The 111,790-nt window shown below is 35.7% G+C and overlaps 12 protein-coding genes across 15 annotated transcripts; 7 read left to right on the plus strand and 5 right to left on the minus strand.

The window, feature by feature from the left end:
• Positions 1–8,150: 8,150 nt before the first annotated feature.
• Positions 8,151–26,110, plus strand: LOC120336772 (AFG3-like protein spg-7). Of its 4 annotated transcripts, none has more exons than XM_078109881.1 (21): positions 8,152–9,051; positions 9,178–9,318; positions 9,428–10,503; positions 10,941–11,043; positions 11,189–11,242; positions 11,740–11,775; positions 11,960–11,992; positions 13,280–13,428; positions 13,932–14,084; positions 14,750–14,818; positions 15,431–15,555; positions 16,045–16,166; positions 16,978–17,171; positions 17,811–18,102; positions 20,347–20,577; positions 21,375–21,485; positions 21,978–22,174; positions 24,439–24,558; positions 24,781–24,891; positions 25,089–25,163; positions 25,625–26,110. In XM_078109881.1, exons 3-21 carry the CDS (start codon positions 10,414–10,416, stop codon positions 25,853–25,855), a joined length of 2,496 nt encoding a protein of 831 aa, XP_077966007.1. In that variant the 5' UTR covers positions 8,152–9,051; positions 9,178–9,318; positions 9,428–10,413; the 3' UTR covers positions 25,856–26,110. The 4 variants fall into 4 exon arrangements, with proteins under 4 accessions (XP_077966011.1, XP_077966007.1, XP_077966010.1 ...); XM_078109884.1 differs by having other exon boundaries at positions 8,152–8,901; XM_078109885.1 differs by lacking the exon at positions 11,960–11,992 and having other exon boundaries at positions 8,151–9,051.
• A 1,909-nt stretch (positions 26,111–28,019) lies between these two features.
• LOC120336843 (glutathione peroxidase 3-like) lies at positions 28,020–31,482 on the plus strand. The gene is made up of 5 exons (XM_039404618.2): positions 28,020–28,440; positions 28,799–28,948; positions 29,529–29,732; positions 30,051–30,175; positions 30,821–31,482. The coding sequence occupies exons 2-5, from the start codon at positions 28,919–28,921 to the stop codon at positions 30,906–30,908; spliced, it is 447 nt and encodes a 148-aa protein (XP_039260552.2). The 5' UTR covers positions 28,020–28,440; positions 28,799–28,918; the 3' UTR covers positions 30,909–31,482.
• Positions 31,483–34,823: 3,341 nt separating this feature from the next.
• LOC120336842 (uncharacterized) lies at positions 34,824–36,598 on the plus strand. The gene is made up of 5 exons (XM_039404617.2): positions 34,824–34,980; positions 35,430–35,716; positions 36,019–36,067; positions 36,230–36,305; positions 36,380–36,598. Exons 2-5 carry the CDS (start codon positions 35,439–35,441, stop codon positions 36,424–36,426), a joined length of 450 nt encoding a protein of 149 aa, XP_039260551.2. The 5' UTR covers positions 34,824–34,980; positions 35,430–35,438; the 3' UTR covers positions 36,427–36,598.
• A 3,412-nt stretch (positions 36,599–40,010) lies between these two features.
• On the plus strand, positions 40,011–41,448 carry LOC120336841 (uncharacterized). Its single transcript, XM_039404616.2, has 5 exons — positions 40,011–40,164; positions 40,245–40,531; positions 40,882–40,930; positions 41,069–41,144; positions 41,226–41,448. Exons 2-5 carry the CDS (start codon positions 40,254–40,256, stop codon positions 41,270–41,272), a joined length of 450 nt encoding a protein of 149 aa, XP_039260550.2. The 5' UTR covers positions 40,011–40,164; positions 40,245–40,253; the 3' UTR covers positions 41,273–41,448.
• A 3,734-nt stretch (positions 41,449–45,182) lies between these two features.
• LOC120336784 (biotin--protein ligase-like) lies at positions 45,183–48,013 on the minus strand. Its single transcript, XM_039404546.2, has one exon. It carries the CDS (start codon positions 47,375–47,377, stop codon positions 45,518–45,520), a length of 1,860 nt encoding a protein of 619 aa, XP_039260480.2. The 5' UTR covers positions 47,378–48,013; the 3' UTR covers positions 45,183–45,517.
• A 2,698-nt stretch (positions 48,014–50,711) lies between these two features.
• LOC120336823 (U1 small nuclear ribonucleoprotein A-like) lies at positions 50,712–57,180 on the minus strand. The gene is made up of 6 exons (XM_039404598.2): positions 57,017–57,180; positions 51,902–52,074; positions 51,685–51,786; positions 51,547–51,604; positions 51,228–51,345; positions 50,712–51,104 (listed from the first exon to the last, which is right to left on the minus strand). The coding sequence occupies exons 1-6, from the start codon at positions 57,078–57,080 to the stop codon at positions 50,945–50,947; spliced, it is 675 nt and encodes a 224-aa protein (XP_039260532.2). The 5' UTR covers positions 57,081–57,180; the 3' UTR covers positions 50,712–50,944.
• A 391-nt stretch (positions 57,181–57,571) lies between these two features.
• LOC120336794 (F-box only protein 42-like) lies at positions 57,572–70,170 on the plus strand. The gene is made up of 9 exons (XM_039404558.2): positions 57,572–57,730; positions 64,531–64,636; positions 65,154–65,235; positions 67,189–67,373; positions 67,597–67,751; positions 68,011–68,234; positions 68,619–68,835; positions 69,581–69,677; positions 69,754–70,170. The coding sequence occupies exons 1-9, from the start codon at positions 57,713–57,715 to the stop codon at positions 70,101–70,103; spliced, it is 1,434 nt and encodes a 477-aa protein (XP_039260492.2). The 5' UTR covers positions 57,572–57,712; the 3' UTR covers positions 70,104–70,170.
• Positions 70,171–71,420: 1,250 nt separating this feature from the next.
• LOC120336811 (replication factor C subunit 5-like) lies at positions 71,421–73,331 on the minus strand. Its single transcript, XM_039404583.2, has 3 exons — positions 72,915–73,331; positions 72,229–72,396; positions 71,421–72,157 (listed from the first exon to the last, which is right to left on the minus strand). Exons 1-3 carry the CDS (start codon positions 73,206–73,208, stop codon positions 71,612–71,614), a joined length of 1,008 nt encoding a protein of 335 aa, XP_039260517.1. The 5' UTR covers positions 73,209–73,331; the 3' UTR covers positions 71,421–71,611.
• Positions 73,332–73,423: 92 nt separating this feature from the next.
• On the plus strand, positions 73,424–79,799 carry LOC120336790 (beclin 1-associated autophagy-related key regulator-like). The gene is made up of 11 exons (XM_039404554.2): positions 73,424–73,788; positions 74,518–74,583; positions 75,173–75,215; positions 75,293–75,484; positions 75,889–76,025; positions 76,546–76,660; positions 77,020–77,137; positions 77,355–77,520; positions 77,933–78,109; positions 78,468–78,632; positions 78,955–79,799. Exons 1-11 carry the CDS (start codon positions 73,559–73,561, stop codon positions 79,085–79,087), a joined length of 1,542 nt encoding a protein of 513 aa, XP_039260488.2. The 5' UTR covers positions 73,424–73,558; the 3' UTR covers positions 79,088–79,799.
• Positions 79,800–81,377: 1,578 nt separating this feature from the next.
• On the plus strand, positions 81,378–95,755 carry LOC120336762 (uncharacterized). The gene is made up of 11 exons (XM_039404519.2): positions 81,378–82,137; positions 84,148–84,378; positions 84,724–84,817; positions 84,952–85,149; positions 85,780–85,835; positions 87,600–87,783; positions 88,430–88,580; positions 91,397–91,562; positions 92,234–92,337; positions 92,425–94,950; positions 95,381–95,755. Exons 1-11 carry the CDS (start codon positions 81,814–81,816, stop codon positions 95,535–95,537), a joined length of 4,191 nt encoding a protein of 1,396 aa, XP_039260453.2. The 5' UTR covers positions 81,378–81,813; the 3' UTR covers positions 95,538–95,755.
• A 2,089-nt stretch (positions 95,756–97,844) lies between these two features.
• LOC120336828 (uncharacterized) lies at positions 97,845–102,991 on the minus strand. The gene is made up of 6 exons (XM_039404602.2): positions 102,830–102,991; positions 101,660–101,770; positions 101,068–101,166; positions 100,571–100,637; positions 99,693–99,900; positions 97,845–99,058 (listed from the first exon to the last, which is right to left on the minus strand). The coding sequence occupies exons 1-6, from the start codon at positions 102,842–102,844 to the stop codon at positions 98,983–98,985; spliced, it is 576 nt and encodes a 191-aa protein (XP_039260536.1). The 5' UTR covers positions 102,845–102,991; the 3' UTR covers positions 97,845–98,982.
• On the minus strand, positions 102,948–104,938 carry LOC120336821 (glutathione S-transferase omega-1-like). Its single transcript, XM_039404596.2, has one exon. It carries the CDS (start codon positions 104,418–104,420, stop codon positions 103,719–103,721), a length of 702 nt encoding a protein of 233 aa, XP_039260530.2. The 5' UTR covers positions 104,421–104,938; the 3' UTR covers positions 102,948–103,718.
• Between the last annotated feature and the right edge of the window lie 6,852 nt (positions 104,939–111,790).

A 111,790-nucleotide genomic window follows, 5' to 3' on the forward strand; every position in this document is an offset into this window, starting at 1 on the left:
GTTTTTAAATATGTTACGTCTGCATTGTTTATAACAGTTTGAATACACGCTATGTTTGGTATTATATATGGCCAAGTCAAAACGTGCTGCTACTGTTCTGACATAATGAAATCAAATCTATAAGGTATCTGCTTTACTCCGAATGTGTCGTAGTGATGCCTTTATTGGCGGTTTTTGAGAAATCGCCTTTTCAAAAACGATAATTTTTCGAAATTCCGAAAATAATCCACAAGAGGGCGTCAAATCATTTTTTGGCATTTTAGGATTTGCACAATAATTCCAAGTTTAATGAACATACTGTTTTGATGTATGACCAAGAGAGAAAAGTGTTTGATGAATTATCCAGTAAATTAAATTGAAATACCTAACCTTTTTCAAATATGTTACATATACATGGTTGATAAAATTAAAAATTATACGCTATGTTTGGTATTATATATGGCCAACTCAAAACGTGCTGCTACTGTTCTGACTTATTAAAATCGAATCTATAAGGTATCTGCTTCTCTCCAAATGTGTCGTAGTGCTGCCTTTATTGGCGGTTTCCGAGAAATCGCTATTTCAATTACGATAATTTTTTGAAATTTTGAAAAAAATCCACAAGAGGACGTAAATTGCTTTTTGGTATTTTATACTTTCCGCAACTTATTCCAAGTTTAATGAACGTATAGTATATATGTATGTCCAAGAGAAAAATATGTTTGATAAATTATCTAGGAAATTTATTTGAAATACCAAACCGTTTTTAAATATGTTACGTCTGCATTGTTTATAAAAGTTTGAATACACGCTATGTTTGGTATTATATATGGCCAAGTCAAAACGTGCTGCTACTGTTCTGACATAATAAAATAAAATCTATAAGGTATCTGCTTTACTCCGAATGTGTCGTAGTGATGCCTTTATTGGCGGTTTTTGAGAAATCGCCTTTTCTAAAACGATAATTTTTCGAAATTCCGAAAATAATCCACAAGAGGGCGTCAAATCATTTTTTGGCATTTTAGGATTTGCACAATAATTCCAAGTTTAATGAACATACTGTTTTGATGTATGACCAAGAGAGAAAAGTGTTTGATGAATTATCCAGTAAATTAAGTTGAAATACCTAACCGTTTTTAAATATGTTACATATACATGGTTGATAAAATTAAAAATTATACGCTATGTTTGGTATTATATATGACCAACTCAAAACGTGCTGCTACTGTTCTGACTTATTAAAATCGAATCTATAAGGTATCTGCTTCTCTCCAAATGTGTCGTAGTGCTGCCTTTATTGGCGGTTTCCGAGAAATCGCTATTTCAATTACGATAATTTTTTGAAATTTTGAAAAAAATCCATAAGAGGACGTAAAATGCTTTTTGGTAATTTATACTTTCCGCAACTTATTCCAAGTTTAATGAACGTATAGTATATATGTATGTCCAAGAGAAAAAGATGTTTGATAAATTATCTAGGAAATTTATTTGAAATACCAAACCGTTTTTAAATATGTTACGTCTGCATTGTTTATAAAAGTTTGAATACACGCTATGTTTGGTATTATATATGGCCAAGTCAAAACGTGCTGCTACTGTTCTGGCATACTAAAATCAAATCTATTAGGTATCTGCTTTACTCCGAATGTGTCGTAGTGCTGCCTTTATTGGCGGTTTTTGAGAAATCGCCCTTTTCAAAAACGATAATTTTTCGAAATTCCGAAAAGGATCCACAAGAGGGCGTCAAATCATTTTTTGGCATTTTAACATTTGCACATTAATTCCAAGTTTAATAAACGTACAGTTTTGTTGTATACCCAAGAGAAGAAAGTATTTGATGAATTTTCCAGTAAATTTAGTTGAAATACCAAACCGTTTTTAAATATGTCACATCCACATTTTTTCAATGAAATTAAAAATATACGCTATGTTTGGAATTATATTTGGCCAAGTCAAAACGTGCTGCTACTGTTCTGACATATTAAAATCGAATCTATAGGGTATCTGCTTTTCTTCGAATGTGTCGTAGTGCTGCCTTTATTGGCGGTTTTTGAGAAATTGCCCTTTCGAAAACGATAACTTTGTGAAATTTATCAAAGAATCCACAAGAGGGCGTAAATTTTTTTTCAGTATTTCAGACTTTACTCAACTTATTCTAAGTTTAATGAAGTGCATTATTGTTGTGTGACAAAGAGAAAAATATCTTCTTTGATGAACTATCCAGTAATTTTAATTGAAATACAAAATCAGTTTCAAATTTGTTGTATATACATTGTTTTAAAAATTGAAGAATATACGCTATGTTTAGTATTATATATGGTCAAGTCAAAACGTGCTGAGACTGTTCTGACATATTGAAATCGAATCTTTGAGGTTTCTACTTTTCACCAATGGTGTTGCAATGCTGCCTTTATTGGAGGTTTTCATGAAACGACCATGTTACACGACGAAAATTCAGTCATTTTTAAACATCTCTCAAAGAATTATAAAAAAATTTTGTGCACTGTAACAGTCGCTTTAGCTTGTTTACCATATATTAACAATACGTGGAGTGTAGTTAATGATTGTTTTGCTTTAATTGCTATTGTGAAAATAATCAAAATATACACTTTCTTATAAAAATCATTGGGAACATTTAATTTTACGCGTGGGTATTTTCTGCGATTCTGTCAGTCACAATTTCGTGTTTTGCTGCTAGCTTCACAGAGGTGTACACATGGCTTCAAAAGTAATGGATTTACATATAGGCTATATATTCATTTATTTATAGGCTGGTACCGGTATATTAGCAGATGTAATTCAGTGTGTTTTAGATGCCTAAAGTGTGAACGATGTGGGGTGGATATAAGTTCAGAGGTTGGTAATATTTCTCTCTTACAGTCTTAAGGCAAAGCCCAAATCCAGAAATCTGAGTAATAAGTAGGCCTACCGGTACTGATGTACGGGACCGGTACGGTAGATTAAAACAGATTATGAAATCAGGAGAGCAAACAAAACCCTAGATAAGGTTTAAAACGTACAGATTATAGGGTCTAGTATAGTTTAGTACCACAAGTACTTCCATTGGGCGTAGCATACGGTAACTGCATAATGAATTTTGCATATGTTATTCATTCCTAACCCCTACCTGACCATGCTATCAAAAAATTACGTCACCATCGCAGCATAGGGCTTGCCAAAGTATAATTAACATCGCCTGAAATGGCATATGCGCCGCCGATAAGGAATTCGCTAACGCCGGCGATCTCTCTCCTATCGTGATCGTTGTGGCGAGCTAACGAGAGAAATAGCTTGCTCGATTTCGGGTGATCGTCTGCGCGTTTTGGACGACCATCCGCATACTTTGGTGGGCCTTATTACGCCACTGTGACGTCGAAATGACGTAATTTTTCAGTGACGTAGATAGGTGGGGGTTAGGATTAACATATGCAAAAATTGTTGAGTCAGGTCAACTAGAAGTACGTGTGGTACTAAACTATACCAGACCCCAGATTATATACGGTACCGGTATATAAGATGGAGGGTTTTGCTAAGACTGCAAGAAGAAGTGACCTCTGTAGGTTTTCACTCACCTAAAATTATTTCACATTCGCACACACACACAACCACAGAGAAATTGTTTAAGTAAAATAGAAAACATGATAACCTTAGGCCTGTAGGCAGTTAGTGTAAACTACACATTAAACAAAAATACCGGTCTTACTACTTACTGAATACAGCGCGAAACACCGCAAAGAGCGCAAAACAGCGCGAAACAGCGCAAAACAGAGGGAAACAGCGCAAAACAGTGTGGAAACAGCGCGAAAGAGCGCAAAACAGAGGGAAACAGTGTGAGGCAGAAAAAAAATTTGCAATGAGTTCGGGGCACCTTGTTTTGAGTTGGAGTACCACGGCAGCAAATTAAAAACACAAACCAACGTATGTAGCCAGTAATGCTGTAATGGCAGGTCTGCCCCTGCTGGAGACACATTTTGGGTACCATAATTTAGGACATTTTTCATATGGATATGGTTGGCTTGGGTCTCATGTAGTTTCTTACCTAACATACTTCTAGTGGGTGTAACATGACAATTTTTTTACATATCAATCCTAACCCCCACCTGACCACACCATCCAAAAATTACGTCACTACAACGTCACAGTGACGTAATAGAGCCCTTCAAACTATGCGAACTGTCATCCAAGACGCGCAGACGAGAACCCGAAATCGAACAGCCATTTCTCTCGTTTTCTCGTCGCAACGATCCCGATAGGAGAGAGGTCGTTGACGTCAGTCAGTTCTTTATCGTCGGCGCCGATGCTATTTCGGGCGATCGTACGAGTATTTGGCAAGCTCTATGACGTGATTGTGACGTCATAGTGACGTAATTTTTGGATGGCGTAGTCAGGTGAGGGTTAGGATTGGCATGTCAAAAAATTGTTATGCTACGCCTACTAGAAGTTCGTTAGGTACGAAACTACACGAGACCCGTTGGCTTTAGGGTTAGGTAAAAAGGGACCTCCAGAAGTATGTGCACCAAGATGGCGCACAACCTGAAAATAGTATGTGTGTGTGTGTGTGTGTGTAGCGGATTCAGGTTGTGCGACATATTGCTGCACATACTTCTGGAGCACCAAAAAGGTAGATAAAATTTCGCATGATGACCTATAATCCGGTACATAACCTTGTAAATATGCCGGAAATAGCGCCATAAAACCATGGCGAGAGGCGCCGTGGTTCTTTCGTGGCAGGAGGTGGTAATGACTGCGTCTCCTGTTTTGCGCTGTTTCCCTCTGTTTTGCGCTGGTTTCCTTCTGTTTCGCGCTGTTTTGCGGTGTTTCGCGCTGTATTCAGTAAGTAGTAAGACCCCAAAAATACTAAAAAATGGAAAAAATTATTTGGCACACCATACCGGTACTGTATTGATAATTTTGTAAGTTGCCACTGCCAAATTTATCGATCTTCTAATCCTGTCGGAGAATCTCCTATTTCTGTATTTGGACTAAATAGACTAAAATAGATAGACTAAATAGACTTGAAATATGGACAAGATATACCGGTAATGATGTTTATCATTTTCTGATTTTATTAAAAATTGAAATAAAGGCAGAAAGGTCTTGATTTATTTACAGGATTACAGATTAAGTTATTTATTGATTGGGATGAAATACATACCTCAGTATCCAATTCATTTGGGTCTGATGCAGTTGAGTGGCACATGTTTTTTTTCCGCGAAATGAAAATAAATTTCTATTTTATGTTCTTCTAGTTGGCATGGCTCAACAATTTTTGCATATGTCATTCCTAACCCACATCTGACTACGTCATCCAAAAATTATGTCACAGTGACACAACAATATGGTCTGCTAAAATATACAGATTGCCGTACAAAACGTGCAGACAAATGAGACAATCAACCGAAATTGAACAAGCTCTTGCTTTCTCGCCGTAACAATCCCATTATGAGTGAGATCGCTGGCGTTGGTGAGTTTGTTATCATCAGTGCAGCTTCCATTCCAGGCTATCATAGCAATACTTTCACAAGCTCTATGACGTATTTGTGACATTGTACTTTAGTAACATAATTTTTGGATGATGAGATGGGGGTTAAGAATAACAAAAGCATGAATTTATTTATGTTTGTGCTGCGCCCACCAGAGGTACTTAGATTTTCATGTAAATAGGTCAGAGATTTCAGCAGGAAAAACATTTTTAGATCATCCTCTAAAAAAGGGAATGTCTTTTGTTTTCTAAAGCATGCTATACATCAGTGTTCACTATTAGCGCACTTTTTTGCGAAAAGTGCGAAGCACTTTGGCAACTTTTTTTAGGGACCGCGAAATAGCACTTTTTTCCGATTTTGAAGAGAAATAGCACTTTTTTCTGATTTTGAAAGGAAAAAAATTCAAAATTGAAAAATATGTTTATGTGAGTCTTAAGTTGTCAAATAAGTAACATACCGGTACCAGTACTTTTGTAACTCAATTCTGCATATCATAACGATATTTACCGGAATTCTAACCTATGAGATGCAGACATAGAAGATAAAGCTTTTGCATTAACCTCAAAATTCTTGTTAATGATATGATTATTATACAAGCACGCGTATTACGCTTCTCCCGCAAAACGCTCCAACGGCGTAATCGCGGTGAGTTTCTTTGAACGAGAGCGTGGTCATGTGACATCCACGAATTGCCACAAAATGAAACGATTTTCTGGTGCAAGTTTGACGGGCCTTTGTTCCCTTCTTAAGAGATTTTACTGGATTTAGAAAGTTCTGAAACCCGACACCACATTATTTAGTAATATAATGTTCGCTTATGCAGTTATTTTTTGAACTAGAAGAAACTTTGCAAAATCATCAAATTCACAAAACACATATCATATGCCTTATTAACAGCCATTGCATTGTGACCAGGAATGTTAAAAGCACGTGTCATTTTGCGACATTGCATCCATTTCTCATTGATATGCGAGGTTATGATATTAATGTCCAGAATATTTGTGACCGTAACACAATTAAAACCGACAGACTTTTGTCATTACCATATCTTATCTTTATTATTTAGCGCTGATAATGATAAATAAGAATGTGTAATTGTAATTGTTGATTGCAATTCCGGAGGCGTATTTTCCTTACTCTCCACGAAACGAATTTTACCGCCGTCGTGGGTGCATAAAAGGAGAGAAGGGTTATAAGTTAATTTAAGGACGTACTTTTCCCGACTCAATCACTTTTATTAATACGAATCACAGCCCATTGAAAAGCCATATAGAATTCAATAACATTAATTTACAACGATTTACGGGTAAGAACTAACCTAGGGCTATCGCCAACAGGTAGAAACGATAAATGTAAGAAAAGAAATTCCCTTGCCTTTTTGTGTCATATTTTTCAATTCCTAATTTTGCACAGAGCGTGTCAGCACTGTTTTTGTAAACTTAGAAACGTCGAACCATGCAAATAATGTATTTATGGAAATTTCTTAAGATATCGGGAAAACATATTTTTATTTTAACCATGTAGAAATGCCATTATTGCCGATTCATTCACGAGTTTAGTATCAGTGTTTTAACTCAAATCTGAGTTACGTGAATACTCGACACTGAGTATTCAAGAGATTACCAATTTGCGGAGTTTTAAAATATTATTTATTACGAAAGTTACACGGACACGATCTAAAATCAAAAGCATAGAAATACCAACTATCCGCCTCACAAATATCGCATCCCGGGGTCAGTAATGGTAATATTGTTCGCCTAAAAAATTGCGACCCTAATTTACAAACTGTGATATAAATCCTACACAGAAGATAAAAATCAGGATACAATTAAATTGTGTTGTGAATGCACTCCGTAATAGTGGTCTTTAACATCTTCGCCGATGTGAACCCACAATTCTGTCCGAAATATAATATATTTTTCTCGCCACTAATCACACCGCGCATGTAAATATTCATTAAATGGCAATAAAAAATCAACTTCATTAACAATAAATTCCAAGTAATAGTTCCACATTTCATGCATTTGATTGGCGCTACATGCGAGCGCGTTTTCGTACACACAAACCATTATGAGGCTACTGATATCTGCATGTTATAGTTCTCTCTAAAATTAATTTTCGCGATTTACCCGCTGACTACGGATAAATGGTCGATGTTTAAAATAGGACTTGCAAAATATTCACCGACAGGCAAAGAAAGGTGTGCTATATGTAACTGGAATTTCGCTGTGAACGACCATACCTTTTAATTTATTAAACGCATTATGTCGTCGTGAAGCACACTTTTGGTGCAATGTTTTAATTTCAATTTTCGAGAATCATCCTCGTTGTATTTCGTGTTCCTTCGCAAATTCTGCCTATATATGATGTTTTCTACCCGATTTTAACTAACTCGCACGCAAATCAAGGCATGCCAGACATTTTAAAAAATTGCTTTTCTTTGCGTAAGCTCTGAAATAGTATAACATTAATGTAAACGAGAAATTAGGCTAAAAGCTAGTTTAAGATAACGAAACGGGGAAAGATTTTAGAAGTTCTCTTGTGTAATATTTAGGAGAAAAAGTTTGAAGGGAAAGTAGGTTAACTTATCTCTTAAAACAGCGGGTGGTGTCTATCAAAATGATATTGCTTAATATATATATCGGAGAAAAAAATCTTCGAAGTGAAAGTAGGTTACCCTATCTCGTGAAGCGGGAGATGACTTTCAAAGTAATATTGAGCAAATGTGCAATATTTTGGAGAAAAAGGTTTGAAGGGAAAGTAGGTTAACTTATCGCTTGCTTGAAACAGCGGGTGGCCTCTATCAAAGTGATATTGCTTAAATAGCGGAGAAAAAAATCTTCGGAGTGAAAGTAGGTTAACCTATCTCGTAAAGCGGCAGATGACTTTCAAAGTAATATTGTGCAATATTTTGGAGAAAAAGGTTTGAAGGGAAAGTAGGTTAGCCCTTTTTTTTCAACAACACAACAATCGATAAAGAATGAAAAAGGGAGCCGGAGAAACATGACGTCAAACAATCTTATAAAACTGGAAGAGGAGCGACTACTTTCAAGCATATTCTATCGAACGAGGAAGCGTGGTTAAAGCGATAGCGCCCAGATTTGACCTACCTACGAGGATGGAAAAAGTTTGTCATAGATTTATTATGATAAAATAGGCTTAGCTTAGAATATGAATCATCGCATGGTGTGTTAGTGTGCAATCAATTTGTGGTAGATTAATTACAATTCCACTTCCCAATATTACGTTAAGCCAATTTTACCCGTAATTATGAACGAGGCATTTACCACTTTACTTTCTTAGAAATTATTTTAGTAGGCATGGCAGAGAAAAAGAAACAACGACATGATATTTTAGAGCTTGACGCTTGGCCGGAGAAATGGAAAAGAGAGTTTCCATATATTATACACGATAAGAAAACAGGAACCGCAATCTGCACGTATGTTACTTACATTTCTGAGTTCATTATAAGAAACTTAGACAATATGGACCTTTGATCGAAGAATTCACAAACAAGGAGGCAGTAGTGATGGAATGGCAGAATCTTCGTCATGATCTGCATATTCTCCAAATACCGGCTATGGAGAACGTAAGTTCTAATCGGTAGCTACCATTTGTATTTATTTGTCGTATGCTTCTGATCTCTCATCCAACACAAACGCACTTAGCTTCGAAGCATATGAAACCTAATTTAATATATGCAAATAAATTACAGGTATGCAAGTACTTAGCGGCAGCGCCCGAGTACCGTACCCATGCTTTCAAGTTCTGGGCAAAGTCCTACAAGTTTTCGCAGCCGGTACCTCGGGGCCGAATGAGGGTTTTCTTCAATAAACATAATTAAGACGAAACACAGGTAAAAATTATTATAACAATTTTGAAAGTATGAGAATTTGAGAAAACTTCTTACTTATTTATTTAGAAAATAGGACTATATTTGATATTTATGAATACCACTTTTGTAGGAATAGGCTTAGCAGCAGACACCTAACAATGCTTCTGAGATGTGGCGGGGAGACATCCATAAAAGCAGACAAAGCGGAATCATTCTTCGTGGATGTCTTGCAACATTGGAAAGATTCCAAGCTACGTCACCACGAACGGGCTGCAGAAGCCACGCCATCCATTTTTATTCGTTCGCTTTTGTATTTTTATTTGTGAATAAAACAAATGTGTGAACTGTGCAATTTTGTTACTTGATATCGAAGCCTTGTAACTTTCTCTCGTTGAAAACAAGGGTTGACCCTCGGGATATTTGGTGGGCCACTCATGCAAAATGTATGTTAAATAAGGAAATGTATGTAAAATACCGTCGGTACTTTTTAAATAACAAATTGACCGATTGGTTCTGGCTCCGCCTGCAAATCCTTTTATGCACAGACCTCATGTGGAAACACCATGTAACAGTTATCTGAAACGACGAAACATTAATGTAATCCTAAGGCAAAGTTTGGTATCGATCTATGGCCGGCAGTAACACGAATGTGCAAGGCTTTGCTGGTCATTCGAGCAATTGACTCCGGTGGTTGATTGCAGGAAAGTTTCGTTCACGACAGGTGTGCCAAGCAGGTGTCCTTTCGTTAGTGATGAATTTGCTTCAAATCGCGACAGGTGTGCTCAGCAGGTGTCTTTCCTTGCCGATGAATTCTCTCGTTTTAATCAAGATTTAAAGGAACAGAGAGACTCTTTTTAATTCGTGAAATTCACAGAATGAGCGCTGTTTCCAGTATTTATGTCTGAAATGAGTTATAACAAAAGCTAGGGCACCTAAATTGTTAAAATCGAAAAAAGCACTTTGTTGTTAAAATCGAAAAAAAGCACTTTCGCACTTTTTTTTTCGACTGCGAAGCACTTTCGCACTCATAATTTCCTTAGAGTTAACACTGCTATACATACTTTTGAATTAACAAGTTTCGAACTGTCCTAAAAAGTTTGACAGTCAATACCAAAAATGCTACATGTACTCAAGACTGCAAAAAGTAAAATTTGTGGGAGATGCATTCAAAAGTTACTTCATACCAGATTGAATTGCCAAAATAAGGTAAGAACATAACCTACGGTATATCATTGTATATTTCTTCATTTAAAGTTTTTGCAACTATGCATCATTGAGTCGTTTGATCTCCAAACCAGAAGAAACTTTTTCTTTCATATTTTTATATTCAGAAGTTAATAGTTATTTTTAAACTAGGTTGAATTAACAATCAGAAATAGAAGTTTATTAAGTTTTAGAATTTTGTTTCACATAATCAAAAAAATATAATTTATAGGTTTAGTTTTAGTATTATTTGATTCGAGTTCGAGCATAACCAGAAAAATAAATGACAATAAACCTAGTGTCGTCTTGTTATGCGATCGGCCATATGTCATTATTGAAGTTTAAGTTGTGGTGGAGTAATTTAAATCCAAATTTATATCTTATTTTCAATATGATCATATTGAAAAACATAAAAATAATTTCTATATTTTATCATTCAGATTCCCTTTTTTCAAGCTAAAATCCTTGCAAGAAAAATTACCAATGGACATTCATGTTGGACAAAAACCAGCTCTCATTTATTAGCAAAAAAACCTGAAAAAGGTATGCGATTTTTCTTATAGAAAGTCATTCAAGAAATTTTTTCGAATGACATCTCTTTTGCCTTTGACATATACTATTGAATTTTGCCATAACAATCATCATTTTTTCAAAAAATGCACTTTATCAATTTGTTGACATTTCCTAGAAAAGAAAGACAATGGAGCAGAGTTGGAAGAACTATTTAAAACAGTCTCAAAAGGTAAAATTTGCTACTAAATGCTATTGTTCTGGTTGGGATAATCATGTATGGGTCTTGCTTGACGCCGCGCCATGGTTCACATAACGCTGACCACCGACCAGTTACTGTTTCCTCTATCATAAAGTTAAATCCGTGCATCTGAAACAAATGACTGGTTAACCTCACGCTGGTTAGTTAGGCTGGCTTCCTCTATCGTAAAGTCAAGTTCATGCATCTGAAACAAATGACTGTTTAACTAGCCCCACACCCGACATGAACTGGTCGGATGGACGAGAGGACATGGTTTGCCATACATTTAGGCCACCTTATCAGTTTTTCTCTTGTCTGGGGTTTCAAGTTTTCTTGCCATAATTCTTGTTATTGCTTCAGTGGTTTGCTGCAAACCATCCATGAAGTTTTGTGATGCCATCAACCATTATTAATTTACCTAAAGTGTGTTCATTATTTGAATATCTTTAATTTTTTGAATATCTTCAATACTATTTTTATGTTTACAGTTGTAGAGGATTCTGTAAAGTCTGGAAAGAAATTGAGTAAGTAGCTTCAGGACGAGTGAATTCATTTTTCAACTTTTTTTCTTGATTATTTGATTTTAAAAAATTTGGCCAAATTTAATTGGTTTATTTTTATCACTTGCTCAAAATGTATTTAATCTGAGCTCAAACCCAGAACATGCCATCAATTCATCTCTTCATTTACTTCACTTCATGTTCTCAGGTCTAAAAGATCTTTGGACGAAGGTGAAGGAAAGTGAGTCATGTTATTTACTTTTATTCCTTTTCAAGACACGATTTATTGACTCTCACTGTTTTTGATACACTTCTTAACAAATTTGCCAAATGAATATAAATTGAAATATTGCTCATTGTTGTATTGTGCCCTACAGTTGGCACATTATTCTAAGCTTAGGATTGCGCTTGTCCATTTCGGATTTTCCTGTGCTGGTTTGCAGGTTTGAATCAAGAGGTTTGCTGGACTCCTCGGCAGTGGCGTAGCCAGGGGAGTGGTTTTGCGGGTCGAACCCCTCCCCCCTTTTGAAATGAAAAATAAAATCATTTTTCTGTATCATAGATAGCAATTCTCCTTAACTTGAAATGCTTTTTAGACCCCTAAGACTACTGAAAACATGCGTATTCCAGCGTTCGATCGGACCCGCTAGCAGTTTCGATCTAACTTGGCAAAAAAAAGGGTGCTCCCGAAGTATGCGAACCAAGATGGCGGACATCGGAACGTAACATGGGTAACAGGTTAGGCGATAATTTTTTTCCAATTTTCCTTATTTTAGTCCTATTATCAGTTCGAAGACTAGCCAAGAGCCTCCCGTAATATTTATACTTAAATTTATGGCCTAACCCTAACCTAGTACACATATTACATTCCGATGTCCGCCATCTTGGTTCGCATACTTCGGGAGCCCCAAAAAAAGAATTCTGAACCCCCCTTTGAAAATTTCTGGCTACGCCCCTGCTCCACGGGGTTGTAGGGTAGTTCATGTAACCGCTGGTCAATCATATTATCCTCCACCATCAAGTCCATGCAACTAAAAACAAATGGTTAATTATTTCGGGACTCCCGAAGTATGCGAACCAAGATGGCGGACATCGGAATGTAATATGTGTACTAGGTTAGGGTTAGGCCATAATTTTAGGTATAAATACTACGGGAGGCTCTTGGCTAGTCTTCGAACTGATAATAGGACTAAAATAAGGTAAATTGGAAAAAAATTATCGCCTAACCCTAACCTGTTACCCATGTTACGTTCCGATGTCCGGCATCTTGGTTCGCATACTTCGGGAGCACCATTATTTCTATACCATAACTTGTACATTTGAGAGGCCGTTGTTCGCCTCGTCATTAATAGGCTGTCTTGTCAACTTTCCACTTCCTGGGATAAACATGGGAATTCTATTGCCCTTCCCAAATATATATCAATACCCATTCAGATGTACACACAAGCCCTGATATTATTTTGTACTTTATAAATTTCCTGAATTATAAGTTTTTTTGTTGGAAATAGCGTGTGATTTTGTGTTTCAGTGGATGCGCAATTACAGAATGAATCGAAACGTCAAAATATGACCAAAAAACAAGAAAGTAGTGGTGGTGGTCGACAAAATAATGAAAAACAAAAAAAAGGTTCTGGTAAAAAGGAAAAATCTGATTCATCAAAAAGCTTTCTTCAAGAGGTAATACATCCAATTCAGTTTTTAGCTGACACATGTTGGAATTGATTGTTGTCTGTGTCTGTTATACCATTGCCCATTGGTCTCACCAACTCATGCTATGCCCAATGTGGGGATTCCAAACATCCCCTTTGGTTTGAGTGGTTAAAATAAGCACCTGCTGCCTGTTTATTACTGATTCATCATATGTCATACAATATTTTATAACAAAATAAGATGACAGAGAATTCCTAAATACAAAACGATTGTGTAACTTACCTGTAGGCTGTAGTATTATCATCAGCATTTTAATTGGATTCTTACTTACCCACACTTTTTGCTCTTACGATCTTCGATACGTTGTCTGCTACGCTACTATTTTTGTAGGGATCGAAGGGGAGGTGGGTGACATAGAATTTGAACCTGAGATGTGCGACTTGCCTGCCGTGGCAACACAGTTGAGGACTTGCACTTCAATGCGCCCACCAAACAACAATAAACTCTTGAACATTGAATCTTTATTGCAGTTGATGGAAAATCCAGAAAACAATAAGAATATGGCAGTAATCCTTGGGTTGATTGTAGCTATCGGTATTGTCTATGCAGTCAACACATACAATGCTAATTACAGACAAGTATCGTGGAATGAATTTGTAAATAACTATCTTTCTACAAATGCTGTGAGTATGCTTTCATTTTCAATTGGTTATACAGCTTTTTCAGTTATTCAAACATTTTGATTTTATGATTATGGTCAATATCAGTTTCACTATATTGTCATAATTTTGTCAAATTATTAGTAGTAAATTTGACTATGACAAGCTTGTTCATAATGTTTTTTATGATAATGATGGGATGGTATCGTGTTTTGGGCTGGCCATTTCGAATCGAATATTCGAATAGAATTGAATAATAAACTATTTGATTCGGTTCTGACAAAAATTGCGACTCGCCGCCATCTTGTTGAGGTGAATTCTAATTTCTATTATTTTCTTTATTAAAACCATATTTTACATTTTTACATTGCAATTTCAACATATGACTAGTTTTCTATAGTTAGGTATTGCTGAAACATGTTTCTCATTGCGTTTAAATGCTCAGCAAACTAACTGAGTGGTGGATTTTACGTTTCGGTAATTTACGTGTCTGGAGGATCCAATACAATAAAAAAGTCACATTCAATTATGAGTATTCGAGATTCGATTCAAAAGAAAAAATAATCGATTTGATTCTGAGATCATAAGGCATTCGAAAATGCCCAGCCCTAGTCGTGTATTTTTAAGATCAATCTCTTTTCCATCTGAGTGGGTGTTTTTTAGCAAATGTTTTTGATAAATTTTCTCAGGTTGACAGATTGATTGTTGTTGGAGAGCACCATGCATATGTGCACTTGAAAACTACATCTGGGCTACAGGTTTGTGATGTTTTTTCAAGCATTGCACAAAGAAAATATAATAATATAATAATAATAACTATCAAAAAAGTTTCTACATTACCAGTACCACACCACATTTTATCAATATATTATGGTGGTTGATGCAAATTTGTTTATGAATATGGCATGGCTTAATTTAGTACAAATTTGATATTTCATGTTCAAAAATATTATTTTAGACCAGGGCTCCCCAAACTGGGCTTGCGACCGCATAGTTGGGCGCACCATGAATTTTAGCATTACTCCAATTTCACACAAAGTACTGTTTGAAACACAATTATTAAAACTAGTGCAAAACACAAATCTCACAATTTAGAGAGAATACATAGGATCAGAGAAGCGGCTCGGTTGCGTAATAATTCCGACCTAACACGGGTCGAGGAAAATTTTAATATTCATCGAAAGGGTTGGTGAGGATAAAAATTTGGGAAGCCCTGTTTTAGACTATATTAATAAGAATAGTAAGTTATTCGGTTTTTATTAGCGTGTTATTAAAGTCCTATTTCCGTGGGATAGTGTTTATTAATACTCCCAAAACTCAATCCATTATCCTAATATGACATTATTTTCTTTACTGTACATTTTCAACAGTCACAACTGTATTTTTATGTCGGTTCCCCGGATTCTCTTGAAAGAAATATGGAACGAGTGCAAGATGGTCTTGAGATTCCACCTTCTCAAAGAGTATATATTGAATATAAACAAGAAAACTTTTTGTAAGTAAAAAAATGTATGTCCAATCAAATATCAAACTTCTCATCTGGTTACCTCTCTATGTCGGGTATAGAAATAGGGAGGAAGTATGTTAAGTATCAATATGGAGGTAACTAACTAAATCGGACTAAAATTATGGTCTAACCCTAACCTGGTATACATACTACGGGAGTACCGAAATAGTAATTTGTTTCAAATGCATGGAATTGATGAATGATGGATGGATTCTGATAGAGATCAAATTCTATTCTGTTTTTCATTAATTGCAGTGACATCCTGAAGTCATTTGTATTGAGATATTTATATGTTTCTTTGATACAGATGCTTTTATAGAAAAAGGTTGCTGGTATGTAAATGACGCCATTTGTTTGGTATTCCCTCTTTCGTTCTAAAAAATTTTTCTGCATTTATTGCAATAATAAAATAGCTTAGTCCTTTCATTCAAATTTTCAGATTATCTGCTAATCCTGAATAATAATTTCATTTTTCAGTGTTCGGAATTTACCTGGACCTATAACTATGCTTATCGCGGGTTGGATTCTTTTTTCACTTTTTCAAGGATCGAGAATGATGAGATCAATGGGTGGAAGCTCAGCTGGTCGTCCAAAAGAAAGTAAGTTTACTTATTTACAATTCTCATTAACCAATGCGGTGGTGTATTGAATTCATTTCGAAGAATGGACCTGTAAACTGTTTTGCTTTGATCCTTTCCACTCTAAATTTTGCCTAAAACATTATGCAATCATAGGGATTTTACTGAACAATTCATGTTCAACAAGCATCCCTTAGTAATAGTGACAGTAGTTCTACTGTGTATCCATTTGGTTATGCAGCATATGTTGATTCTTATATGGAAATGAGGATTTTTCCAAATATCCAAAATTTGTCCTAATAATAAAGTAGATTTTCTAATCAAGTTGAAAACTTGTAAAATTGGTTATACTCAGTACAATTAAAAAAGATTTGTGAAGTTCATGGTTTTAGGTATAAATTGCAATATTAACGTTCAAGAAAATTGTTATTTTGAGCAAGTCTATGCAAATACCTGGTTAACTATTCCCGTACCCGATATAGACTGGTAACTGTACGAGAGATTGTGGTTAATTATGGTGTTGAATTTTATTTTTTTAAATTGTTATATGCATATGACGCTAATACTTGTTTAGCTATTTCTATACCAGGCATTGAAAGGTACTGGACGAGGGATCGAGGTTAATCGTATTGTCAAATTTTGTTTTTTGAATTGTGATGCAATTCCCAATTTCATTACAAATCAATTTTACAGAAAAATAAAGACCGCTCTTTTCAAAATAAATGTTTTTCAAATAATGTTTGAATTAAATACTGTAGACATCTCTAAAACCAGTACGTACATCGTTAATTCTAGTTTACTAAGTCTCTTTTATGTCACAAACTCATTTTAGAGGGTGGATTTGGTGGATTCGGCAATCCATTTCAGATGCTTCAGTCAACAGCACGAGTTGTTGAAAAAGAAAAGATGACAGTTTCATTCAAAGACGTAGCTGGGTGTGAGGAAGCAAAAATAGAAATTATGGAATTTGTCAATTTTTTAAAAAATCCACATAAATATGAAGAATTGGGAGCAAAGATTCCAAAGGTAGATTTTGATAAAATACCTACGGAGGTAACTTCATAATTTTTTAACTGGCACATGGATTTGAGAAGATGCCTTTCACCAACGTTTCCCAATTGGGGAGGAATTCCTTCCAGGGGGGAATTTTGTCGTTTTCAGGACAACTTCATAATTTTTTAACTGGCACATGTATTTGAGAAGATGCCTTTCACCAACGTTTCCCAATTGGGGAGGAATTCCTTCCAGGGGGGAATTTTGTCGTTTTCAGGACAACTTCATAATTTTTTAACTGGCACATGTATTTGAGAAGATGCCTTTCACCAACGTTTCCCAATTGGGGAGGAATTCCTTCCAGGGGGGAATTTTGTCGTTTTCAGGAAGGTAGTTTTTTTGTGTTCGCTGTAGTATTATTACTGTTCATTGTTTTTTTATTAGTAGTAGTATAATACTCATTCCTGAATACCTACTGTATAAAATCAGAAATGCGACCTCCGCATAACACTGGCAAAAAATCAAAATTGAACGAATAGAGTAATTTGAGCTCAAGGAGGGATGGATAAAAGAGTTCCAAAATATGCAAAGGGAGGAACTTAACAAATCCACTGCATTACAAATGGATTTAATTTTGTCTAACAATTTTACATTTTTTCCGAAATCTTCTAGGGTGCAATTTTATCTGGTCCACCTGGAACAGGTAAAACTCTGCTTGCCAAAGCGACAGCGGGTGAGGCTGATGTCCCATTCATTAGTGTGAGCGGATCGGAATTCTTAGAAATGTTTGTTGGAGTGGGAGCCTCCAGGGTGCGTGACATGTTTTCAAATGCTCGGCAGAATGCTCCTTGTATACTTTTTATCGATGAAATAGACGCTATTGGACGAAAAAGATCTGGCGGAAAGTTTGGACAAAATAGCGAGTCAGATCAAACTTTGAATCAGATCTTGGTGGAAATGGACGGTATGTTTAATTTTTAACAGTATTTAATCTTTTTCTGTACTGCAATTGGTGGAGTTGTCAAAATGAAGCTAAGGGAAACCAACTGGGGGAACAACAACAGGATTTAATCATTTCTTCTCGGGGCCAGAGTCGAAAATTTTGAATTCCCCAGAATTGCAGACTTTCAATACTGATAAAAGTACCAGTAGTCAAAATCTTCTTCAGAAAATTGTAAATGACACCTAGTATAGGGTTTTTGCTTGTTACTCCCTAGAGCAGTGGTCGGCAACCACCGGGCCGCGGCCCATCGCCGGTCCGCGGAAAGATTACTGCCGGTCCGCAGAAAGGGGACACAAAAATGGACAAGGCCGTAATAAAACCGCTACAATATAACCACTAACCTTACAACGAAAAACAGCAGCCAACAGCAAACCAAAACTAGACAGGCACAACACTTTTGAGCAGCATGTCTGACTTTGCCATGTCATGCTAGGTCAATTGTTTCCTCTACGCCCGTATAAGAATGTCTCTCATCAATCCGAATACGGCATCTCCAACAAAATGATTTTCGCTGAGAACGTGACTAGAACGGCGATGCCGATATTGCCGCATGATTTTCGCTGAGAACGTGACTAGAGATGCATCAATACCACTGTTGTCACTGATACCGATCCGATATTAGCTTAAAACGGTGATGCCGATATTGCCGGCCGATATTCGGATACTATAATTATTACCTCCAATGTGCAGGACAGACGAGTTAAAACAATAGTCTTTTGAGAAATATTGATAGCGCTCAATATTTCAGATTGAAAACGAGATATATCACATAATAAGCAATTGATTTTTTGGATCAAAAGTGTTAATTGGTTCAGATGCGTTGAATACTAACGCTAGTAATCTCAATGTTCAATTCAATTGTTCAATGTCAATATAACGTCGTATTTTGTATTTTACACATCGGAACATCCACTAATATTCGATTGATATATTTCTTCATAATTTCCATGTAATATTGAAAATTTAGCAGCTAATAGTGGCTCATAGTTCACGATCAATCCAAGCATAAAATAGTTTCAAGATTCTAACTTATTTTTTAAAATATTTTGGCTCATATTAAAAAGCAAAATATATCGGTATACACTCAGCCGATACCGAAAAATTGACCGATATTGCCGATACATCTCTAAACGTGACTACACCACTACTGGCTCGTAGCTAACCGGTCATACCTAATCAGTGCTAATTCTATACTTCAGAATAAAGTTGGCACATCGAGTAAAATAATTAGGTTTGGCAAAACATCACATCAATACCCAGACTAAGGTCAGAAAGGTTAACAGGCATTGATTGTCACCTTCCCATAAATCTTATTAATGTGAGGCCTGGTTTTCCATATTGATAACTACAAAAACGAAATATCGTAGTAGGCTGGATTCAAGAAACACGTAACGTGTGTCAATGTCGACCATATCTCAAATTCCCCTAAAATAGCATCACCGTCGTTTCTAGTATATTGACAACAGTAATTTCCTAATGTGTATAATTTATTGCACAGGGATAGTTGGTTTGTATAAAGGTGGTCCGCCAAAATTTTGGTCAGGCTTTACCGGTCCGTCCCTTGAAAAAGGTTGCCGACCACTGCCCTAGAGTACCAAGGACCCAGTTTGATAAACCCTGCCTAGATTTATATGTGACTATGGGCTAAGACTTTATATTTAATGCTTGAGACATGTAATATTAACAGATTTGAAAAATTTATAAGAGGTTCCGAATAAGGTTTTTCAGCCCAATGAAATGATATTGCTCGACCACTTAAAATTATATCGGTTGATCTAGGGCAGGGTGGGCAGTTACGTTTCTGAGTAGGCCTGTTACAAAAATTGACTTGGTTAATGGGCCGGACACTCAAAACTCAATGTGAAAAACTATGAATGACTGAATGACAGTTAATTTGCAAAAGCTAGTCCAACAGCTAGGTTAACGGTTATATAATAATAAGACATTTTCATATTATTTTCAAGAAAAATTTATATCTATAGTACCTATAGATAAAGTATTTTTAGAAGACACCAGTGGGCCGGATGAAACAATTCGGTGGGCCGGATGCGGTCGCGGGCCATGGTTTACCCACCCTTGAGCTAGGACATCACGGCTACAGTTTCGGTTTACCCACCCTTGAGCTAGGACATCACGGCTACAGTTTCATGTCTTAGGAATATGATCATTTAAAATTGTTGTAATTGATTTTTTATCTTATATCAGGATTCAATACTATCGGAGCCAACGTAATTGTTCTTGCTGGCACGAATCGAGCAGATGTTCTAGATCCTGCGCTTCTACGACCTGGAAGATTTGACAGAAATATTTATGTCGGATTACCAGACATTAAAGGACGAGCATCCATATTTAAAGTTCATTTGCAACCGATTAAAACAGATTTAGACAAGGAACCTCTTGCAAGAAAAATGGCCGCGAGGACGTCCGGATTTTCAGGTATTTATTTATCGAATTTCTTTTTTCTTTTTTTGCAGAATATGCCTGTACACAAACTTGAAAATCTTGATAAGTTTGAAATATTTTTTGATAATTTGCTTCAATTTAAAGTAGTAAATAATGTCGAATGTGTGCTTTTTGTTTAACTAAATAAATACTTTACTCTTACTCTATATATTGTGAATAGTTATGTTGATATTGGGGCTGGCATTACAATATCAATTGTAATTTTGTTAGCTGGATAGTTAGCTCGGGTTCATAACTATTGACTGGAACAATGTCAGGATTTCCTGTATATTAATCCACTATCTCTTAAATTTTGAGTTCTAATGATGAAATATTCCTCAAGTAGAATACCAACCACGCTTTCCAATCTACCGGTATATTATTTTTAAGGTCTGCACACATGTTTTGACAAAGTTCTAATGATGTGATGCAACTAATTTTGAATTTTGTTGAATTTATTCGTTGCACATTAATGTCTTCACATCCATTAATTGGCTAAGTTGTATATCATAATTCTGATTTTCAGACTCCCGAGGTTAGAATCGTAAATTTTGAATTTTCCGGAGGGGGTAGTCAGCCTTTTATTAGTGGTGGTAATCAAATTCAAAATTTACTACGGAAATTCGAAAACAATTAGGTTGACTGGGTGTTCTCAACCGTATTTAAAAAGGCATGCATCGAAATTTTTATTACTAAAGTTTTATTTCAAAATTTCCATCAACCATGATGTCTGATACAAAATTCTTTTCAACTCAAAAAAACAAAAACAAAATATTTTTTATCTCGTTTAGGTGCTGATATTGCTAACATGTGCAATGAAGCAGCACTTATAGCAGCGAGAGATGGAGGCACTGTGGTTGAGGAAAAACATTTTGGTGCGGCTATTGAAAGAGTTATAGGAGGTGAAGTTTTATGTCTTATAACAATTGTCTTTTTTGGTGACAAAAGGAGTGGAGATGACCTAGTGACTAAAGCGCTAGTCGTATTCATGTTGGCATTACATGTTATGCATTTCTGGGTTCAATTCTCATGCTCAACACCTTACCAAGGGTGTAATAAATCAGGTGATGAGTACAGATTTCCAAAATTTGATTTCCTTGATATTTCACAATCTGAAAGAGAATCTTTTTTTCCAATTTGCAGTCAGAGTTGAATTGGATATTTTTGTTGATTGTAAATTGCTCCCGACATCACAGCCCTGATTTAAAATAAGGGTCATGATTAACGAATCAAAATCAGGATCTCTAATCTGTATCAATATGTTAGTTTGTAGTAAGTAGTTACCGTAGATCCAATATAGAAAATCGAAATGTGAAAATTGCACATTTTGTTACAAGTTTTTCAAATTTAAGATATATTATGGCTATGTTATCGACTTATCATTTAATAATCAGGTATCGAAAAGAAGACGAGGGTACTACAGAAAGATGAGAAAAAAACTGTTGCATATCACGAAGCAGGTCACGCTGTTGTTGGTTGGTTTTTAGAGCATGCAGATCCACTTTTAAAAGTTTCAATAGTACCTCGTGGCAAAGGTCTCGGTTATGCAATGTATCAACCAAAAGAACAGTATTTAATGTCAACACAACAGGTAGAGAGATATATTTGTTCTTTATGTTGCTAGGTACTTCATTACACCGTTGGACATTAACAATATTATAGTGATTGTTGTCAGTACTTTTATATTCTAATTGTTCATCATTTTAAAAACCATTAGCGGGTATTTAATTTTGTCCATTCTCACTTCTCACTCATATCCATACATTATCTTAATGAAGTTACCGAGTTTGAAGCTCGACTAGAGCAGTGGTTCCCAACCTTTCTATCCTGGCAAACCGGTAAAACTAAATTAAAATGTACCCACAGACCGGCAAAAAATTGAAATGACCAGAACAGAGAATAATAACATATACCGTATATGCTCGTTTTATCGCCCGATCTTGATAAAGGGACCGTTTGAATAGTCGCCCGTGTGAACAGGACATAAAAATAAATAAGGGCCGGTGCTTGAATACCCGCCCGATGTAAAAGCTGATTTTTCAATGGTAAAGAACAATAGGACATAAGAAGCGCTTTTGTCACAACGCTGTTGAATTTTAAGCGCTGGTAGATAACACTCATGCCTTACGCCGTTACGCGTCCAATCACATAACAGATAGCATTGATTACGTAACACCGTTGTTCTCAAACTGGGCGTCGCAACGCCCAAGTGCGTCATTTCAATATTGATAGGGCGTCGCAGAACTTTTCTTCTTTTGCGGATTAGTACCTTCGGTGTGTAGAAAAATTTAGAGAATTACTTTTAAGACGTGAATAATTAATTTTAAGACGTGAATAGCCCGGGCTATAAAACGAGCAAATACGGTATTTGCGTAATATAATGCAATGTCGGGCACTCAATATGCTTCTAGACATAAAAGGCACTCTTGAAAACATTTCACACAAAGAAACTATCAAATAATGTGACACTAAGAAATTGAAATGAAACATGAAATAATACATACCCTATATTTGCGTAATGAAATGCAGTGCTGGGCTCTAATTATGCGTAGGAAAGGCACGACTCCTTAAACGAAATGAGTTTACATTACAATGACAAAGCTATCGGTAACTCAGCACCAGGCTCAAAATCCTACTTTACTGTTCTTGACTGTTTTCTGGTCTAAACAAAGAAATATGCATAACCTTTTATATGGATGGACATATTAATCAGGAAAATCATGCAAAACAGAATAAGCACACATGCGAGATTTGATGGAGCGCATTCGCGTCGAATTGGAGCCGAATAAGCGAAAAGTGTGATTATTCTGCGCCAAGATGTCGCAATGCGAAGGCGGAAGGGAAATTGCGTAATAAACCATCTTCGGTAAAACAGTTAAAACGGCATAAAAACAAAACAATGAAATTTCTCGCGGATCGGCAAAAAAGATTTGTGGACCGTCAGTTGGGACCAATGGACTGGAGAGTATCTTATCATGCTCCTTCATTTAAATTCATGTATTGTCACTAACCTAAATTTCTTGAATACTTGAATAATTTTGTTCATCATTATGAAACTCTTTTATTAGCATTATCCTGAAATAAAGCCACAAAGACTAAATAAACAAAATTTTAGGTAAAGTAAACTGAGTGTTTAACGAGGCATTCCCACATGATGATTCTACAAGACTTTATTTAAGTCGAGCATAGGGATAGTCGATTTAAATACTTTACTATTCCGAATATATATTCTGAATGATGTTTTCGAATATGGAACATTTATTCTGAACTTGGTCATGTTCAACAGACTATTTTATGCAAGACATTGTTTATTATATTTGTATATTGTATAATTATTATACATTGTATATTAATAGAAATTATATTTGATTTTGCAAAATGTTTGAGATAAGCATTAATTTTATTAATAAGTAAAACTGAGTATATTTTTTATCTGCCTATCAGATATCAAATGCTCCAGATAATGAATGTTTAAATGTAACTAATCAAAATCATTTTTAAAACCATGAGTTCACTGTATGGAATATAAAACCCAATTTCAAATGAATTTGATGTTCGATTTGTCTTGGACATTCGTAGTCAAAGCTCTTGTGAAATTGATTCAAAATGATAGAGGTGCTACACCACCTGTTGAGAAAGAATTATAGCTTTTACCACAGCTAAAGTTTCATGTTAGGCCCCAATTTAGTACATTTTCTTGCTCTCTCTGATGAGCGCTTTATTTTTTCTAGCTCACATGGAAATCGAATGGTGATTAATTAAATATTTGTAATAGTTATAAAATGAACAGCTATGATTAAACACAATATTTTGCAGTTTTTCTAAAATGATTTTTTTTTCTGTTCCCTAAATTAGATGATGGATAGGATGTGCATGATGTTGGGCGGGAGATGTTCAGAACAAACATTTTTCAATGAAATTACGTCCGGTGCTCAAGACGATCTTCAAAAAGTTACAAGACTAGCATATGGCCAGGTAACAAAAATAGCATGTGACTCGATAACTGTAATAGATGTCCCTCATCGACTCGTTTATTTTTGTAACATTGACTCAAAATCCAACATAGCGGGAAAAAATCTGAAAAAAAACAAGACGTATGCACGTATCTTCAACGATTAAGATTCTTTTTTGATAGTCATGCGAGAATAGCATGTGAATAATAGTATGTTGTATGTGAATAATGTCCACATTTTACAGGTCACACAATTTGGAATGAGCGAAAAAGTTGGACAAGTTTCATTTGATATGCAAGAAGGTCACATACAAAAGCCATTCAGTGAAGCTACAGCACAATTAATAGATGAAGAAGTCAGTATTGTTATTTTGCAGTTGTAGGCATTGGCTAACACTATTGGTAATGATCGATGGATAAAAAGGATATAATAGGGATCTTGGGGCCTGGAGGCCGTAGTTCGTCAGCTCCATAGTATTACCCATCTTTTCTATCTAAGTGTGTTGTTTTTTACTACTATTTTATGGACATTATTTTATTGTTTATATATTAGGTTCGAGATATTGTTACAAAAGCTTATGAACGAACATTGAGTATCATTAAGGACAAACGACAAGAGGTGGAAAAGGTCTGGTAAATTTATATTCATAAAGAATCATTTCTAACAGAATATGCGTCTTTTTTCTATATACAATCAATGTTAATGAAGAAGAGAAAGATCCAGTTTTCCAGTTACAGAGTATTAAAAGTCAATATGGTTTATTAGTAAAACAGGAGAGCGATGTTCTAATATTATATTGACAAAAAATACTATCACTATTATGTACATCACAAAGTTCCAACCAAATGTAATGAATTTTTTTAATATCAATATTGGGCAGTCCAATGATGAAGATTTTATATCGGTATATTTATTCAAATGCGTAAAGGTGGAATAAATAACATTGTTGTGTCTGAAATTTTCAGTATTGTGTACACAATTATTAGATAATGGGTAATTATGTTTGACATGCTCCTAAAGAACTATTGTAATAGTTTATTATTATTTGAGAACATTTTCCATCACCTTTTTTTATGTATTGCATACAGTTGGCTCTGAGGTTATTGGAAAAAGAGCATTTGGAGCGAGAAGACATGATTGAACTAATAGGAGAACGACCCTTCAAAGAACAATTTTCATACGAGGACTTTGTTGCCGGTACTGGTAGTTTTGAAGAAGATACAACATTACCAAAAGGACTTGAAGGCTGGAATGAATCAGCAGATAAAAATGATGAAACTGAAGATTCGGATAAAGTGAAAACATCAACGAGTATATGAACTGTGATAAGATATTGTCCTGAATAATACCTAAATCAAAAAAAAAATAGATTTATTAGCATTTTCTATCTGATATCTGGCAGTGTGAGCACATAAACTACGGGCTTCATGTGGCTTGAAATCATATGAAGTTGTCAGTGTGAACAATGTTATTATATAGTCATTCTTGCTCTCTTCCATTCTAATATAAGACATCGTGGATCCAGTACCTCTGGTGTAAATGGTTTTATAAAATCCAATTTATGTTCCACTTTGCGTTTGACTTTTGTTTTGGTAAAAGCATTATGCATTGGGTGTCAATATTGGCGAATGTTGCTAGAAGCCATTGTTCAGGAAAAAAAAGGTATTCAGTTGTTGAGAAATGAATCAATCTCCAGTGCAGTGGCTGTCAAACTTTTTCAGCTTGTGGCAAAACTCTAAAAATCTTGTCGCACATTCTATTTAGGCTTACCATATTTCTAAAGCAAAAAAACGGAACTGCGCGGATCGGACAAGCCAACCTAGGTTCGATTCCAGAGGCTTGGTAATAGTTTAAACGTTTTCCATACCACTGTGGGCAGATTACGGGCATCAAAATTAGCTGTAAATCCTAATAAAATATCCAATATTGGTCTTTGCTTCAAATAATAGAAATCATTAGAAAACATGCACTTTGTTTGCGGCTTTTCAAGGATTCAACGACAGTACAGTTGGGTGGTAAAATAACGTATCATGACTAGGGCTGGGAATGATTAACCGGTTAACCAATTTTAGATGGTTAACGGTTACGATTTATTTTAACCGATAACTGACATCTCGGGTACAAATCATTTTTATACTGTACAATTTCTTCAAAAATGATTGAGTCATCGCAAATTTATCTCCTGCGGCATTTAATTCAAAAAAATATCACTAACTGTGTGGGTACCAATAAATGTGAAAAACAACCAAGTACCAAGATTGCTTATTCTGAAAATTTACAATAATAAAGGCAGAATCGATTTTCGGTCAAAATATATTTTCCACAATTTTATTGCAGAATCGTATATTCAATGTCATCCAACAAGTGCGCAGATGATGCCGTTTTTCTTTATATCTCGAAGTAGAATTTGTACATCGAACACTGTCACAAAACATTGTCACATAAATGACGTTTGATAACAGAATCGAGTTTTCTGAAATACATCCACGTGTCCGAACAACGCTGCATAACTCTTGCAGAAGAGCAATCATGTTCTATCTCGAATCGTGAATAATTTTGAGCGATATCGGGGTAAGATCAAGCGAAATTGCTTTCTAACCATTGTGACGTAACACGCTTAAATTATTACGTCAAACGTCACGCTACGGTTAAAGTGTTTTCACTGAAATTCCCAGCCCTAATCATGACATAACAATTTTTCTCTCTATCTGAACTAGTGAAGTGACCCACATTCTCTGGCCTTGAAGAGATAAATACACCCGCTTATTTGTTATTGCTCTTCTGTCGAACTGGCTCATTTCTTCGGCGTGAGCCAGCCTTTTCTGAATACTGTAGTCTTTAATAAAAGAGCACTTCGAATTGGTTAAATAATGAATATCTATACTTTTGTGTTCAACGCTTTCCCATCAAATAACCTATGCGCTATGTTTATTAATAAAAATCCCTCAAACGAAAGAACCGATATATATATAGGCTGAAATGGATGTAAAAAATACTATTATTTTACATTGTAGAAATATTGGTTGTATATCCTGATTGGTTTGTTATTAGTTGAAAGGAAACAAGGAACCAACCCGCAATTTTTCAAGATATTGGGACTGGTTCCATTACATTTGAACCCACGTACATTTGAACCCATGACAATTGCACCTGTAGGCCTATGCTATTGCACCTATGGAATTTTTTTTGTTTCACGGATAGTTAAACCCATACTAACCCTAACCCATGGGTTTTAGCACCCGCATATAGATTGAACCCGTGGATATACCCATGGGTTCAAATGTACGGTCACCATTGGAACTAAATGTAGTTTGGGCGCTCAAATACGTTATTGGAATATTGTGCAATGAAGTACAGTACTTTGACTGCAGTAATGTACGAACGCCTGTATTTGGATGTTTATTCAAGCGTTTTCTAGCTATATCTTCCACAGAAATAATTTCATCGTCGATGAAGGTTGCGTTCGCTACATCGGCAATACAGCCTTATCTTTATGACCTGTTACGAAACGTGTGGGAATATACAAATGTTGTGTTACTTTGGAATATAAATAGCAAAACAAGGGGTCTATGTAAACACCGTCTTTTGCATTGTCATTATGCGAGCCTGATGTATTTAGAGCGCGAACGTAACATTGTCTGCATCTCATAGCTTATTCGTGATTGGAAAAGTCAGTTTGAGGCTTTCTCACTCGACAAGACGCTTTACGCGATCACACTCATTACCGACTGGGGTGTTCTTCTCTTTCGTATCTGCGTAAATCATGAATATATAAATGAAATTATTGGTAAAAGCAAAGTATTCGAAGAAGATGAAACAGAAGATTGGGTTCGTGGTGCTTCTTCAGGCCTTACAGGTCTTGGCGGCGCCTGAGCTGATGTCACAATGTGATGGGAGTGTTACGGTATGTGAAGGAATCGTCATAAAATCTTTTCATTCGTATAAAATAGTCTAATTAACAAGACTAAAGCCTATTGGTTGTGAATACACGTAACACTTTTTAGAGAAATATTTTTGCATGGAAATTATATTGAAAAAATATATCATTGTGAATGAACGAAAATTAGCCGCTAACTCAGTATATTCGACGAAAATGTTTTCTTGGTGCAACAAAAGCGGAAAGTTCAGACAAACAATGCTTTTGTTATAAGTGTGTACATACAACCACTTTAATAAAAAAACTTAATAAGAAATACAAATCGGCAACATTTGCTTTTAAATGACATATTTACACTCAACTAACTCAATCAAATATTCCAAAGGAATCCGTTTATTCTTACAATGTAAATACATTGGATGATCAAGCAGTGGATTTGGGTCTGTTCAACGGATCGATTGCTGTTATCATGAACTCAGCATGCTTCTGAGGTTTAACACCGACCATGCTACCCGGCATGAATGCACTTCTCACGGTGAGTATATTTACCCTTTGAGTAATCATTCCAAGATGCATAATATTCAAGCCACCCCCAAATACCACTAGTACATTACATGCAAAATTTAAAAAAAATCTGCTATATTGCAATGAAAAAATGAGAACAACCAGATGCCGAACAGTTTTGAACCGCAGAAAGGATAATTTTTTAAATTCATAAATCGCAATGAAACGTTTCTATTCTATTCGGTGGTGATTCCAGTTATTACATAAAATTTAGAAATCTATTGTCTAAAGCCCCTGCCAACGCTCAAAACAAGAAAGTTAGTAATTATCCAGTCAGGGTTAGGAATGCAGGTTGAGCTGGAAATTCAAATTTTCTAATCATAGCTGACCCTAACCCCAACTGGATAATTTGGTATTTTAAAACTTTGCGGGAGTGTTTTTCAAACTTTTCAAACATTAGTGGCGGAGGTTGGTACAAAATATACAAATTGTCGATACGCTAACTTATATGCTAGTGTACATGGCACATCAATCAAAATGAAATATGTCTAGTCAAAATGACTAGTCGACAGCGCATACATAGTTTAAATAATAGTGGCCTTTTTTAACAGAAATATGAGGAAGCCGGAGTAGTTGGTCTAGGGTTCCCCTGTAACCAATTCAAAAAACAAGAGCCAGGGAGGCCCGATGAAGTGATGAATTGTTACGAGTTTGTTCGTCCAGGGGAAAGTTGGGCACCACACAACTTGTACAACATCTTTGGTAAAGTCGACGTCAACGGAGTATCGGCGCACTCACTTTATAAATTCTTAAAGGTACTTTACTTTGTTTATGTTCAATTTTCAATACGCTGCGTGCGTTCTCGTAAGCTAACTGCGACCTTCCTATATCTGATACAGCACCTGATAAACTCCCTTTCAATATAATCACCATTTGGCGTGACACCGATACAGAAATATGACTTAAATGAAGGTTAAAAACGATAAAGTGGTATAATTTAATATTTGGTTGTTTTCCGCAAAACCTTGAAGCAGTCATGTGGATATACTTAGATAATCATAAAATTCTTGGTAACTGTATACCTATGGCATTCAATGCTAAATTTTCTTAATAAATTCTTCTATTGCAACAAGGCTTCTTGTCCCGCGGTAACAGAGAACATCGGTAATAGACAACTGATGTATTGGGATGATATAGATGCTCGCGATGTCACATGGAACTACGGAAAGTTTCTCATCGACTCTACCGGAAAACCAAGGTAATTCATATGACTGGAGATTTCAAATCAGAACCGGTTATTCGATGTCTGAAGCTAAAAAATTGAAAAAATAGGTTGATTACGCTTCCACTCGAAGACTTTTGACACTTAGTAATTCAGTTGCTCTATTCATAGGCTTACCATATATCTGAGACAAAATAAAGGGGCAGTACGGATGGGACGAGCCAACCTTGGCTCGATTCTGAGGCTTAGTAATAGTTTAATCTGTTTCCATGCCTTTGTGGGTATATTACGGTCGTCAAAATTAGCTGTGAATCATATTAAAATATCCGCTATTGGTTTTGCCTTCAATAATGGAAATCCCCTTTCAACACACTTTAGAAAACTTGTTTTTTTTTGGCATTTTGATGATTCAGCGACAGTACGGTCGGGTGTTAACGCATGGCTCATACTTTATATCATAACTATGGCAATATAATCTAAACTAGTGAAGTGAGTTGCAAAGCGGTGGTAAATCAGCTACCTCAGTTATAAAAAAGTTTGTATCATTATTAAATGAGAAATTGTTGTCATACTGCATGGACGGGACATTTAGGTCAACCGGCCGGGACGGCGGGACAACATGCTAAAATCGGGACGTATGGTAAGACTATCTATTCAGTTACATATCCCATTATTTTTCAGGTATCGATTCGGACCTACCGTTACACTTGATCAGCTCTACCCGTATGTAGATGAGCTTATTGAAGAACGAGATGATATGACCAAGTAAATGTGATGATTTGACCCCGAAAATATATTATTAATTGTTATCTTTCATAATTTACATCTCAAAGGCATTCATTCAACTTCAAGTTATGAAATAATATCTGACGAATTTAACCGCCTGCATTCATGAAGGCAGAATCTTAAACGTTTTGCGTTGGTTTTGTCTGACAAATGTCCTATTTCGGCCAGCACTTGTGCATTCGTGCGTGTCGATACGGCATTGCAGGTAGCTCTGTCGAGATGTGTTTCTATAATTTGAGGCTGTGCCAATTGAGATTTAATAAAATCAAATCACTATTTGTCTGAAAATCTGTGTGAAGACGGGTTCATTGTAGCCAGATCGATAGGACGCATGTCACTGTGGGTGAAGGGGAGGGCGACACAGAATGAACAGTAGGAACTACAAAATAATTGGTGTCACAAATATAGACAAGAGAGCTATGCTCAAATATATGGACACGTAGCGCCACCCAGCGGGAATAATTTTGATGACGTCATAGCCTTCTGGAGAAAAATTTTATCTTCAACCACTGAAAATTTCAAAGCAATTGGTCCAGTATTCGAAGAGAAAAGCGATTTCTTCAAAACGTGTCAAAGAACAAGGACACTAAGAACAACAATAAGAACAACAACAACATAATAGTAAAACGAGCGCTATGTCCACTACGTGTCCAATAACAGCATCGTATATATATATATGTATATATATAAAGATCCCAGACATATTTCAATGATAACCACGTAAGATATATATATATATATCCTGCATTCTGGAAAAGTACTAAATTCCAACAAATTTGTAATTTGGCGGATGTGTTAAGTTTTGGTTAACAGTCAATTGCGAATTAGACAAGTATATTTACCTTGATATAACGCAAAAAGAAAGACTCTGACTAAAATTTACAGATGTGTGTAGACAACGACCCGCACTAGACAACTTTTCTTGATTCTCGCGCGTCCATAATTATTGGGCCAATGTATCGTTTGGCTGAAATGTTTTTTTTTTCGTTATTGTTGGAGAAAAATCGCTTTTATCCGCAAACAATGGAACAATCGACCACATTTCTATGCTTGAAGATTGTTGAAGTCGCTGTAAGGATATACTGTATATTACTTTTTATAATTTCGTATGGGGCGTGTTTGCAGGAAATTTTTCTGGTTAATTTAAATTTATGTGAAATTTAATATGGAGTATAGAAAAACTTTATAACGTCAACCTTGTCTGCCTTCATCACGCTTGTCTACCAATCTTGTCTGCAAACTTGGTTTTGATGCTAAGCTAGAACGCCGAACCGTACCGGCACGGATGATCTTCATGTCCGTATATTTTATCATATTACTTTCGCTTAATTATCGGTCTGTATGCAAGTGTTATTTTTATGTCTGATGTATCTTATTTGAGCTCTAAGCCAAATATTGGCAGCTTGTCTTCTAGCTCCCAACAAAATGCATCAAATTCCATTGGAAAGATGTTTCAAGATGTTTTAATTTTACATACAATTATTAGCGCTTCGATGATTGGTTGCAACTAACTTTTTTGTGACTTTTTGACAATGTGTAAAAATTAAAAATACATACAAGTAATATATATATTCATAATTAATAATACAAACAGTTATTTATGCGAATGTTCAAATAAATAAATATTTTAATAATACTCATACAAGTGTCAAATATACACAAAAAAATTTATTAAAATAGCACAGGCTTTTGATTTCAATTTTATCATTATGAAAATAAACTCAATTTGCTGAATGATTGGCTAGGTAAAATTGCCAAGATTTTTTTGCATATCGCATATGGTATAAGAATTAGTAAATTACGAATAAATACTATTTGCTTAAATTTTGTATTCATATACAAATGTGGTATTTATCATAGGCATTCATATCAGGTATTCAGATAAACATATGATGAATTTAAATACCGCTGGAAATGCCATAAAAGTTCCATTGTCCTGAATATTTTAATTTATCTTCAATGACAATGCGAACCGGTAATTTTGCATAATCTCCGATGACGGAAGTTGAATAAATAAATTCTATATTCAAATGAACTCGGAAAGTTTTATTATTTTTATTTTTAAATAAACTTATTATTAAAGCCAGCTCCATTATTATATTTAAATTCAGAGCAACGCTCTGTACAAACTGGTATAATATTTGTACCACTTGTTGAGTTCAAATTTCAGTGAAAACTTCAATCGTTTTTAAAAAGTAATTCTAAGCGCACCACTCATCAGACAACTATATTACCATACACAAAAAACTCAGCATCACTGATGCAATAACTATCATCCTATCATCCCTTATCAAAATGTCTGTTTGTGCGCGTTTGAATTGGTGTCTTTAAACCAATTGTTTGTAAAAACTCTATTTTTAATTACGCCGTCTCATATGCATTGAATTGACAAATTCAATTTTCGGATGTAAAATTACGCTGCAAATACCTGCAATTATAAATTTGTTTTGATTTGAATTATAAAAACACAAGCGGAAATATGCAAAATTACCCAACACACAACAAACAAAAAATTTAAATTTCAAACAATTGCACATACCGTGCCATCTGGTATTAATCGTGTCAGGCAACTAGGAAGCTTTGCTTTATGAAAATTTCTGAAGGCGATGCAACATAATAGATTTGTTAATTTGAACGACAGCAGCTAATATACTGAAAAATATTCTTGCTTCCAGCACAAAAAACTTCGTATTTGGTTTTAGCAACTCCATTTGTAATCAGTTGAAAATGGACGGAAAAACGATATTAAACCCAATAATATTTGTACCTTCTTGACCCCACTATAGCTTCCAAATATGACATTTTTTTAGTATTAAGTAAATTTACAACGATATTGGGTTTCTAATATTTTCCTTGTGGAGAAGTGATTCATAGTAGATATGAACCCAGTACTTGACACGCAATGTGCGGCTGGGGACTCTGAGACTAATGTATAATAATTAACAACAATCGCTTATTTCTAGGGCTGGGCATTTTCGAATACCTGATGATTTCAGAATTGATCGAATTATTTTTTCGAATCGAATCGAATCTCGAATACTTGGAAGGTATGAAATTGTATGTAACTTTCTTATCATTTTAGGTCCTCCAGACACATAAATTACTGAAAACATAGAATACATCACTGACAATAAAAAAACACGTTTTCATCAATACCTCAATACAGAAAAGAGTCATATGTCAGAATTGTGTTGAAAAAATATGGCTTCAATCAAAAAAAATTGAGAAATTTACCTCGACCATTGGTAGAAAGAGTGAAACAAGATGGCGGCGATTCGAAAATTTGCTCTAAACCGATTCGAATAATTTTCGATTCGATTCGAATATTCGATTCGAAATGCCCAGCCCTACTTATTTCCAAATCTAAAATGGTAATTTAGCAATCTACATTTCCAGTATTATGGAGTTTAAAATGAGAATGACACAACCGATCTTTGGATATAATGCAATGAAAGCATGTACATATAACCACCTACTTTGAACGTACGAACACATTTGACTAAATCTCGACATTATCATGACTGGAAAAATTGTTGATGTTAGTGTAATTTGTATGAAGATTGTTTAGAAAAAATATATATATACATTAGATCTCAATATTAAAAAGTATTCCGTGTAGGTTTTAAGAAAATGGTTTTCGGTTAGCAAGCCAACCCTCGCTATGAACCAGGAATTAACCTCAAATGGTCTGTTGGGAAATATTACCAATACAAATTTTTGTTCTCAAACAATTCCCATACATGATTTTGTAAAATAAAATATGTTACAAAATTTGAATACGAAAGTAGAGAACCTTTATCTATCAAAGTATGGACCAATTGTCCGCTATAGATCTTTTAATATTCTAGGGAAGACTTCTGAAAAACGAATCATTCACTTGCACATTCCCCACAATGTGCTATTGTCTTATTGGCGATAAACAATAATGCCAAACAATTCCCCAAATGATGCAAAATAGTGGATTGTAGTGTATAAATAGTGGAATGCGACAACAGCAATCCACTTCGAGAAGATATTGCCTTTACTACACGTAGTTTTGAAACATAAAGATACAGGTATGTATATTAACAAAATATTTCGTTAGCATGTTGAATTACATTCGTGTTACAGTAAATATTGCCAGTCGTCATTTGCTGTAGGCCAACTTGACAGTAAATAAACCCAGATAATAAATGTTCACTATGTTTGTGTGTTGCGTGGTATGTTCTATATTTTCAACTAGTGGAAAAAACAACATTTCAGGCTTAACACAGACAGACCACATTAAACAGAAAAGACACGTGAAGATTTTTCGACAATTATCTCTTCGATTACATCGGTTCAATTTCACTTTTGTGATGCATCAACTAGATCAAGCATCAAACTAGATCAATCACTAGATGATGCTTTGATCAAGTTTCTTCGCGTTAATCTAAATACAATTTAGTTTATTGGTATTAGTCAAACATTGACGTCGTCCAAGAGAAATTATACATGGCCATTAATTTTATTTATATCACAACAGGTTTGCAAAATGAAGCTGGTTATTGCCCTTGTTCTTGTTGCAATTTTTGCATTCGAGGAGAGTGACGCACGATACGTAAGTAGAGGAGCCTACAATATTCAAGTTCGACAAGTCGCGTACTGGAGAAATCGTTACAGCGCACTTGCTAGAAGTTACAATGCACTCGCAAGTAGATGCAGAACTGTGAGTTACACCCGGTACAACAGACTACTTGCAGGATACCGCAAACTGGTGGCGTTCGTGAATCGCATGCGTGTCGCATCTCACAATATGCATAACACTCACAGGTAGGATTGCTAGGTCTAAAATTGACCAATTGTTTCAATATTGGATTCTTGTTTGTATTAATCAAAGTCGAATAAATACATATTATACCGATGAAAGACGTGATGCCGAATCATCAGTTATTTAAATAAATTATTCAAATCTCTCGTCCTTTATATATACATTCCGCCAAAAGTACTCGATACTTTAGGATTCCACATTCCTGGGCTAATTCACATCAACAAAATAATTGGTAAATAATCTAAGAATCAATAATTTTATTATATCATGAAATCTCTCGCAAATTTCTAAAAAAATTTAACAGACGTATTGCCGGTGGAGACGAAGACATGCCAGAAATGCAGCTTGTTGAGGTATAGTCTATTTATATAGAATAAGTTAGTAAAATGTTGATGGAATCATTTACAAAATTCGTTCAAATATAATAATGTTTTATTTGTACGCGAAGGGTGAAGGTCAAATATTATAAATCACAATACACGAGTGATGGGTAACTTATATACATCTATATACAGGACTCAGAAGACATGAATGAACTCCTGAATTTGCTTCCTGAATTCAACGAAGATGTCGACGACCTCCCTGCCTTGAGTAAGACAGAAAATATTTTCAGAATTCATTTTATTGCCGTAAACCCCTTATTTATTTATTTATTTTACTTTCAGCCGAAGAGGTCGAACAAGATGAAGAAATTGAGAAATCCGAAGACTAATCGATTTTTCCAGGCAAGCATAGATGACAGAAAAATTGCAACTGAAACTGTGATTCGTATATGTGCTGCTCATTTGGTTATTGTTAATTTAGTGCAAAATAAACAGATCCATCTTTTGATGATGTTTATCCTATAATCCAGATCGACTTAAAAAATTTAATAATTGATTGGATTCTTTGTAATTTTTTTTCGAGGTGGGGGTCGTCGAGGCATGGCGAAGGCGAATATATATATATGTATTTATAAGGTGGATATACACGTGTAATTATCTGCAGACACATGTTAGTCCGGGCATTTCATATCTGATATCCTCGACAAAATCAAACCCAAAATTGCAAGTGTTAGGTAAAAACACATTAAGTGTTATTAAGACAAGAGAATGATTCTCAAATATATAGTCACGAATGCCAAAACATTTCACATCAACGGCAGCTTATCCTCAGCTTAACAAAACAGGTATCGGAAAACTTTCTCGTAGCACAATTTCGCAAAATCAACACGGAAGAGAGTCGTCACACTTTGCGGATCAATAACGGGGTTCCCATTAAAAAAATAATATACAGTAAAATTTAGGATGAAATATCAGTCGTTATTGGATTTATATAAAATTTAGAAGAAAATAAAAGTCAACAATCTTTAATCACTGAATATTTCAATTAACAAGAAGAAAATACCAACAAGAAGATCAACAACAACATAATAACAAAACGCCCCATACATACCTTTCTTGTCCAACAAATAGCAAAATAAACAAACTTAAATACAGCTTAAATGGTGTATAGTACATTTTATGCCAAACCCAAACTAAAATCAGAATGTACGCGGAGTACAAACAACTGCGCTGCTAATTAGTAACTATGACATGCTAGTAGTTGACGTTAGACATAATTTACTGATTGACGTGACCATGGATTTCGAAACACTGATGAGAAGATTGTGATCAGCTCCCAATATTTCGGCGCTGTTTTTACCAATAAGTCGAGTAAAAACTGCAAAACTGCAAAACAGGTTGCCAACATGTGCAACGATGCAAAAGCAGTCCATGTAATTCAAATTCCCATCAATCGCTTGCAGAGCGATGAGTATATTTCAGGTTTGAAGTAATATAAAGTTGAAAGTTCAAAATGAATTATAAAGTTATGGTTTACACCGACATTCAATGGATGGTGCCCACTCCCAGGCCTTTCTTTGTTTATATCTGTAAAAAAGGAAATCAGCAGTAAGTCAACAATTGTAATTTGAACTGCCGCTCAGACATTCTTCCGCTCAGACGCATGGTTTGTCAGCATTGTTGTTTCCCCGACCTTTGACCCTAGGCAAATTCTCTCTATACTTTAGCCTTACGAATGTTTTCATGCTTATTATGGAATTGTTTTAGTGAGTTAGCGCTTACAAACTGGTTAAATGATAAAAAACGTCAAATATTAATAAAAAAAATATTTAACCACGTGTCGCTTAATTTAAGGTATTGGTAGGCTTACCATACGTCCCGCTTTTCAGCGTTTTGTCCCGCCGTCCCGATAAGTCAGCCAAAAGTCCCGCTTTTCCAGCATAATACACAAACATGTTCTCGTTACTGTTGTTTCTGTGTAGCGCAGCGCTAGCCTACTTACTGAAGATGAATGCGTTCGTTTTCTGCTGATTCCCATTGATGGCAGACGTATCGCATGTAAAACCAATACTAATTAGTCTAAATTCGAATTATTTGTACCGGTATCGTTAACGTCAATTCCTTCCTATTTTTCGAACTGAACCCGATATTTGGACAGAGAATATGCGCATGAAATTCCGATAACAATATGGTCAATAAACACAGCCGAGATAGCTTTAAATGTAGGAATGTAGGCCTATGTAGTAAAATCGGAAAATGTGAAGTTATGAAAACACAGCTAAGGGGTCGTTGTCTTTCGAGAAAAATATGGTAACCCTAGGTATTGGTAGCTGAATTTTAGACTTGTCTATCGCAGCTTTTTCGTAACTACGGTAACTAATATTGCAACTAAGCTAAAGCTCCTACGAAGTCATAATGACAATTAAGTTATATGATTTTTAACCAATTTTTGGAAACAAAAATGAAAACTGACAAATAACACGCAAAACTAAGAAAACGGGGCAATGTTTAAAATCAAGCTTAAATATCTGTCTGAGCGGTTAGACAAATTTCAATTGGTGTGCTCGAGGAAACATTCATTGTCTCGTTTTCGTGGTTTTTGCGAGTTAATTTTTAGTTTTGAGTTGTGTTTCCAACAATAAGTTGTAAATGAAATAACAGAATTAAAAATCATGTCTTCTGAAGAGTTTTAGTGTAGTTGAAGTAAATAAAAGTTTCTCCCCAGTCTAAAATTAACTATCAGAACCTTCACGTGGTTGAATATTTTTAATGAAAATAATGGCCTTGTACATGTAAATGTGATTGTAATCGCTGATTTCAAAACACTCTCAAAAGAGCATCAAAAATTTTTCATTTAGCAAACTTTTTGTATTTTTATACTTTCAGTGTATTTACATTTACTTATAACGTAATTATGATCTAGAGAAAAGTAGGTAAATATGGACATTTACGCTCTGTAAGATCAAAATTACTTGCTGCAATGTGCATTTATTAATTATCTCAGGACAATCAGGATTTAACGGTGTAAAATTACAATTCAATCAGAAATTTTCTACAATTTGAATGACAAAAACAAAAGCGAGAATATGCAAAACAACCTAATACACAAAGAACAGAAAATTTAAATTCTAAACGATTGCTCTCATCGTGCCATCTGGTATTAATTGCGTCAAACAGGAAGCGTTGCTTCATGAACATTTCAATGCAAAAATATAACTCAGATGTGGCTTCAAATCTCTTATTTTATTTATATTACAACTGTTCTTTTTAGATTTAAAGTTATTGTTTATATTTAGGAACGCTATTTTAAAAAGCGAACCCGTGAATTTTGTACCCGCTATATCTTCAAAATATGACATGTTTTTGCACATCGCTAAAAATTGGATTTTAGTATTTGTCTTGCGGAGAAGTGATCCATACTAAACCCATCTCAATACTTGACACGCAATGTAGGGAGATGGATTCTGGAAGTTCATTAACAAACATTTTCAAATAATTGTCTACGTTGAAAATCTAGTATACACACATTTCACTGAATCTCGATACTAATATAAAAATCGGAATGTTTTTGTAACTTTACTAATGAAAAATGTGTGGGTTTCGGCATTGTGTATATTTCTTTATGCACGTCTTTTTTTAAATTATCAAATCGGTTGTGAAATAGTTTACAGTTAGTAGCCTGAGCCGGAGCGATTGCCAACTTCAGGAAATAAACCAGGAAATAACCGCAAATGGTCTGTTACAAAATTTTGTTCATACAAATGAAATCTCTCGAACAATTCATACAGAGTTTTGTGAAGATCAAAGCGTTAAAAAATTGGAATTCAAAAGTAGACCATCTTTGGATATCAAATTATCAGCAGTGGATCTTTGAATATTTCCGGAAAGCCTTATAATTTACAAACAACAGAACAACTCGAAATTTTGAATAACTGATCATTCGTTTGCATATTGCGCACAATCTGTCATGGTCCTATTGCTTATAACAATAATTCGATTTTAATAGAAAGTTCTTAATGAATGCAAAATAGTAGATGGCAGTGTATAAATAGAGGAATCCGACAACAGCAATCCACTTCGAGAAGATATTGTCTTTACTACACATTGTTTGGAAACATAAACCACAGGTATGAATCTAATCTAATTCGGTTTAATCTAATACTTCGTTCAGAGTATATAGACATTTTTTTTATTTATGTCACAACAGGTTTGCAACATGAAGCTAGTCATTGCCCTTGTTCTTGTTGCAATTTTTGCATTCGAGGAGAGTGACGCTCGATACGTGAGTAGAAGAGCCTACAATATTAAAGTTCGACAAGCCGCGTACTGGAGAAGACGTTACATCGCACTCGCTAGAAGTTACAATGCACTCGAATCTAAATGCAGAACTGTTAGTTACGGCAAGTACATCAAACTTCTGACGCACTACCGCAGACTGTTGGCGTTCGTGAACCGCATGCGTGCTGCATCTACCAATATGCACAACGTTCACAGGTAGGACTGTTATAGTAGGCTCAAACAAGCCAATTTTTTCAATATGGGGTATGCATTGTGTATGTGTTGAAGACAAATAAATACGTACTGATCAAGCAATGTGGTGTCGAATTATCGTTTTTATTTTTTTTATGTGTGTGTGTTACCACCATTGGAGTTATTGAGCAACCTCGCCTATTATTCGCTGCATCAAAAAATCTCGTTAGCCTACTTCAAGATTCCATATTTATGGGCCAGTTTATACCAATGAATATAGTTGGTGAAATATCTTAGTAAATAATAGTTTTATTATGTGGTGAAATTTCTCAAATTTTTCAATATAACCATGGCACATATGACTTTTTTAACAGCCGTATTGCCCGTGGAGATGAAGACATGCCAGAAATGGAGCCTGTCGAGGTATAAATAAATTATACATTCATTTACAAAATGTATTTAATCAAATATAATATTTTTTACTATACAAAAACAGCACGGATTAGTTTAAACTATAATAAATCACAGTACATAAGTGAACGCTAATTTATATCCATACAGGACTCAGAAGACGTGAATGAACTCCTGGATTTGCTTCCTGAATTCAACGAAGACGCCGAAGACCTCCCTGCCTTGAGTAAGACAGAAAAGATTTTTGGATTTTTTTTTATTCTCGTATCTCCTTTTACCCCCGTTTATTTGTTTCTTTTACTTTTAGCCGAAGAAGTTGAACAAGATGAAGAAATGGAGAAATCCGAAGACTAAACGATTTTTCCAGTCAAGAACAGATCACAGAAAATTTGCAATCGGAAGTCCAATACTTTTATGTTGCTTATTTGTTTATTGTCAAATTATTGCAAAAAAAAAAGCAGATCCATCTTTTGATGAAGTTTATCATATAACCATGATCGAATTCAAATAAAATTGATTATTTGATGGAATTCTCTGTTTCTTATCAATGTCTTAATAGGGTCAGGAGGAATAGGATTTCGTGCCAATGTAATACAACGCCATGGAAACTACTGAGTGGATTCCTTCGCGACATGATATTTTAGATTACCAAACAGATCTCGTCAGGTGCTTCGTTCTGGTAATATTAGGCAACTTAGAAACATTTGGGAGGCAACATCAGGGTGTTGTAAATGTGAAAAACAGGGCTGCCGAAAGTTCGAGCTGTCCGCGCGATGAATTTTTGCAGTTTACCACAGGCCTACAAGGATGACGAGCTCAAAAAAGTGCTTCGTTCAAATCTGTTTGCGCTACATTTCGAAATCATTTGTATAATATCGTCACGCTAATAACCGAATTGCGTAAGTCATTTTTGGCGATTTTGAGTTTTTTATAAAATAGGTATTTATGTAATGCTGCGCACCTGTCTGTTAACTCAGATTTTATTTTAAGAATTCCGAAACCCATAAAAATGGAGATTTAGTATGACATGCACATTTGTGCAATTGTTTCGTCATAATGAATTATCATTATTACCGCAGGACTATTGTGACGTCACAAAGGCAAAATAACCTCGGCGAAGTATTTTCGAGTTTTTGCATCTCGGATTTTAGCTTAGCGCGTATTAATTTAAATTTACACTACAGTATAGGAGGACGTGCACTTGTGATATTCACTGTCCGAGTCCAATTCACCTTGGTTGGCTTTTATATTGGGTGCATTGCTGTTTTATTCTTTATATTTAATCTTAGTCTTATTTCGGTGGGTGTGCAGAACGTGTTATATCGATGAAATATATATTTTTAAACTTAAAAATAATGTAATTGAAACTGATTAGCTATTTTCTGGATTAGACATTGTAGATACTGAGAATTACATTCGTTTTTGGAATGTTTAGTTTTCAGGACTGGTGCATATAGTAAAGTTGCAAAATTGCGTATGTCCCCAAGTCATAGACACATTTCTGCCTAAGTCACAGTGCGCCATTATGACGTCACTCAACTGCGTCATACAAATTAACTTAAATCCGGCTACGATCAAAAAATTGAACCATGGCAAATTATTGACTCTCAATGGCATAACAATATCATTAGACAGTTTTTTACGTTTTTCTCAAAATTGCTAAAAATGACTTACGCAATTCGGTTATTAGCGTGACGATATGTTATTCAATTTTCATGAATAATCAAAAATATTGTCATTTACGATCATCTCAGCAGTGATACAGAAAAATTTGTATTGCTGACTGAGTTTCCTGACATGACAATTTGCTGTACAGCTCTAGATAATCATCATTATCGTACAATTTATTTACAAAAGGTGGAGATACAAATATATTCAGATAGGAACTGGTGGCAAAAAATATATATATATATAAATATATAGGAGTCTACGAAACAAACTTTTCCGCAGCTACAGTATAAACTGCTGTGGCACCCATAGAACGATGTCGATAACGTCATGTAAGATGAAGTAGCACTAAACATCGGGTAGGAAGTCGCGTTGGTCAAATGATTTTAGCATGTATAGGATTGATCACGACAGAGACCGAAGACGCTTTAACAAAAAAAGCTTGCCACATAGAAGAGGAAATACAAAACCCATCAACCGAAACATCAAAAGAATAGGTCATTTAAATAATCCATGTATATATATAGATGTTTTTATCAGGCGGCTATTTGATCGCACAAAGGCAAAATATATAAATGTTGAGCGTGTAGTTATTGGTTTGGGCAATTGCATATTTCTATTCATTTAATTTCATTATTTTACATTTATTTAGTTTTCAAATTTATTTGTATTGTTGATCTCATTTTCTCTCGGTTGTTTTTATCATGCACTTACTAGCATTTCTGGTTTGCTTTTGCTTTTGTAGTTAGGCCTACGATCCATTCTGATAGTATTTATTTCTGATACACTTGTATAACACAGGAACTTTCCAATAGGTGGTACAACATTAAAACTTTTGTTTTAGTCTTAACTGGAAAATGGCATCCGGTGTGGATTGTTCATTGCAAGTCAGCTACGACCAGTGATTTCCCTACACCCCCCCTATAGGGGGTGAACACCCCCCTAAAATTTCAAACACCCCCCCTAATTTTGAGGTGCGATTCCACACTGAGGGGTTCTAAACCGCAGTTTGCGGGCCAATTACGGCCCGCGTGACGATTTAAAATGGCCCGCCGAACTTGAGTGAAATAGTTTAACCCTTCATGTGATACCTTTTGAGTTTTAGATACCGTCTATTGTTACATCATTATCACAGTTTAAGCACGTTTATTTCGTAACAATTGAATTATTCCGGTATCTTATGTATAGGTATGGGTATTATGATTACACACTGCAGTATTTTAGATGTCAGCCATATATTAAGAAGTCAGATGTCACAAAACGAAAACTAGGAACTGAAAACAGACGTTTTTTAGATGAATGACAGCGTTTTTATTTCTTTATTGAAAAGAATCAAACTTCAGCGATTTGTCTCCTTACAAAATATTTCAGTTCTGAAGGAACACAACATTATGATCAGTTGACGAGCGTATTTCAAAATTTAATTCATACAAAAGTCAAACAAACATGTTCAAAAAAACTAGAAATGTGTAACAAAACAAGCCATAAGTAGCCATTCATACAATGTCAGATGAGCAAGTAACTTCATTAGTCACTATCAGTTGCAAATTACTTGTTGAAACGTAGTAGTATATATGTACGGTTGAAAGCCGTGCTTGTTATCTATTCCCCGAGAATTCTATCAGCTAAATAATATAATTATTGATTTATATGCTAGGCTATTTTGGGCCTATTTCTCAAAATTTTCTCAGGGCGCTTAAGCGCGCCCTGAACCCCAGCCGTGCCGTCCCGCACTTTTCCTCGCTCCCCTTTTCTGGCCCTACAATTTCATTCTGCTCTGGATTTTGGCTCGCCGTCAATCAACTTGGGGCCCCCCCATGTACATCGTTTCTTAAATACATACCATTTTTTAAGAATACAAATAGCCTAGTTTTATCTCTAATAGCAAATTATTTACCCCCCCCCCTAAATTTTGAAACACCCCCCCTAAAGAGAAAAGCTGGGGAACATACTGGCATATTCGGCAAGTTTGAGTGGAAATCCTATATCTGTGTATGGGAACACCGACCACAGAGATTATCAAATCAGCTTCAGCTTTCCTCAGTCAATTTGACAACGGATGAATTTAGAGCAGGGGTCGGCAAACTTTTGTCGCTCGCAGGCCAAATTTAAGGGTTGTAAGTCATTGGCGGGACGCATATATTTTTTGGAAAGTTGAAAACCGAACGGATGATACTTTTTATAATAAAAATCAAGCAGTGATACATCTCTCAAAAAGAATATAAATTTATTTCCCCATTGCATTGCATCTCAAAGAAATTCCATTTGAATATTTTTGGCACCATTGAACCCTTTGCACTTAGCATCAACTTTTCCGCGTTTTGTTACCATTTGTTTAATTATAATTAAATTATAGGTTCATTAAACGAGTAGTTGTGAATTTCATACTTGTTAGATTATAATATAATTTAGTCTACACTTGTCTCACAATGAATCCTGATACGTAAAGAATATAATCGTCAAAACAGCTGCTTTGCTATATTTTACTGACCATTAGTCGCAGCGTCAGTTAATAGCTCATATTGGGGTTTTGTCCACACATGAGAGGCAACGGTTTTTGAAGTTTCGGGTTACGGTACAGAGCTCATTAAAAAAATAAACATGATATTTTTTATTTCATTTTATTCAAAGAAAACGCAAAACAGTGGTACCGCCACCTGCACTGGTTATAATTCGCACAATTGGTTTTAGTTAAAACGGAGAGAGTGCGCCTTATAGTTCGTAAAATAATACAGAATGATAACCCTGCCAGTTCATTATTTCTACCTCTGAGTGTCGGAGGTATATTTAATACAAGCAAATATTTTCAGTCATTAAGGAAAAATAGCACATCCAATCACGGATGCCATTCACTATTGATATGCTCCAGTACATAGTCATAGTGTAATAAATAAGTAATAAAATATGAAATTAATTAAAGCATCTGCAGGATCAATGTGTTGATTTCATAGCTATAAGATTTTTAGTCATGTCAAAACTGTTGCTGTCTGGCTGAAGACTAATTCTTTTGCCATCATGGAGATCGGCACATAAAAACCCACTGCTGTCAATCCCAACTATCACACCTTTAGTAAAAACTTTGTTGCTTGGGTGAGAAATTTGAATTTCTTGATTGCTGTGTATCCAGTATTTGTAATATAATTTTAGGAATTCGTCTGCCCCATTTACCTGATAAGAGTTTATCATATCCTCTAAACATGACAATGTTCGTGCTAAAACTTCTTCGCATGTTAAAGGTGAATATGGAATATTTGCTATTCTTATAGCATCATTGATACACTTGGTTGGAAAATCATTGCTGACATTAACTCCACAACCGATCGTCGTAATCAGATTGTTATTGAACATCGTAGACTTGACCAAAACACCACCAATTTTAATGTCTCTTCCAATGTAAATATCATTTGGCCATTTTACCCGTAGATCTAAATTGACCAGCTCAGGAATTGAACGTAACGCGTGAACAACAGATACAGTTGTCAAATGTTGCAAAACAGACATACGTTGACCCAAATTTGACCATTTAGATACTGACAATACATGGGAAAACATGGCCGTACCAATTGGACTTAACCACTTATTACCACCCCTCCCTTTACCTTGAGTTTGCTGTTTAGAAATACAAGTCACAGTAATGTCATTTTTATGTAACATCTTCCCTGTAAAAGGTTCTACAATGTCCATTGTAGAAGTGACAACATCTGAGTAAATAATGGTTTTTGCAAATCTTTTTGTTTTCAAATTCTGTTGGAATTTTATCCAATCAAAATTTATTGAATTTGATGCCGATTCAGGATTCGGACAATGAAGGACAGGTACGAATGGGTTTGTGGTATTACTTGATACCAATGACTGCATCAATTCACTCGTAAAACCTTGGACTTGCATAAATTTTAGGCTTGTTGAAGTGCCTTTCAAGACACATGATTCAGGATGGACAATATCCAAGTCTTTAAAAAATGCAGACAGTTCATCAGGATTTTCACTCAGGATAACACACGGTGTCTCTTTTGGAATTGACATGTTCAATTCAGACATAGTTGCAATATCCAACTCCCGGAAAAAGTAATTCAACAAAACTTTGCTATTTTCATCCACTGAGCAATCTTGACAACAATGCTTGCCTGAGTCACAGCATGTCAACAAAGGCAGCGAGCAATGCAATATTTTCCCACCATTTCGAACTGATATTATTGCAACAGGATCCAGTTGGGAATCATTAAATTTTGAAGATAATACAACACTGTTTGACGCTGATTGAAAACTATCAGAGGATTGAAACACTCGCCCGCAGAATTCTAAAACGGGAGCTTCAGAAAATGGTTTGTTAAATTTATCTATGAAACAGCATTTATCAACAGGTTCTATGTCGCGAGTTTGGAATTTAAAATATTTTGCAACTTCCGAAGAAAAGCTAAGAATCTTTCCATGTAAAGAAAGGTACTTTTCGAGCAAAACAATTTCAGATTCATCCAGGTCAACATTTTTACTTGCTGTACTTGGTACAACTAACAGTTGGCAATTGTCCATCCATGGAGCACTGGCAGCCTCTTCATATCGTAAACGATAAACAGCAAACTTATCTAACGGGAGGCATCTTTCTACAGCAACTGTAAGACAATCTTTTGGACAGTTTTGAATAGATTTTGGTTGGTATACCAGAATATTCGGAGGTTTCATTACTGAGCCTTTAGAATTATTAGCATTGATATTTAAAATTGGCTTGATATAACTCTGGTGTGCTTGAATACGTCTAAGCATTAAGATAGGATCAACAATTAAATTTGCCATGTAAATTCAAGAATATCATATGCTTGCTTTGTGAGTTGCAGAATGATTTGTTTTAATAAGTTTCTCTTTTTCTTTTTTGCAAGACTCTAAGATGTGCTCTTTATCAGTTAAAAAAAACAAGTTGCTGTTTTCTTGTTTTTTAAAAACCTTTCCAGTATTTTTCATGCTTTGAATTTCTCCCACCAATATATCCAAGCCATGTAAACGTTGCCGAGTCTCTATGTCACCAGATACTTTAATTTCAGTAGACATTTATAATATAGCTGCAGAGTTGACACCTAAAACACAGGTATGAATAAACATCAGAACATGGTAAGCCATCGCTTTTTTATTTCAGGTTGCTGGTCCAGCCAGGTTTTGTATTTGAACAGAAGAACCGTCATTAAGTGTGGGAAGCTTTGATGAGGCTAATCTATGCAATAATTTATTTACGGCTCTGAGCATTGCAGGATTGTTTTTTTAGAGCAATGACTTTGTTCAATTGATTGAATATTGTAACTAGCTCTGACCATCTTTTCTACCACGTTGACTACCGGTGGTGACTCATGGGAGACAGTCCCATTGTTGCATCGTAATTCACCAGATATTCCTAAAGTTTTTGATTTTTTCTAGCATCACCGTAACCTTTACACGTCCTTTACACAACCTGGACTGCAGCTGAGCCGTAACACTCTGTTAGAGCTGGAGTCAAGTTTATCATATCCAATGAAGCCGGACCTGGCACAAATTATGGTGGCTTCCTTTTCTAACCATTGCATTATATTTCACATTAATAATTTTCCAATATTTGCTAATAAACTATTTTAAATCCAACATCATTGCTTTCAGCAAAATTTTTCTTGCCCTTTTTTGGAAGAGCGCATAAAAACTGAATTTGAATAAATTATTAATGATTGGTAAATGCGCTTACCAAAAAAAAATCAACGTGCGTAATGAGTTACGTAGATTTATCGTATTTTCCTCATTTAACAACAATAAATACCGCTGCATCGTGGTAGACTCATGGACCTTTCCCCGATCTTTGACCCCCGCAAAATTCTTTACCATTGCAAAATTGTCGGGGCTATTTTAAGAGTGCTTTTGCGAGTTGGCGCCTGTAAAATGGGGTATGTGTTTCAAACCATCATTATGATTCATCGCATACAACAATCTGTACCGGTACAGGTAAAGAATTTTAGCCTAGTCTGTCTATCACAGCTATTCCTACACTAATTTTTTATTACTGCAATTAAATTAGACCTCCTAAGACAGTGGTTCTTAAAGTATGGGTCGCGACCCAAACATGGGTCGCGGAAGGTTTAAAAATGGGTCGCGACAAGGTCGTCACTGCAAGGGCAATCTAAGAGGAGAAGGAAGAATTTTCAGCTTTCCCAATGTTTCAATTTAGCTTCTAAACTCTGGTATTTAAAAATAATGAAATATAAAATTTCATTCACGGAAAGAACTGTCTTGAGCTCATTGTTACATCACAATTCTGATATGCCAGTCACGTGTATTATTTTTATGGTATCGGTAACCATGCACGTCGCTTGTCGTTGTGTTGACCGCGTGGAATGTCGTCTTAGTGGATTAAAATAACCAAAAATGGGTGTCTTTTTGGTAATGTAAATTGTAATAGACGACGCAATGAAAAAGCTCGCTTCTCGACATTAGATTATTCAATATCTAGAGAAAATGTGACTTCATCTCGAGGCACCATTTACCGCGAACGAAGCAGTGTGTGCGCATTTGATGAGTAAAAAGTTGTATATTGCGAGAGATACCGAAGGCCAGCTAGGATGTCGTGCTTGCGACGGACAGCGGACGCCTTTTCTGCTACAATTCGCGACAAGGCACTTGTGCGAGCGAGGATATTTGGCACTGACGGTTATCAAAACTAAGCTCGCAATCGCCTCGATACCCGTGACAACTAGCGTATTGCGTTGGGTAAAATAGAGCTGTGTATTGAAGATATAATGAAAAGGAAATTTCAGTTTCATCAATCTCACTGAGTCAATGGGCTGTTTCTAATAAATAGTTGTCTGTATTTGAGTCAAACTGTACTAACATTAAAAACACATTTTGCGTTATTTAGGATTGGGTCGCGAGTATTCATAAAACTCAGATTTGGGTCGCGCTCGAAAAAGTTTAAGAACCATTGTCCTAGGAAGACAGAGTGATCATTGAATTATCTGATTTATATTTAAGTTTCCGCATCACAACTGAAAACTAACCAATACAGTTCAAAAATTCGAAAACGAGGTAATGTTTACGACCGCGCCTGAAAATCTGTCTAAGTGAGAAAAGTGTCTGAGCGGATGCGAAAAGGGCAAGTGCAGTTTCAAGTATTTTGTGGCGTCTGCAGCTGCCGCAAAACCATGGCGGTATTTCCATACCATGGCCGCTACGGCCGAACCTACGGCGACTGACTTTTTAGCTGCCACAAACCAATGACGAGCTGCCGTTACCGCGGCAGCAAATTGAAAACCCAATGGCAGGTAAAATATTGCTGCCGTAACCACGGCAGGTGGGCCGTAAAGACAGGGCTGTCCCTTATGGTGACAAATATTGGGTAAGTTGGAACGATTTTCTTATGGATACAGTTTTGACGGATTTGGGGGGGTTACGGTTAGGCTTTAAGTAGATATAATTCCGCATGATCAATTAAAATCTGGTACATTAATTTGTGAATATACCGTCAATACTGATTACTAAATACTGAAAAGCGCTATAAAACCTATGGCAAGAGCTGCCGCGGTTTATTCGTGGCAGGAGCTGCCATGAAGTGGTAAGAACTGCGCCTCGAAAAGGGAGCATTGTTACGTCACTTTTCGCAACTTGGTGATTAGCCAATGTCACGAAGTAAATAAGGAAGTCGATGCTCGGGGAAAGGTCCATTGGACAGACTGGCCTTTTAGGCAGGAGAGATATATGGTAAGAATGACCGGACACTCGAAGAACGGATGTGACATCACAGTGTAAAAACATCTTATCCTTTTTAAGTGATCCGAATTTCAAAGCAGCTGTCTTGTGAAAATTGCGGTCCAATCAGAACAAAAACCACGATGATCAAGAAACTTTCCTGGAAGCCATCACCCTTATATCGAGACCCTTCGTCACTTTCGTTAAAATACTACGAATTTAGGTCCAATTGGCAATGAGATAAACAAACATGGATGAAAAATAAGAGGATTAATCCGATACTTGTCTTGGCCCTACATATATGTTTGGCTGTGGATAATTAAAGATATAAGTTTTCTTAAAACGAAATCAGCAGTATGTTATGGCTATCATTGAACACAACACTTCCCACAGCAAATCCCTACTAAATGGTCATCAATAGAAAACACCTAAATCTTCAATTTTCATTTATTTAGCAGAATCAGTAAAAAAAATCCAAGTGTGCAATGCCAGCATATGATGCAGCCTTGGGGTGCAGAGTATGAAAACAAATATCGCCAACTTACGATCACAAAAGAGATAGGAGAAAAAATATCAATTCTCTCCCTCCCAGTATTCCAAATACTTCATAACAATTTTGGTTCATCATCAATTTGAATCACGAAAAACACTACCTACAATGGCAGATCATTTTTTAGCAAAAGTGACATGCATTGCGTGAGTTGGAGAAATTTTGAAACCTTCCAGTGAGTCTTTTGCAGATGCAGATTGTCCTTCATTATCGAATTCAACAAACGCAATGTCATGTCTGCCAGGAACCATACGTATTTCTTTAAATCCTGGGAACCTGAACATTTAACGTACAAAGTTAATCTTCTTAACTCATGAAACTAAAAATAACAGTAATATAAGAATTGACACTATCAGTTGTTGAACAATCCTTCCAAGCGAGCAACTTTCAGATAAATACCTGTTGCATAAAACTTTAAGCATTCCTTCATCTGTTTCCTCTGGCAAATTGTCCAAAAACAAAATATGATTTGGTGGATTGTTTCTGCCATCATCAGTTGGCTTCGTCCCAGGTACCACTACAAATGGCAAAATATGGAAATTGAACAAATAGCAAGAAAACAAAAAAATTAAATTTTTTAAAATCTAGTTTCAGACTAATTTCCATCTTCCATTCTTCAAGTTTTTAATAGCGATGTAATGAATCCAATTTTTACACATAAGTTGAATATTAATAACGTACAAACACTGCTACAAATAAATATCTTATCAAAGCCTACTTGGCATCATTCCTGGCATGGCTGCGGCTGCTGGTCCATTTGATGCTCCTTTTTTTGCCTGAAAGTGATGTAGATACATTTAAATAATATTTAAAACTACTGAATAACATGCAATGTTCCTAAGAGTTGAAAATCAACCTTGGATTTAGTTTCTTTCTTCTTTTTCTTCTTTGGTCTTTCCTGAAATGTTCCTTTGAGTTTCGCAATTATATCTGAATCTTTCTTGGAATAAGCGATTCTCTATACATCACAAGAAGCAAACAACAAAAATCAGTATAAATTGTTAAAAATATAAATTAACTTTTGTCAAATTGCACAGATATAGATAAAAAAGGGTTAATTTCAGAAGTGTTACCATAGGTTTGTCGTAAAATGGAAAACCCTGCATTGAGCGTATTGCATTAGATGCACTCGATATTTCTTTGAAGATCACAAAAGCCTGCCCACGCATCTTCAATGTTTTAAGAGCCACAATGTCCAATATTTGTCCAAATTGTGAGAAGATCGCATAAAGTGACTTTTTTAACTCTGGAAAAAAATATTCATTATGTCAGTCAATTGCGCTGTTGTTAAAAAACTGACTGGGATATTTTTATGATAAAAACCACTAGGCCTACCCAAAAACTCATCTATTGAATACAGCAATATGGCTGGTATACCAGTATGCTGATTAGAGGTAAGATCGGGACCAAAAATTCCAGCCTGACCCGACCCCGACCCAACTGGATTTGCAGGCCAGACTCACCTGAGCCTGAATAATTAACTGGATTCGCAGGCCCGAGCCCGAAGCAAACCCGAAATTCTTAAAATAAGTCACGAAAATTTTGCAATGGTAAAGTATAGGAAGAATATTTCCGGGGGTCAAAGGTCGGGGAAAGGTCCATTACAGCTTTTTCTCCGTTTTACTCACATTATTTCTTTTATAACAAGTATTCCTTAGATTAGTATCCACACATAGTTTTAGTATATATTTTTATAAAAAAAGTCAGCGATAGAGAAGCCCGACCCGAACATAATGATTGACATTTCAGGCCCAACCTTACCCGAATTTCGGGTCGGGCTTCAGATCTTAGCTCTAATGCTGATACAAGTCTATATTCTCTATAACTTCAGACAAAAAAATTGACATTTTACCACCCAAAATACTCTCAGGCTTGCAAATCCGCGCCCGAAAACGAGAGTCTAGGCATACTCTCGTCGACCTCCTAACGGAATTCGAAAGATTCAATGACGTCATAGTGACGTCACATATACTCCCGTCCCAGGAAAATGTTACGCGAGTCAGGCACGAGTCAATGTGTCTAATTATATCTACGCACACACTATCTACACACCTACTTTCGCTCGATAAACACTACTCCGTCGGTACCCTCGTTCTGCGATATTGCTACTTGCGAGCGTCTCATTAAATACTAATCAAGATAGCTGCGTGCTCTGCGACGCCGTTTTCCCCGCACGACGTAAATGACCTAATTATGTATCGGGGTAATCGACCATTTTGCCATTTTGCAGGTTTTGCTGCAAACTGTGGACTGTGAATAACTCTCAACAAGTTACCCTACAAAGAAAATAATAACTCAAGTTTTGCAAAATAAAGGGAGGAACTTTAATAAACGGCAGTCGCCGTTGCCATCGCCTTTTTTTTTTTTTTTTTTAATAAACAAAACCATTCATGCAGTCTGGCATTTGCCGTACAAACTGAAATCTATAAAATAAGTTCGCATGTAGCAGATGAGTTCATGCAAAATAAACATCGCACAGAAAGAACGAAATTGAATATTAAACGCTAATCGCCGCCCGTCGACTTCGCATCATTTAAAATGTATAAAAAGAAAGGTTAGAAATTGTGTCGACGAACAAAGAAATGCGTGAGACGCTTTCAGGTTCACATATCACAGTTTTAGTCTTCTTCCGACGAGCTATCGTCGATGTTTATTAGTTGAGTCTGTACCAAGCTGGGCTTTGCCGTTTCCAACCCCCCTAAAATTGAATTTATACGTCGTTTCACGAGACCTCGTTCAGACGTCCCATCGCTTCCCATAGATCGGGCGGAAGCCTTGTTGACCAGATTTTCTCGAATGGCCCCGTCTTCGAACTGTTCTTTTCGTGTGGCAATTAATAGAAGATCTTTTATCATATTGTGTCCGAGATGTGATCGCCAATCAGTGAGAATTCGCCATAAACAACTGAACCCTCTTTCGACAACAGCATTTGAGAATGGTAAGCAAAGCACTAACTCGACAACGATTAACAAATTTTTATACGCCTCCTTTTTTCGCTGGTGCAACTTGTGCCAAAAGTCGGTAGTGCTCAAATCTTTGTAAACCTCATTTCCCTGGACGTCATACTTCAAATCATCCCATTCTTTCAAGCATGCACCCTTCTCGCACCCAGCTGCGTGTAGAGGTACTTTGAAGTACTCAAAGACTTGTGAAAGATCCTGATTGCCATATTCAGGGACGGACGCATTAATCCCGCCATCCGACATCAAGATTTCAGGGTTCAGCCATGATAACTTACTCAAAATGTTTTCTTGTTCTTCTATTTCTGTAAATCGCTCGTCCAGGCAATCACGCAGATTTCTTATGCATTGCGATCTTGTTGTTTGGGATCTCTGGATGATGGTTTCCTCTGCAGAATGAAAAACCACGCTTTCCTCGTGTTCCAGGAGTCTGGCGGTCGGTGTTTCACGCCTTTTACAAGTAATGCGTATTGCCTTCGTTTGTCCACCATCTTCGTGTCTGGTAAAACGGAACGGAAGCGGAGTGCAATTTAGGTCGCCCCTGTCATAAGCATCGAGCGCTTCTCGCTCTGCAGGACCGCCGCGAAGTTCCATAGAAGTTAATTTCATTTTCAACCGTTTTATCTGCTTGGTAGCGTCAATAATGGATGACCCGTCATGATCTGATTGTATTGCGATTGACGTGGCAGATACCCAATTTACGATATCCTCGTATTGGCGACATAGGATATAGAACTTGAAGCTGTGAAGATTAACAAGAAATTTCTCAGCCTTCATATCTGACTCAGCCTCCCTCTGGTTAGTGAAATGATGGATGTAAACAATCCAATTTGTTTTTAGCGCATGGAGTGCGTTGAGTGTGTGTGCCACAAATCTTGTGCCTTGCGACTTTGGTACACTAACAACCGCGGTCTGCAACTTTTCTGCCGCATTACATGCGGCGGCCCATTCTTTAGGGCTATTCCGAAAATGATAATATGTGTCAATAAGGAAGTCAATAACTTGTTTGAAATGGGGGGTCAATGCGTCTTTCGATGCTAGTTCAATTCGATGTGAATAGCAATGTAGTTTGATTAGCCGACCAGGGCACACGTCCTCCCATTTTTTAAGTAAACCCGTTTTACGCCCAAAGTTAACAGCAGCGCCATCGGCGCCGGCCCCGATAATTTTTGAAGAAAAAGGCTTAATAAGTTCCACAAGATTTCAATGGGTGTCTCACAATTTGTTGTTATATCGGGAATCAGGAAACTCAACAGAGAGCGCAATGTAGCGTGGTACAAATTGTTAGCGTCCACTCGAACATATTCCTTCATTGAAATCAAGTCAATTTCGTGTACAGCTGGTTTGCATTCGTGCGCTATTCTTATGTAAATTAGTTCCGACTCGTACGATAACTTGCGCTTGGCGACTGTTGACCCATCCACCATCCAGCTTAAAAAATTTACTTTTTTGTGCACTTCATTTCTCATTGAGGACAATATCTCCTCCGCGAGAATATGTATAAAGGCTTTACAACCTTCTCTGTTACCATAGGACGTGGTTATTTTGCCGCCATTGTCTGCGCACAGTTGTAATAAGTCCGCAAACGCATTGAAAGGCAGTTCCTTCCTAGAGACATACAGTGAAGTACGAACAAGAGGTTTTATGGCGTTCTCCGCCCTCTGTTTTTGGCAGCCCCATAAGCGAGCGATACTTGTTTGCGTCGGGAGCTTCCCATTCTCAATTTCGACACACTTTAAGTGGCCCTCGGAATTGAGGTGTCGTTCTAAATTATATCTTAAAATCCAGTTGGTGCCATTCTCCCCGTAAGTCGTCACATCATTAACAACTTTGCCTCCATAGCCGCGCTGTATTCTGTCACAATGTTTTTTGCATACAATGCATGCTGCATGTACGACTTTGGTATTATCTTCGTTGAAACCGAACGTAAAACTGTCCTTTAATCTGTTTGGCCAAAACTTCCAGGCCGCTACAGAGACGGACCTTGATTTTTCCTCCATTTACTCAATCATACAATTCATAATATCTCCTGTGGTATTTTTAAACAAACAAAAAAACGGTGTTACGCAAAGATACCCTTTTACCGGTAATTTACAACAAAACAGCCGTTAATATAACTAATTAATTACACTAGCCCTAGTCTTACCGACATCTCATCTTTGTTAGTCTGCAACACTTCTATTAAATTCATAATACGCATTTGCAGTCTGCCTTATTACAAGGGAACATTCTGCATTCGCCAACGCCAAGTCGTCCGGAGGCGTGCCCGTGCTTGATTCCTCGCTTTTCGCTGTAATGTACTATTGTGACATCATAAACCATCGCCCGCAAACGATTTTACGTCACTAAAGAATAAAGAGAGAGAGGCGGCGGAAAAAAATCGCCTCGGACTCTCGTGTACTGCTGGACGCGAGTAATGACGTTTTTTACGGGAGTAATAGCTAGACTCGGGTAGGGCAAAATACGCGAGTCTAGACTAGAGTATGACTCGCGTACTCGCGTAGATTTGCAAGCCTGTACTCTTATAAGAGTATATTAACTATAGGAATTGTGTATGCTGGTACGGGTTTGCATAGATACCGAACAAATACCATTGGCAAATTGGGTCTCCTGAAGTACGCGCCCTCAAGTACTTCTAGTGGGTGTAGCGCAGCGATTTTTGCTTATGATATTCCTAACCCTCACCTAAGTTCGTTACCCAAAAATTACATCACTCGACATCACAATTGCGTCATAGAGCTTGCTAAAGTATTGCTACGATTTTCCGAAATAAACTATAATAAACTCACTATTGCCAGCGACCTCTCTCTCTCTCTTATCGTTATGACGGGAAAACGAGATAAATTGCTTGCTCGATTTCGGATGATTGTTTGCGCGACATACTGTATACTTTGGAGGGCCGTATGACGTCTCTGCGACTTCGCAGTGATGTAATTTTCGGATGTTGTACACAGGTAGGGGTTAGGAATGACATATGCAAAAATTGTTGAACCAGGCCAACTAGAAGTATAAGTGGGTGTGTACTTCAGGAGACCCTGTAAATTGGTCAACCATTCAACACATAGGCAGTAGAGATACCGTACTGAAATGGATCAACCAACTACTTCATTAAACAGTTCAAGTATGAGTTTATTTCGATCCCATAATCAGCATAACAGGAGATAAAATAGTTATTTTACAAAAACTAATGAATAAAACCTGAATATAACAGTTATATGAAAATCTCACCTTCCTTCTTAACTTTCTCGTTAAGATTGTTCACATAAACTGTGTTGTTGGGTTTAATATCCATGATAACGTTGTAATAACAGATTGTTGCTATCTGACATTCACCTCCGGCGATTCAACAAACGGCGGCACCTCAGTACTCGTGGCGAATGCAAGCCGAATCAGAACACACCGCTGGTGTCTATACCTACCGCCTATGCGGAATAATAGTGTTCCCAAAAAATAAAAAAGTTGCTCGATTAAAATAGATATCCAAGCAACGACAGTGCCGACAGGCCTTATAGAAAACTGCAAAGACATAACGTAATATAAATTCTAAAATAATAGTAACTATATTTTAATATTATTCTGAATTTTAAAATCATATATAAAAAATATGTCAGGGTTATCTAAAAATTTCTTGATTTTTCAATGATGTTTGCAAAATTAGGAGCACGATTTCGTTTTGCATGTACTTGAAACTTTATTTTTTTACTGTCAAATGTTTCAATTGTGATATTAAATTTTGAAAAAGTGAATTCTTTCAGTCAGTCCGGTAAAGTGTCAATCGAAACCTCGTTGATGAGAAACCGTACTCCGCGTGGGAATCAGTTTAAATAGTAAATGTTTTGCGCTGGATTAACAGTGAGGGCCAGTATAGTCTGTTGAAGCCCAGGCGGCTAGGATGAGTGGAATAAATGCCAGCACGCTGCAATCATGAAGCCAACTATTGAGGTAAGTGGGACTAGAAATGAATAAAATGTATAACATTTTAATAATGTACTGTTGGTAGGGTCTCCCTAAAACCAGGCACTCGCGAATTCAGACACTTTTTCAGGCACCATTTCAGGCACTTTGATATTTTTTTATTTTTACCGTACGTCATTGGGATTTCCAATTTACCTAACAGGATAATTAGACTTTGACTAATTTTTTGCATCCCTATATTGCAATAAAACAATATTATTTCCAATTTATTAGGGTATAAATAATTTTTCAATAGTAAAATGTGGCAACATTGATTACAAAATATAGAAATCAGGCACTTGTGAAATTTCAGGCACTTGGTAAAAACCTATTTTACAATGTATCTGATTACTCTAAAGCAGAAAATTAAATATATACACTTTGTATGGTTGAATTTTCAACTTTTTAGTAAAATACAATACCGTTTATGACTGATGGAGGCGTGTCATATTTCGCAAGTGCCTGATTTTTCATTTTTCTCAGTGACAGTTGCCATATTTTTTCGCAATTATTTTCTTAAATTATTTGCATCAGCACTTACTATTCTTTGCTTTCTAACGCAAATTCATTGTTCCACAACAATTTGAGCGCTATTTAATACTGCAATGAGCAATACCATTTGACAACATATGGTCAACCATCGTACTTTCTGGATTTATTTGAAATTGAATATGAATAATAAAATCTGGCAACCTCAAGCACAAAATACTAAAACCAGGCACTTGTGAAATTTCAGGCACTTCGTAAAAACCTATTTCTCGATGTTTTTACTTACTTTGAAGCAGAAAACTAAAATATACACTCTTTTGTATGATTGAAATGACGTCTTTTTGGTAAAAAACAAGAACGATTGGGACTGGTCATGAGGGGTCAAATTTCGCAAGTGCCTGATTTTTCATTTTTTTCGATAACAGTTGCCATATATTTTCGCAACAATTTTTCTAGATTATTTGCGTCAGCACTTACTATTCTTTGCTATCTAACGCAAATTCATTGTTCCACAACAATTTGAGCGTTTTTAATATTGCAATGAGCAATACCATTTGACAACATATGGTCAACCATCGTACTTTCTGGATTTATTTGAAATTGAAAATGAATAATAAAATCTGGCAACCTCAAGCACAAAATACTAAAACCGGGCACTTGTGAAATTTCAGGCACTTCGTAAAAACCTATTTCTCGGTGTTTTTATACACTTTGAAGCAGAAAACTTAAATAAACACTCTTTTTTATGATTGAAATGACGTCTTTTTGGTAAAAAACAAAAACGATTGGGACTGGTGATGAGGGGTCAAATTTCGCAAGTGCCTGATTTTTCATTTTTTTCGATAACAGTTGCCATATATTTTCGCAATAATTTTTCTAAATTATTTGAGTTAGAACTTACTAATCATTGCTTTTTAAAATAAATTCCTAGTTCTACAACAATTTCAGCGTTTTTACAATGAGCAATATTATTTGACAACATATAGATAAACATCGTACTTTTTGGATTTATTTGAAATTGAATAGGAATGATAAAATCTGGCAACAGCGAGCACAAAATACTAAAACCAGGCACTTGTGAAATTTCAGGAACTTCGTAAAAACCTATTTCTCGATGTTTTTACTTACTTTGAAGCAGAAAACTAAAATATACACTCTTTTGTATGATTGAAATGACGTCTTTTTGGTAAAAAACAAGAACGATTGGGACTGGTCATGAGGGGTCAAATTTCGCAAGTGCCTGATTTTTCATTTTTTTCGATAACAGTTGCCATATATTTTCGCAACAATTTTTCTAGATTATTTGTGTCAGCACTTACTATTCTTTGCTATCTAACGCAAATTCATTGTTCCACAACAATTTGAGCGTTTTTAATATTGCAATGAGCAATACCATTTGACAACATATGGTCAACCATCGTACTTTCTGGATTTATTTGAAATTGAAAATGAATAATAAAATCTGGCAACCTCAAGCACAAAATACTAAAACCGGGCACTTGTGAAATTTCAGGCACTTCGTAAAAACCTATTTCTCGGTGTTTTTATACACTTTGAAGCAGAAAACTTAAATAAACACTCTTTTTTATGATTGAAATGACGTCTTTTTGGTAAAAAACAAAAACGATTGGGACTGGTGATAAGGGGTCAAATTTCGCAAGTGCCTGATTTTTCATTTTTTTCGATAACAGTTGCCATATATTTTCGCAATAATTTTTCTAAATTATTTGAGTTAGAACTTACTAATCATTGCTTTTTAAAATAAATTCCTAGTTCTACAACAATTTCAGCGTTTTTACAATGAGCAATATTATTTGACAACATATAGATAAACATCGTACTTTTTGGATTTATTTGAAATTGAATAGGAATGATAAAATCTGGCAACAGCGAGCACAAAATACTAAAACCAGGCACTTGTGAAATTTCAGGAACTTCGTAAAAACCTATTTCTCGGTGTTTTTATACACTTTGAAGCAGAAAACTAAAATAAACACTCTTTTTTATGATTGAAATGACGTCTTTTTGGTAAAAAACAAAAACGATTGGGACTGGTGATGAGGGGTCAAATTTCGCAAGTGCCTGCTTTTTCATTTTTTTCGATAACAGTTGCCATATATTTTCGCAACAATTTTTCTAAATTATTTGAGTTAGAACTTACTAATCATTGCTTTTTAAAATAAATTCCTAGTTCTACAACAATTTCAGCGTTTTTACAATGAGCAATATTATTTGACAACATATAGATAAACATCGTACTTTTTGGATTTATTTGAAATTGAATAGGAATGATAAAATCTGGCAACAGCGAGCACAAAATACTAAAACCAGGCACTTGTGAAATTTCAGGCACTTTGTAAAAACCTATTTCTCGATGTTTATACTTACTTTGAAGCAGAAAACTAAAATATACCCTCTTTTGTATGATTGAAATGACGTCTTTTTTGGTAAAAAAGAAAAACGATTGGGACTTGTGATGAGGGGTCAAATTTCGCAAGTGCCTGATTTTTCATTTTTTTCGATTACAGTTGCCATATATTTTTGCAATATATTTCATAAAATCATTTTCGTCAAAACTTAGTACTTACTATACTTTGCTTTCTCGGTAAAATGTTTTTTAAGACAATCCGATGTATATTGAGTGCTATTCTTATCGCTAATTTCAATTCGACGTCTGCCCGAAGGTGGTGCAAGTATTTATATTTGAAGTGAGTACATACCTCTTCAAAACGCCCAGATGGAAGATTGAACAAGTCGGAGTCAACAAAAATTCAATCACATTTGGAACGTTGTCGCACTGCATCGTCGCCACTCATATACTCTGAAATTCCGATGCATGAATTTTGCTTTCTGGAAAATAATAATTAGAGTGTCTGTTAAAGTGCGAAATGTATACGGGAGCACGTACAATATCAATGCTTCGTTTGCAAGCGTTGATATCATGATACATGTGAGAAAGTATCGAAAGCGAAATTGTGGAAGTGTAAAATTTGTATTCGGTAAGTCGGTGTTGCAAATGTGGGCATTTTCAGGGCGCTCCCGTAGTAGCCTATGTGCTCCAAGATGGCGCACAACCTATTACCTCTATCTTGGTACACATACTTTGTTCGGGTTGTGTGCCAACTTTGTGCACATACTACGGGAGCACCATTTTCTGCACAACCTATTCTGATGCTCATTCGCGACATGAAGAAACTATACGCCCGACATATAAAAGTAGCAAAATATACACAAAACCTTTTCATGTTTAATTTCAAAACTGACATTTAAAAATTTCAATTCTTAGATCTGTGGTTTTACCTAATTGCAAGATACGTAAATCATATCATGTCAAAATAGAACAAATAGTAAGGAGTTTCATTGGATACTCAATATTTCTAATAATTTTCAAACTGAAAGCTTCGATTAGTGTTCACTCATACACTTCCTTTGTGAAGTTGTGTTTTTAATGTTTTATCTCCTTAATAAATTTAAATTCAAATTTATATCCCCAATTACTGATGAAGAAAGATCTATAATCGAGAGTTTAATACGGCTTCTGTGACATTAAAAACAATTACTGTTTTATGTTTTTATATATTTGTAACTTTTTGAATAACGCAAAAAAAAATTGTTGACTGACTACTGGCGTGTTGAATATTGAAGGATTTTTATTGTAACATTCGTTTAACGATGCTTTTAAGCCTAACTTTGGGCATATCAGCTACCTGATGTCATTCGCCGAGCGAATTTTGTTTAGGTGACATTGCCATCTCGCATTTACCATCCTGTAGCCATTCTTCTTATTTGGGAACTACGTGTTTTACAGTTAGCTGTTACAGCATGAAATAATGTACAAATAATTCTACGTAAACTATCCATGAAATCCATTCCATAAACTATCCATGAAAAGATATTACAGTCAGATCTTCAGGTTGTAAAGAATATTATACAACAGCAACAGCAAGTGATTGAATATCTTTATTGTAGCCGTGGTTGAACACCGCTGGTTGTCAATATAGATTTTGCACAGGCTTTTATACATTTTGTGAACGGTAAATTATGTTCTATTAGGGGATAATGTGACTTGGATACGTATTATAAAAAATTCTATACGACATAAGTTAATTGTTTCTCTTATGTAGTTTATATGAAGTCATAGGCCAAGTTACATTATTGAAATCGTCGTCCGATAACAATTAAAACTGGAATTTCGAACTAATATTGCCAGAAGACAAATTAGGTTCTTTATAACAATGCGATTGTTGCTGCCTGGGTAATATATTACGTCGAAATGTTTATAACAAATTAGAAGAAGTTTCAAACCAATTTCAAGGGTTCCGAACATTACTATAAAGATGTCGTCTGAATAACTAATATTCTTTAAAGATCTGTCAAATTTAAACCCGTATTTAAATAATACATATGTCATACTTTTGAATTAATAAAAATAAACAACACAATGTCATTCAAACTTTACAATATTCAAATAGTTTTGCAAAAGCGTGATTGGTTTAATTAAATACCGATTTCCGGATGTAGATACTGATGTTAAAAGTTTAATTCCATTTATGCTAAGTGGAGCTCTCATACAAACATTGACTTTTATAAAATAATGCAATAGGGAAACAACATATAAAAAAAAGACAAAAATTATAGAGATATGGCAACTACCATTGACAAAACCAAAAAATCAGGCACTTGCTAAATTTGCCACATTCCTACCAGTGACAGTTCTTCTCGTTTTGAACAATAAAAATACCAAATTCAGTCATACAAAATATGTATATTTGGATTTTCGGCTTTAAAGTAATCAAAAACATCGGGAAATGGTTTTTTACAAAGTGCCTGAAATTTCACAAGTGCCTGATTTTAGTATTTTGTGCTTGCGGTTGCCAGATTTTATCATTCCTATTCAATTTCAAATAAATCCAAAAAGTACGATGGTTATCTATATGTTATCAAATGATATTGCTAATAGCATTATTAAAAACGCTGAAATCGTTGTAGAACTAGGTATTTCCTTTAAAAAGCAATGATTAGTAAGTTCTGACGAAAAAGATTTTATGAAAAGTATTGCAAAAATATATGGCAACTGTAATCGAAAAAAATGAAAAATCAGGCACTTGCGAAATTTGACCCCTCATCACCAGTCCCAATCGTTCTTGTTTTTTACCAAAAAGACGTCATTTCAATCATACAAAAGAGTGTATATTTTAGTTTTCTGCTTCAAAGTAAGTAAAAACATCGAGAAATAGGTTTTTACGAAGTTCCTGAAATTTCACAAGTGCCTGGTTTTAGTATTTTGTGCTTGAGGTTGCCAGATTTTATTATTCATATTCAATTTCAAATAAATCCAGAAAGTACGATGGTTGACCATATGTTGTCAAATGGTATTGCTCATTGCAATATTAAAAACGCTCAAATTGTTGTGGAACAATGAATTTGCGTTAGAAAGCAAAGAATAGTAAGTGCTGACGCAAATAATTCAAGAAAATAATTGCGAAAAAATATGGCAACTGTCACCGAGAAAAATGAAAAATCAGGCACTTGCGAAATATGACACGTCTCCATCAGTCACAAACGGTATTGTATTTTACCAAAATGTTGTAAATTCAACCATACAAAGTGTATATATTTAATTTTCTGTTTTAGAGTAATCAGATACATTGTAAAATAGGTTTTGACCAAGTGCCTGAAATTTCACAAGTGCCTGATTTCTATATTTTGTAATCAATGTTGCCACATTTTACTATTGAAAAATTATTTATACCCTAATAAATTGGAAATAATATTGTTTTATTGCAATATAGGGATGCAAAAAATTATTTAAAGTCTAATTATCTTGTCAGGTAAATTGGAAATCCCAATGACGTACGGTAAAAATAAAAAATATCAAAGTGCCTGAAATGGTGCCTGAAAAAGTGCCTGAATTCGCAAGTGCCTGGTTTTAGGGAGACCCCTGTTGGTAATTCTTTTTGATATTTCTTTATTTGTTATTTTTCATTTAAAAAAAAATGTATTTGTAACCAATTTCAGCGGCTAAAATATTTCAACTGGAAAATTAAATGCAAGTAAATCCAAGTCCATGCTTCCGAACAATATAACTAATCCCATACCCGACTCGGAATGGTAACCGGACGAGAGGCCGTGGTTCGCCATATGGATAAGCCGTCTTATCGACTTTCCTCTCCCCCGGGATAAATATGTAAATCCTATCCTAACTGGAAAATTAAATGCAAGTGAACTTGTTAACCGTCATCATACCACACTCATTAACTCACACTCAAACATTAATAATTCCAATAATTCTTTTTTAGTCTCTGCCAGAGGAAATTTTGGAAAAGGTTTTCTTGAACCTCTCACCTTACCAAGAGTATGACAATGTTGCTTTGGTATGCAAACAGTGGAGACGAGTTATCGCAGGTGCTTGTTCGTGTTGACAATATACATGATTTGACATACGGCATAATTGTGAAGGGACCTCCACTGTTACTAATAGAGCCCAGCTTGAGGGACATTTGATTGTGTTTTTCAAGATATAAGAATATTAAGCCATGCAATGCTGGATTAAATCGTCTTTTCAACTTTCCTCTCTCAGTGATACCGTAAATCTGTTCCTCCAGATTCTGGAATATTTAAGCCATGCAATGCTGCATTAAGTCTCTTTTCCTCTCCTCGAGATTAATATGTGAATCCTATTCTAAGGGTTAAATGTATTATTTCACCAGATTATTCACCCGTTTTCAAAGATCAAGTTCAGTAAAAGATAGCAACATGAATACAATGTGCTTGATTTTGCTAGAGACGGATCATGTACTAGGTTGTCATTTTTTCCTATTAATTGGGTTACCGAGAACAGAATTGTATCATTTCAACCAAGGGTCCCCCTCCCCCATTTTCCTTATTTGTTTTCAGTGTATTGAACTTGGCGTTTTTTCAGGGGTTGCAAGCCAACTGCAAAAACGTTTTGAAGAAGCTTTTAACAATAGAAAACTCGCTTGGACAGAAGTTTGTTTGAATGTGTGAGTATTAAGAACAAAGCCTACGAATAACAAAATGTTTTAAAGTTGTCCAATCTATTATACCAGTGTTTTATGTGTGCCCCTAATCTCTAGATTTAAATCAATATCAGGGATGGCCAATATCGAATAGTTCACTATTTCGAATACATTCGAAATTATTTTTTTCGAATATGAAATTTTGAATACTTCGAAAATAAAATCCACTAATTGAAGCTTATCTAAATGTATGTAGGAATTTCCATACAATAAGCAATGGAATAACTGCTATCTAAAGTTACAACCTAGCCAAATTACCAGGCATTTCATATTTGCAGATTATTGCAGTATATATTTTATATACCATGAGTCATGTTAACAGAATTAAATTAATACGACAATAGTGGGATCGATGATGGATTTGAATATTTGCGCAACACAAAATCATCCTAGTAAAACGCCCATACTTTTAAATACCAACAATTATCCAAATTATTTGTCAAAAAGCGGGATAAAGTATGAGGTATTTTTCCGACTTGTGACAATTTTTTCGTGAGTACAAAAATACGAATCAAAAATTAATTATATTCGGGAACTTTACCACACATTTTAAGTCCGCAGATCGCCGTTGTATGTTTGAGTAATAATACTTTCATTATTTCATAAATATGAAAATAGGAATCAAAAACTATTTATTATCGGGTAGTTTACCCACACATTCTAAGTCCACAGATCGCCGTTGTATTTTGTACATACGAAAATAGGAATCAAAAATTAATATTAATCGCGAGTTTGCCACACAATTTATGTCCACAGATTGCCGTGATATTGTGCCGAATATAATTAGTTTTTGATTCTTATTTTCGTACTCACGAAGTCCAATAAGTCCACATGGCAAATAGGACGATGTCTATTTTTAGCACTCAAAAAAGAGGTTTTTCCATATAGGCCTCCAATAAGACGGGTAGAAAAATTGTGTCCCTGTTGTTCAGTAATGCTGATAGGCTCTAATAATTATATAGCTTTAGAACCAGATCATGTTAGTTTGGTAGAATCATACTCACAGAATTAACTATTTTTAACAAATGAGCGGTTAATTTAAGTTGTAAAGCGGCAATCATTTTAGACAACCTATTAACCCGAATGTCGAAATAATTTTGGAATGTGATAAGTACTACACTGTACGTCCACAGGTTATTTCACAGCTGTGTTTTCCTATCCCTGTCGTGTTCTGCTGAATCGGCAAAACGAAAGGGTCACAAATCACTTTATCTCGGTGGCCGTGTTTCTCTTTAAAGTAACAATAACCAGCCTGCGATAAAATATCATGATTGGCAGACCCTAAGACCCAAATATAAGGTTACACAAATCATGCTTGGGAAGACTCATGCGAATAATAAGCAGGTCACATAGAAATAAAATAAACATACTTTCTCAATTTTTCGACGTAATGGAAATGAATTTGTAAATTAAAAGCCACGTACACGAATGTCGGCATTGTCCACCCACGCAAACGTGCAAATGTGTCGCAACACCATGCGACGTACAGTCGCACAGAATATAAACAATCAAAGTGCCGATTCTATTTCATCGTCATTACAATACGTGAGACAGCGTAAAAAGTCGTTTGAAGATTCCCGTTAAAGGAAACACCACGTTTACGGCGAAAAATGGCTACTATTCGGAATTATTCGAAAATCAGCCGAAAAGGTATTCGAATACATTCGTATATTCGATTCGTTTTGGACAACCCTAATATATTTACTTCTCCACTTATTAACATAGGCTCTGAATACAATTGAAAATTGCAATATTTTTGTCACTTGATTTAATAATATTCATAAGGTTATCTCAATTAACTGACAAAGCATTTTTAATTTAGTGAAAAATATCCTTATGTCTGGAGTGTTGAACAGCCACTCTTATTATTAATTAAAATTGAATTCTTAATCAATATACAACACATATCATTTCCAGGTCTCGTCATCCTGCTAATTCAAGCTTTATGTCACCAAGATTACTTCATTCTATGTGTTATAATGATGAAACAAGATCAGTATATGTGTTTGGGGGTCGGTCTGTTGGTTCCCAATCTGCTGGTTTCAATGACTTATGGCGGCTCAATATGCATACTAAACGCTGGGAAAGACCAATCATCTATGGTATAGAATTTTATTATTTCATATATATATATATATAGCATATTATTTCAGATATTTTAAATTTATCAGTTTACAGTTAACAAATTGCAATTGGAGAATAAATGTCCTTGACACATTTGAACGAAATCTGAATCAAATGGGGATATAAGTGAACTAACTGTTTCCATGTATCCAATATCACGAAACATAACAATTTTCATTACTTGTTACTTTCAATCAACAGGTGACTTTCCTCGTCCAAAGTTTGGCTGCTCACTTGAAAGTTACAAGAATGTTTTAGTGTTATACGGTGGTCGATCCATGCCTCGTTCAGCACCTTTCGTTTTGTATCATCCTGATTATTGTAGCGATGAACTCCACATCTTTGATACACATACGGTATGGTTAGACGTATTTTTATGCCATAGAGTGCACATTAGTACATAATTGGTATTGATTTGGAAGGTTAGGAATTTCATAATTTAAATGACTTAATTATATAGTAAATATATATTATAGTTAATTATACAGTTAGTAAATTGTTAGCATCTAGAACTAGTCCCATTTGGGTTGGGCCTAACAAATTTTCAAAATATCCAACTTGTCAGCTTTGTGCCAACTATGATATGGAGGTCTAATACATCTCATTTATATCTAGAGTAAATGGAAACTGAAGCAGAGTATACAAGATGCCCCACCTGCCCTCTATCTGCATGGCAGCTGTATAGTAGCTAACCAATCTGAAGATGGTGATGAATGTATGCTCATATTTGGTGGAATAAAGGAAAGAGGTGGTGGTGACAGCTCTGAGATTTGGTGCTTAGATTTACCGACATACAACTGGTGGAAACCTACCATTATCGGACCGCCACCAGAAGCAAGGTAATATCAAATTTGTGAGACAGAGACAGACATGTGTGTAGGGATGGCAATGGTTTGACTCTTCTTCGTTATTTTTACATATTCCTTCTGAATATCAGCAGCCTGGTGAAAAAAGCATTAAGTTAAACTCAACCATGATCACAATCTCAGGCTCAAGTTCCATGTCCACCGCCTCACCCAGGGTGTAGGAAATGCCGGTCTATCCAAACTATCGTAGCTATGTACTGAGCCTTGCTCAGAGTGGAATGGGTATGGATATGTCACGAAAAAATACTCTAAAATAGAAGCTCAAGAAGTGTGATAATCATCATTTGACATGCATTTGTACAATTACTTTACTATCCTAATCTCTATGGAGTTTCTATAACAGGTTCTTATTTTCAGGCATATGCATACACAAGCTGCTTTCAGAAGCGAGTATACTTTTTCAAGCGCAGTTCTTATAGTTGGAGGAAGCACTACAGAAAATAGAATTTTGACAGATGCTTGGATTTTAACTCGATCAGGATTCAGAGAGTGGACTAGCACTTTACTGGCTATCCGGCCCGGACCACGAGATTTTTTACCACAGATCAGTGTTTTTAAAAGAAGTGGAGTAAAGGTATTCCAGTTTTCTATTTTCAAACACAGCCTGAAGTCTCAAATTAGCGTAGATTAGGGTTGATGGGACCTCAGGCATTCTTATCCTAGAGTTTACTTGTTATATAATGTGTAGTAACTAACTTTCATTCTGCTCCACGATAAACTGTAATACCATATAATAATAGGTACTCCCGTAGTATATGTATCAGGTTAGAGTTAGGCCATAATTTCAGGTACAAGTACTACAGGAGTCACTTGGCTAGTCTCCGAACTCGTAATAGAACTGAAATAGGGAAAATTGGAATAAAATTATAGCCGAACCCTCACCTGATACACATACTACGAACGTACCCAATAATATTGGTACAGCATGGCCACATATACTCAAATGGCATTGGAAAAGTAAAACTCAACCATTTTTAATGCAAAAATTTGAGATATTTTAGTGTTGTTTGAATGGCAGAACATGTTTTTAAATGGTGAAAGCATTTTAAAAGAAGACATATACCGGTATATGATCATGTTTTATGTTGCATACATGCTATGAGGTACTTCTATGGGTCACGTTGATTAATATAATGTCTTGAAGCACGCATGTTCGCCACACCTGCATTTGAACGTATTCTAAGTGAGAGTTCATGAGGTCTTTTTTCCATTTGGGTTCAACTCTGGTCTGAAGACGCCGATTCAGTTTAGCATTATTACTTAGATTCGGATGAGTTCGGGTTTCTTTTTGTCATTCTCATTGAGAGATTTATTTCTAGGTTGGACAAAACCTGATTTTCTTTGGTTCTACTCCTTCAAATAAAGCATCATGTAAAAGAAAATCGATCAGAAGATTTTATCCGTATGAGGATCAAGGCAAGTTGAACAGATTTTATTTCAAAGTATCTCGTTATTACTATTGACTGTCATTTGTATTTCTTTTTTTTTTCAGAAATACAATCGGTATTAAATGGGGAATGTAACAACATTTTAGAACGACATCGTAACCCTTTATGCGTTTACATCTTGGACTTGAGCAGAACTATATCAGATAATATTTTAACTTGGAAAACATCCCTGTCGGAAAATGACAATAATGTGGACTGCAATATGCTGGGTCCGGATAAACCAAACTATCATTTAGCAGTTGTTGCAAGGGGAGAGATAGTCGTTCACGGAGATTTTCCTCTTGAAAATCCACAAGTTATCGAGCGAACCTTCAGACAGAGTCACAATTTTTTAAACGGAATGGGAAGTAATAAATGGACACCTCTTTATTTTTTATCTGCGAATATCACATAATATATCTTATCTTTTTACCTTTTTATTGATTTTATTTGAGAATGTAATAAATTATTGGCCCCCTTTGTTTCTGTGGTTAAATTCAATAGTGAAGCTGCATGCCAGAAAAGAGCAACTTGCATCAAATATATATTCAAAGCTGACGGCTATGTATAGCTTCTTCTGTGTAGGCGGAGCAATCGCTCCGGTAGAAAACAACTGCTCCTCCTACCTTATATCATTGGAATGACATGACCTGACCAGACTTCCAAGAGCATAATGTGCAGCGTGCAGGGCTGTCCAAGCGAACCAAATATTCGAAACGCTAAGAGGAAACCACATCTGCAAGACGTCTTTTCTTGGGCAAGCGGCGGCGCTTCGAGTTTAGACTACTCTCGCTCCCGGCTTAATTGGTTTCCCAATATATCTCTCGCCTTCATTTTGTGATAAACATGTCATTCTTAATGCCCGCCCGGTGGCACGAGATTAGCCATTTCATGCATGGTCATCATAACTTAAAAGTTATCGGTAATGACGTTTTTGAGAGAGAACAAGGAGAAAAAAAGCAATTTAGAAAACGATAGTTCTATAAATAGAATCGAGCTGAAGCTGTTAAGTTAGTTATCATAGGGACTTGGTACAGGCAACTCAAAGCTGAAACAGGTCTTTTGGGATCCTTATGATGGCAATACTGTATTATCCATCTACCGGTATATACCAAGACAAATAATTGCACTCTTGAATTTTGATGGCTGTTTTACAATAACAATATTATAGTCATCAAATTAGCTTCGAATTTGTTAAATGCAATTTTGAATTTGAGCAACAGTTTTATCTATATTAATGGTTGTTATTATTTTGCTGAAAATTACACAAAAAAACATAACCCTAGTGAATAGGATTAAAATAGCATCTACAGGCTTTACATGTCATATTAAAACTGAATCCATTAGAATTGAGATTGCAATTTTTGAATTGTGCAATTTTTACTCTTAACACGCAACAGTTTTCGAGACCCAAATTTTGGAGTCCTCCAATTATTTTGACCAGTTCATACAAGCGTGTGACTCCTTTCATAAATCTGAAACATTGTATTGCAAAATACCAGCAGTAAGTAAGATGTACCTGCACATACGTCACCACAACATCGAAGGGCAGGCGTTTATTGTGTAATAGAGACAGATTTAGGATTGCGCAATAATATTCGATTATTCGGTTCGATACGGCGAAATCATAAAACTATTCCATTTTGGACAGCCCTAGTCAATTATTCTGTGCATTTGAGTACCACTTCCTGACTATTTGCTACCCAGGCCAATGTTTCCACGTAAAAAAATATGCGATAACAAATAACTTGTAATTGTGTACAAGTGTATGCAAGGCAGAAATGATTTAAGACCTCGAGTTGCTTCTGCACACTATTACTAGTTTCTCCTCTTCAAATAATTTTTACCTTGCGAGGATGGCGAAATTGCAGAATCATCATTTCAGCATGGTGAACAGGGAAGAGCTTTGAATGAGTTCGATATTTAGTTCACTTCTTTTGCAGTCATATTTTTAGCTTGTTGGAATGTTGCCAAGAGAGCCGTTGTTTGTATTTTTTCACTTGCCCCTGCAGCCAACCTGTATTCAATGTCTGCCATCTTGTCCAAAATATGGATTTTCACATTTGTAGGAAAATCTATCCGATGCACAAAACTATGCATTTCTGTTAAAATATCTTGTAACGCTATTCCCTTTTCTTTTTTAAGAACCGATAAATTCCGATATGCAACTGAAAATTCTTTATTCAGCATCCATTCTAGCATATCTTCGATGTCGCTGCGCTTCGGTTGCCCTGTACATGTATAAATGGTGTCTTCCGAAACAATATCATGGGCCATTGAAGTACTTTGTAAAATGTTTAAGGCCCGCCTCATATCACCAAATGACAATGCTAAAAGTGCCTTCATGCCATCTTCAGTGATATCAAGGTTTTCAGCATCAGCGACATGTTGTACTCGTGGCACCATTTGATCAGTAGTCAACGGTCCAAAACGAAACCTTGTACATCTAGATTGCAATGCAGGAATTATCTGGAAAATAGAATAATATTACCACATTTGACTTACGGTAATTGTTTTTGATCAAAAAATGCAAAAAAAACCTTGGTCAGATAGTTGCAAATGAGACAGAATCGAGTGTTGGCAGTGAACTTTTCCATGACTCTTCTTAATGCATTTTGTGCATCTTTCGTCATTGCATCAGCTTCATCGAGAATAATCAGTTTGAATCCCTTGTTGAATATGGTTCTTGTACTAGCAAAACTGAGAACCTGAAATAATTTATTAAATATTTTTTAATGAAAGTGAATCTATATTATTAATGTGTTTATATTGCAGTCATTGCCTGGTGTATATTTCAAGTTTAGTGACATATTTTTGCTGTTACGGTGTTGATAATATTATCACTACTGCACTATGTTATGCTTTTAACATATTTATTGCGAAAAAAGGGAAATACCGAACAATATCATCACCAAATACTCAAATATGACTTTGGCGTCAGTCAATACAATACCATGCTGCCATCTGTTTATACTGTTATAATAGTTTGGGGAAAGAAATATGAGGCTCAAAGCTGTCAATAATGCTGCTTTTGTATTTCTTTATTGCAGTATTGAGAAATCAAGTTGAAAAGAATCCAAATCAGAGTATATTACCCAAAAATTGTCAAGTTCGTATGAGATAAACATTTCTGTATAAACAGCAATTTTGCGAACCGACTATAAGTGCATTGTCATACCCAAAGTTGAGATCAAACTAACATATCTAGAAATATAAAAATGGGCACCTTTTCCCTCACTACTCCAATTCCTCTATCGTCAGATGCATTCAATTCCAGCACCATTGAATTAAATTCCTTTTTTGAATAAAGCTGCTTGGCACATGCCAAAATTGTAGATGTTTTTCCGGTTCCTGGAGGACCATAAAACAAAAGATGAGGCAAACGATTTTCATCCATGAATTTCCCGATTGTTTTTAGAATGTCTTCATGAGAAATTAAATCTTCCAAACGTTGTGGCCTGTACTTTTCCACCCAAGGCAGATTGGGAGACGCAGGGGTAACCCCAGAGTCCACCCCCATCTCGTTATTCTGCTTTTTGGCTACAAAAAATCGAAAAACATTAACTTTCAGCTCAATGCAACTTCCTCGCGCGGTGTTATTTGCTCACGTGATCAGTTGACCGATGGATGAAAAATAGGCTTATCTTTTATTAGGTTTTGCTTGTGTTGTACGTTTGTTAATGACTCATTTATTTATATATAGTATTTTTTTATTTGAATATAAGTCATAAATATTGCGTATACACTAAATTGGTTTAGATCTATCGAAGAAATCATTCAAGCGTAGATCATTTTCTTTGTTTTGGTTCCTTTCTGATGCTCCACTAGGGCAAAATATTTTTTGGCATATCGTATGAGGTCTGGTTTTTGATGGAGGATTTACATGAAAATAGTAATAATTGTCAAAATGTTAAAACGGAAAAGATCTTGCCACGTGTTATAAAAATAGAAGAAACAAATTGTTCAATATGTAGACGCGTAAGGAAGTTTTATTCATGTCGACAATGCAGAGAAGTAGATGGACATATGAGTTTCTTAACTCAAGAAATTCCTTCATCGCCAACTGGAAAGGAAAAACGGTTTCCTGGTTTTATATCAGGGTAGGTTTTGTTTACAAATATGTTTATACAGTATCTTTATATTTTTCAATATTACGTATCGCAGTTTGTGCTGTTTCCTAATTGACTTTATTTTGAAAAATCCAGATAAAAAATTATACAGAAAATCATGGCTTCAGAACATAATAACTCACTCACATTCATTTGAAGTGATAGAAAATAAAGAACTTCATTTCAAAGAACTTTTAACTTCGTGTCTTAATATTATTGGGTCTAGTCGAATTTGATACAATTCAACCGTTACTAAACCTATTGACATTTTCAAGATATATCTCTAGTAGGACATAGGAATGTTGTTAAATTAAATCACTGCCAATTCGGGTCAATGCCATCCAAAAATTACGTCACTTCGACGTCACCATCACTTCATAGGAGTTGCCGAAGTATAATTACGATCGGCCGAAATGGCATCTGCGCCGCCGATAAGAACTTGCTAAAGCCGGCGATCTCTCTCCTATTGTGATCGTTGCGACGAGAAAACGAGAGAAATAGCTTGCTCGATTTCGGGTTATCGTCTGCGCGTTTTGGGCGACCATTGATACTTCGTTGGGCCTTATTACGCCACTGTGACGTCGGAATGACGTAATTTTTCGGTGACGTAGTCAGGTGGTGGTTAGGATTGACATATGCAAAAATTGTTGAACCAGGCCAACTTGAAGTGGATGTGGTACTAAACTATACCAGACCCGCCAATTCTTTGTCTAATTTCAGACTGGCGAAATTTCAAGTTTCAGAATTGAAGAAGAAACGTGTTACATTGAGCGAAAAAGAAAAATTGTAAGAAAGTTTATGTTAAGAAAGTTTTATGTTATGTTCTGATGTTATTTTTGTTCTAAAATAGATATTGAGATAATTCAGATTTGTGAAAATCTGGTTGGTAGCAGTTATAAAAAAAACTCAACTATCTTCATCTGTCAATGCAAATATACTATAATTATTATACATATAATGAATCACCCATGTCTGATTTATATCTGTTTATATACTCCATTTTAGTCTAAAATGCTGCTGAAACAAGATGGAAGTATGTATCAGTTTGCTAAATTCTCGTTGTTGAAATGATTGCTGTAAAAAATCACTTTTTCAGACACTGATAAACCTATCAAAATTTAGGTATTCACAGTCACAGATGGAGGAAGTTTTTAGAAAGCTATTGCTTTTTTTTAAATTTTTTTTTTTTCGACTTTCATGGGACCTGATATTTCATCAAAAGCTTGTTGATTTAGTTTAATCGAAAGGAAATACTTTTTATTCATATTGCTCGACCTGCTCCATATTGATTGACACGCCGATCTCGTTGGTGTCCTCGGGCCTTTTCTTGTGACATTTGTTAAATACATTTTAGTAATCAATTTTATTTCTACAGAGTTATAGAAGCCACTGAGACTCTCAGTCAAAGACAAAAATTGGTACAGTGTAAATTAACTTTTTTTGCACATAAAAAAATAAAAAAACAGACTTAACAACACTATTTCAATTTTTCCAGAGGGCAGATATAATCGAGACAAAACTGAGAATAGAAACGTTAAAGAAGATGCGTAGAATCCAAATTGAAGGGATGAAAAAACTAGAAATGGAAAAGAAATCAGTTGAATCAACGGTTGATCAACTGCACAGAAGATCTAAGAGAACCCAACTGAAAAAATCAAAAATCACTGATTACATGAATACCAAGAAGGTTAGATTAGATTTTGATAAAACAGGGCACTTAGATATCCTGCGAAGGGGGGAATCTTCTGCTTTTCTAATGTCAAGATGTAGAAAATATTGAACCGTCTAATATTTAATTTTATTATATTTCATTTAATGTGGTATATTTTGTTTGTCGATTCAACTTATTGCAAGTGCTGAGTGCTGACTAAATTTTGTCTTGCTTTGAATGCTCATAGTAGATCAATCAATCAGAGACGATCTGTAAAAAATTTACTTTCCATTTATTGATATTGCAACGTTATTACGTTATTATCAATCACAAGGTTCATGTAGAAAGTTTTGTCACTTTGTACTTTTTTCATCGGAATGTTTGTAGGGGGGGAATGAAAAAAATCGAAATTACTAAACTGCTTATCAATCATTTTTCAGTATGTTGTGGAAAAGGTTCATACATCACTACAGAAACAGAGTAAAGAACTTGAAATCATTGGCAAACAACAAATACAAGATCTTGTGACTCATATTTTTCCAATTGTTGGAATATCACAAGATGAAACATTTGATAGGTAAGATTGTGTCAGGGATTCATATTTCTGAGTTTATTTTCATTTAGTCTCCACTCGTAATCACTTTGGAAAATATTCAAAATTTATCCCAATCGGGTAGGGAATCCCGATCTGGAATGATTTTAGTCGTTCCAAAAATAGTGAGTTCCCACAGAATGTTAGATATCAGTGGACTTTGTTTGGAGCAAAATAATGTTTGCGTCATGTAAACAAGCATGATAGCATTATTATAGTGTTTTATTGTACTGATGTATAATTCATTACTAGATTGTAAAAATTTTAAAGAGAAAAATTTGTAGCCCTGTTTAATTAATTATTTGAGTCTCAATTAGGATCTTTCTTGAAGATTATCTAATTTCGTTTCTACTATATTTTTTGAACATTTAAGTTATGCTATCATTTCAAAAGATTACCGACCGTATTATTATCGTTTATTTAGGATATAAGTCTCCTATATTATAGTTTGCTTTTCTCAGGTTCTTATCCCCGAGTTACGGTCCGTACTTGATTTTTGTTTTAGTGACAAATCTTCAGATGATGAACATAACAGGGAAAATTCAATGAATTTACTTGAAGAAGAGTTGGCAGAAGCCAGACGACTTTCTTTTGTACATGGTAGATGGATATATGATCAAGTACGTAGTCAGATTGTTCAAAATGTCTTCCTACTGTATGGAACAGGAATCATGCTGGAACATAGGAAACCCGGAGGGTCATGACTCCCAACTCAGGGTTGAAACAAATTTTTTCTCTGACTCCAGATCCGTTAAAATCATTTTTGATATTCAAAACTTTGGTATATGCAAGACTTCTTTGCTAGACTGTTTAGATTGCTTTATTAAATTGACCCTATTTGAGTTTCTGTTGAAAATGTAACTTCTTTTATTACTATAGAAAGTGTGTTCTTGTTGTATGGCCAATGACCCAACGCTTATGCCAATAATTTTGATAGTTTGGTTCAAGTTAGTTATAGTAATCATTTTTATTTCACTAGAGAGAAGGACCTGACCTTGTTCGATTATCCATCGCATCTAGTAGGGTAAATGCACCTGCAGATGGAAATTATACAGCATGTGAAGCATGGTTGAAGTCAATGTTGTTATCTGCATCTGGTAAGTAATGTGGATTTCATGCATTGAACATACGAACATTCAGTTACAGACCTACACGAGTCTTGAGTAAATGGTTCAGGAAGCTGGTTGCATTCTTGTCAGTCATTGTTGCGAATATGAACAAGGAAGACTAGGATCGAGAAAATGCAGTTTCTTCAGTCTTTTCTTTAGATTATAATATTCATTTTTATACATCCGTGCCTATTTCATATTTCAGTAACATCCGAATCCACTGAAACTTCAACATCTTCATCTATTCATCGTCCTGAACCCCACCGATCATCGGGTGCCAGTATTTACGCAGCCTTGTGTCATGCAACTCATTTGATGCATACAATACGAAAAATATTATGTTTGCATATGCCTTATAAACTGCATTACAGGTATTTCTTTATCTGATTTGTAAAAAAAATTGACAGAAAAAGTTAGTGTTGTATCACTCTTTTGTTGTGTAGTTTTATTTCCCGTCCAGCGTTATTGATGCAACAAACCGCTTTGCTGATTTCCTCCGGGATATTTTCATGCATTTTAAGGATATATTCCTTGCTCTTTCAATACATTGTATAATATACTAAGGAATACTATTTTAAAAAAATTCAATAGTTCAGAGTGATTGTTTCATTTCTCGTTTTTTTTAATCATATCAATGGCTACTTGTCTACATCATTTTTCGGAGTGAATGTATTAAATTTAAAGTATCATACAAATACTGTAATCAGATTGTATACAGTATTCTTTAGTATACTAGGACACATGATTACGTTTTAATATCTATTACTGTGTTCTAAACTTCAGACAGTTCAGTGTGGGTAATATGAACGTTCAAGAATTTCTGTGGAATGTGCATAAACTCAATGGGAATGTTCTTTCACTTTGTCTTCGTAATGGAGTTCAACCTCAGCTAATTCATCCTTTGCATACACTTCCCAATATCCAGAATGCTATACAAATGTATTTACATAATGGAGCCAGGTAAAAATTATGTCGTTACATTTAGACTGTTTAAAATTTTTATCAGAAAATAAATGTCATACCTTGGCATTGACACATATTGTACATTAACTCACTGCCGGTGATTCAGGCAGTTGTAATATAAAGCATTATTAGTGGAAAATTTGGTGTTCATGGAGTTTGGAGCGAGAGTCATCAATGCAGAGCCAGAATCAATTTTTCAATGGCTTGGAATCAGTGTCGGGGAAAACATTTCCACCACAGGCCACAGATATGCATTAAACTGGACATATATATTTATGTTGATGCAGTGAATCATATTGTGTGATTGTTTCAGATTTTCAAGGTGACGACTAATCATCTTCATTCATACTTTCAGTACTTCTCAATCAATATTAACTCCCGAGTTGATTTCATCATTAGAAGAGGCTCTCGAGGAGAGCAGCGATCCTCTACCCGATGATGACGAGAACAGGATGGAGGATTCTCTATCTGAGTGGGAAAACTCACTTTCTGAAGATTGGGAATCTTTGATACCAAAGCAGTAAGATAACGCTTAAATAGCATTTCATTTAGGAAAGTCACATTAACAATGAATGGTTGAAAAACCCATGATAACTATAAATGGTTTTAAAACATCAGAGCATCACTCACGTTCATATTTTATGAACATGATTGAAAATGTCTGAACTGAACGTAGATAGTGATTTCATTTTATAGGTTATTGATGCTAATTTCTGGCAAATATTTCATGCAATTTTGACCTGTGCTAATAAATCTTCACATTTCAAATCTATCATTTTTAATAAAAAATGAACCAACCTTTTTGCTACCAAACTCTAATATAAAAACGTATCATTTTCTAGGTCTTCACTTGCCCATCAATACACATCTGCAGCTCCTTTCCAGTCTCAAGCCCAGTCTGTTGATATTAGTGAATCACAGGGACTTGTATCAAGTGCTGTTGCTTGGGTTACTAAAGGCTGGTGGAACAGATAGCACTTGTTTAATTTTAAGTCTTTTTTACATTCAGTATTACTATGCCAGAGATGATTTTTAGAAAAAAAAATAGAGAATATCATATAATATATATTGATATCATTGTTAGATTCTTCTCTATAATAATTGGTGCTGCAATGACTTATTTGTCTGAATAATAAGAATCAATTTTTGCGATCAAAAAAGCTCTGTATAGTTGGGTATTGTTTGATTTGAGTATGGATTAAACAAATTCAGTTCTTTGTATTTCCTACCTAATTTATCAGCTTGGTGTGTTTTAATTTTGAGGCAGTATGGCATGGATTTCTAGATTTGAACTGTTGTTTTGTAATTTAAATTGTTCTGTCAATATTTCACTGTATCTGTTTGTATGGTTATTAGTGTTTAGTTTGTTAACTTTCTTGGTATTTGAATTACTATTGATAACATAAAGAATATGAATTTGTACGAATAATACTGTTAGTTTTTAATTGCATATTAAATCCTAATAATAATGCCTATATTTGGTATGTGTTCAATGGCTTGATATACGGGTCATAAGAGCATTTTTCCCACCCCACCTTATGTATTTAGGAATTTCTGAAAAAAATGCCAATTCTATGCCGATATGATTTTGTTTTGCTGTGCAAAAAAATACTATTTCCACAATGACTGTCAAACTCTTGTGTATTTTATGTTATTTTTAACATTAAAGTTGATTTTTTAACGCACCGTAAGTGGGTATTTTGTGGGAGTCTGTTTATGTCCACAAAGTAAATGTGAGGGAAAGTCTAAATTTTGTTCATCCCGCATTTCAATATATTCTGTTCCTCAAAATTCCTTCCGCTTACAGAACTACATTTTAGGGTATTGAAGATTGTCTATTTTTAAAATATTTTGAAGAAAGCTGTAGAACTATAGAAAAAGTCTGTCCATATTATGTCGGAAACATTTGGCCAATTCTGGTATAACAAGAACACCATTTTCGCTTACTATCGGTGGCAAGCTGTAGTGACTAAAACTAAGTTAAAGCTGTTAAACACCGTTCTGTTTGAGCAAACTTCAACTTTTCATACGCCGGTAAGCGCAGATGTATATCTGCACCTGGCAACTACCCCCTGAAAAGATCGCTAATTTCTTGATAAAATAACAATTGTGACGCCAGAATATAAAATAAATTCATAAATCTGACTTGCCCAGGCTGTACTTTGGTTTGCTGATGTAGAATGTAATTACTTCGTTCTCAATGTCTGTTTGTGGCCATGCGTAAAGCGTTTTTTTGATCTCCAGTGGAAATTTTTCGCGCTTTAATTTATTGGAGACGATTGACTGGACTTAATTGTGTTCATGAAGTTCACTTATTTAATAATTTATGTCATGCACGTTGTCGGATACGACCATCTAAATGGGCGGACATATCGAACTGACAATTGGCGTTTTTTTCATAGTATTTGGAATCGAAGACGGTATGACTATAATAATAGCCAGAAAATCTCCCAAAAATTCAATTACCTATTTGTTAGGGAAGTCGGTGTTTACAGCAAAAACTCTACGTACTTAATCAGTGATTGATTACATTGCACTGAACTTTTGGTCAAAATTGTTTTGTCCAAAGATCAACAAGCTTGCACGCTTTAGTAGCGCCACAACTAGTAACGAGAACCGATAACGCCGCACTGCTCAAGTGAGTTGACCATTTTTTATTTTTTTACTCGTATTGTGCGATATATATTAAAAATATTTCTTGCCTAATGCCTCATTCTGAGAGAACACCCAAATGTATGCCCGCTTCTCTATATCATATATGTAACCCGCAACGCTCGCTATCCCGATCTGAACTCCCAGTGTCTAATTCTACTCATCCACTCACCCTACTTCAACTGTCTAATCCTGCCTAATGTCCGATCCCACTCGCAAAGCATACCTGGATTACCTATATCTGATTCCCCGCCCGCCCCCTACCTGAAATCCCCACCACGCTACATTCAACTGCGCTCGCCTGCTTAATTAAAAAGGTTCGCGGTTGCAGCCCATACCGAGCCAGTGGTCTCTTGTGAGTCCTCTTTATCGTCAGTATATATATTTGTTAGAAATCGACAAAGCCGAAATAAGATATTTTCATCTCGTGTGCTGGTATTGCAATTTTTCGTACAACGTAGTCATGTGTAGGCCTGACGGTACAATTGTTGAAACTTGATATTTTAATACACAGACTAGGTGAAGTATTTTTGGTAATTAACTAGCTTACCAATCATCTCAGAAACAGCTAGGCCCCGGTATTCGAACTGGCGAGTACAACCTCTAATAAGCACAAAACAATGCATATTGTACATGCATAATTAATGCCCTTACGCTTGTACAACGACAGCAGCAGCACATACGAACGAGAAGAGAAGCGACCTTCGCCGTCGCCACCTTGTCGAAATGTTCCTGCTCGAGATCGATGTTTTTTTCTCTTTCTGGCGAGAGGAGACATTCGAAAATACCGACGCATAATAAAGAAATGAGGAATGCTACTTCACAAGAAAAAATGGAATGCTGTAGGAATCAGTCACAGAGTGGCGAACCGAACCAGTTTATTCAGATCAAGCGCTGGGGTAGACGGGTGTTTTTTAAGTTTTGAATTTTAAGTTTGACCTAAGCATTTTTGCTGCCTATATGTTGAACAAAATCAGGAATAATTTTTTCGAGGAAAGCTAAATGAAAATGGTGACGCGATATATTGTTATTGTTTTTTGATAACCTAAATGAGTCGCCTACCTCGTACCAGAACAAATCCAAAAGCAGAAACGAGATCAACTATACATCCTAAAAATGTCAATAGTGGAATAGCCAAGAGGACTATGCCGGTTCCAGTACCAAGAAAATTGCATGGAGATATATCAACATGTCATGTACCCGCACCAAGACGACACAGGCGCTTCCACACATCGTTCAGCAGTTCCATACGACGAAATCCGCCGGCAATTCCACCTTCACTCCTCCGTTTCGTGTCGGAGCTGGAACCAGGCTTTCAAAATGCAACAAATGCTCATCCACACAAAAAGAAGGACAATGTGGGACCGGGAAGGGTAAGAATACATATATTTTTCTAAAATACCAGCCTATTCTGAACTTCGTCAATTTCATTGGCGAGCGAAAGGAGATTTATGTAACTCTTTACTTCTGCAAAACATAGATTATCTTTAAAATTGTACTCTTTTGGACTCTTAGTTGCTCTCCTTCTTAATTTTACTGTCGGTAACGCTGGAGCAAAACTTCTCAAATTTTTGTGGATGTATGCAAATAGTATGTAAAAATATGAAATTTGTTTGGCGAGTATATCAGTTTAAAATATTGCCTAAATTTATCCGAAACATTTGAAAATACAGGATCTAATATATTTCACGCTATAATTGAAAGCACCATCGTAAATTTGTCAAACAATCAAGAGTTGACACCAAAGTTATTGTGCTGATGTGGTCGATATGACCTCGTAAAAGACCACAAAACAAATTGCTGTTCAACACTAAGTGTACTTGTGATCAATATTCGTCTGTCGCTAATTACTGCGTTGGGAATAAGTCACTTCAATTTTGTCGACTTGCTCATGATAATAATCATAATCATTAACCTGCATAAAAGTTTTTATCAAAATATGAGTCATTGACCTGCGTGACCTCTTCTTACTGTTTTTTTTTTTAAACAGAGTTCGAATTTTGAACATTATTCTAGAAATTCGGGGAAACACAACATATTTAAGAAATTATTTAGGCCCATGACCAATTCTGGACTAATTTTATATTTACACGAAAAAAATTTTAGTCGCGGACGTCGTTTGTATGTTGTATATTAGCAAATAGAAAAAATACTGAATATATATATCCCCGACTAAAATGTGAGACCAGGGCTAGACCGCGACCGATCTACGAGTTTATGTTATTGTTCAGTTTCCATATATATTTTGACCTGTAAGCGCATGCCTAAAGCTAAATGTACAGCAGCCAGAGAAATATTGTTTAATTGAAAATACCAATTACAACCCTCGGATCAAAAATTATTTGGTCACGAAGATACGAGTTTCGTTGAGTTTATTATAATACGATTTGACTGTTGCATGTCCGATATGCATCATTCTAAATTTTAGACGACATTGTTTGTCTGCATTTTGGCTTGCGCTTTCCGCGTATCCAATTCCAACGCCATATGGCAAGCGCACCTTCGTAATACGCACATAAAATATGAATAGACTGTGAACTCTGCGACTGCAATGCATTGGATGCAATCGGGCGGTGCTGATTTAATTTCATTTCGTCACCTCTCTCTTGCATTTAGTGAAACCGCCTTGTTTTGAACCCGACTAAAGACTGTGAGCATTGGTGAATTCAGAGAAAATTTGTTCGAATATTTTTTAAGGCGGCGATATATTAAAAAAAAACAGTTGAATGCATGCATGCAGAAGTCCAGTAAACCGTAATAGTATCAACTATACTGCAAAGGGAGCACAATATCTAGTCACCCCTCATCCGTAATGAACGAAATTAAAACAAAGTTCTTATACAAAATAGACAGCCTATTTCCGCACATTGCTCTTCTTTTTAAACTATTTCATTTGAAAGTAGTCATGTACGAAAAAATGACTGATTTAGGATCTCCATCGTGTCATCGTACATGTTTTCAAGAGTTTCATATCAATTAATAATTTTATGTCAAATCTACATTCCTATAAAAGTTGCGAAGTGCCTACAATACATTTAAATATTTTTTGTACAATTGTAATACGAAACTACTTCTGAGAGACGATAAATCTCGCCATGCCATTATCCAATTTTCTCTCTTTGCTATGTGAGTATTGACTTGTTGCAGTCTTCTAATTGCGTAAAGTAATCTTTATTGGGTTGGGGGCCGCCAAGTATCGACAGATAATGTTCGCTGTAAAACCATTTTCGGCATTCAGGGTTTCACTCAATTTTTGTATTGAAAACAGATTGTTTCCTAGTGCTTTCACCAGAAGTTCTACGTGTACCATTTTATTTTACTGAGATATAAAACTTCATAATTTTACGACGACAAAATTAAAGACTTCTATTTTCTTCTGGTAGGTCAAAGTTTTGCTGAGAGTATGTCCTCAACAAGTTTTGAAAAACGATGTTGTTCAAAAATCAAAGCAATCGCCTCAACAACAAGAAAGCATCTTGCGTGTCGAAGGAAACCGTAAACACGTGACTATATTCGACTCAGAGAGTGGTCTACAATCAGCACAAATAAAGGTCGGAGTGTCGGCACCGAAATTGTACGCATTTGATGCTGTATTTCCCGAAGAATCATCTCAGGTATGCACTGTCAAGACGCTTAAAACGTCTTATATATATTCCTTTTACGCGACTGAATATCGCGAGTCAAGTCGAGACACAGATCATCTCAGTTTGGAGTTTAATTCATGTCCGTAGGCGATCAATCAGTGAGTTGAGTCTCGCAGTCCGAGTCATTTCATTCATAAAGCTCGAGTCTTTATGGTTAGTCGAGTCAATGGCTCAAATTCCCCCCTCAAGTCCACCGATTACGTGTGCTACGCCGCCCGTTCTCCAAAAACTGTGTACGTGTATTTTTTATTTCAACAGTTAGCCATCGGGAAAATAAGAAGTGTAGAATTCAACAATTTATATTTTATTTCATAGATTGAAGTTTGCTCCACGAGTCTCACCGACGTCATTCAAGCTGTGGTGCAAGGAGCAGATGGGGCAGTGTTTTGTTACGGTCACTCCGGGTTGGGTGAGATGCATATTCAAAATTTGACTTAATTTTATTGTTTAACATAATAGCATGAAAAAATTGAAAAGTTTGATACAAAAATACGTAATGGATTATTTATATTTCAATTATTTCATATATATTACGAATTATAGGAAAAACATACACTCTGATCGGCTCCGACGCCAATGAATATGAAGTAGGACTAATTCCGTGTGGAATAAGCTGGTTGTATCGAGCAATCGATGAAATGAAAGAAAAAACTAAAGGACGGTTTTCTGTTCGTGTATCCGCTATAGAAATTCAAGGCAGAACTGAAAAATTGAAAGATTTATTGAAGGAGTTTTCTAAAGGTAAGAAAATACTGTCAAAATTTTGCCATTTTTAGAACTTAGAACCCATTATTCCTTACCGTATTTGTTACATGGAATAGTGAAAATAGATTCTAACTACACGGTAAACCCTGGTACTGGTAACCGGTTGAGAAACCGTGAGTCGCCATACGATTAAGCCGTCTTATCGGCTTCCCACCTATATCATGTGTATAAATTCAAATAATGGCAAAAGACGCGGCACGACACACCGGGAGACAACTGTTTAATACAATTAGTGATACCATGAAATTGTCTTATGTTAACACGAGCGTAAAATCTTCAGCCGTCTCGGATCGTATGCTGCTTCATTTATGTAATATTTTCGCTGTTTAAAACACCAACGCCAAGAGCGTTTTATATTTATTCAACAGAGAAAAATTTGATGAAAAGCAAGAATGTACCACAAAATATTAGTCACATATTTACATATTATTTCAACACTAATGAAACTAAGAAAAACAACCCTTCGTACCTTTGCGAAGTGTCCAAAGGGATTTCATTACGAGAGTATCATATAGTCTTTTGGGAATAGTATTTTTTACCGACAAATATTCCCCTTGAATAATATCATACATAATGATTTGTACATTTCACGCTTGCCTATTCAAGATGGAGGACCAACAGATGATTTGTGTGTGCGGGAGGACCCGCTGTTTGGAACACAGGTATCTAATTCACCGATGTTTGTCATGGGAAATTCTTGTATTCACAGACATTAATGTCTTATCGTGGTGTTGTAATGCTGTTTGATTTCTTGGAGTAAAATGTTAGATATCTTATACTAGACATATTCCATAATATGAGATCACAGCGTGTCTCAGAATTATTATAGTAAAACTTTACACAGATCTTGGAACATTTCTCATCATTTTTATTTAGGCTAAAAACATTTGAATTTATTAAAAGAATAAGGGTTCACATGGTACATTACAAATGACTGACGTACACGTCTTGTGTAGTTACTATAGTAACCAAACCCGATGTCTACATGGCCCAATATTTCTTTACAGAGAATGCCATATATCCATCCCAATTGCACATACTATTACTGCATTATTTTGCGTTGGACATTTATAAAACTTAAGCCATGTGCCTTCTGGAACAAGAAAGTTAAATAACCGCTTAAATCGGCCGATTCAACGACCCGCAGAAATGAAATATACTACTAGCGTATTTATTTATACGTCTTAGGTACAAAGTATAATATCGAAGACTTTCCAAGAAATCAAAATTATTTTCACACATTCTTGTGTTTTTCAGTATCTGATCGATTTATCCTATCGCCTATAAAATCCATAAAATTGGCAAAATTGGTTTTTGTCACCATGAATGTGGCCGTTGAAATAAATGGCAAACAAATGAGATGGAAAAATCAAATTGGCATGATCAAAACATAATATAGGCAATAGGCTTCCCTCGAGTGGAAGAATATTTGAATATTGGGATAATCCTTCCTTTGTGTTGCATCAAGGGAATAGGATTAGTCTCCAATTCCACATTCTTTCACGTCGGTGTCGTTGATTATGCAAGCATTATTTCGTAGTGGAGTAAAACAAACATCTGTCACTTGATGTAGGTAATTTGTGGATTTAAAAACTCACAAGGCATGGTCCATAATTGGTACGTGATTTGCAATTTATTATCTTTGGGTCGAGACCGAACACGGATGACTGGATTTTTGACAATGATAGCAAGGCTATCGATGAAACCCGCTTGACCACACAATTTAACGTGTCTTCTGTTCGTTCACGTGGATGCATCAAGAATAATGCAATATACCTTGGATCTATTGTTACGCTTTTTGTGAAATCTAGTTTTCTTCCCTAATTTTGTGCTCTGTTCAATATACTTAACTATTCTCCCTTTTCCGCAAATCTACGAGATAAGATAATTATCTGAAAATTCGATTCAATCTGAAAGGATTTCATTATCAATTTTTATTCTGGTCATTCATGCAATTGGCTGTAATTCATTTAAGTATCCTTGTACGACAATTTTAACAATTTTCGCATTTCAAAAATGCGGTCTTGTGTTAATATCGTCGTATTTAAAAAAGTCAAGTCAAATATGTACAAAAATTACAAGAAAAATATGAGCACTCGGTTTAATTGGGCAAAAAGCCGCCGGTAACCGAAACTGGTTATCGAGAAGCGACATCCAAGGTTCTAATATGAAATTAAAAAGATCTGGAATTTTAGTTTCGGTTTGTTATTGTCGATATGTCTGGTTTGTTGAATAGACATTGTTATCAAGGCAAATATCAGTGATTATATCAAACAGACATCAGACCCCCACAGCAAAATTCCAATGTGATGTCTTCTGATTCATGGAACTTGAGAGTACTTGACATATGCCCCTATCCTTTCACAAGTCAGTCAGTTTTTGTACGACCAGCACGTTTGAAAATGATTCTTTTTTAATTAATTTAGTTGCAAAATCAATCTGAACTGCGTGCTTCATCTGCGGAGAAAGCAGCGTATCTGTTAGACGCTGCGTTGTCTACCAGGTCGAGTTCAGGCTCGCGATCGACGGAAGAAGCAAGAAGGCATTCCCATATGGTATACACGCTCCACGTTTACCAATATCGTCTAGATAAAACAGGACAAACTGGAGGTGATTTTGTGTAACTGCATTTTTTTTAATTGTATAATACTATGAAATGGACTTTGTCGTTTCAAAAGGGTGAATGTTTAAGCGGCGGATGTATAGTCGAATCGAAGTTAAAATGAAAAAAGAACAACTTTGTCTTCGATTCTGAATTTTGACTCTCAACCCGAATTCGGGCTGTAGCGAAATTTCGAATCCCACTTCAGATTGAAACTGCAAGATCGAAAATCAAATGTTGATTACGAAAGCTTTACGTGCCTTACGGCATATATATACGTGCTTTTGTAATAGACTGTTAAAAGCGTTTAGTAAAATTAATGGCTTTTAGTTTTGGTTGGAAATTTGACTTATTTCGTCATCATTGAAAGTCTTCAATTCCAACTCCGAGAAATTCAGAATTTTGACTTCGACTCGGAGGAGTTTGAAAATACCACCCCGCCTTCCCACTCGACATCCTCGATATTAACTTAATGTGTTTCAACGTGAAAGCCTTTATCGTTACTAATATTACTAATAACACTTTTTATTGTTTATATATTCAAATGGGCGTTGTCCAATACCATGAGGGTAGGTATTAAAATTATTATTTCGCATTTCTTTTTTTCTACGCAATCTTAAAATTTAAACGCCACATTTGATTTTTAATTTTCAGTCTCCGGGGGAAGAAGCCGTCTTCACTTCATCGATCTTGGAAGTTGCGAGAGAACATTGGTCAAAACTCCAAATTCTCTCACATTATCACTAAATTCACTTGGCCATGTGATTATGGCAATCATCAACAATTCAAAGCATGTTCCGTTCAAGTACGTTTACCATTACTTATCTTTGAATATTTTTAGTATTTCGATCTGATATAAAACCTAGTCTGCGATAAATCGCACCTATGGTCCATATGTGACAGATGAAAATCTTCCTCTGTCACAAATTGAACTTGTGGCTACAGGATTTCAAGCAACAGATGTTCGATTTATTAAGATTTCTTTTGCGTGAAAACAAATACCTCACCGATCGATGTTATGTGCTTACTGTTTCCCACCTACTAATGAACTAACAAAATCTAATTGCGATTGTGAGTTATTGATCAATTGGAATTACAAAAGATTTATTTATTCAGTTCTTGACTGGCTGGAAAAATCAAATTTACGAATATAAATATATATCAGACTGTTTTTAGTATTCATGGAAACGCATTAGCAAAATACATTAGTGATAGGGCCTGAATATGCTACGCATAATATCCGCGTCCTTGACGGTATATATCTGGTAGGAAAATACGTATTCACAATGAAGTTTTTGTTATTTGCCTTGCCAAGATTTGTGCAATGTTTACCCCCTTGTTAGGGGAATGAGAATTATGAGTTAGCCAAATTAGAAAAATTCGAAGGCGAAATCGTGGTATCATTACCAATGCTCATGTGCCTTTGACACGCTGTAGCAAAATTTGATATATTTCGAATTTTTATTTCACCCGATACTGGTGTAGCCTAAATATAGAAATATAACATTGACAATTAACAATGAGATGTCGTAAATCGGAATTTTGGGCGAATAAATAACTTGCCAAAATGATTATTTCTGATGATGTTTCAATCTCAAAATTTTAAATATCAGTTATATTCAGTTATCCTCTTTAGTACGTAGGCGTGAATCCCGTGGGGGGGGGGGGAGTCATTTAAAAATGGTTATCATCTAACTGAGGCTCAACTCAGTGTTTGACTCGACTCCAGACTCGAATGATTCGTGACTCGGTGACCTGGGTTTACAGGGACACTGAATGATGATTTTAGGCGTTGGCGGCTGAATATAATATAAATAACTTATTCCCGCTCTATTCGACCGAAGAATTTTCCCTTGATTCGATCGATCTAATTCTTAATGTTGGAAATGAATTGTAAAACATACATTAGAGATTTTACACCACGGGGAATTCAATCGATAATAAGATTAAAAAGTTGTTTCCGCGAGTCATCACGTTATCAAATCCAGAATAACAGAGCAATATCAACGCGTCCATCAATACACGGACAGTGGTGATTCAACATCTAGGATAATGACCTCGGAAATGGAAAATTAAAAATTCTTTATTGTACGGTTAAATATACTTGGACGATTAGAGGGGAAAATACATATCAATCTTTTGCACGATGGGAATTTTTTGAAAGACTCTTTCGAGGAATAGAGAACAATAATCTTGTCATAAACCAGTAACTTTATGTAAATTTGACTTTATTTTTATACTGCCAATTCCTCGTTAAATACAGTAAAATTTAATTCGATCGATTATTTCTAATTTACTTTTTTTTCGAATTTAAAGTGGATTGGGACGAAATTTTCAGTGCGTTTAAAACCCCAAAACAGTACCTATATTTTTCTTCAAATTTTTAAAAATAAAAATTGTGGGTTACGGCTATCGGGCAAAGTGAGTTTCAAACACAAAATCGAACCAACTGAATGTCAATATGAGGCAAGTAGATTAGGATTTACTACGAAACGCGCTAACTTTGCTCGCTTTGCGAATAATTTACAAATTTGTTCAAAGGTTCACCAATTGATCATCAGCTTTAATGAGAAATTCATACATATAACGTACAATATCTTTGGGCACGAATCTATAAATCATTTTGATGAATTCTTATGAATTGTTGAGTTGGTTATTGTTATGGAAAAAATAGATTTATCCCGCAATCGATTTACAAAAAATTCACTACTTAAAGATAACTATATGCGCTAGAAGGCTATTATTACCTTTTATTCATTTATTTTTTCAAATTCCGAAAAGAGAACATTTTTTACTCCGCCCGCTGGTCCACCGGTCTTTACAGTAAACTTGGTGCGCTAGGTACCGATACTCGGCCTTTGTGTCCACATACTCATTATTGGTAAATTGTTCAACCTAAACAATTTGAACCTGGACATTAGAAATAAATAGAGGGTTATATTTCAAAAATCAACTTCAAACCTCGAAGAATGCGTCACAAATGATTTTAGAAGTCTACTAATACCTGTGCTACATCATCTGATGCATTTGTTCATACATTTTTACTACAATCATGACTTCAATCCAGTGGTTCTCAAACGGTAGGGCTGACCAACCCCCCCAAGCCAACCCCCCACCCCCAGCCAATTTTTCGAGGGGCGTGAATCTAAATAAAAATATTTGGTTAGATTTGATCTTGCCCGCCTTATTTTGGATATTTACATTTCCTATTTTGTCAGCCAAAAACAACTGCACTTATAAAAATAGCAACATGTTTTGCTTGTTTTGGAAACATTTCATTTATTTCATTATTTACGTTCCATCCGCGTATTACTTACGCCTTACTAATTGTTATTTGTAGCTTATTATTGGCTAGTTATTTTTGAGGTGGGGGGAGAGATTAATTCTAAAAAGGGGGCGCGGCTAAAAAGGTTTGAGAACCACTGCTTCAATCCATTAGGAGTTGCAGTGATTTAAGTGTTCTATCTGTCCAAAAGGGGATTTGTATGATTAACTTTCGTAGGGTGCTACTGTAATTTGAAAGGAGAGCAAGTTTGCTTTCCTACATAGCTTACACAATTGTTTACCAAATGTTAGTAATAAACATTAAAGTGTAATATAAGTTTTGAATATTATTTCCAGAGAAAGTAAGCTAACTATGGTTCTACAAGAATTGTTAGGAAACTTCAACTGTCGAACTGTTATGCTTGCTCATGTCGCCAAAGCTTCAACCCATTATGCTGATACCATGTCTACCGTGCAAATGGCATCGCGAATTCATCGAGTACTCATGAAAAAGAAAAGCAAGGTGAATAAACTGTTTCATCATTACGATAACTTATTTAATGCAGAGTCCAAAAAAATTTATACTATTTCGGTCCTCGGATTAGTAACTATGGATGCTAACCCAGTGGTTTTTAGTCATTATTCATTGTTGCCCATATTCAGCGTCAAAAAAAACACAAAGAATTTGAAAAAAAAGTTTTAAATCCGATAAAAAATGTCTTTATTAAAGTAAGCAATATAGTAAAAGGGTCAATGACCGATCTAATCCTTGTGTCTTTTTATCAGCTTGTCAAGTTAAACTTCAAAATCTTTGCTGAACCTCAAGCGTAAATCTCTTCTCTTTTCAATTTGTAACCTACTGTGGGCTCGAATAAAACCCCAGAAATTTCAAAAATCCGCATTGAGAAACGCTGTCTCATTTACGTCAGGTTAATGTATTTTGGTGAATGCCTCAATTTTGAGTATGTGGTTGACAATGACCCATGAAAGGTGTCACCAGTCTCTAATGATTTATCATCCATATTTCTACCGGAGTATCTTCGTGATTTGTGTATATCTTTTCTGGGTATTCTTTAAATGTATTCCAAACTTGACTTCTGATTTTTTCGTTTTGGGAATTTCTTGCAGGATAATTTCACTAAGACGTTGTCAGCTTAGACATATTTTTTATTTCTAAACTTCTAAATTTTATAGTCTTCGTCCACAACGTCTGTTAGAGGCATCGGACCAAATTGTCATCTTTCAAGATCTGTGAAATCGCATAAACGAGGTACGGATGAGGAAAGCGTTGGAACAAGGTATTTTGAAAAAAAAAAATTTTGGATATAAAAGCATGACATTAATAAGATTTGTATAGTAATGTTCTATAATAATATATATTTCAGCTCAGGAGTCGGGGAAACATCAGGCAGTGAAGTATCATGCGATACAGTTATATATGTCCGACCAAATGGTGTACCATTCAGCGACAGAGAGTTGACAGATAATGAAGGCCCGCCTCCGTCTGTACCAGTGAGGTCTCCTCCTCAAGTTGCAAAGTCACTCTCAAAGATAAACGAAAGTAATGGTATTATTGAAAATAAGCCAAGAAATAATGAAAACGTAAAAGAGAAAAGCCGTGGAAAAATACCTGTTTCAAGATTCAGAGAAACCCATAAAAGTTCACAGTCCAAACGTCACAATGCAAAGTCAAATGTACAAATGGTCCACTCTACATCAAACACGCAATTGAAGTTGGAAAATCACGCAAAATTAGTGAAAAACCTTTGTCGAAATAATGACTCTCACAAGACGACTAGAGTAAGCAAACCGTCCTCTAATCCAAGTTCTGAAACATCAAAACAACCTTGCCAAACCCGGTCAAAAAATTCGTCCAACCCATATGAAAATACTTCGTCTCTCAATAGAAACTTCGACAATTCGAAACAAACTTCTTCCAGTAGTATAAAATCTCAAAAACGGAGAAGTCGAATACCACCTCCGCCCCCGCCACGCCTTCCAACAACTCGGCTACGTCATAATAGTTCCGATCCAATGCCAACACAAGGAGATAACTTGCAATCTGACTATCGAACAGAGCACCATCCTACCTACGAAACTCTTCATTCCTCGCATGCTTCAGAAAACTTGGACGAACCAATTTCGAATAATGAATATGATAATGACGATGGAAATCATTTGGAAAACGTCCCAACTTCAGAGAATGATTGGCAACTCGAGAATTCACTTGATGATCACAATGTGAATTTTGAGCCAGAATTTGAACTGCCCGAAGATATTGTCCCAGCACATCAAATGGTAGAGGATTACATTGATCGCGAGAGGTCTTACAGGAATGAAGATTCACAGGACTCAATTTCACGGTTTCGTTCTCAGAAATCTGTGCAAAACATATCCTACAATCAAATCATTTTATCCGATCCTTCAATTTCTAACACCGATCTTTCGAAGTGCCTTCAAGATTTTGAAGACGTTTTAAGTTCAGTAGAAGCGAGAGAGAAACAACAATCAGTAAAAACGACCATTCCTGCATCGTTCAATGATATGAGACCAGAAAGTATGTTTGTTAATGTCAACGACGAAGAATGGAATTCTGATGAAGACGAAGACACATACACAAGTGATTGTGACGTCAGTGAAGGCGATGACGTAATTGATGTCAATTTTTATTGCCTGAGTTTCACAACTAAGAACCCACTGATACCTCTGTCAAAACGCTCTTTTGTGAAAGAAGTCACTAAACGTAAACGAATGAGCAAAGAAGAGCGTGGTAGCGATGAAACAAGCACCGGGGACGACACCGAATCAAATCCGATTCAAAAATGGGCAGAAAAAGTTAACCGGACATTTCCGCCCGAAAAATGTGTATCTGATAACACCGACCAGAATTTTGAAAGATCAAGTTCTAGCCTAAGGCGAAGCGTAACTTTTGATGCAAATTCTGGGACCCCCATAGAACTGTTGCCAGATTGTAATAATGATGATGACATAAAAAATGAAGACATAGTTAAAAGTTATTCTACACTAAATAGGAATTCTACAGAAGAATCTGCCATAGACGCAACCTCAACGACTTCATCTCCGTCGCAAGTACTATTATATGACTCGTCTAGTTTGGAAATAAACTATGTCAAACCAAAATCATTCGGCGAAATTAATCCTATAAAACAATGCGCAAGCAATAAACCTAAGAATGAATTTTATAAAAAAGCTGCAACAAAATTACCAGTACCAGAGGATTCGTCGAAATTAAAACAGTCAAGTGCGATGAAAGCGAGTACGGTCATGGCGAAAAACAAACAGATTTTGGTAGCTGGGTCTAGCGGAACCCAGGGTACGCAGCTTTCTTTGGTAAAGAGGAACGGCGAGGCTTTTGGTCTTGAATTGGTAATTACTTCAGAAAATGATGTATCTACAAGCGGCTGTGCAATGCCGACAGAAGATAAGATAAAAAATAACAAGCGACTCGTTTCGTCGAAAAAAGGAAATCAAAATAGCGCGCCATTTTTGAGTAACGATACGGCAAAACAAAGTCCGTCAAAACGGTCAAAATGGGGTGGACTCAAGAAGTTTGGAAGCAAAAAGGAAAAAGATGAAGTGAAATCAAAATCACCACATAGGAGTAACATTATAAATAGTAAATCACCTGCTAAATCGAAGACCACAAAAAAGCAGGAAAATGAGACGATAAAAAGTCTAAAATCATCCTCTAGTCCTAGTTTCGTCAGTAAACTTTTGTCTCCCAAGTTACGACGAAGTCAGAAATCACCGAACTGCACTTCAACAGCAAGTGCGGATTTTCGTTACCGATCACCGAACGTTATTTCACAAGTAAGACCGGATATTGTCAGAACAGGAAATTCCTTCACTAGTACCGAACAATTAAGCAATGATATCGGGGAAAATATAGGGTAAGTACGAAATTAATATTGACTTTATTCTATTTTCCACAAGTTACGTTGTTTGCAGTCGATCTGGGCGTGCGTTCGTAAATTTGCAGAAATATATAATATGTTTTTATTGGATGCAAAGTGTGCATTTCGGCAGTTTTGCAAAATTGTCAAAATTTAATTGAGGTTTGTAGATGTAACCAATAAGGCTATATTTTATCATTTTTAAATCTTCTCCGAGTCCTATGGGGTTCCATATTTCAACAAATTTCCTTATCGTGGGGGTATTTTGCGCCACCACAAAACTATACCACAAATGTAGCGTAATTTGGCATTTTCTGTTGCTGCATTAGCATTATACGCTATAAAGAATGCTTCCAGTTTATTCAATGCAAGTTATTCACTGTTGGGGTCAGTAATATTTGATTACTATGATCACATGCATTTTTAGGGGAACAATCAAGAATTCGTGGATTCAGTCAAATGAAGTATTGCCTATCGATAACAGCAGATCGGTACCTGCTTCAAGGAGGGACAAACAAGATCATTCACATCAGACGCCGTCAACCCGAACTCGTTTTGGTTTTACCCGAAAAGCAAAGTCGTGACCAAACTTTTTTACTCATTGGAAGTTCCAAGCCTGTTTTTTGTATTATATTTTGTTACCACTTTTATACTGTTTTGTTGTTTTGTATTATTTCTATCAGCAGAATATCAGTCCAGATCATAATTCTTCAAACTAATTATGATTTGTTACGGATTTCTGTCCAATAAAGACACTATCATGATTTAAACAAGTAGTAATAAAATGAAGAATAAAGCCGCACTGATGGAAATTTTCGAGTTAGAGAACGCTTAGCGCAAGTGAATTCCAATCGTTATGCTGAGATAAGAAATATAGCGTGATGTTATAATATATATATGTATACTTTATCTTGATATACTTCCGCTTGGGATAAGACATCATAAACCGATGCGGCGGGAGGGGGAAAAAGCTCGACCTTTCTTTCCGTTCTCCGACCCCATAAGAAAGCACCAATTCGATATCTGTGGTGGTTGTCATAATATAAATACACTAAAATACGCATCGCACGTAAAATTAATATGACGATCACCATTATATGAAAGTTCAAAAAAGTTAAGCCAGTAACATATGATATATATATACAAACTGATGAGAAGAATTCACAGAAGTAATAGCTACACATTCAATACTTAACTTTAGTGGTTTGTCCCATTTTTGAGAAGCACCATTTTTCCGGGTAGGGAATTTCTGTATTATATAGGATTCAACTACGACTAAGGGGTCGGCAACTTTTTGTCGCGCGCGAGCCAAAATTTAGAGTTGCAAGTCATTGGCGGGCCGGACATATTTTTAGAAAGTTGAAAACCCGAGAGATTATTCTTTTTATAATAAAAATCAAGCAGTGATACATCTCTCGATTAGAATATATAAAGATTTATTTCCTCATTGCATTGCATCTCAAAAGATTACATTTTCTGCGTCTTTGTTTAAACCAGGGGTGGGCAATTACTTTTCTGAGTAGGCCGGATTCGGATAATAGACATGGTTACTGGGCCGGAGGATCAAAACTCAATATGATCAAAACAGTTTGTAATTTGTAAATACGTAGACATAACGATTATTGGGACGTTATTACAGAGGGGGTTTATCGCCCACTTTGAGAGTCGCAGTACTAGACAAACGGAATTAACATGTGTTGGGACATTCACGAACGCAAAAAAAGATTTGCAGGCTCAAATACTGATATATCAGGTGCTAGAGTTCTTGAATGGTATAAATAATTCGGATGAATGGTTTTGCACATAATATTCAGGTGTTTTTAATAAATGGACCTTTTCCAGACCCTTGACCGCAGACAAATTCTCCCTATACTTTACTATTGTAAAAAGTTCAGATGCTTATTTTGCAAGTGTTTTGGAGAGTTGACACTCACAAACTGATTTTCACGCACGAAACTCTCGATTTTTTTTTGATTATTGCAACTTAACTGAAGCTCAGCAAAAGACTTAGTAACAATTAAACCAGTTCATTTACAACTAATTTATTGAATCATAACTAAAAACCGACAAACACCACGCACAACCCCAAAAACTAGGCAAAAATATTAATTGTTAGCCTACGTGCTCATAAACTTTTTGCTGATTGGCCATTGTTACGGAAATAACCAGGTGGAAACATCCATGCGTAGGGAATAACGGTATTTACTTTAGTCGACAATCCGTTATCGATATTTTCAATGAAATGTCATTTTAAATCATTGATATATTCAACAGAAATTTAAATTCATATAAACCCTAGTCATAATTTCAGCAGCCACAAGTGGGCCGGATGAAACACTCAGGTGGGCCGGATCCGGCCCGCGGGCCGTAATTTGCCCACCCCTGGTTTAAACCCATTGCATCAACTTTTCTTCGTTTTGTTGACATTTGCCTAATTATAATTAAATTATATGCTCTTCAAACGAGTAGTTGTGAGTTATATATACACTTATTAGGTCACTTTTAATATAATTTAGTCTACACGTATCTCACAATAAATTATGTTACGGAAAGAATATAATCGAATCGCCAAAACAGATGTTTTGTTGCTATAATTCGGTGAAGCGTCGCGTGCCGAATCCGGCCCCGAACCGTAGGTTGCCGATCCCTACGTGTTCATTCGTCTTAGCTCGCGGCAACACCACATAATGATCCATATTATATTAACGACGATCCAAAGCAGAGAATCATCGTAGCGCACTCTTTATGCCAGAAGCGTTTGAAAAGCTGTGATGAACCCACTGTTCATCTGTTGACGGCTATTAATGAAACCATGATAACATAAAAAAATAAAACACGCTACTTAAAAAAGAAAACTTTTATTACAAGTATAACCTCCAAATTTTCAGTACAAGATTAGTTAGTAATCATTGCTATGTTGCTAAGTTGGAGGCAGAGACAGTCATGGCCATTAGTTAGTTAAACGAGTTGGTTTCCAGTTTTCTTCATGCGTTTATGACAAAATTGCCATCTTTTCAGAAAACTGTATATTGCAATGTTCGCTCTAATCAACACTGGAATATCAAATATAAATTTGAACTATTGCTAATTACACAAATTTAAATACCGAAGTACAGGCACTGTATAGAGAGAGCACTTTGGTGTCCGACATATAAATTATTTTATATAATTCCTATGTCAAAAATCAGCGATTATATATAGTTTGTGTATCTTTATTATTTGCCAAATAAACTGAACCTGACTATGAATAACAAACACGAACAAATTGAACATACTGTGCGAGTGATACGGCAGAAACAGTGCATGGACTTCGAATGAACACAAATTACAGGCGAAGGAAGAAACTTCAAATCATATAGTTTCAAATTATTAATAAAAACTATTGCTATTCAATAGTGGGAGCTCAATTGAATGAGAATATGACGTCCATTCAAAAGCAACAAATGGTCATATGATCATTTAGCTAGATCTACTGAACTAAGATAACAACACTGAAAATGTTGACATTAACAAATGACATCATGTGTATGTATAGCTACCACAAGGAAATTCAAAATATAAAAACAGATTATATTCACTATATGAAGACTATGTGAAATTTACAATTACAAAACAACATTTAAATCTACAACCAAACTAAATGACTGACATTATTAAATATTAATCAGGGCACAATATATGGTAAATTCGGGGCGATGGAACTCTGACATCCATGAATATTAATACTGCATGAATTTTAACATCAGTCTGGCAATGTTGTGAGAATTATTTTATCAACAAAATGTTGAGCAATAACTAGGTACCGTATGTCATATTCACAATGAATAGGGTGGTTCTAAGCCCCTTTTGCCGTTTTTAAAGAGATATAACAAATGTAAGTAACTCCGAAAAATTTCAAACAAATCTTGTACAGCACTAGATAACGGCATAGACACAGTAATAACAAACTAAAAAAAAGTGAAGAAGTCTAGGGTTAGGTTTTGTTCACAGTGTCAAAAACTTGCTATTATTTTTCAATTCCGAAGTATGTCAGCGATCGCCTTCCTCGTTGGAGGTCAGTTTCACATCACTCACATCAAGTGGAGTTGAAACGGATTGGGAAGTTCTGAAATTCAAATTTTGATAATGTATAACAGCTACTATCTAGTAAAATCTAATCAAATCAGCATAGCCCCATCATTCCCATGCAATGAAACGATTACCTGGTGTGATGAATTCCCTACACGAACTGGCAACCACGTATGGTTTGCAATGAAAAAATTCTAATGCAGTAGCATGGTGTTGTCAAAGTAATAAAATAATAAAACAAATAATAATGTCGCGCATTCATCTAGCGGAAATCAGAATATGAAATTGCGGTACCTTCGAAATATCCCATACAGCCAATATGGTAAGGAATGGAAGACTGTAGTGGAATAATCTGTGCTCTATAATTACCTCAGGTGATGTTAGTTCAGAAATATAAATTTTACTAGTTTCAATATAAGTAGATATATATATAAAATCTTGGTTCCTAATCGGTGTTATTCCAGAGTGAATGATTTTCTGAAATTTCCTAAACTGATTTATGGGACCTCCAGAAGTATGCGTACCAAGATGACGCACAACCTGAACATAGTATTGTGTATCGGTTAGGATTCAGGTTGTGCGACATCCTGGTGCGCATACTTCTGAAGCACCGATTTATGTATACGGAAAAAATTTACTGGTTGGCAAATTAATGAACAATGACACCTTACCCATAATTTATCTGTTTTGGAGGATGAGATTGAAGTTTGGATTCGGAAGTTTTCACAAAATCAAGTTCAGCTTCTCTTTCTTCCTTTTCCATTTCCTCCTGTTCCTTTTCCTCTTGTTTCATTCTCTCCAATTCATCAAGAGCGTACTGATATCTTGGACTTGTAATTCCGAAGAACCAAGCCAGTTTCTCGCCAAGATAATCGCACACTGTATAAATTTGAATTTTTGTGCATAAAAGTCAGCGCTCCATAAGTGTGTGTATGAATATGAAGGTAACTAATTTTGTTCGCCTACTTTACATCAAGTTGTCAAAACCTATGGGCAGGGGTATATTCACTTGACTAACACAGACAGTCCCCGCACTTTTGATAGAACTAAAATAAGGAAAATCGCAATAAAATTATAGCCTAACCCCAACCTGGTACACATACCACGAGAGTACCTTAAAGTCAAGTATTGTAAGCGAATGAAAAATATTAGAGAGTGAGTCCTTTCAATAACAGTTCTGATTTCGTTTCCAGACTTCAGATTGTAAATAATATTGACACTGACTTAAGCATGAAGAAACTAAATGTTGATAACAAAAACTCTTGTGTATGCAAGGCTTCACTGATTGTCTTTTGATAACACTCAGTTAACAACTCAACTTGATGCTTTTTGAGATTCAGTCAGAAATTTTAATTATTTTGATTGTTCGTTTGAAATTCTGAACCAGATTCCGAAGAATTCGGAATGTGGAATCCAGTTTGGACTCATGATTCCAGAGAATTTGAAACTAAGACACTCACTAATGTCAATAAAATTATGCAAAACTCAAAATCTCACTCTTTAGTCTTCATTTTACCTCAGATTTTTGTTACTAATGAATATGTCATACCTGCTAAGCTTTTTACTGCTGATCTAGTCGTCCAATACCAAAGATATGGTGCCCACTTGAGGGTCTTCTGCAGAAAAAAATGATGGCATATGAGATACACACCACTGTAAAAAACACTAACAAGATGACAGAGCTTAAAAAGCAGGAGATTCTCCTTTATGCTTTCTCTATGGACAAAACCAGTGAGTATTTTTGAAATTGAACTAGGATGGTCACAGCTCAGACCCCAGGATATGGTTAGCAGGTTTGAATTGATCATTCAAAATAATAGAGTTTAAACTATCTCTTATAAGCTTGATGGATCCACCTTAGACTCCCCAGCCTTGTGTCAATGACACTTCGAAGAAGATTTTCTCGCTTACTATAGATTCTAGAAATTATGCTTCAATAGCAATTCAACCAATGTGAATGTTCCTTGAATGTTGTGCTTTATATGCATATTGATAGTACACGAGTAATAATTCTGAAACTTTCTGAATGCCATCAATTTTACATACCGGATCAACAACCGGTTGTAATTCTGCTTCATCTTCCTCTTCATCCGTGCTGTATTCTTCATAAACACCATCACTGCAATGTAATACTCTTCTTGGCACCTACATGTAAAGATGATAAATTAGGATATTATGGAACACATGTCTCAAATTTTTATAATCCCCTTCCAAGGACTCTCAAAGTTTGCTGTTCTATAAAAATATTTAGTTTTGCTTTTACTACGATTCCATCACTTATTTTATGTATCACGTTCAATATTAAAAATGGTAACTAGTGAAGGCCTCTCCTCCGTGACCATTTCATGGCTCCTGGAGAGGGCCAAGGCCCGGTTTGAAGAGAGAGTGATTTTATTATACAAACAAAACGAAAAAAATCCTTTTAATCCCCAGACAAAAATAAATTGGTTGGTTTAAAAAGAAGATTTTATCTGATATCTGATATAGACTGAATCTCCCATCAAACTATTAGCATTGTCAAACAAACTGGGAATAATTCCAGAAATATTTCTACAATGAGCTATTTATAAAGTAACATATGCTATATGATTCGAATTAAGGAAGAAATATAATTTTTTTTAATTTAATGGTATGCCACCTTCACTTTTCCAGCTTTGTTAATTTTAAAATGACCTTCTTTTGTAACATCTAATATGGCAGGTTTGTCTTCAGAAGTTTCTGGAACACTTTGGTCACTGAATGCTTGATTCTGTAAGATTAGTAGACGGGATATAATATTGATAACTTTATTTTCATTATGAAAAGTGAAATGTAAGTGTCAAATCCTTATATTCCAGTAGACATCAGTGGCTGCTTATACAGGGCCTTGTTGGGAGAGAATGTATAAAAGATCATATTAATGTACACAAAATTTACTAAGTATTGACTTTTAGCAAAGAAAATAAAAACCAGAGTACCAGTGATATGGTATATCAGTTTTGGATTACGGAGTTCTACAACGCCAAAAAAAAATTTTCCTCACAGGGCAGATAAAACCATGATGTAATATCAATTCAAATATTTCAGCAAAAGGAAGCAAATTTCCAAAGAGAGGAAACTCAAAAAATAAATGATGATGACACAGCTTCCTGAAAGACTTATATATCAATCTAACTGAAAAATATTGATTTATTCAAACCGTTCGGCGCCATTTATTGAATTACAGGAAATGATTATGTACACAGCATGCCTATTCCATTTGCTTGATTCATGCGGGGAATCAAAATATAAGACTCTGCTCTGCCCAATCAAAAGAGCAATGCTCAAACCTTTTGCATAAAAAGATCCACATCAATATCGACTGAGAGTACCAAGATGTCGAAAATATCGGTGCACAAGCAACGCAGAGACACTCAAAGCAATATGGATTAACTAGTGTTGGACTTTAAATAGAACATCATCATTTTTGATGAAATATCGACGCTGATAAGACAAAAGGAAAATTTGAAATAATAAATAAACGAAATAGCCCTGTAGCAACTTCTTCCATCTGTACTGAAATTCAGTTCCATATGTACCAAAAACTGAAAATTTGACATCAATTGGTCCATTAGTTATATAGAAAAGCAATTTTTTTTTCCACAACAACGAGAATTTAGCAAACAATCCATCCACATGTACAGTTTGTGTACAATAACTGGGATATTGAGTTTTTCAAAACATTCAGTCATCGGTAAAAAAACTAAGTGTTATTAAAGGTAGGAGGTCGTCTCTAGTAAGTAATATCTTCATACAAAAAAAAGAAATAAACTTCAGCCCCAATACCTACCTCAATGCCTGCCATTTTAGCAAATGAAGTAAACGATCAGCAAACAAAATAATGTGAATCTCAGCCCTCAGCAATGAAACAAATACAACTTTGAAAGTTTTAAAATTTGTTAATAACACTGCTGAATACAAGAACAAAAAGAAAGATGTTAGAAATAGAGTAGGCCTACCAATAATTTCATAACTGAAAAATAACACTTCAACTAGGTACACTTATATTGATACTGGAGCAAACATTATAAAGAAAGCTAATAAATAATATGATTGAATCAGTCCATTGACTTGAAATTTCTGCATAATTGAAAATATTTTTTAAAGCGAGGCATAATATTCAGTACCATTAATATTAATTTCATTGGACGTTGAATTGAATACCATAAAAAAATTTAAACACAATGTTAATTAAACAATGATTGAAATTAAAAATAGCAATCCATAGAGGAGAATTTAATTCATAATGTAATGTGAAATTGAAGCTTGATTAACCCTCCAATCGGTCCTGAGTTACAGATTGGTCCTGAGGAATATAACGGTAGATTGAAAAATTTTTATGATATTGATAGAGATATTGAAAAAAACATAAAATATAATTTCAGAAACTAAGTATGGATAATTTTGATATAATTGAACCGTTGATTAAATTGCACTGAAATGATAAAGGAGAGAATGCCATTGCCCATGAATGAATCTGATGAACATTGCTCAAATTGATGGTGGTTACATACTATATATGTTTTTATTTTTAGTGAAAAAAATCAAAGTTGTATAGCCTAATATATATTGACAACATTATGCTTCAAATTCAGTGTGGATAAATCAGTAATTATAGTAAAGTAGAATCATAGTTCAGCAGAATACCTCCTTATTCTGGCATCTTTAAAGCAAACAATCTACTCCAAATCATAGACAAATTCCCTTGTAACATAAGCTTCTGCGAACTTGGCAAGAATATTAGGAGGAATGGCACATTTCACTACAACAGGATCCTTCTTCATTGTCGTCAACCAACGCTCTAAATTGGGGAACCTCCCCTCTGTTAATGCATCATCAACGCAATGAGGACCAAAATACCGCATCCATGGCCATATCATATAATCAGCATATCCAAGTACGTCCCCAGCAAAAAAATTCTTTTCAGCGAGGATTTTTTCAATTTTATCAAAATATTTATAGAAATCTACCTTCCAGTTTTCTTCTTTTTTGAGTCGCTGGTAGACTGCACTAATCACCTTGGGGAAGAGATTTGAAATGAGCATCCTAGCTCTTGCTCGCTCATATGGATCCTTTGGTACTATTTGCTCTCCTGGCTTTGAGTACACCTCATCAATATACTCGGCTATTACTAAAGACTCTCCCAAAATTTTCTCATCTATTTCAATCACCGGAACAGTTCCAGCGGAAAATTTCTCTAAAAACCATTCAGGTTTCTTTCTTAGATGAATATTAATGGTTTCAAAATTAACTTCTTTTAGTGTAAGCATTAGTCGTGCCCGAAGAGCATAAGGGCAGTATCGCATGTTGTAAAACCGCAATTTCCCTTTCGTCTTTTCTGGGAATGGATCCTCATTTGTCATGTGACGGGGTGGTGACATACTGTATCTTGAACTAAATGATCTGAAAACTTTTAGAGAATAGAATTACTTACTCAGTGTCACCGCATTTTTATGCTTTTATGAAACTAAGGAAAACACACAGAGAAAGAATGGAAAATAGAGCAAAACAGGAAAGCGAGAATGAGTTTATAAGCCAGCACTATTATAAATTTACAGCAAAAGTCAGGAAGTGTGTAAATCTCAGATTACTAACCAAGTATCTTGATCTTATTTACATGCAATGATTGGTTATACAGTACGGCACACTATACAAATCGGGTGACATTGTTTCGTTTCAGAAAAACCCATTTTACAGATGATCAGATCAGACACCCCTCCTTTGGGAGACGTCTGGACATTGTTGTCCCTCAATATCGGTAATAATACAGTATAATGAGGTTGCGCAAAATACTACAAAAAAGCGCAATCTATTAACGTCCTCATTGAATTCCTTGGGAAAAAATAAACCGATTTACTGAAGGATAAAAAATTTTACCGTAGCATTCGAGAGTTTTTAGCAAATTTTAGAAATTTTTAGCACAACCTGACCACAATGTTGGCTTGTTGGGTTATTTGAAGATGTTGAAGATTACTGAGATAAACTTGTGATCATTCCCTACCACTGTATACGCCATACGACGGTCTTACTACTTACTGAATACAGCGCGAAACACCGCAAAGAGCGCAAAACAGCGCGAAACAGAGGGAAACACCGCAAAACAGTGCGGAAACAACGCGAAAGAGCGCAAAACAGAGGGAAACAGTGAGTAGCTGAAAAAAATTTTGCAATGAGTTCGGGGCACCTTGTTTTGAGTTGGAGTACCACGGCAGCAAATTAAAAACACAAACCAACGTATGTAGCCAGTAATGCTGTAACGGCAGGTCTGCCCCTGCTGGTGACACATTTTGGGTACCATAATTTAGAACATTTTCCATATGGATATGGTTGGCTTTAGGGTTAGGGTTAGGTAAAAAGGAACCTCCAGAAGTATGTGCACCAAGATGGCGCACAACCTGAAAATAGTATGTGTGTGTGTGTAGCGGATTCAGGTTGTGCGACATATTGCTGCACATACTTCTGGAGCACCAAAAAGGTAGATAAAATTTCGCATGATGACCTATAATCTGGTACATAACCTTGTAAATATGCCGGAAATAGCGCCATAAAACCATGGCGAGAGGCGCCATGGTTCTTTCGTGGCAGGAGGTGGTAATGACTGCGTCTCCTGTTTTGCACTGTTTCGCGCTTGTTTCCTTCCTTCTGTTTCGCGCTGTTTTCCTCTCTTTTGCGCTGTTTCGAGCTATTTTGCGCTGTTTCGCGCTCTTTGCGGTGTTTCGCGCTGTATTCAGTAAGTAGTAAGACCCCGCCATACAGTACTGTTTCCCGTCAAATTGTTTAAAATTTCACAGATGCTAAATAATGAAAGAAAAATGGGGTCTCGTGTAGTTTCTAACCTACCTAACGTACTTCTAGTGGGCGTATGTCAATCCTAACCCCCATCTGACTAGGCCATCCAAAAATTAGGTCACTACGACATCACAATCACGTCATAGAGCTTGCCAAATATACGTACAATCGCCCGAAATGGCATTGGCGACAACGATAAAGAACTGACTGACATTATCGATCTCTCTCCTATTAGAACGAGAGAGGTACCTAACTGTTCGATTTCGGGTGCTCGTTTGCGCGTCTTGGATGGCAGTTCGTATAGTTTGAAGGGCTCTATTACATCACTGTGACGTCGTGGTGACGTAATTCTTGGATGGTGTAGTCAGGTGGGGTTAGGATGGATACGTGAAAAAATGGTGATGCTACGCCCACTAGAAGTATGTTAAGTACGAAACTACATGAAACGCAAAAATGTTTCCCTTCGGTTTTGCTCTGTTTTCGTTAAGTTTGTAACTGCCTATAGAGCGAAATTTGTGATTACATAGGCCTAATACCAGAATAAGACAATGTCATTCACGTGATCTAGGCTACTCCCTAAATATGGCTGCTGTCGGTACCAGTACCAACACAACTAACAGACTAAATAAATAACTCAATTTAATGCTGGCATAAAAGAAAAGCAGAAAAAATAGACACATCTAGAAAGACAGACGCCACAAGATATTTATAAACTGTACCGTACTGGAAGAAGGCAAAATAGTCACTTTGTGACCCGAAGGTTAAAAGCTCCATAGCGCCTTCAGCGGTATCGGGGATGAAAATCCTAACAAGATTCAACCATAGTATATATATTATATATAGTGCTATTCCGTGTTTCCCCGAAAATAAGATCTAGTCTGAATTTTAAAAATGATTTTAATATAACCCCTCCCTTTAAAATGAGACCTGGTCGATAGTTCTCGCACAAAAGCGTTTACTTGTCTTGTGGTGACTTTAATTCATAAATTTTAATTAATACAGCTATTGCAAGGTAGCCGCTGACAGGTAGACCGAATGGTCATTTCGCGGTTATCCTGTCCATTCTGGGCAAAGGCATGAACATGTATATATTTTCAATTTTGATTTAACTTTCTTGTGCCCGTTTGCCTGAATGGCTAATAAAACAAGATTTGATTAATTGATTGAAATGATTATAATCTATGTTTAGCAGTTATTTTAAATAAAAACACGTTATTTATATGTAAATGGATATATATTATCGTAGTAGTATATATTTACGATATTATGGATATACGATTTTCATATTTTGTATATACGGAAATCTCGTTATTCTCTACTTTGTAATTTTAATTTCGATAAACGAAAATAACTGACATCCTCCAAAATAAGCCCCAGTGTTATTTAAAAAAATGGAATGAGACACTGTCTTATTTTCGGGGCAACAGGGTAGTTGTAGTTCCCCAAGGCAATTTATCATAATGTGTGCCTATTTTGCGATTTACAACGTCAGACAAAGCGTTTTTAATCTGTCACGGACCTGAAAAAAACTAATGGTGTTTTCCGTTTACTTTATGTATTTGATAATGCAGAACAAAAAAGTTTGCAGCGGGAAATTAAGCAAGAATAAATAACGACGTGAAGGTGTTCACGGCTTAGCGTTACCGCTCACACCGATTGGAACAGCGACTATAACTTGGATTTAATATACAATGCCACGCATATGTTCTAATTTGTGATCAATTATAAATTTGTCCTAATACATCATATAAATTCTATTTTAACAATGTATATAAATACGACCGTTTAAACGTATTTAACATAAAATTTATCGGTATAATACTAAATTTTACAGAATTTTGGACCTAAATTCCACTCGGCATAACGCCATGAGAAAAGCATTGTTCAAGCGCTGGAGCATACATATTACAGAAGGCCACTCATTCAAGCGTGCAACGTGTGCTGAGATACAATTAGTTTTCTATCCATCGTGAAGTCATTGATAGTTTGACCAACCCCGTGCAACTCCGGGTTTTTGATCGTGATGTCGAATTCGCCGTCACGCCCGACTAGGTTCAGACGAATATTGCTTCGGAAGCCGTCGCACGACGTTCCGCGTTTTTTTGTGTTCTGATGGCGCTGTCTCGCGCTAAGATTAAGTGAGTGACTTATAAATATTTACTGTTAGATCATATCAATATGAAAGTCTTTATAGCTGTTATTTCTTTTCCCACATGTAGGCTACTGTTAGAGCTCATATCCATGTATTGTCTATAACCGTTTCCATCTCAGATTTGCCTGACTGTTCGCGATGGCTCGTGTCGATTTCTGCCTCTACAGAGGCTACTCATTTTCGTCACTGGCTTGTCTTTTCTTACTGAAATAGTAAGGATAGAATCGCTGGGTTTTCTACAGAGGTATTTAACCTGTCCCGCGAGTGAGTTTTTTGGTGAACCTCACATAGTTTATCACTTGCAATTAACCTTACGAACCGGTCCCCTGAGTGAGTGTTCCTTACATAGTCGAGCTTTATCATGCGCTGTCATTTTGACAGTTTTTTTGTAAGATTCTCTTTCCGTAACTCGGTTCACGAAATTATTCAAAATATGATTTTATCTTGATGCTTCGATGATAAAAATCTGATAAGCATGTGATTTGACTCCAAACACTGTTATCTCATTTTCCCCGCGAAACAATGACACAGAATGTGTGGCGCAGCATTTTGCAGTTGAGCGTGTAAGCGTAATGCAATGTTTGTAGGAATGAGGTGCGCCTTATTGATAGGCCTAGTATGGTTGGTTTGCTTATCAAGATGAAACGAGTTTACAAAATAGAAACCCACTCAGGCGGATATTAAAACTGAATTATTATATGAAAACTCAACTTACAGTACGCCGATATGAATTAAGATATCATAAATCAATGAGATGAGAAGATATACATTTGATTATAATTGTGTACATTTTGTTTCAGACGATAAATTAAATGTATAACACTTCATTGTGTCTATACATAGAAATAAGTAACAATAAAGTAGTAGTAGCCTACCGTAGTCTAACATTGGACTAAAGGGGAAGTGGGTTATTTCGGTACAGTACGACAGTTGATGAATTCACGAACGTTTATCAAGCCCAATATCTGTAAATTTTAACTTTTCCTAATCTGTAAGCGAGCTTTAAAAATTTACGAATTGCCAAATATATATTTTTTAATTTGAATATTGATAGAACCCCAAAGCTAGCGAAGAAAAACCTGATGTTCATGCACGATGTAGTAAAAATTGGTTGATTGATAAAACTGACCCAGCGCATGAATGCGAGCAATGTAACATTACCTCTGTACCAGACGCGAAGTTACATACAATTCACTCGTTCATACCCACAGAAGACCAATTGTCAGATTTACAAACAGGCAGAGGAGATGGACCATATGTTTGCAAACAATGCGGGAAGAACTTGGAAACCAAGCAAAATTTGAAAAGATATATGAGAATTCATACAGGAGGAAAACGTGTGTTTGAAAACCTTAACATTGTTTGTGGTAAGGGTTTTTGTAGGTATCCAGTTTGTATGTGCATGAGGGAACTGATACTGAAGAGAAACCTTATGTTTGTAATCAATGTGGTAGTGTTTTTTTGCAATCATCTGCTCTACGGGTCCATAAACGAATTCATACCGGAGAGAAACCTTATGTTTGTAAACAATGTGACAAGGGCTTCACACATCTAATTTACGTACGCAGAAACGAGTTCATACTGCAGAAAATGCCGAATGGGTTTTCCGAACACATCTCTTTTACACAGGCATGAGCGAACTCATACCGCGGAGAAGTTTTATGTTTGTTAACAATGTGGTAAGAGTTCGCAATTATCTAATTTACGTAATCATGGACGGGCTCAATACCGAACAATGTGGGGTAGGATTTTAAAAGAATATGTATTCACAAAAACATTTTTTTAAGTCACACTGGAGAATAGCAACATAAACAATGTGGGAAAGACTTTGCAAAATTGAAGTTTTAGCGAAAGCATAGGCTGAGTCATTTACCGCATAATTTCACACGTAAGAACTGCATGTTTTTGAAAAATGTAGGTTTCTCACATAAAAGATCGTTAGAAAGACCTAAAGCTGGTATTTATGTTATGTGTTCGGGGACAAACAGGCAGGTACAGAAAGCACATTTAAAACAGTATGCAATAATTCACGCCGTATGGGACCTTATATTTGTTAGCAATGTGAAAAAAGCTTTGTTCAAATGTGAGATTTGTCCACGGATGTAAATAAAAAAAAAATCGCAATGAAGTTATAATCGACTTTTGTTCTTTTAAAAAAGTGACTGTCAGATTTTGTCTCGGCCCCAACTGAGGATCAATCAGGGCAGCATTGTTGCATTACTCCACACTGTAACCACGTGGATACCTAGTTCGCCTTCAAAATTCCCAAGACTGATTATCAGAGCAAAACTTGCTTCAAGTGATTCTGTTGAAGTGAGGAATTCCACACCCACATGTTGGTCTCACGACTCATACGGTTCTCGCCGTCAATATTAGTAGTTTAAAAACTCTATATTTCCGAATTTTTTGAATTAAATATTATCATAACCTCGGGTGTTGCTGCTCCATGATGTGCAATTATAATGTTTTCGTAATTTGTGCTTGTGAAGTTTTTTTTTGATGGTTGGAAAAAAAATACTTGATCTTGCCAGCAGCTGAATACCGTTACACTGGGATTACTATTGTAGTTTGCTTACTGTTAGATTGAATTAGGACCTCCTTACAAAGTTCTTATCATTGTAATGTTAGAATTTTCAGCTCTTTAATATATTTAAGCTCTTGTTACTACATTTTCCAGCATAGTGTCGGTTATCGTATGTTTTATTAACCAGCAGCCTACTGGTATGGCAGGAACACAATATTATTATTCATCAGGCCTTTGGAATTTCAACCAGGTGCATAAATTATATATCAAGTGTTAAGCTTTTGATTGAGAAGCTCGCAAACTAACGAGGCCAAAAATTTCATCGGTAACAATTGTCACAGTTTAGTTATTGTTACTGTGTTTGATAAGTCAGAAGACTCGAGATTCCGGATTGTTTGTTAATTGATACGTCAACTCTACACTTAGCAAGTGATATACTTCCCCTCTCTCGTGTGCAATGGTTGGTCGGAGTCTTATAATACAAATTCAGATGTTAGCACAGCAATCAGCTTCTCTAACATCGATCCACTGCCATATTCCCTCAGCCTTTCTACCCTCAACCCACCACCCTATTCTCCTCCTACCCTCGACCCACTATTTTTCCCCTGAGCCTTTCTATCCTTGACCCACTGGTTTATCACCGTCAGTCCTATCCTCAACCTACCCCTCACTACCTATCCTTACCCACCGCATTGATCGCCTAAGTCTATCTATCCCTTGCTACTTGCGACTAGGGCTGGGCATTTTCGAATACCTTGTGATTTCAGAATCGAATCGAATAATTTTTTCGAATCGAATCTCGAATACTTGAAAATATATAATTGTAAGCGACTTTATTGTAGTAATTGGTCCTCTCAACAAATGAATTACTGAAGACATAGAATAAATCACCCAGATAGATTACTGAGCGTTCACACAGAATACCAAACACGTTTTATCAATAACTCACTACAGAAAATAGGCATATGTTCGAATTTCGTTGAAAAATATGACTTCAATAAAAAAAAAATTGGGGAATTCACCTCGACCATTAGCGGAAAGATAAAAACAAGATGGCGGCGATTTTAATTTAGCTCTGAACCGATTCAAATAATTTACTATTCGATTCGAAATGCCCAGCCCTACTTGCGACTCCGTCCCGAATCTAGCTGCGCCTCACCCACTCGTGATCATCGAATCCAACCTTAGCGGAATCGCGAAAAGCGATATCTTCATAACGATAGGAAGAAAAAAAACATCATAATACTAAAACAATCCACAGGTCCACTCCGTGTTCAATAACCATT

This window comes from Styela clava, chromosome 2, assembly GCF_964204865.1.
Source record: "Styela clava chromosome 2, kaStyClav1.hap1.2, whole genome shotgun sequence".
NCBI classification, from domain to species: domain Eukaryota; kingdom Metazoa; phylum Chordata; class Ascidiacea; order Stolidobranchia; family Styelidae; genus Styela; species Styela clava.

Bases quoted from the DNA above. Each gene is read 5' to 3' on its own strand.
- LOC120336772 (XM_078109883.1), top strand. From the start codon at position 10,414: ATGCTACATGTACTCAAGACTGCAAAAAGTAAAATTTGTGGGAGATGC. The intron at 21,486-21,977 runs GTGAAGTTTTAT...TTTAATAATCAG, and splicing joins TATTGAAAGAGTTATAGGAG to GTATCGAAAAGAAGACGAGG. The intron at 24,559-24,780 runs GTAACAAAAATA...CACATTTTACAG, and splicing joins CAAGACTAGCATATGGCCAG to GTCACACAATTTGGAATGAG.
- LOC120336843 (XM_039404618.2), top strand. From the start codon at position 28,919: ATGCTACCCGGCATGAATGCACTTCTCACG. The intron at 28,949-29,528 runs GTGAGTATATTT...CTTTTTTAACAG, and splicing joins GCATGAATGCACTTCTCACG to AAATATGAGGAAGCCGGAGT. The intron at 29,733-30,050 runs GTACTTTACTTT...TATTGCAACAAG, and splicing joins CACTTTATAAATTCTTAAAG to GCTTCTTGTCCCGCGGTAAC.
- LOC120336842 (XM_039404617.2), top strand. From the start codon at position 35,439: ATGAAGCTGGTTATTGCCCTTGTTCTTGTTGCAATTTTTGCATTCGAG. The intron at 35,717-36,018 runs GTAGGATTGCTA...AAAATTTAACAG, and splicing joins AATATGCATAACACTCACAG to ACGTATTGCCGGTGGAGACG. The intron at 36,068-36,229 runs GTATAGTCTATT...ATCTATATACAG, and splicing joins CAGAAATGCAGCTTGTTGAG to GACTCAGAAGACATGAATGA.
- LOC120336841 (XM_039404616.2), top strand. From the start codon at position 40,254: ATGAAGCTAGTCATTGCCCTTGTTCTTGTTGCAATTTTTGCATTCGAG. The intron at 40,931-41,068 runs GTATAAATAAAT...ATATCCATACAG, and splicing joins CAGAAATGGAGCCTGTCGAG to GACTCAGAAGACGTGAATGA. The intron at 41,145-41,225 runs GTAAGACAGAAA...TTTTACTTTTAG, and splicing joins CGAAGACCTCCCTGCCTTGA to CCGAAGAAGTTGAACAAGAT.
- LOC120336784 (XM_039404546.2), bottom strand. From the start codon at position 47,377: ATGGCAAATTTAATTGTTGATCCTATCTTAATGCTTAGACGTATTCAA.
- LOC120336823 (XM_039404598.2), bottom strand. From the start codon at position 57,080: ATGGATATTAAACCCAACAACACAGTTTATGTGAACAATCTTAACGAG. The intron at 51,787-51,901 runs GTAACACTTCTG...TGTGATGTATAG, and splicing joins CATTTTACGACAAACCTATG to AGAATCGCTTATTCCAAGAA. The intron at 51,605-51,684 runs GTTGATTTTCAA...CATCACTTTCAG, and splicing joins AGAAAGAAACTAAATCCAAG to GCAAAAAAAGGAGCATCAAA.
- LOC120336794 (XM_039404558.2), top strand. The intron at 67,374-67,596 runs GTATAGAATTTT...TTCAATCAACAG, and splicing joins GGAAAGACCAATCATCTATG to GTGACTTTCCTCGTCCAAAG. The intron at 67,752-68,010 runs GTATGGTTAGAC...ATTTATATCTAG, and splicing joins ACATCTTTGATACACATACG to AGTAAATGGAAACTGAAGCA.
- LOC120336811 (XM_039404583.2), bottom strand. From the start codon at position 73,208: ATGGGGGTGGACTCTGGGGTTACCCCTGCGTCTCCCAATCTGCCTTGG. The intron at 72,397-72,914 runs GTGCCCATTTTT...AAATTATTTCAG, and splicing joins TTGGAGTAGTGAGGGAAAAG to GTTCTCAGTTTTGCTAGTAC. The intron at 72,158-72,228 runs GTTTTTTTTGCA...TCTATTTTCCAG, and splicing joins TTTGCAACTATCTGACCAAG to ATAATTCCTGCATTGCAATC.
- LOC120336790 (XM_039404554.2), top strand. From the start codon at position 73,559: ATGGAGGATTTACATGAAAATAGTAATAATTGTCAAAATGTTAAAACG. The intron at 74,584-75,172 runs GTAAGAAAGTTT...TTATTTCTACAG, and splicing joins TTGAGCGAAAAAGAAAAATT to AGTTATAGAAGCCACTGAGA. The intron at 77,521-77,932 runs GTATTTCTTTAT...TCTAAACTTCAG, and splicing joins CCTTATAAACTGCATTACAG to ACAGTTCAGTGTGGGTAATA.
- LOC120336762 (XM_039404519.2), top strand. From the start codon at position 81,814: ATGAGTCGCCTACCTCGTACCAGAACAAATCCAAAAGCAGAAACGAGA. The intron at 84,818-84,951 runs GTGAGATGCATA...TACGAATTATAG, and splicing joins TTACGGTCACTCCGGGTTGG to GAAAAACATACACTCTGATC. The intron at 87,784-88,429 runs GTGATTTTGTGT...TTTAATTTTCAG, and splicing joins TAAAACAGGACAAACTGGAG to TCTCCGGGGGAAGAAGCCGT.
- LOC120336828 (XM_039404602.2), bottom strand. The intron at 101,167-101,659 runs GTGGCATACCAT...CTTTACATGTAG, and splicing joins ACAAAGCTGGAAAAGTGAAG to GTGCCAAGAAGAGTATTACA. The intron at 99,901-100,570 runs GTATGACATATT...AAATTTATACAG, and splicing joins AGCAGTAAAAAGCTTAGCAG to TGTGCGATTATCTTGGCGAG.
- LOC120336821 (XM_039404596.2), bottom strand. From the start codon at position 104,420: ATGTCACCACCCCGTCACATGACAAATGAGGATCCATTCCCAGAAAAG.